Source organism: Halichoerus grypus, chromosome 10 (assembly GCF_964656455.1).
Source record: "Halichoerus grypus chromosome 10, mHalGry1.hap1.1, whole genome shotgun sequence".
NCBI classification, from domain to species: domain Eukaryota; kingdom Metazoa; phylum Chordata; class Mammalia; order Carnivora; family Phocidae; genus Halichoerus; species Halichoerus grypus.
The window spans coordinates 55,528,395-55,648,414 of NC_135721.1; the positions used below are offsets into that span (position 1 = coordinate 55,528,395).

General features: G+C 42.1%; 2 protein-coding genes and 1 pseudogene across 4 annotated transcripts; 2 read left to right on the plus strand and 1 right to left on the minus strand.

The window, feature by feature from the left end:
* Positions 1 to 8,946: 8,946 nt before the first annotated feature.
* LOC118537697 (small ribosomal subunit protein uS14 pseudogene) lies at positions 8,947 to 9,117 on the plus strand (annotated as a pseudogene).
* A 41,854-nt stretch (positions 9,118 to 50,971) lies between these two features.
* RAB1A (RAB1A, member RAS oncogene family) lies at positions 50,972 to 79,304 on the plus strand. The gene is made up of 6 exons (XM_036095326.2): positions 50,972 to 51,220; positions 66,710 to 66,782; positions 71,640 to 71,735; positions 76,377 to 76,472; positions 78,144 to 78,275; positions 78,484 to 79,304. Exons 1-6 carry the CDS (start codon positions 51,198 to 51,200, stop codon positions 78,679 to 78,681), a joined length of 618 nt encoding a protein of 205 aa, XP_035951219.1. The 5' UTR covers positions 50,972 to 51,197; the 3' UTR covers positions 78,682 to 79,304.
* Positions 79,305 to 80,146: 842 nt separating this feature from the next.
* On the minus strand, positions 80,147 to 106,579 carry CEP68 (centrosomal protein 68). 3 transcript variants are annotated; one of them, XM_036095324.2, is made up of 8 exons: positions 106,425 to 106,579; positions 95,130 to 95,523; positions 91,980 to 93,503; positions 90,475 to 90,597; positions 88,068 to 88,164; positions 84,705 to 84,877; positions 83,466 to 83,535; positions 80,147 to 82,376 (listed from the first exon to the last, which is right to left on the minus strand). In XM_036095324.2, the coding sequence occupies exons 2-7, from the start codon at positions 95,478 to 95,480 to the stop codon at positions 83,512 to 83,514; spliced, it is 2,292 nt and encodes a 763-aa protein (XP_035951217.1). In that variant the 5' UTR covers positions 95,481 to 95,523; positions 106,425 to 106,579; the 3' UTR covers positions 80,147 to 82,376; positions 83,466 to 83,511. The 3 variants fall into 3 exon arrangements, with proteins under 3 accessions (XP_035951217.1, XP_035951216.1, XP_077912597.1); XM_036095323.2 differs by having other exon boundaries at positions 80,147 to 83,535; XM_078056471.1 differs by lacking the exon at positions 90,475 to 90,597 and having other exon boundaries at positions 80,147 to 83,535.
* Positions 106,580 to 120,020: the final 13,441 nt, after the last annotated feature.

The following is a 120,020-nucleotide window of genomic DNA, read 5'->3' on the forward strand; positions in this document are numbered from 1 at the left end:
CCTTCTCTCTTCACTGACCCTTTATCCAGCCCTGACATCATGGCTCATCAGTGCGATTACTGTGGCAAACACCTTCAACTCTTTGACCATGCCAGACCCCAGCTCTTAACCCATTAATGATTTCTCATTGCACTTACGCTGAAATACAAAACCGCTACAGTGCCCACAAGGCTTTGCCTGCCTTGCCCTGTGCTGGTCGGTACCTCTTCTACTGGGACTCAGACACCACATGTCTCACCCCACGCTTTCAGTTCTTCCCTGCAGCCCTGTAAAAGTCATTTCTCCCAATCTCTCCATTCTCTTAGTCTCTTTCCTCATGGTGAGGTGTTTATTTCCTCCAAGACACAATTTAAAATTATACCCATGGGGCACCTGGGTGGATCCATCATTAAGCGTCTGCCTTCAGCTCAGGTCATGATCCCAGGGTCCTGGGATCGAGTCCCACATTGGGCTCCCTGCTTGGCGGGAAGCCTGCTTCTCCTTCTCCCACTCCCCCTGCTTGTGCTCTCTCTCTCTCTCGCTGTCTCTCTGTCTCTCTGTCTCTCTCTCTGTCAAATAAATAAATAAAATCTTAAAAAAAAAAATTATACCCATATCTGTGTACTTGTGTGCTTAATGTTTGTCCTTGGCTTGAGATTACGCACTCAGAAAAGGCAGTGGCCATATTTGGTTTGCTCATCTTTTACACAAGTAGTGCCAAGCGCTTGTTGGGTGCATGGTAGATGCTCAATAAATATTTATTGAATGACAATATCAATCTAGACCTTGACCCCACAAAGACAGGGGACAGATGTGGACCCTCTATTGCTTTAAAAAACAGCACTTTGTATAATATTTGTCCCTTCAGAGCACTTTCACATCCATTATCATCATAATTGCATAATTAGCTAGATAAGCATTGGAATACCCATTTGACAGATGAAAAAAATGAGGCACAAAGAGAGCTGACTCAAATGTCAGAGTAAGGACTAAAGCCAAAATTTCTAACTTACCCATCTGTGCATCTTAAGTAGTATATGTAAATGTTCTGTCTCTTGATCAAACTTGCAGTGGGGAGGATAGCTTAATAGTTAAGTACTCAAGCTCTAGGGACTGCTAGGGTCCCTAACCAGATCCAACACTCAATTTACTGTGTGACTTTGGGCAAGTTACTTAACTTCCCTGAGCTCCAGTTTGTCTATCTCTAAAGTGGAAATAACAATATCTATCTGAGGAGGTTACAGTAAGACTTTGAAGATATATATAAATATACACACATGATACACATACATACAGGGCTGAATATGGTCCATGAGAAGCACTCAGTCAAAGTTAGTCTTTATTTGTGGAAATCTTTTGAGAATAATGATTATATTTCTTCCTCTCCAGAAACCTAACCACACAGGGCTTTTCACGGTGATGTTTAACACAAATACTCGACACAACCTTCTGGCAACATTGGGATTTTTGTTTTCTTGAATTTATTCTTATCTGTGAATACTGTTGCCTTTGAGGAATGAAAAAAAAAGTGTAATATGTACCCTCAGTGTGACCACTCCCATGTGTATAAGCTTTAAGACCTGATAATTAGGAGCAGACTTCTAGACGCCTGTTTTCTCTTAGTTCACTCATTTTAGAGTCCATTTTCCTGTCCCTCTTTGGAAGAGTGTAACTGATATAACTTGCATCCTCCAACTCCCTTTATTCTGGGACAGCTATATATACTATAGCCATGGCAGTTCCTGTGAATTGACCTAATAAGGCAATGAGTTGATAGGGTAATCTCTACCCCCATAGGATAGGATAGAAAATTATAGAGTAGCATGCAAAGGAGGAAGGTTAGTTCTCTTTATGATGGAATTCTAAAGAAGTTTATTAGAATGGAAAAATCACATGCCCTTTGAAAAATTGCCTTATGCAGGATAAAGTGATAGTTTAAAATAAGCCTACAAAAGAGAAGTAAAGGTCATGACATTTTATCTAATTTGGTTGGTCCTTTTAAAAATATGTCATGCTGTAATTTTTTTGTCTCCTGCAGTTATGAATATAAACATATAGGAATAATGGCCCCTCGTGAAACTTGTGAAACATACGAGTGCAAATTTAAATGGAGGTTTCCTTGGAAAGCTAGCACAAATGACTAATGGGTTGCAGTCTGTTAGAACAGACAAAAATGCTTTGTTTAACTATGTATGGTGATGCCTCTTCCCTCTTTGTGATCATTTATTAACATTTTTACGTAGCTACCTGAGGTATGAATCTGCGAGTAAGAACTTGTTAAAAACACAGTAAAAGCATTTTTACCTATTCTGTTTCTTCTACAGAATTCAGTAAACCATTAAAAGCATAGAACAGAATAGTATCCATCTTAATGTTCGTGATCCTTTCAGTTTTCATTGAAATACTACAAATTAATCAGCTATAATAGGTTCTCTTTTACCTACAGTGCCTTTTTTAGAAATGATGAATCGGTTCTCTAGCATTCTCTAAAGATGGCCAATGAGATTTTTTAATGAATAATTTGAACTTACTATTTATCCATATTTAACGTGTTTTAATTCATTACAGCTATTATTCTTAACCGCTGCTCAAATTGTTCCATGTTGGGTCAGTAGAAATGTCTTCAAGTTTGCTTCTGAGTCATTTTGACATGATCTTACTAATTTTTCATAACTTCTTTGCTTTCTGGTAGGATAAAATGGTCCAAGTCTCAACGTGTATATATTCTATTTCAGACCTGGAGTTAGCCATTTCTTTAAGAAGTGTGGTTCCTTTTAGTAGGAAACTGTATTTAGAAATTACAATCTGATTGCTCAAGGTGTTTGTTACTGAATTAGTCATTATTTGTAGGCTTTTCCAGAAAGCTACTTTTAACAAAAATTCTAATTGATTCATTTGATGTATGTTATATCTCATTCTATCAGCTCACTTTATATATTTTTAAAATTTTATTTATTTATTTTTTATTTGAGAGAGAGAGCACAGGCAGGTGGAGTGGGAGAGGGAGAAGCAGGCTTCTTGCTGAACAGGGAGCCCAATGCCGGGCTTCATCCCAAGACCCTGGGATCATGACCTAAGCCAAAAGCAGACACTTAACTGACTGAGCCACCCAGGCACCCTATCAATTCACTTTAAAATGTCTTGCTTTCCCCAAGTTCTTTGTGACTCTTCTTATGGTCTTAAACACTCATTTTTCCACCTGTTTTTTCAGAAAGTAACCTTTTCCTCCTCTGAATAAAAAAGATTTTATTTTATTTATTCGACAGACAAGGGGAGAGAGTACAAGCAGGGGAAGTGGCAGGAAGAGGGAAAAGCAGGCTCCCCACTTTGCAGAGAGCCCCGACGTGGGGCTTGATCCCAGGACCCTGGGATCATGACCTGAGCCGAAGGCAGACGCTTAACTCACTGACCCACCCAGGTGCCCCTAAAATGTTTTGATTGTTGGAAATCAATAGACTTTGAGCATACATGATTAAGGAGTTTGTATGGTATAATTCTAAGGGAGCAGGCACTGGTGGTATCAGAGTACCTGGATTTAAATCCATAATGTGGGAAATTAATTTGATGCAATGGTTGTTTCCAAGCATCCTATCAGGCAAGCTATCTTAGACTTGGTCATGGTGCAGAAAAGCTCACAGATCAAAAAGAAATTACAGTGTGTTTAATCACCTTGAAACACAGAGCTAGAAGTAAGTGGGTAAGGATAGATTGAGACATTTATGAATGGGTCCAAGCCACATGGAGGACCACACTACCTGAATCCCATGTTCTACAATGTCCAGATGGATGTTCTCTCTCTCTCTCTCTCTCTCTCTGCCACATCAGTCTTCCCTGCTGATGGTATGATTACAAAGACCAAAGTCAAGATTGAACGAGGTACTTAGCAAAAAGGTGACTGAAGCAGACATACTCTCACTTTTTTGGGGAGCAGCTTGGTCAAGTACTTCTGGCCAAAAGCTATAGCTTGCCAATTAGCCTGCTTAGCAGCTATGGATTTTATCTGCATCTCTTGGATTGAGCCCATGTGGAGCCAGAGTGGGACCATAAGGGGTGTCACTAATGGGTACCTGATTTTGAAGATAATATTAAGATATGAAAAAGATATTGTGGTTATATTTAGAAAAAAATTTTTTTAAAGATTAGTTTATTTTAGAGAGAGAAAGAGTGCGGGGAGGGGCAGAAGGAGAGGGAGACAATCTCAAGCATGGAGCCAACTCAGGGCTCAATCTCATGACCCTGAAATCATGACCTGAGCTGAAATCAAGAGTCAGGTGCCCAACCTACTGAGCCACCTAGGCACCCCTGTTTAGAAAAAAACTTTAAAGAGATGTGAGTTTGAAACAAAGCAGGAGATCTTGACAGTATTATTTTAGCTCATTGGGTTGGCAGAGCAGTTGCCTTATATTTCTGTTTCTTGGCTCTAAATCCACACAAATAATTCAGAAGGTGGTGTGTAGGGGGTGCTCTTCAGAACTAGGCTCCTTGGGATTTTCCTAGTACTCCATGGGCTGAGGGAGGTTGGGGGAAGATAGAGAGTGAGAGGTAAGTGTACAGGGTTGTGGGAGAAACAACACATTCACCACTACAATGATTTGATGGTTTCATGGGAAAATATGCTTTAAAAAGTAGGAGTTGAACCAGCTTAAACTTGATTCCTAATTACATGACAAGTTTATGGTACTGAAGACAAGCTTATTAAAGCTATAACTATGATTATCAATAAGTTCTATCTAATTTACAAAGCATTGTGTTTTTTTTAAAGATTTTATTTATTCATTTGAGACACAGAGATACAGAGAGAGAGAGAGAGAAAGCATGAGCAGGGAGAGAGGCAGAGAGAGAGCGAGAAGCAGGCTCCTCGCTGAGCCAGGAGCCCGATGCAGGGCTTGATCCCAGGACCCTGGGATCATGACCTGAGCCGAAGGCAGGCGCTTAACCATCTGAGCCACCCAGGTACCCCTACAAAGCATTGTTTTTAATAAGCATTGCTTCTTTTGAAAATCCCAATGTAGGTGGGGCACCTGGGCGGCTCAGTCAGTTAAGGTCTGCCTTCAGCTCAGGTCATGATCCCAGGGTCCTGGGATCGAGCCCCACATCGGGCTCCTGGCTCAGCAAGGAGCCTGCTTCTCCCTCTCCCTCTGCTGCTCCCCCTGCTTGTGCTCTCTCTCTCTTTTTCACTCTCTCAAATAAATGAATAAAAATCTTTAAAAAAAAAAAGAAAAAGAAAAGAAAATCCTGACATAGGGGCACCTGGGTAGCTCAGTAGGTTAAACATCTGTCTTTGGCTCAGGTTGTGATCTTAGGGTCCTGGGATCGAGCCCCACATTGGGCTCCCTGTTCAGTGGGGAGTCTGCTTCTCCCTCTCTCCCCTGTTCCTGCTCTCTCTCTCTCAAATAAAATAAATAAAATCTTAAAAAAAAACACATCAAAATATATGAAGCAAATATTAATGGAACTAAAAGGAGAAATCTACAATAATACAATAATAGCAGGGGACTTAAACACACTACTTACATCAGTGAATAGATTAATAAGGAAAGATTAACCTTAAACAACACATTAGGCCAAATGGACTTAATGGACATATATGGAACGTTCCATCCAAAAGCAGCAACTTATTTTCCTCAAGTAAAAATGGAATATTAGCCAGGATCGATCATATGTCTAGTGACAAAATAAGTCTCAATAAATTCAAGAAGACTGAAATTATATCAAGCATTTTCTCCAAACACAATATTATGAAACTGGAAATCAATTACAAGAAGAAAACTGGAAAAACTGCAAAAATGTAGAGCTTAAACAACATGCTACTGAACAACAAATGAGCCATTGAAGAAATCAAAGAACAAATAAAAAATTGAGAGAGACAAATAAAAACAGAAAAATGATCTACCAAAATCTATGGAACACAGCTAAAGTGGTTCTTAGAGGGAAGTTCATAGCAACACAGGCCTACCACAAGAAAAAAGGAAAATCTCAAACAATCTAACTTTACACCTAAAGGAACTAGAAAAAGAAAAACAAAGCCCAAAATTAGTAAAGGAAGGAAATAAAGAGCAAAAAAATAAATGAAATGGATACTAAAAAAACATAGATCAATGAAATTAAAACTGGTTCTTTGAAAAGATGGACAAAATTGACAAACCATTAGCTAGACTAAGAAAAAGAGAGGACTCAAAATCAGAAATGACAAACGAAAAGTTACAACTAATACCACAGAAATACGAAGGATTTATCATAATTATATGCCAACAAACTAGACAACCCAGAAGAGATGGTTAAATTCCTAGAAACATACAGTATTCCAAGACTAAATCATGAAGAAACAGAAAATCTGAATAGATCGATTACTAGTAAGGAAATTGACTTAATAAAAACCTCCCAACAACCAAAAGTCTAGGACCAGACAACTTCACTGGTGAATTCTACCAAACGTTTAATGATTTAATACATGTCCTTATCAAACCCTTCCAAAAAAATTGAAGAGAATGAAATGCTTCCAAACTCATTTTATGAGGTCGGCATTACCCTGTTACCAAAACCAGACAAGGACACCACATACAAAAAAAGAAAAGTACAGGCTAATATCCTTAATGAACATCGATGCAAAAATACTCAAAAATATTAGTAAACTGAATCTAACAACACGTCTAGAAAATCATACACCACAATCAAGTGGGATTTATTCCAGGGATGCAAGGGTGGTTCAACATCTGCAAATCAATCAACATGATACACTACATTAACAAAATGAAGTAGTCAAATCATATGATCATCACAATAGTGCAGAAGGAGCACTTTGACAAAATTCAACATCCATTTACAATAAAAACTCTCAAAGTGGGTATAGAGGAAACATACCTAAACATAAAGGCTATGTATGACAAACTCACAGCTGACATCATACTCAATGGTGAAAAGCTGGAAACTTTTCCTCTAAACAAGACAACAAGCCTAGTCTCGCCACTTTTTAAAAAAAAAAAATTTATTGTTATGTTAATCATCATACGTTACATCATTAGTTTTAGATGTAGTGTTCCATGATTCATTGTTTGTGCATAACACCCAGTGCTCCATGCAGAACGTGCCCTCTTTAATACCCATCACCAGGCTAACCCATCCTCCCACCCCCGTCCCCTCTAGAACCCTCAGTTTGTTTTTCAGATCGCCACTTTTATTCAACACAATATTGGAAGTTCTAGCCACAGAAATGAGGCAAGAGAAAGAAATAAAAGTCATCTATATTGGAAAGGAATAAGAAAAAGCTGTTATTATTTGCAGATGACATGACACTTAATATAGAAAACCCTAAAGACTCCACCAAAAACCTGTTAGAACTAATAAATGAATTCAGTAAAGTTGCAGGATAGAAAATTAACTTACAGGTTATACACAAACAATGAATCATGGAACACTACATCAAAAACTAATGATGTAATGTATGGTGATTAACATAACAATAAAAAATTTTAAAAAATTAACTTACAGGGACGCCTGGGTGGCTCAGTCTCAGGTAAAGCGTCTGCCTTTGGCTCAGGTCATGATCCCAGGGTCCTGGGATCAAGTCCCGCATCGGGCTCCCTGCTCAGTGGGGAGCCTGCTTCTCCCTCTGCCTGTGCTCTCTCTCTCTCTCTGACAAATAAATGAATAAAATCTTAAAAAAAAAAAAGAAAATTAACTTAAAGGAATCAGTGGCATTTCTATACACTAATGATAGATTATCAGAAAGAGAAATTAAGAAAATATAATCCCATTTACAACCGCATCAAAAAGAATAAAATACCTCGGAATAAATTTAACCAAGGCGGTAAAAGACCTATACAATTAAAACTATGAGACGCTGATGGAGACTGAAGATGACACAAATAAATGGAAAGATATTCTGTGCTCATGCATTGGAAGAATTAATATTGTTAAAATGCCAATACTATAATTCAATGTGACTCCTATCAAAATTCTAATGGCATTTTTCACAGAACTAGAACAAATAATTCTAAAATTTGTATGAAACCACAAAAGATCCAAGCAGCCAAAGCCGTTTTGTTCTTGAGAAAGAACAAAGCGGGAGGTATCCCGCTGACTTCAAACTATATTACAAAGCTATAAAAACAGACACACAGATCAATGGAACAGAACTGAGAGCCCAGAAATAAACCCGAGAATATATAGACAATTAATTTACAATAAAGGAACCAAGAATACACAATGGAAACAAGATAGTCTTTTCAATAAAAGGTGCTGGGAAAACTGGACAGTCACATGCAATCGAATGAAACTAGACCACTATCTTACACTATACACAAAAATGAACTCAAAAAGGATAAAAGACTTAAATGTAAGACTTGAAAACATAAAGTTCCTAAAAGAAAACATAGATGGTAAGCTCCTTGACATCAGTCTTAGGATATTTCTGTGGATCTGACCCCAAAGGCGAAGGAGAACAAGCAAAAATAAATAAATGGGACTACATTAAACTAAAAAGCTTCTGCACAGTAAAGAGAATCATCATCAAAACAAAAAGGCAACCTCCTGCATGGGATAAGATATTGGCAAATTACATATCTAATAAGGGGTTAATATCCAAAATATATAAAGAACTCATACAACTTAACAGAAAATGAACAACCCAATTAAAAAATGGGCAGAGGATCTAAATGGTCATTTTGGAGGCGATCACTCTGTAATACCAATTTTACCTCAATAAAAGAAAAAAGAAAAAACAATTCACCTTTTCAGAATGTGACCTCAAAAGAAAATCAAACAACAACAACCAACCCCCCAACCCTCATGACATCATAAACGAAAAGAGAATTTTATTGTATATAAATTATTCCTTAATGTAAAAAATAAAAAAAATCCAAGACAGGTGGATTATAATTACCTTTCCCTTTTAAAAAAGGCATTTATATTTTCTGATTGTAAAAGGACAATTGGCACCTTTTGCTTCGTTGCATCTGAGAGAGCAAGATGGGTCACCAGCAGCTCTCCTGGAGCCATCAGAGGAAATTTGGCCAGGGTTCTTGTTCTTGCTGCGTCTGCTCAAACACACACCATCTGATCCGGAAATACCGCCTCAATATGCGTCGCCAGTGTTTCCATCAGTACGCAAAGGATATAGGCTTCATTAAGTTGGATTAAATGAACTTCCTTGAATGGGTCATCCAAGATACCTACCCTAACTGCAGATATCCAAGATACCTACCTTAATGCCAACTCATTGTACATAAAATAAAAATACTCCAATTATGAGTGCTTGAATGTGAAAAAAAAAAAAAAGGACCATAGGCAAATTGTAGACATTTGGGGAAAATGTACAAAGAATGTACATTCCATCACTTGCAGAAAATATTTCCTGCTATCATCTTTGTAGACCCACAAACTGGGACCATGCTGTACACATTTGCTTTCTGAAATACACATTTTGCTTTCTGAAATATATTAAGCACATTTTTCCATGTCATTAAATAACTTTCAAAACCATGAAAAAAATGCCCTCAGATCTGAGATCCAATCTGACTTAAACATTACCCACATGCTATCTTGTCTCTTTGAGTCACTTGTCTCTTTTTTCCTTTCAGGGTTATCAGAAAAATCATAGTACTATCAAAACGGGAAGGTCTTTATTGCTCCTTACAGCAATGTGACCACAATGTGTTCTAGATAGTCTAGTGACACAACATTAAGCTCTGTCGTCAGCCTACAAAAGCTGACTCGTTTGCAAAAATACAATAAGATGAAGCATTGCCGTGGCATATGGCTTTTACCCCAGTTAGATAAATCATTAACTCAGGCACTCTGTGGTACGGGATATTTGACTAACCTTGTAAACCAAGCCAGGGAGCAAAAGTAGAGTCTGTGGCAGCCTTCTCCTCTGAAGGAACAAAGGAAGAAAAATAATTTAGTAAGGAGTTCCAAGCACCACGTGCCCCAGTCCAGCTGTTGGTTTTTTCACTAAACATGTCTTCCATCTGATCTGTAAAGGAAAAAACATCTTTAGGAAAGGATTTTAAATGATGGTAAAGAAAAGCCCAACCCAAATATCCCTTTTCCCTCTTCAATTAACTAGGGAGAAGCTTCTGGGGGGAGTTGAGTGGGCTGTTGATTTACCTACTACACAATGTCAAAAAATGATCTAAGGAAAGTCTAAATGTTTTATCTTTTCTAAAAATGAACTTTCCCTTTTCATGGCCGGCAGCAATTTCTGGGTCAACGTGTGGGTGCTTGGGCAGCTGCAGTGAATAATATGGATCATTTGGTGATGTGAGCTCCTTCAGTCAGAAGGGGGCGAGCAGAAACAGTTCCCGAGGATTTTGATTAAGTCAGGTGTCTGGTATTCACATCCCATTTGAGGCAGCCAGATTCACCTACCCGAAGGGAGCCAAGGTGAAACTGCCTCGAAAACTTAGAGCAGCTCTCCACAGCTCAACAAATTAAGCTCTAACTCTTCAAGGTTGGTCCGGATGAGTGCTTCAGTTAAAGCAAATGGTGTGTTTTGGTTATTGTTGGGGGAGTGCAAATGCAGACCCAGTAGATTGCAAGAGTCCGGGTAGCAAGGGCAGCGACAGTTTTGTTTAGCTTCGCTGTAAAAAGTCTATTGTTCTTGAAGGAGGACCCCATGAGAAGAAAGCAAAGAAAGCCAACATTGGTAAAGAAAATGGCTTCCCCTGGGTTCAAATTTAGGCAATTATTTTCAGCTATCCTCAACACTCATCCCTGAGTCTTGTTATTACCTGGAAGGAAACTAGAATACTTTCAGGACTACCACATTTTTCAACTACCACAAAATACAAGTCATAGGTTAAAAATCCTCATCTGATTTCACCTCACCAAATGGTTAATATTTTTCTACTTCCTGTTAACAAAATATCAAATGCTAGTCTAGCTGCTGACTAATCGTTTTTAGTTGTATATACATTTCTTTTTCATCAGCTATATAGGAAATGTTTGAAGACAAAAGTGGCGCCGATTTAGCTTTCTGACCTGCATAGGAAACTCCCAGCCCAATCTAGGGTATTCGTTCATACCCCATGCAGTGTCTGGAATATGGTGCTTTGCAAACAAATCTAAATATGAAAAATAAAGTAGGGTACCTGGGTGGCTCAGTCCATTAAGTGTCTGCCTTCGGCTCAGGTCATGATCCCAGGGTCCTGGGATCGAGTCCCGCGTTGGGCTCCCTGCTCAGTAGGGAGTCTGCTTTCCTTCTGCCCCTCCCCTGTGCTCGTGATCTCCCTCTCTCTCTCAAATAAATAAATAAAATCTTTTAAAAATAAAGAAAAATAAAGTAATAAAACATTAGAAGAAAATATGAGAGAATATTTGTATAACCTTGGGGGTATGGCAGTCTTCTTAAGCTAGATGAGAAACCCAGAAAAATTAAAGGAAAAAAATAGCCATGTTTGACTACATAAAAATTAATATTTTTTTACAAGACAAGAGAAACCATAACCAGTGAAAAGAAAAGGTGAGGAAAATGTTTACAATAAAAATGATGGAAAATGGTAAATATCTTAATAAACTAAGACTTCAACAAGTTAATAAACAAGAGACAAAACAATAAAAAAATGAGCCCATGTTATGAAAAGGCAATTCATAAAAGAGGAAATAGGACAAGGTGCTCAGTTTCACTGGGATTCAGGAAAATGAAGGAATATAAATATATGCATGAAAAGGTATAAAAATACCCAATCTACGAGGGGTTGACTCAGGGTTCAGGGACCTAAGGGAGGGTAATAAGCCTGGGACTGGAAGTCAAAAGGGCTTTCAACTTTAACTGCAATGCTTTATTTCTTCTATTAAAATATATGAAGATTTAAGGGGAATGTGATAAAATGGTAACTGTTATCAAAATTGAGTTGTATCTTTTGGTTAACATCTATGTGCATTTCTGTTGGGTATATGCCTAGGAGTAGAATTAAAAGGTCATAGATATCTGTAGGTCTAAAAACGTTCTGTTTTACCCAGTCTGGGTATTGGTCATAGGGGTGTGCTCAGTTTATGAAAATTCATTGAGATATATACTTATGATAGGTTCATTTCAATAAAAAGTTAAATAACAACAAAATAAAAAGTATAGGGCAACACCACTTCACAGCCACCAGCATGACTAAATTAAAACAGCAGAAAATACCAAGTGTTGATAAGGATATACAGCCACTGGGTTACTCATGTATTACTAGTGGAAATATAATTCTATACAACCCCTTTGGAAAACTGATATTATCTAAGAACAGTGAAAATATATGTACTTCATGATGTGACAATTCCGCTCATAGGTAGACACATCCAGCAGAAATTTGTCTATATGGTTACCAAAAGCCATGCATAAGACTTATGAGATACCATTTTTTCAATATATTTTAACAACTTTATTTGAAAGATCTTTGGCATATAAAATTTATACATATTTAAGGAGTGCAACTTGGTATTTTGATATATTGTGATACCATCCTTAAACCATCAGATTGCGAGGAAAAGAAATTATGGTACATCCAAGATATGAACTTCATACAAATTTATATATAAAATTATATATACGGAGTTGGTGGGATATCCCTGAGAAGTTAAATGAAGAAAACAAGTTGTATATAAATTGTCCTCATTTTCTTAAGGATAAAAAACAAAGACAAAACCCCTTTTACGTACATGTAAGTATATGAGATCAAGAAGGAAAGACTTCAAGTAAGTTAATCAAACTTTTAATATGGGCGGGTAAGGTTAAATGGGGAATGAGGAGAGAGGTGATTAGCTTTTTCTTTAGTTAGCTCTGTATTGTTTGACTTACTAAAACTAGAATTTTTTCTGAGGTAATTATTTTTGAGGTAATTCATATATGATAAAATTCACCTTTCTAAAATAAATAATTCAGTAATTTTTAGTATGCTCACCAAGTTGCACAAGCTTTGCCACTATCTAAGAACATTTTAACAACTCCCCTCTCTACCCGCCCCCTGAAACAGATACCCATTAGCAGTCACTCCCTATTCCTCCTGCCTCCCAGCCTCTGGCAACCACTAATCTACTTTTGTCTCTATAGATTGCTTACTATGCACATTTCATATAAATAGAATCATGTAATATGTATGTGACTTTTTGTGTCTGGCTTCTTTCCCTTGGCATGTTTCTGAGGTTTAAGCATGTTATAGCATTTATCAATGGTTCATTCCTTTTTATGGCTGAATAATATTCCATTGAATGGATATAGTATGTTTTATTTATCCATTCAACACCTGCTGAATTTAACACCTGAAACCACTTGGATACTCCAGAATAATCTTATTTTAAGGTCATCAGAATAGCAAATTTAATTCCCCTTTACCTTCTAAAGCTAATATAGTCACAGGTTCTGGGGATTAGGATATGGACATCTTTTCTCTGGGGGCGGGCACTATTCTGTCTACCTTATCACAAACTTTGGATCGGGGGAACCCTCTTACACTGTTGGTAGGAATGTAAACTGGTGCAGCCATTCTGGAAAACAGTATGGAGTTTCCTCAAAAAGTTAAAAATAGAGCTTCCCTATAACCCAGCAATTGCACTACTAGGTATTTATCCAAAGGATACAAAAATACTGATTTGAAGGGGCACCTGCACCCCAATGTTCATAGCAGCAATGTCCACAATAGCCAAACTGTGGAAGGAGCCGAGATGTCCTTCAACAGATGAATGGATAAAGAAGATGTGGTATATATATACAATGGAATATTACTCAGCCATCAAAAGAATGAAATCTTGCCATTTGCAATGACGTGGCTGGAACTAGAGGGTATTATACTAAGCAAAATAAGTCAGTCAGAGAAAGACAATTATCATATGATTTCACTCATATGTGGAATTTAAGAAACAGAACAGATGAACATAGGGGAAGGGAAGGAAAAATAAAATAAGATGAAATCAGAGAGGGAGACAAACCATAGAGACTCTTAACTATAGGAAACAAATTGAGGGTTGCTGGAAGGGAGGAAGGTGGGGGGATGAGGTAACTGGGTGAGGGGCATTAAGGAGGGCATTTGTTGTGATGAGCACTGGGTATTATATGTAAGTGATGAATCACTTCTACACCGGAAACCAATACTACACTATGTGTTAACTAACTTGAATTTGAATAAAACTTGGAAGAAAAAAAAAAAAACAAAAAGAACCAAAAAATCCAAAAGCTTTGGATCAGAACGCAAATATTTTTTAATAGTTTACATTGATGTTGGTTAAATGAGTTGTTTTAAGATCATATAGCAAGTAAGTGACAGGGCTAGGCAGAGGACACAGGTGTTTAAATTCCCTGTGTGCTGATCCACTTGCCTCATTTTTCATTCAAGAAGTACATATTGGAGGGTGCCTGGATGGCTCAGTCGGTTAAGCAGCCGACTCTTGATTTTGGCTCAGGTCATGATCTCAGGATCCTGGGATCGAGCCCGGGGCTGGGCTCCACGCTCAGCAGGGAGTCTACTCTCAAGTTTCTCTCCCTCTCCCTCTGCCCTTCCCCCTGCTTGCACTCTCTCTCTCTCTCAAATAAATGAATCTTAAAATAAAGAAGTATACATTGAGCATTTAGATGATGTGACATATAACATTATGCTGTTTTAATAATGGCATTTCAGGATTAACCAGCTTATTGGGCTTTGAGTTCAAGATCTCTAAAATTTCAAACTTTTAAGTAATTTTAAAAGAAAATGTAAAGATGGCTGATTACTCATAAAGAACTGACAGTGCAAAGCTTACTAATCGCGTGAAGTCAAAAGCCATTCAATGACACAGACTGTGAAGCCAAGGCAGGAAATGCGGGTTGGTATATGGGCTGGTAGGAAAGGAGCAAGGGAGGTGGAGAACAATCAATGTTAGATCACCACCCGTCCTTGCAGGCATGCTCACAAAATGAACAGGGGGCTTCCTCAAGAAGCGGATGGTTTGACATCTACTCCAGCATCTAGATGGAAATATATCCCTATTTCCAACAGAGGGAAATATATCTATGCAATAGCAACCAGGGAAGCTCAGTATGTGGCCGAACCAAGGGAAAAACTAACAACTTGTAGAAGAGCGTGTATTTCAGAGTTAGTTCATTCGTGTATGCAGTCATTGACCCAGCAGGGACTCCAGGCCTTGTGCCAGGGCTCAGGAACATGGCTCTGAAGGAGGCATGGGACCCCTACTGCCAGCCACCTCCCAGCCAGGTCCTTCCCTGCTTGAGTGCTGCCCCTCAGGGACAGAGTGGGGCTGAGAAGCCTGGGCCCCCTCCAAACCTGCCCCCTCCCCCTCCACAGCCCCACTCACTGTACCCTCCCCTGCCCTGTCCTCTTCAGTTCTCAGTGTCTCCCCCTCCCCCCACCTTCCTCCCACAGAGCTCGGCTTTTCCCCTCCTCCCACCTCCCCTCCCCCAGCCGCCAAGATAATCCTCAAACTGTAATAAGCCCAAACAGTCCACTTGCCCGGTTGGATTTTTCAAGGAATAGCTATCGGGGTGAGGCAGGTGCGGTATGCAGGCCTGGAAGAAGGCAGGAGAGGAGGTGTGCAGGGCAGGGTGGGAAGGAGGAGCAAGAACCCTCCAGTCCCTGTCTTCTCCAACGGGCAGGGTAGGGAAGTGGTTCGAATCCGGTGTCTGAAGGTCCAGGTGGCCTGGGTTCAAGCGCAGTTTTTCCCCTTGCCGCCAGAACCACCTTAGATACTGTCCCTTAACCTCTCTCTTCCCGTTTCCCCCACCTGTAACGCTGGAAGAATAATGATTTGTAAGATTTTATTTCATAAGGGTGTATTCATCATATGGATAGAGCACGCAGAGCAGCGCCTCAAACATAGTAGATGCTCTGTGTGTTAGCTAAGAGCGCGGTATGGGGAACCCCGTGCCACCACGACACCAAGGCAGGCCTGCCCGGTTCTCTCAGTTCCCCTCCGCACCTCTAGTCCTGGTGGCCTGTGGGTAGCTCTCAGGCAAAACGCAACATACGCTGTGTCCCAAGACTAACCGCAAGTCCTAGGGACAGCAGCCTACATTGATTTTCAGTGGAAAAAGAAGGTTTGCGTCAAAGGGACAAATCTGCAAAGGTTTCCACGGCCCTCTTGTAGATGACCTCCGAGGTTATTGTGCAGAGCGATTTCATTCCTCTTCCCTCAACTGCCTGCTTCTAGACTTGGCCGGGGGGCCTCCTTCTGCCTAACAAAGCCCATTTCAGTGCCTTCCCAACAAGAAACATCCCTTGGCAACCCTCCTAGAATGCGCAAGCAGCTCATTTTAAAATAGAAATCTTTTTTTCTTTGGTCCTTCTACATTTAGTATACAGCGTACTAAGTGGAAAATAGTCATCATAGTCCTTCTTCCCATTTTCTGCCCTTCTCTCTGCTCCACTCTTCTCTTCTGGGTCTCTTTCCTTCCCCTTTTATCGTCTTGGTTCTCTGTTTCCTTGAATTTCTCTTTATGGCTCCAGACTGAGCTGCTGTTGGTATTGTTCTGAACCAGATAGCTGCCAAGTCTAGAAAATAGTTTCTCTTTTCTGAACTTGGTGCTTGGCTGAAAAGGGAGAGTGGAGAGTTTCTTGGGTGAAGACCCAAAAGTGGAGAAAGAAGCAAACGGGTCCAGGGCAGGGACATCCCTGAGCTGACTCGTTCATTTCCGGAGCAGTCTCTCTCCAGCTTCCCTTTCTCTTAGACTCAGAATACAATGCATGATGTTGAACCCAAGCATTCCCTGCTCTCCATCCAGTGTCTTTTATCTCTGGGTTCCAGGCTGTAGATGACATCTACTATATTTATTATAAAGTGTCTTTTTAATCTTGAATCCGCATCTGATTTATTTTGTTGCTTGTTATTTCCTGAGTCATGAAGGGAGAGGTTCCAGTGTTCAGGAAGTGCAAGAATGGAGAAGATTTGCCTGATCGCTTAGCAACCTCTCTCTAGAAATGAAAGTTTTCAGAGTTCTGCCCAAGGACCAGGTACAGGGAGGGAGTTTGCTCTTAACCTACAGATACCCTATTTATCTCAGCTGTTGTTCAACTATGTACAATATTTCAAGGGAAAGAAAATATTTTAGTATTTGACCACAGTTTATTTTGTGTAGGTAGATGTGAATAGCACCTTTTAAAAAAAAGAGGTAGCTGCGTGATTAGAACAAAAAATCGAGTTGTCATTCAACCTTTTTTTCTAAATTAGTCTCTGAATTTGATTGATTGGTTTGTTTTAGTTTTGAAAATGGATTTATTATTATTATTTACCAATTCAGACAGCAATGCTGAGACTTGGCTTCTCCATCACATAGAGAAGAAAAAAATTTTTTCTTTTACTCTTCTGAGTTCGTGGCTGAGACCTCTGTAATAAAAGACAGATTAGTGTAATGAGAGAAAAACAAACAGAAGTTGATTAACATGTATACCTCATGTATATGTGGAAGACACCCAGGGATGTGGCTTAGAGGGGGCTTAGAATTCAGGATTACCTATCATCTTAATAAGGAAGGGGGAGGAAGAATGTCGGTCTCTTAGGAGAGAATAAATGATTTTTAGGAAAGCTGAATGGGCCCTCAAGAACAGATGGGAGGTATGATAGCGTGTGACAACGTTTGTCTGGGGGTGCTGTGGACTTGTAGTTTCCTCACCTGTGATAAAAGTCAGTCTTCCCAGGTTAATGAAAATCCCAGAGAGAGGATTTTTGACAACTAAATTCCTTTTGGAGGATCTGTCTTTGAGCAGATGAGGGGAGTTCAGAGAAAGCCTCTCCCTGCATTATTTTTTTTTTTTTTAAATCAGTTTTCAAGCACCTTCAGCTCAAAATAACCAAGATACTAAAGTGGCACCTTTTGGGGTGGCATATTCTGCTACCTTTCAATCCTTTGTGGAGTCTATGACCCAGGATTTATTAGGTTGCTTATTTAAAAACAATCCAAAAGAGTTATTGGATCCCTTGCCCAATTACCCCCATCTTAAGGAGAACAAGGAAAAAATAAATTGTCAGTTCCACAAGTGTGAAGGAAAAACTCCAAAGTTATAAGGACAAATCCCATGAATGGCTCTTGTATCTGCCTCTTTACATTTTGGTAAATGTAAGCAATCAGAAGAGAACGTCCACCACCAGCACTAGACTCCTCTCTTGGTTTCTATCTCCCTCAGTGGTTGCTCCTTCTAGGTTCTTCCTCTTCTCCCAGAACCCTTACCCTCGGTGTGCCCCAGGGCTCCTTCCTTGGCTCCATCACTACCTGCAGTCATTCCCTTGTTATCTCATTCAGTCTTGTGACTTTATATTCCTGTCAGGAATGCAGGAGTGTTCAGGAGTGAAGCAACAAGATGCCTCCAACTCTCAAATGGCTTGTTTAAGCAAATAAAATAAGAGCTTATATAAATAGGGAAATAGAGAGTTAAAATGGCAAAATGTTGATAATTATTGAAGGGAGGTAGATGGCATATGTACTAAATATATGTACATTCCTATACATGTTAAAAAAATAGAAATAAGTAAATTATCATCTGTGTCCTAACTCCCAAATTATGTCTCCTGTCCAACCCTCTCTACTGAACTCCAGACTCGTATAGCCAATTGCCCTCTGGCTTCCCCATTTGGATGTCAAAGTAATATACCCAAACTGAACTCCTAATCTGCCCTCCTCCCCGAAAATCTGCTCCATCTGCAGCTTCCACACCTCAGTTGATGACAACTCCATTTTTTGTAGTTGTTCAAGCCAAGAACCTTGGAGGTAGGTTGACTCTTGTCTTTCTCTCCCAGCCCCCACACTCTTGTCTTTCTCTCCCAGCCCCCATCCAGTCCTTCAGGAAATCTGTTGGCTCTGTCTTCAGAGCATGCCCAGAAAGCGATCACTTTCACCACTACCACTCTACGCCCCGCTCCAAACCACTGGCAACCCTTCCTTGGACCATTGCAGTAGTCTCCCAATTGATCTCCCCATTTCTGCCTTATCCTCCTCAGTCTGTTCTCAACTAAGAAGCCAGAGAGACTCTTTCAAAATGAATGCACATTGTGTTTCTTTTCTCTTCCAGAGCAGAGTCTTACCCAGAGTAGACAAGGAAAGGGTGGAAGCTGAAATCCTTCAACAACATCGGGCCCTCCGTGGTTTCCTTCTACTTTGCTCCTGGCCCACCATGCTCTAGTCCCTCTGGCCTCCTTGCTGTTTCTAGCATAAGACAAGATGCTCCTGCCTTCTTGGGACTCTGTACCAGCTGTAACCTCTTCCTGGAAGTCTCTTCCCCACAATTTTTGCACCTTTTCTAAGTCTTCGCTTACTGTTACTTCTTTTTTTTCTTTAATAATTTTTTTTAAAATTTTATTTGACAGAGAGACACAGTGAGAGAGGGAACACAAGCAGGGGGGCGTGGAAGAGGGAGAAGCAGGCTTCCCGCAGAGCAGGGAGCCCGATGTGGAGCTCGATCCCAGGATCCCGGGATCATGACCTGAGCCAAAGACAGACACTTAACGACTGAGCCACCCAGGCGCCCCATTTATTGTTACTTCTTAACAAAGCCTAGTCTTATGAATGCAACCTGCTCCTCCACTCATGCTAGATCCATCCAGCCTTGCTCTTACTTCCCTGTAGCTCTCACCACTGTCTACTACATGACCTAATTTACTTACATAATATATTTCTCACCTGTCTCTCCCACTTGAACGTTGGCTCAGTGAGGATAGGGGTGTTTTGCTTGTTGCCCAATGCCCTGTGCCTGGAACACTGTCTGGTCCAATACGGGGCCTGGTATGCACTGAAAATTTGCAGAATGAATGAATTGAATGAATAGTCATACTTTGATTGTATTGCTTGAGCAAAGAACCTGTAATGTGAGCTTTATTGGGCCATAAATTGAACTTAAGTCAAAACTCTTTTAAATCCAGAATCCTGAGCTACGCTCTCACTCCAGCCTGGTCTTTATTTTTGTACTATGGTGGCACAAAGCCATCTGTGAATGGGCTCTTGTATGAATGATTTCATTGATCTTTTTTATTCTGTATGTTGCAATTCTTGGAACGCCTGTCAATTCAGCTGTTTCATTGATTTCACTTAGTACTTCCTTAAAGTGAAAGGACAGTACTTAATATGTGAGAATCAGTGTGAATTAAAGTCAGAATAAGAATAATCCCCTGTTGAACTGGCAGAATTCCAACAAGTGTCCCATGGGATATGAAGATGCACCTTTGATATCCATTCTCCCTAAAACTCACCCCCCCACACACACTCTACCTTCAGTAACAAGCTGTGTTCCTCCTAAACGTTATTAGTCCCTTGGGCCAGTATGAAAAATTTCTTTTTGGTAACATAATAGATTTCTCCCACCCTTTCTTGGCTGATTCCTTATACGGCAGAAGCAGAGGTATCATTATACTCCCAGGAAGAACTATTTATATAATGTAACACCCTTCTTTTCTACAGTAATTCTGCTACTATAAATAGTCTATTCTAAGTTGCCCCATTTTTTTCTAGCTTGACCATATTCATAGACATGTTAAATGCCTTTCTTGGTTTCTCAAACTAAATCTCATAGTTTTAAATAAAGGAAAACCCAGTGATTAGGGAGTAGAATAAGTTCATCTTATCCTTTGTACTCCATCTCTTCCTTTTCTATTAGAACATGAAATTTGGCAAATTCAGAGGAAAACAGAGCTAAAATAAAGCACTAGGGGTGCCTGGGTTTCTCAGTCAGTTAAATGGCTGCCTTGGGGTCGGGTCATGATCTCAGGGTCCTGGGATTGAGTTCCACATCGGGCTTCTTGCTCAGTGGGAGGTTTGCTTCTCCCTCTTCCTCTGCCCCTCCCCACCACTTGTGCACTTGCTCTCTCTCTCTCAAATAAATAAATAAAATCTTTTTAAAAAATAAAATAAAGCACTAAATGGAAATGAACTGTATAGAAGTAAGTTGAACAGTGTTTTAGAAAAAGGTCTGGTCCCTGAAAGAGGATGGTAAAGCTAATGTGTCAACTGTGTTTTGGACACCTCTCTCGTTTTCTGCCAGGCCACTTGCTAATAATGTACTGCTAGGGACAATGCACACAGCAGGCAATTCATAACTACTCTTTTGGGCAGCCAGGTATCATGTCTTCTGATGTAATACAAGGAAGTACCACTAACACCTACGACAGTCTAGCCAAAAATGTTTAATTGGAACATGTTAAGGTTTGGATCCAATTTACAGTTCTTAGGAAATACAAGGGTTAGAGGATCAAGCTAATATACACAAGCAAGCAATCAGACAAAACCAGAAAGCGGAACAACTGGCTGAGTCTCTTCACTAAGTTAGTGTCATGCCTCAACAGCCTGGGCTAAATTAAAAGAGATTTAAAACAGAATAACCAGGTGCAATGGAAATAGACTGAACTTTCTTTTCTTTCTTTTAAGATTTTATTTGAGAGAGAAAGAGCATAAGCAGGGGGAGGGGCAGAGGAAAAAGTATGAGCCAGACATGGGGCTCAATCCCAGGACTCTGGGATCATGACCTGAGCTGAAGGCAGACACCCAAATGACTGAGCCACCCAGGTACCCGGGAAATGGGCTGAATTTTCTTTCTTTTTTTTTTTTTTTAAAGATTTTTAATTTATTTATTTGACAGAGAGAGACATAGTGAGAGAGGGAACACAAGCAGAGGGACTGGTAGAGGGAGAAGCAGGCTTCCTGCTGAGCAGTGAGCCCGATGCGGGGCTCGATCCCAAGACCCTGGGATCATGACCTGAGCCAAACGCAGACGCTTAACGAATGAGCCACTCAGGCACCCCTGGGCTGAATTTTCTTGAAGAAACCAAATGATAAAGACAGTCTGGGATCTGGGAGTTAACTGAGATAAAATTTACTAAAATGGACAGATAGAGAATGCTGACCAGAAAAAAAAAAAAAAAAGCAGGTTTTACAAAACAGTATATACAACATAATCTAATTACAGTTAATAATTATAAAGATAAGGATTTAGAATATGCACTAATGTGGTGATCTCTGGTTTTTATTTTTGTTTATCTGCATTTCAGTTTTTTCACTGCATATATATACTATATCTGTAACAATAAGAGGTCACTTAAAAAATGTTGGAAAGTACTTTTTTACTTCAATAGGCTAGACTTGGCTCTATTTCATCTTGCTATGATTTCTTACAGTTTATTCACTTTATGAAAAAAAATACTACCATTGAAAAAGACAGTGTTCAAGTGGTTTAATTGCGAGAGGAATTCAAGGTCAAATATTACATTCCTAAGCTAGTTATTCATTGATACTAATGAATATTGCACAAAATGATGTTTAATAGTGTGCAGACCATTTATACGCCCCAATTCTGTTTGTGCTTCATTCCATATTCCTATGGCTTTATGCATTGTTCTGTATTTTGTATTCAAGAAGCACTTGTTGATGAGTATATGTAGGAAAAGTTAAATTAGATGATTTGATCTTTCGTTTCCATAAGCACTGCAGTTTGGAGACAAAGTTATGCGTTTCTGTCCTCATTTTCATTTTATTCTGGGTACAAGAGGATGACCTAGTTACTGTTTCCTGATATTAAAGTAATTATATGTGGGCATTGGTGCTCCTGCTTTCTACTTCTAATAGTTCTACAGAGCAGAAATGGCAGTGGCCTTGGAGCTAGCAAACTTGAATTCCAGTCCCAGGTCAGTAACTAACTAGGTTAGTTTTTCACATATTTGAGGTGAGAAAGCAAGGGTAGAAGAAATCTAGGGTTCCTCCTAGCTCCAAAATTCCATAATCCTAAAACATTGTTTTCTTATATTTTTTTCCAAAATGAGATTCTCCATGCCAAAACAAACAAACAAACAAACAACAAAACCCCATATATATTGTGAGGCTTTAGCCAGTAGCCATTTGTATGAATGGCATCCCATAATTTACACATGATGATTTCATAAAGAGATTGAAACCAGAAATTGTTATTTTTTATATTTCCAGAACAAGTAAAAGTAATAGGTTGCCTCTAGTTCTACTGATGATCCAGTAGATTCCAATATATATTCCCAACATATCCAATCCAGTAGATTCCAATATATATTCCCAACATATCCAATATATATTCCCATTGAATCCAATGGAATTCAAGTTTGCTAGCTCCAAGGCCACTGCCATTTCTGCTCTGTAGAACTAATAGACACTCTATTATCCAACACAAGGAAATACAAGTTCATAATTCAGGTTAGATAATGTTTACAAATCTAAGATACCTTTTATTTTCATGGGCTGTGGGGTCAGGCTAACTTGGGTTTAAATGACAGTTTTGACACTTTCTGCTTATTTTCCAAACCTTTTTTTTTTTTTTTTTTTTACGATTTATATATTTATTTGAGAGAGAGAGAGCGTGCATGCATATGTGTGCGGGGGAGGGGGAGAGAGAATCCTCAAGCAGACTCTCCGCTGAGCCCAGAGTCTGATGAGGGACTCGATCCCAGGACCCTGAGATCACAACCTGAGCCAAAATCAAGAGTCAGAAGCTTAACCAACTGAGCCACCCAGGTGCGCCCCTCCAAACCTTCTATTGAGTTCCTCATTTTCACTTTTTTATTTTTAATTTCTAGGACCATTCTCTGAATGTTTTCTTTTTTTCCCCAGTAGCATCCTGTTCTTGTTTCACAGTTATCCATTGACTTGTCCCTGCATTATCCCTGTTTTCTACAAGTTTCTTTTCTTCTGTTTGTGTGTCCTGCTCCACATTTTGACATTACAAGCTTCCTTCTGATCTCTGTTAATCCTCAGGTATCTGCTTTTCTTCCATTGGGTTGTCTTTGTTGTTGAGTGGTAATTGTATTTTAAAAAATTCTAGACACTGCACCCTTCTCAGATACATGATTTGCAAATATTTTCTCCCATTCTGTAGATTGCCTTTCCACTTTCTTGGTAGAGTTCTTCAATACACAAAAGTTTTAAATTTTGACAAAGCCCAATTTAGCTTTCTTTCTGTAGCTTATGTTTTTGGTGTTATAGCTAAGAAATCATTGCCTAATCCAAGATCATGCAGATTTTCCTATTTTCTGTTTTCTCCTAAGAGTTTTATACTTTCAACAGTTATATTTAGGTCTTTGATCAATTTTGAGTTAATTTTTGTATATTGTGTGAGGTGAGGTCTAATTGATTTCTTTTACATGTACATATCCAGTTGTCTCAGCACCATTTTTTGAAGGGATTGTCCTTTCTCCTATTGAATGGTCTGTGGCATCCTTGTTGAAAATCAGTTGACCATCAATGTATGGATTTATTTCTGGACTTCAGTTCTCTTCCATTGATCTATATGTCTATATCTGTATCCAAATACACACTTCCTTGATTACTGTAGATTTGTAGAAAGTTTTAGAATCAGTATGTATGAGTCTTCCAACTTTTTTTTTTTCAAGATTGTTTTGACTTATTTGGGGTCTCTTAGAATTCCATATGAATTTCCACAGAAAAGGTTATTGAGGTTTTTAAAAAGATTTTATTTATTTCTTTAGTTGAGAGAGAGAGAGCTCAAGTGGGGGAGACGGGCAGAAGGAGAGAACCTCAAGCAGACTGCGCTAAGTGTGGAGCTGGATGCAGGACTCAATCCCGTGACTCTGAGATCCTGATGTGAGCTGAAATCAAGAGTCAGACGCTTAACCCACTGAGCCACCCAAGCATCCCAAGGCTATTGAGATTTTGGTGGAGATTGTGGTGAATCTGTAGATCACTTTGGGTAGTATTGCCATGTTAACAATATTAAGCTGTCCAGTCCATAAACATAGGATGTCTTTCTATTTACTTAGGTCTTCTTTAATTTTTTTCAGCAATGTGTTTTAGTTTCAGAGTACAAGTCTGCTCTTCCTTGGTTGCCTTCATTCCTAAGTATTTTATTCTTTCTATTATAAGTGGAGTTGTTTTCTTAATTTCATTTTTGGATTGTTCATTGCTGGTGTACGGAAAGACAATTAATTTTTTGGGGTTGATTTTGTGTCTTATAACTTTGCTGCATTTATTTATTAGCTTTAATAGTTTTTTTGTTGATTCCTTAGGATTTTCTATATATAGGGTCATGTCATCTGCGAAAAAGAGATCATTTTACTTCTTCCTTTCCAATTTGAGTGCCATATATATATATTATATATGTATGTATATATATAATATATATATATGTATGTATATATATATTTTTTACCTAATTACCCTGGCTAAAATTTCTAATACAATATTGAATAGAACTGGTGAAAGTGGATGCTCTTGTCTTGTTACCAATCTTAACAGTGCTCTTGTTTGAAAAGAGAGCATGGGGGACTGAAAATCTCATTTGAAGCTTTGGTGCATGCTTGGACCTTACTGACTGAAATTCTCTGTGGTTGATCTGGCTGGGCCAGTTGGTTGGGAAACCTTTGATGTCATTACCTTTAGGTTTCTCTCTTCTGCTAAATTCTTGCCTCCCGCTTTCCAGTTTGCAAAATTGTGTTGCTGTTGTCTCTTCTCTTTCTTCCTGTCCTTTAAAAAAAATCCGTTTACATTATATTACTGTTGTTTTCCTGGGCGAAAAGTATTTACCATCTTTCCTCAAAACACAGGACTGAAATTAATGGGTGTTGTGCCAGTTTTTGTGTGTCCTTTGTCACTGAAGCACTTGGGCCTAATTCAGTCCCACGAATAAAACATGCTTTTGACTTCTCAGTAGATTTTTAGGATTTCGAATGGACTGAGCTTTCTCCTTAGACCTTTTATGATTTTTATTTTTATTTATTTATTTAAGAGAGAGATAGAGCTTGAGAGAACGAGTAGGAGGAGGGGCAGAGGGAGCAGACTCCCTGAGGAACTCGATCCCAGGACCCTGGAATCATGACCTGAGCCGAAGGCAGGCGCTTAACAGACTGAGCCACCCAGGCGTCCCTCTTTAGACCTTTTAATGACCCAGAGATACCACTGACATGACCTACTGGCCCTGACAAGTGTTGTGGTAGACTGTCCCTTTGGAAGACCAGAGTTATCCAGCAATGTGGAAGGAGTGAGTCACCAGCTAATGGGAGCCACCAGTGTGGTTTCCACCCTGACTCACTATTTTCGTGCCCTTTTTGCTTATTTGTGCCACCAAATAAACCCTAATTATGGGGATGCCTGGGTGGCTCAGTCAGTTAAATGTCCAACTCTTGATTTCAGCCCAGGTCAGGATCTTAGGGTCATAAAATCAAGCTCCGTGTTGCTCTTTGCGCTCAGTGGAGAGTCTACTTCTCCCTCTCCCTCTGCCCCTCCCTGCGCTTCCATGTGCATGCTCTCTCTCCCTCCCTCTCTCTCAAATAAATAAATAAATAAATCTTTAAAAAAAAAAAAACCCTCTAATTACAGAAACTACCTGTGAATTGGCCTTGCATCACATCAGGAAAATGTCCTTCTAGTAATCTAGTTCGTCAGAAAGCTGTGACACCAAGAAGTCAGCAAGAGGCCTTCAGTAGAGCCATACTTAGATACTTGTCCCCTGCCTGAGTCTGAGAGTCATTGGCTTCACTGGTTTTAGGGCACAGGCTGTGAACCCTGCGTACACATGAGAATTATTTACAAAACTTGAAGAAGGAGAAGAAGAAGGAGGAGGAGGAGGAGGAAGGGAAAGAGGAAGAAGAAAAGCTTGTCTTCAGTCCTCACTCCAGACTAATTACTTCAGAATATCTGGGAATAGAGTATAGACAGTGGTGTTTGTTAAAGCTCCCCTGATGATTCTAAGTGCAGCAGGCTCAAGAGCCCTGACTTAAGGGGCCTACTGAAGGGCAGTGCTTGGCTAAAGCTTCTGGGGCTTCTCCAGAGCTTGTGAGGGTAGTTCCTCCTCTAGGTAGGGCCAAGCCGAAGGAACCCAGGCCACCCCCCTTCAACGCTGAAAGTCTGGAAATGAAGCAACAAAATCTTTTGAGTTTTCCTTTTGAAGAAATTGTTTAAAATATGGAGGTTTTATAAGAACTTAACCCTTGAGTGTGGCGAGGAGTGCTTAGGAATCGTACAGCAGTCCTGACTTCATGCTTGTGCTCTTTTCTTTTTTTTTTTCCCAATAGGCTCCACACCCAGCATGGGGCCCAATGCAGGGCCCAAACTCATGACCCTGGGATCAAGACCCTGAGATCAAGACCCAAGCTGAGATCAAGAGCCCAATGCTCAACCAAGTGAGTTATGCAGGTGCCCCTAACAGGTTGTGTAACATCTCTTATCCTCAGTTTCCTTATGGATAAAAAAGAGGATAAAAATCTCATAGGGCTCAATAAATAACAGCTCTTCTATTGCTTGGAAAATAAAAATAAAATAAGAGGCAAAATAAGAGCTTGAAAATGGTACTACTGAGGTAAAAGATGCTACAGAAAGGCTATGCTGGGCATAACATACATGGTTAGCACCATGTCAGGCAGGGAGCTGTAAGAATGGTCTTACATAACAGTGCTTTGCAAACACTAATGTTCCTACAAATCCCTTGCGGATCAAGTTAGGATGCAGATTCTGATTCAGTAGATTTGGTGTGGGCCTGAGAATCTGCATTTCTAGCAAGCACTAGTGGACGCTAATGCTGCCAATCCAGGGACTACAATTTATTATTTTATTATTTTTTAAAGTTTTATTTATTTGAGAGAGCATGGGGAGGGACAGAGGGAGAGGGAGAGAAGCAGACTCCCCTGAACATGGAGCCTGATATGGGGCCCGATCCCATGACCCTGAGATCATGACCTGAGCTGAAATCAAGAGTCATACACTCAACCAACTGAGCCACCCAGGCGCCCCCAGGGGCTATACTTGAAAGAGCAAAGTAGAGGGCATATCAGCCAGGGTGTCTGCTGAAACTGACCTTCCTTCTCCATAGTCCTCCTGACTGCACCTGTGGTGGGCCTCTGACCCAAGGAGTCATCCACAGGCTGGGCTTCAAAATACAAGACGATGGAGTGTAAGGGGGCCACTTAGGCTAGAAATTTTCACCAAAGCACAGGCCAGGCCCCAAAGGCAGTGCCTGTAGCTCCCAAGGGGCCAGATAGTCCGTACAGTTCCATTCTGTTTGTATCTAAAACACCCCATCCCTTTTCCTTCACATAGTCTGGATGCATTCATTCGTCGTTCATTCAGTCAATATGTATCTAGCACCTACTTGACTCTAGGCATGATTCTGGGCTGCAGAGAGACAGCAGAGAGAAAATAAGCCCCTGTTCTCAGACAGTTAACATTCCGGGGGAAGACTCCTTCCAACCAAATAGGTGAGCTAAATGAAAGAGGGATCCTACCAAAGAGCCTCCAGGGTCACTCGGCTGTGTTCTGTTAAATACTTGGAATGTGTTTAACTAAGATAAAGGAACTTGTTATGGAAGAGACTGTAAGCCAAAAATGTAAACACATTTCAGAAAGATCAAACAAAATAACATATGATGCAGTCGTAAGTGTCATCAGTGTATGAAGCATGCATTCAGGTTACAAAGAAAGTAGGAGGTATATGGAGGCACTCTTTAATTTTTCAGAATTGTACTTTAGAGGGCATTTGTCTTTGCTTTTTATTGGGTTTTTCTGAAGTATAGTTGACACACAACGTTACGTTAGTTTCAAGTGTACAACATAGTGATTCAACAAGTCTATATCTCATGCTGTGCTCACCACAAGTGTAGCTGCCATCTGTCGCCACACAGGGCTATGATAATACCAGTGACTATATTCCCTATGCCATACCTTTCATCCCCACGTAAAGGGCATTTGTCTTTAAACAACCTTATCTTAAAATGATTTAGGATAGGCTATTGGCTCCCACTTTTTTTTTTCAAGATTTTATTTCTTTATTTGACAGGGAGAGACATAGTGAGAGAGGGAACACAAGCAGGGGGAGTGGGAGAGGGAGAAGCAGGCTTCCTGCTGAGCAGGGAGCCCAACGCGGGGCTCGATCCCAGGACCCCGGGATCATGACCTGAGCCGAAGGCAGACGCTTAACGACTGAGCCTCCCAGGCGTCCCTTGGCTCCCACTTTTATGTGCAGCATTTTTCCAAGTATTACAGAAGGATACAAAAAACAATCTCTAAGAATCTGTGAACTCCTAAGAAATATTGTCCTTTTCAATAGCATTTATTAGCAAAATGACAAAACCATGCATGTATAAAACCTGCAGTAGGGGCACCTGGGTGGCTCAGTCAGTTCAGCGTCTGACTCTTGGTTTCAGCTTAGGTCCTGATCTCAGGATTGTGAGAGTGAGCCCGCAGTGGGCTCCATGCTCAGCGGGGAGTCTGATTGAGGATTCTTTCCCTCCCTCTCCCGCTGCCCCTCCCCTCCCTCTAAAATAAAGAAATCAATCTTAAAAAAAAAAAAAGCCCGCAGCATTCTTAATAGTGTTTTATAAAGTAATAGTGCATACAATAGAGCAACTAGCAACATTCAGAATTCCGATGTTCCTAACCCGTCCTTGCTTTCTACAGTAGGAAGCAGTGAAGCACAGCGGTTAAGGACATAGGATTTAGAGTCAAACATACTTGGGTTCTGATCCCAGCTCTGTCTCTTGAGAGTCATGTGGCTTCAGGAAAGATACTTAACCTGACTCTTAGTTTCCTCATCTGTAAAATGGGAATAATAATAATGCCACCCTCACAGGATTTATTATAGGGGCTAAATAAAAACAATTTATATGTAATTCAGTATCTACTGACTTTTATGAATCACTGTACTCCTAAAAAGATACCCCCATCTCCTTTCCCCCACAGTGACCCAGCATCACTATTGGGAACAAATACAAGGGTGCTTCAGTAGTGCCCGTCATGACATCTTCCCTTGTCTTCTTCCTCTTCTTGTCCGCTGCTGCTGTCTGTAGCCTCATGGTGGTACCCTGTTTCACACCGTCAGGCTGTGGTCTCTGGATGCTCCCAAACTTACCAGTTCTTGGAGCCCAAGAACAGTGCTGGGGCAACTAGAAATGGAGGAAGGGGCATCTTCCTCTTCTTTCCCTCGTTTTGACAGGTCTCTCAAAGCCTCTTTTGAAGAGTTCCATCAACTTCTGCCTCTAACTCTCTCCCAGTAGTGAATTCAAAACCAGTCCAAGGAACTAGGTAGTTGCTGGAAGCCCTTCTATCTCCTTCCATTCCCCAGTTCCTTCACTTCAGCTTCTCCCCCTCCCCACACTTCCTCTCCACATTCTCTGTTACGGAATAAAAGGTACTTCCATATGTGTGCATACATGCTAGCTCATAGTGACCTGGATGTAGGATCAGTGGTGGAAGTAAGGTGTCTACACTGGCAGTAACCAGACAATAAATGCCCCTTTTTTATACATAAGTGTTTGGATATTGATTGCACTTCATCCCACATTTATAACTCTCTTTTGTAACTTTTAATTTAATCGAGTAATATAGAGTATAATTTTGTACATGATGTACCTACTAGAGATAGACACTCAATATTTTCTGTTACTGACAAAACAAATCAATTCCACAGACACAGTGTCAAGTATTTATTAATATGATTTTGGGCAATGAAAAGAAATGGGATGCTGCTTCTACCTTGCTTTTCCACTGGATGGGAGAAATAATGTTACTCTCAACTCTTAATTATCTGCAAAGCTTTTGAGGCTAATGAACGGAGTCGAAGGTTGGGACTCTGAGGGAAAAAAAAGCAAAAAAAAAACAAAAACAAAAACAAAGTGAGTTCTTTCTTTTGAACTGTCCAAACTAGTTCAGTGAGTTCCTATGGGATTGACTTGCCTCAGCAATTGGATTTTAGGGATGACTGAAATGGTTGGCTTGGCCACAAATGCAGCCCAGCTGGACATCTGAAACGCATCTGACCAGATTCCAAGGAACAGTGGGTATGCCCATGGATAGTACATTGATGTCACACCCCTTACCCCAGAGAAGAGGATTTTTTGTGAATGAGATATTATGGTTGCATATTTTTTATGTATATAGAGTATTTTCATATTGCTGAATATTCTGATTTGATTTTTTTATTATGGCAAAATACACATATAAATGTACAATTTATCATTTTTAAAAAGATTTTATGTATTTATTTGAGAGAGAGAGAGACAACAAATGGGGTAGAGGAGCAGAGGGAGAGGGAGAAGCAGACTCCCCACTGAGCAGGGAGCCCAATACAGGTCTCAATCCTAGGACCCTGGGATCATGACCTGAGCTGAAGGCAGATGCCTAATCTACTGAGCCACCCAGGCGCCCCACCATTTTTATCATTTTAAATGTACAGTTTAATGGTATTAAGTACATTGCTGTGCAAACCATCACCACTGTCTCTAGAAACTTTTTACCATCCCAAACAGAAACTCTGTACCCATTAAAGAAAAACTCCCAATTCCCCACTCCCTCCAGCCCCCAGAAATCACCATCCTACTTTATGTCTCTATAAATTTGACTATTCCAGGTATCTCATATAAGTGGAGTTGTACAATATTTGTCTTTTGCGACTGGCTTATTTCACTCAGCATAGTGTCCTCAGGTTCATCCATGTTGTGGCATGTGTCAATATTTCTTTCCTTTTTAAGGTTGAATAATTTTCCATTGTAGATATATACCACATTTTGTTTATCCATGTTGTCCATCTGCTGATGGGCATTTAAGTTGATCCCACCTTTGGGCTATTATGGATATAGCACATAGCATGCTGCCATGAACATGGGTGGAGGGCAAGCTAAAAGGTATGTTTCTTACAGAGCACTTTTCAGTTATCTCGAAGTCCTTTGAAAATAGCTTTTGCATGAGAAAATTAAAAAGAATTTAAGTAAATTCCTCAGATAATGTAGAGTTATTGTGCTTAAGAAAAAAATGAGAGGAAATAGGCTATAAATCTAAAACAAATATAAGAAATTATTGGAAATGTTAGAAAAATATCAAATGCCATTCTATGTTTCACGATGGGTAGAAGAATGAAGCCTGCTGTCAGGTCTATGAACCATACAGTTCAAAGATAGGTGGCTGCTCTTGGTTGCCTAATTGAATAATTCCATTTGCATCCAAAATTCACTCAGAGGATGGGCATGGGGGGAATATTTTTGATCAAATTACAGAGTTCCCTTAGTGAAAGAATCTCGTATTTTCTTTTTTATAAAAATTCCAGTTCTTGGTTGCAACTTTTGACCTTCAGGTATAAAATGAATTGAGTTTGAGGATATATTTAGAACAAACACACTGAACCGGTGTTTTCCACTGGAGGACTTGTCTGAGACATTGGCAGTGTCTGGAGACAGTTTTGGTTGGCACAACTAGGAGAGCGCTACTGGCATCCAACAGGTAGAGGCCAGGATGCTGCTAAACATCCTACAATGCACACAATAGCCCCCACCAGAACGTTCGGTGGCCCATAATATCAAGTGTCATTAGTGTCACTGTTGAGAAAGCCAGCACTAAACAGAGTATCTTGAACAATTCCAATCAACTAGGACAAAATTGATATTTGAAAACACTTGAAAATATTTGAAAAAATATTTTCTTCCTTCCTGCCATCCCTCCTTTCCTTCCTCCTTCCTTTTTTTGTAGAGACATGAAAGAAGCTTATCTACCATCATCTCTACTCATTTTGGAGTTTCAACATTATCTTAAAGTGGTTAGAAGTATGAATGGGGGGTTCAGGTTATAAGTCCGACAGCTTAGAAGCAATCCTACTACCTCGAAATAGAAAATATTGACTTGTGACCCCAGGCATGGATTTCCTAACCACACATTTCCTCCTCTCAAACTGGCAGGGCCAATTTGCCTTGTGGGCTCTCTTCCAGCTGTACTGGGAGTTCTCTGCTGGTGTCACTTCTGATTGATTCATGCCTCATTTGGACTGGTTGGTGCCCAAGCCAAATATTTTGTTATCGCCACACAAAGTGGATATAATAACTACGCTGCCCACCCAAAAAGGCTTGGAAGGATCTTATATGGCAACTAAAAATACTTACAAAGAATAACAACCACGTAAATGTAAAGTCTTAGGAAATAAAAGGATATAAAAATACCAAGGATGACAAACTAAAGATCAAAATGTGCATGGCCCCATCTGGGGGTTCAGGGTGAGGTTATTCTTAATTTGTTTTGCTTTTTAAGCTAAGTCTTTGTTTCTGCTACCATTTAATTTGGGGAAAACAAAGGCCATTATGGCCTTGAATTTTTATCTCAGAGTAGTTCAAATCCTTTTTTGGTCACAGGAGAGCAAATTATGACAGAAAAGAAAAATAATCTTCTAAATAATTGGGTCATCATGGCATGGATCCATGTGAGCTCTTCTGGGACAAGATTTAATCACTTCATAAACTGCGTATGTTGATTGTGTTATAAATAATAATCCTGTGTGCCTCATTAAGCCCCAAATGCATGTCCTTACATGAAACTCATTCTTTTCTTGCCAGCCTGACTAGATGCATTGTCTTTGGAGTTGTCTTGGAAAACAGGTGCACCTGGCTCAGTTAGGCAGGTGTGAGATGTCTCAAGAGCAGTGAAATTTTATGCTCAATAATTTTGACAACGCATGCTCTAGATTAAGTAGCAGGGCTTCTCTCCTTTTTTTTTTTGTAAATTAACTGGTAGATCAATTAATATAAATTGCCAGATAGGAAAAGTAGCTTGACTCCTGAGACTCCAATCTGTCATATTTTATATTTAAGCCTTGAGTTTTACAAAATGGGAGCCTGTCCTAATTTCTTCAACAAAAACCATTTAGAATATATTTACTTAGAATGAACCAACTTCCTGGAAAGATAAACCATAGAAGTTAAACAGATTTTACTTTAATGTTAAAGAATGTAACAAGAAATTCCCACCTTTCTATCGTGTTTCATTTATAAGACACCTATTTCTTGTGAAATTGGGCAAATTGTAGGGCTACTCAAGGTGGGATCCATTGGCCAGGACCATCAGCAAAGTGTTTGTTACCAGTCCGTGCATGAGAACACAGGCACAGAAATCAAGGGTAAGCACCTAGGAAGTTTTATAGCAATCTAAGCATAATTATTTTTCTAGTACTTTATTTTCATTTCATTTAGCAAAAATGTCAGTTTGTGTTGGATTGAAATGCAAAACTCTGGTCCTTCATGGCAGATAGGCTGAGAAGTGCCATCGTAGGGAATTCTTTCAGTGCCATACTCTCTTCTCCAAGGATGACTGTCCTCATAAATTTTTCTTAGGCAACAGAATAATACTATTCTATCTTTCTTAGTTGCTCTGCTTTGAGTGTGAAGACACATAATAGCCAGGGTTTTCAACCTGCAAATAACAGTACTTTGATGGAGACTCAATTTCTGTTCCTTCTGCCCTTCTGGTCTTCTGAATCTTTTCCCAACAGGACCCATTTCCTCCTAGATCTTGTGCAATATCAAAAGTGTGCCCTTGTAAGGTGTTTGTGGTACCCTGGTCGGGCTCCTATGTTTAAAGGGGTGCTATGGAAAATCTCTCTCTGGTACCTGCACATTCCCCACTCCCATTCCAGAAGGAGTTGGGTTATCATTCTTGCATCAGAGACAGGGTTAGGTTAGCTGAGATGTGAGGCATCGGGCCATTTAGTGTAGTGTTTTAAAGGATGTCACAAAGTGGGCGCCTGGATGGCTCAGTCGGTTAAGCGTCTGCCTTCGGCTCAGGTCATGATCCCAGGGTCCTGGGATCAAGCCCCGCAACCGGCTCCCTGCTCCATGGAGAGCCTGCTTCTCCCTCTGCCTGCAGCTGCCCCTGCTTGTGCTCTCTCTCTCTGTCAAATAAATAAATAAAATCTTAAAAAAGAAAAATAAAAGAGTCCAGTGATCCTCCTAGAGATGTTTACAAGCTGCTGGTAAAAGTGCTGGCTGGTTCTTTGGGAACAGAGTTCTTTGCTTTTTGTCTCAGAGGGGTATGACCCAGATAGGAAAGGCTGGACTAGGATCCTCCCCAGGGGCTATCTAACCAGCTTTGGGGTTTTGTTTTACCAGTAGGACATGCTGAGTACTTATTGATGGGGATAATAGAGGGGATGGAGGGTAGGGTAGGGGACAGATTGTGGAAAAAGATTATGAACTGGTCAGTTGAGGTAGAAGTGGTTTGGGAGAAAGAACAAAGATGTCTAATGGGAACTTCTGGGTGTTTGGCTTACTCTGCCCATGAAAATGTCAGTGAATGGCACATTGGGAGTAATTTTTTAGGTATATGTGTAAGGAGATAAATTCTTTGCCTGGTCTCAAGATGGGGCAAAGGGCCAGACTAAGATCTACCCAATAGGCACTTTCAGGTTGCACATGCATACATACAATAAGAATGTTTCCACTTCAGGGGCTTCTGGGTGACTCAGTTGGTTGGACATCTGACTCTTGATTTTGGCTCAGGTTGTGATCTCATGGTCGTGAGATCGGGCCCCGCATCAGACTCCATGCTGAGCATGGAGCCTGCTTATCACGCTCTCTCTCTTAAATAAATAAATAAATAAATAAATAAATAAATAAATAAATAAAAGAAGGTTTGCACTTTGTATGGGAGGTTGCACTATTTGGCCTCCAAGCATCCTTAACTACCAATTACAATAAGATGGTACTGGTTCTCCCAGAAATGATTGCACTTTAAAAGAAGATCTGCAGAAAGTAAGCAATGCAAAACCCCAAGGAATGCCTCATTAATCTTGGAATTTCAATCATGGGCTAGGACAGGTAGATGATTAATGTTAGGAACATCCTGGTTCCTTTCAAATTGTACCACTATAGAAAACAGCCTAGAATCATAGAATTTGGGGAGCTAAACTTCTTCATTGCAAAGATTCAAAACAGAAACATAGAATCCCCTTCCTCAAGAATATGGGCTAGAATTAGTGAATGACTTCTAATAAATGGAGTATGGGGAAAAAGTAATAATTTTATAATGGAGAAATCTGGCAGACACCACCTTAACCAACTGATCAAATTAACATCACCAGTAATAAGTCATGTTGATATCATGTGCCCCCTGATATGATGAGAAGGATACATCATTTCTATACTCCTTTCCCCCAAAAATCCATAACTGCAGTCTAATCATGAGAAAATATCAGACACCCCAAAATGAAGGGAAATTCTACAAAATACTTCACTCTTCAAAAGTGTCAAGTTCATGAAAAACAGGAAGAGACTAAGAGCTGTCAAGACTGGAGGAAACATGTTGAGTAAATGCAATGTGGCATCCTGAATTAGATCCTAGAACAGAAAATGGATGTTAGTGGAAGAAGTGTTAAAATCCAAATAAAATCTGTAATTTAACATTGTACCAATGTTAATTTCTGAGTTTTGATAAATGTGCCATGATTATGTACAATGTTAGTATTAAGGAAAGCTGAGGGAAAGATAAATGGAAACTCTTTATACTATCTTTGGATTTTCTACAAATTTAAAATTATTTCAAAGTAAAAGTTAAAAAATACAATTGCAGTGAAAAAGTACTGAAGCACAAAGGAGTTAATTGATATTCAAGATCACACAACAGATAAGTGGTTTACCTGAAAGTAGGATGCAGGTATCTAGACCCAGACCCAGAATCATTTATCCTAAAAGCAGTCTCCAATAGGCCACTCTAAACACTGGGGTCCATCATTCTCCTGCTCATCTTGGAGGATATATTTATGAATTCAACTTCTCCAGACTTTCTGGGTGGGAACTAAATAAGATTCTTCCAACTACAGTCTTTCCTGCAACACTGCAAACCCATCCTCCCATTGTCAGAAGCAACCATTTCAAATTTTTTCCACTCCTCATTCTTCCAACCCAATCACCTTTTTCTTCACTCCCTCAGATGGCCAGATCTACTTCACAGCAAGCACAGAAGCCATCAGAGAACTTCCTCAAGTTCTGATGACCCAACCTACAAACCCCCCTGTTTCCACACCCACCTGCCTTTCTCCATCCCCCACCATTTCACCAAAAGAGATGTTCACCATACTGTCTCCAACTGTACCCCCCACTTGTGCCCTGGATTTTCCTCCTGTTCCTGCCTCAGGGACCTCTACTATCAGTGAACCTCCCTCCTATCTCTCTAACTTCTCCTCTCTACTGGCATCTTGAGATATCTTTTCTTATCTTCAGTCTAAAAACCATATTTCCTCAATACTCCAGGCATTTGGATATCTACCTTGCCCTTCGCAGCCAAACATCCTGAGAAAGTCATCTAACTCATTTCTTTCTTCACCTCCCACTGCACTATTCTTTTCCCATTTGATTTCTCTGACCATTTAACACTATGAACCACACCACATTCTTCTTCCTTTTTTTTAGTTCACCCATTTAAAGTGTACAATTCAATGGTGTATAGTATGTACACGGTTTTAAAACATTTTCATCATCTCACAAAGAAACCTTGTACCCCTTAGCTGTTACTCCCCTTTCACCCCATCTTCCCCTACCATCCCTAAGCAACCATTAATCTACCTTCTGTCTCTATGGATTTGCCTATTCTGGACTTTCATATGAATAAAATCACATAATATGTTGACTTTTGCGATTGGTTCCCTTCACTTAGCATAATGTTTTCAAGGTTCATCCAAGTTACACGTGTATTGGTACTTCATTCCTTTTTATGGATGAATAACATCCCATTATATGGATATACCACAGTTTGTTTATCCATTCATCAGTTGATGAGCATTTGGGTTGTGTCCACCTTTTTTTACCATGATTTTTAAAAAAGGTTTATTTATTTGAGAGAGAGAGAGAGAAAGTGAGAGCAAGCATGGGGAGAGGGGCAGAGGGAGAGAGAGAATCTCAAACAGACTCCCCACTGAGAATGGAACTCTATCCTAGGACCCTGAGATCATGACCTGAGCTGAAATCAAGCAGTCACCCTCTTCACCTTATTTCCAAGGTTTAGACAATTTTTTTGAAAGATTTTATTTGTTTAGTTAGTTTGTTAGTTATTTAGAGAGAGCAAACCCATGCGTACAGCAGGGGGAGGGGCAGAAGGAGACGGAGAGAGAATCTTAAGCAGACTCCCCACTGAGCGCAGAACTGGACGTGGGCCTGGATCTCACAACCCTGAAATCATGACCTGAGCCAAAATCAAGAGTCAGATGCTTAACTGACTGAACCACCCAGCTGCCCCTGACAATTTTTCTTAATACTAATTGTCCTCCAACCTCTCTAGCTCCTCCTTTTCAATCTTCTTTGTAGACTTCTTTTCTTTTACCCTCCCTTGAATAATGGTGTTCTCCAAGGTTTTATCTTTAGGGGTTGTTCTAGGCTCTCTCCCTTTTCACTCCTTCCCATATTTCTCCTTTACTACCTGATTAACTACTATTCATCCTTCAACCCACCTCTCAAATAAGCCTTCCCAGACTCCCTGAGTAGCATCAGCTTTCCTTCTTTCAGAGCACTTACCACCATTCTAATAAACAATTCATTGTGTAGTTGTTTAATGTTTACCTCTTCCACTATACCATAAGCTCCATGACAGCAGGGAACATGACTGTCTTTTTCATTTCTATAATTCTCAGGCCTAAATAATTATTTGTTGAATAAATGAGTGAGTGAGTGCATGAATGGGAAAATAAACAGATGGTTACATGATCTCATTCTCCGTTTCCATGGTCTCAGTTTTCAGTGTATTGGTGAGTGAAAGCCATATATTACCAATTCTCTTTCTCTTTGGAAAATGATATTCAAGGAAAGTCTCTTGTTATATTCTAAACAAGTGCCAGAACATCAGAATTCCACGTAGATGTTTTGAAAATGCCAAATGTCAACAAATGGGACACACAATTCAGCTATTGCTTGATCTCGGATGTAGACTTTACTGTCCACGAAGTGTTGGGAGATAATTCTCCATGTGTCTTTTGTGTTTCTTCAGGTCTTGCGAGCAGATGCACCAACAGTCTTCTGTTCTGTACTATCTTTTCCAGGACAGTATAGTTTAGGAAGATGGAGATAGTGTCTTTCTCCAGAGCAGAAGGTAGGTTTGTTTGCTATGCAGTGCAATAAAGTTAATATCTCCCTCAGGAGCAAAGGTTGAACAATGAGTTTGCTTCCTGTCCATTACACAAAACTGAAGTTTCCTAATCTTGGGGTTCCTCTCCTGGAATGCAATTGGCTGGCACCACCTGGCCCTCATTCTGTCACCTGAAGAAACTGGAGTTGGGGAACTAAAGCAAGAAAATAATAGTTCTCTGGCTGCTGCTATTTCTGTGAGTAATAAACTGTTCTTTGTCACCAACCCAGATTTGTCTTTGGTTAGCATCAACAAAACTGTGGCAGACTAACTTGGTAGCTTGCAAGTGGGAAAAAATCTCAAATCCTTCATGGTTCTTGACATGAAGCAGCGATTTATAAACATTCATATTAATTGTTTGGTGATGAGGTAGCAAATGTTTTAAGCATTTTACAACCCAATATAGCTGATTATCACTTATATATAGGTGCTTTACGGTGTCTTAGTTAGGACTTAGAAAATGGATTGGGAGTCTGGGGTTGATGTGTAACTGGTTATACTTCTCTCCCTCTAAATTACACAAAAAAGGCTCCCAGTTTGGGTTTTCACACAGAGTTTCTACTTTTCAGAAGAGCTTTTTTGGTATTGCATGGAAGATGCCTGTGCATTTGTCCATACTTATTGGTATGTGGTTTGGGAAGTGCCTTAACATATTCTCTTAAGTGTGAGTTTAGCATTGCCAAGTACTACCTCAAAGACAAGAGTCATGCTCGTTACTCTTTTGTATCCTTCTCCTCCTTGTAAGATTTGGTACAAGTTTTTGGTCCAAATATTCTCACTATTCCTGTAGGGTTGATTATACTTTCCAAACATTGCTGCGGTATTTCCCACCCCTCCCGCATTGCTCTTGTGCAAGGTCAACTTGTCACTCCCTCATCGAGAGGTGGCATCTATTTCTGCATCCCCTTGAATCTGGGAAGGCCCTGTGACTGCTCTGACTAATAGAATATGGCGAAGTAACACAGGGGAAGTCCTAGGCTTAGTCCTCTACTGGCCCAGCAGCTTCTGCTCCCGCTTCTTGGAATACTTGTTCTTCGGCTGCTTCCTGTCATAACTCAGCCTTCATGTTGAGAGAGGCAGGGGCCACATGGAGAAACCATATGCAGGTGCTCTGGGTGACAGCCTCGGCTGTGCTCCCGACCAACATTTAGCATCAACTGCCAGCCAGGTAAGTGAGCCATCTTGGATGTCTCACCTAGTTGAGCCTTCAGATGATCACAGTCCCAGGTGACTTCCAACTGCAATTGCATGAGAGACATCAAACAAAATCTGCTGGGTTGAGCCCAGTCAACCCATGGCAGGTAATAATAAATTGTTATACACAGCCATAGAGAATCAGAGCAAAGAGGCCCCTGAGTTAAGAATTTCATTTGATCACATGGTTCTAAACCCATCCCCAACTGCTTAGAATCAAGTTTCTAAGCAAGTTTCACTCAAGATTTAGTGTGGCAGCTTGTACCCCGTAGACATTATTGAAGTATTCTTACGAATTAATGAATGATTGTATATAAAACAAAAATCACTATAAAGCAGAGGTCTGAATCCCAGGGCTTTTTTTTTTTTTTTAATGTTGATTTGCTCACTTATAAATTAAGCACTTAGAAAAAACTCTTCTTCCTTAATTTAAATTTATCTGGCCTCCTGGGCATGGCCAAATCTCCAGACCAGAATCAAGATAACCTGTTTGATCACAAGTCTGAGCACAAGTAGGAGGATATTCTAGAACTGGTTTTGCTGTTGTTGGGCAACAATATGAATCTGATGTTGTTATGGTAGACTACCATGGAGGCTCATTCATCATTCTTTTTAAAACTTTGAGAATGTTAGATTTTGATTCTGGGGATATTGTCTTCAGATCTCAGAGCATTAAGTGTTTTTTGTCTCAAAAATAAAAAGTCACTCTGAAGCACAGCAGTGGATAGCAATCTCTTGCCCACTGCCAGCCAATTGGCCTACGCTGTGTGCCTCTTTCCTCTCATTCCTGTGCTCCAGCTTTGCAAATCTTTCATACCACATATTCCTTCCTGCCACGGGACCTTTGCACATGCTATCTTATCCTCCTACCCCCTCCACTCCATTTCTTCATTTTGCTGAATTCATCATTTTGCCTCAGTTCAAGTACAAGTTCCTCAAAGATGCTTTTTCTGAACTCTTCAGAGTAGGTGAGCTGCCCCAGTTATATGCTCCCATAGTACCCTATATTTATCCATCAGAGCACATTTTGCAATTATAATTACATATTCTTAGTTGTGTAATTATTTCTTTGAAGGGGCATATTTTTCACATGTTGATGGCACCATCTAAGTAGCTTAGTCTCTACATCAACATGACTTCACCATTTCAGGCAACTCTTTATCAAGAAGATAAAAGTCATGAATGACTTTATTGTTGATCCCAGGACCTTCTTGAAAGACACATCTACTCTTCAAAATAAAGCATCAAAAACAATTTTTTTAAAAGATTTATTTATTTATTTATTTGACAGACAGAGACAGCAAGAGAGGGAACACAAGCAAGGGGAGTGGGAAAGGGAGAAGCAGGCTTCCTGCTGAGCAGGGAGCCCGATGCAGGGCTCTATGCAGGGCTCGATCCCAGGACTCTGGGATCATGACCCGAGCCAAAGGCAGACGCTTAATGACTGAGCCACCCAGGCGCCCCAAATGACAGTTTTTATTTCAAGACTCTCTGAGCCCCTTGCCTCAATTGCTCTGTCTATCAACTCTAAACTATTATATAGTGATCCTTATCCAATGCTAACTGAGCCTTCCCTCCCCCCGCCCAGTGAAAGACCCACCTTTAACCAGACTTTTGAAGTTCAAAAATAGCCCAGTTTTGTCCTTAACTTCCTTTGAGATGCTACAAAGCCTATCTAGATAATGCTTTCCCTTACCTAGGTAAGCAATAAACTGAGTTTTGTCATATCAACACATTGTTTTAGTGATATTTTTGGAGAGGAATTTGTGATGGTGACATTGAATCAATATGCGTTTTAAGTGTGGTAGCACTTTTTTTCCTCCTGAAAAGCTGTTATTAAATCCATGATGGAAATCAGTGATGTCTTAGATTGGAGGAAATGTAGTAGTTAACTGATACATCTCTTATGAGAATTTACATTCTTCATAAGAGCATAGACCCAGGCAGTTTTTCTCATTGGTTTATCTCCAGGTCAGAGCAGAATAGGTGCTTAAAACATAATTGTTGAATGAATGAGTGGATCACTGAGTAGATGACAGACCAAGATGGATGGATTGCCCAGCCTAGTTATGTAATATCATCATTAGGTGAAATAGAAGTTGTCCACAGGGTTGCCATTGTTTTAGAAGTGAATGAAAATGAGTTCCTAGCAGCACATAATAATGTAGGCATGGCTTGGCTAATTGAAGATGGAAGGGCAGCAGAATATGCCACCCCAAAATATGCCACTTTGGCATAAGGATTATTATTTTTTTTTTTTTAAAGATCTTATTTATTTGACAGAGAGAGACACAGCGAGAGAGGGAACACAAGCAGGGGGAGTGGGAGAGGGAGAAGCAGGCTCCCCGCAGAGCAGGGAGCCCGATGCGGGGCTCGATCCCAGGACCCTGGGATCATGACCTGAGCCGAAGGCAGACGCTTAACGACTGAGCCACCCAGGTGCCCCTGGCATAAGGATTATTTATTATTTCTTGGACCCCTTAGTCACAGGTGTTACACTCCTCTGTAATGGTTCTGAGACCTCCTTAGGGAATTTTTTTATCTGATTTTATTTGACACATCTGTGGCCCCATCCTGCCATCAAGGACTAACTCTAATCACACCCCTTTCTGGAAGCCTTCCCTGTCTACATCAATCTGAAGTGGATGCTCCTTGTCCTCTCTTACCTACCTCAGCTCTTTTGTTAGTGCTCATGTAATGCCTCATACAAAGCTGTCCAGTTCAGAAGCCTCGATCCACATATGGCTATTTAAATAAGTGAACATTGTGGTGACCTTGGCAGCACCCTGACCTCAAAAAAATTCCAAACTGGGAGCAACTCCATGGGAGGTAGAAATCAGGGAACCAGGTGTTCAGACAGAGGTTCTTTTCAGAGCACCGAAGGCCTGGAGTCTGATATCTATGGCAGGCATAGTGCACTTCAGCCGATCCTTTCCTTTGCCCTTTTGGGACAAAGCCTAATAGATAAGAAATTCCTGCCCATTTAGGCATGGACATGACGGACAGGAATTTCTCATCTATTAGGCTTTAACACATTCTTCTTTCTGGGAAGATGGGCCGAGCCTTATTTTGGCTGAGAATAAAGGAAAAAGATTTAAGTAATCCTAGAGCTTACTAATGAGGCAATTCTTTCCTGAGGATCCAATCAATGAATATGTTGGATATTTATTAGGTATAAAGCACTGTGCTAAGTGGGGGAGGGATATAGAATTGATAAGGTGTGGTCCCTGCCCTCAAGGAGCTCATAGTCTAGCTAGAAACCTAAAACACACACATAAAAAATTATAACTAATAGTGTGTAGTGCTGTCTAATAGAACTTCCTGCAATGATGGAAATGTTCTTTCATGTGCATTGTCTAATATGGTAGCCACTAGCCAATTATGGCTGTTGAGCACTAGAAATGTGGGTAGTGCAACTGAGGAACTAAACTGAATTTTTAACTTAATTTTAACTTATTTAAATAGCCATATGTGGATCGAGGCTTCTGAACTGGACAGCTTTGTATGAGGCATTACATGAGCACTAACAAAAGAGCTGAGGTAGGTAAGAGAGGACAAGGAGCATCCACTTCAGATTGATGTAGACAGGGAAGGCTTCCAGAAAGGGGTGTGATTAGAGTTAGTCCTTGGGAATATGTTGCATTCTGAGAGGATAACATGCAGAAGATAGCACTAGCTTTCGGGAACTTTCAGAGAGCACAACTGGGGGTACCAGAGAGTAACTATTGAACAGAGTAAAGTCTTATTTTGGTTTTCATTCATCTGTTGTGTTAAAAAGATGGTTGGATTTGATGAGGCAATTATCTCTCTTTAGTGCTCTGTGACACTTCTTCTCCAGGGTCTGAGCAAATAATCTTAAGGGCAATAGGAAGAGCACTAGACCAGGAGTCAGGAGACATGGATTCTATTCCTGATGTGTCATTAACTCACACATGGTCTTAGTTTTTGTTGTTGTGGTTGTTGTTGTTGTTGTCTAAAAAGGATCAAGGGTTCTTTAGTAAACATTCTCCAAGTTTCTGTCCTGTACCAGTGTTCTCCGATTCCCATCACATTTTAGTGGAACAGAATGGTGCAGTCCAATGTCACCCAACTTAAAGACTTGCTCAGGGTGGAGAATGGAGTTATTGCAGGTGGGGGTTGGGGGAGGTATAGGGATGCAAGAGTCTACATCCTCTACACCCTCCTGTTTTGGAGGAAGAAAGAAGAGGTGAAGGAGTGGAAACTTCACCTCTAAAGTATCTCTCGCCTTCTATAGGTTGGGAAAGGTGGGGAAAGTTGGACTAGAAGAAGGGAACACCTTAAACTGAAGGGGGGATAAGTTTAATGTGTATTGGGAGTATATATATATGGGGTAAGATTGGGGATGAGGAGGGGGTGTCTGGAGGGAGCAGGTGGTGGTAACTGGCAAGTACAAGTCCTGGAAACATTTTTCAACTTGACAATTTCTGCTAAGATTTTTCACCATTCCTGCCTACTATTCCCGCAGATCAAATATGGTACTTTAGAGTCATTGACATAAAGGGATGCTTCTTACACAACCACTGGACATCTTAAATTCAGGGCTCTGTCTTGATGAAGACTCTCTTTGACTAAACTCTAGTCAGGCTCCTTTGAGCCCTCTTCTCAAGCAGGTCTCAACCTTGGCTTATAAAAACTACAGACTCTCAGCATAAATGATTTTGTCCATCTACATACACTAAGAGATTTGAACAAACACCAGGATAGTTTCTAACCACTCAAGGCCACATCCTTGGGACTATCCAGGCCCCCCTTAGTGCCTGCCTGAGAAAGCTCAATGCTGCCTGGAGAATTTGTTTGTTCTAGCCAAAACATGTTGGCAGGCAGAGAGGTCCCTAAACCCTCTCTTAGAGTAGTCACTTTAGAAAGTTTGCAATTGTAAATCCTTCCCTGCTTCCTGTCTCCTTGAAATGCAAACATTCCAGGAGGTAACTCTCATTCCCAGACCAGTGGCATTGGGCACCTTGCTCTAACTCACACTGCTGCTTCCTATCATAAAGATGCAAAAATTCTGTCTTCTAGATAAGTGCCAGTGAACAAACCCAGATGGCCTAGACACATGGACCAACCCTGTTAACACCTCTCAATGCCTTTTCCCTAGCACATGCCAGCTTTAAAAAGTCTATCTTTCATTTCAGTGACGGTGAGTTCAGTTCACACTGGGGCTTCTTCCCTATTGCCATGGTTGTTCCTGAGTGAAGTCTATTCTTCTTACCCCTTTAACTAGTATCTAGTTTTATCTTTTTTTTTTTTTTAAGTCTACATTACTCAGTGCTCATGATGATAAATGTACTCTTTAAGCCCCATCACCTATTTCACCCATCCCCCCACCTGCTTCCCCTCTGGTAACCATCTGTTTGTTCTCGAGAGTTAAGAGTCTGTTTCTTGGTTTCAATCTCTCTCTCTTCCCTTTGCTCACTTGTTTTGTTTCTTAAATTTCATATATGAGTGAAATCGTATGATATTTGTCTTTCTCTGACTGACTTATTTTGCTTAGCATAATACTCCCTAGCTCCATTCATATTGTTGCAAATGGCAAGATTTCATTCTTCTTTATGGCTGAATAATATTCCATTGTATATTTATTCCACCTCTTCTTTATCCATTCATCTATCAATGAACACATGGGTTGCTTCCATAGTTTGGCTATTGTAAATAACACTGCAATAAACATAGGGGTGCATGTATCCCTTTGAATTGGTGTTTTTGTACTTTTTGGGTAAATATCCAGTAGTGGAATTACTGGATCATATGGTAGTTCTATTTTTACTTGTTTGAGGATCCTCCATACTGTTTTCCACAGTGACTGCACCAGTTTGTTGTCCCACCAACCATGCAAAAGTGTTCCTTTTTCTCCACATCCTTGCCAATACTTACTGTTTCTTGTGTTTTTGATTTTAGCCATTCTGACAGAATATGAGGTGATATCTCATTGTGGTTTTGATTTGCATTTCCCTGATGATGAGTGATGTTGAACATCTTTTCATGTGTCTGTTGGCTATCTGGATGTCTTTCCAGAGAAATGCCTATTCATGTCTTCTGTCCATTTTTTAATTGGATTATTTCTTTTTTTTTTTTTTTTTTTTTTTTTTTTTTTTTTAAAGATTTTATTTATTTATTTGACAGAGAGAGACATAGCGAGAGCAGGAACACAAGCAGGGGGAGTGGGAGAGGGAGAAGCAGGCTTCCTGCCGAGCAGGGAGCCCGATGTGGGACTCGATCCCAGGACCCTGGGATCATGACCTGAGCCGAAGGCAGACGCTTAACGACTGAGCCACCCAGGCGCCCTAATTGGATTATTTCTTTTTGGGTGTTGAGTTGTATCAGTTCTTTATATATTTTGGATACTAACACTTTATTGGATATATCATTTGCAAATATCTTCTCCCATTCAGTAGGTTGTCTATTAGTTTTGTTGCTTGCTTCCCTTGCTGTGCAGAAGCTTTTTATTTTGATGTAGTCCCAAAAGTTTATTTTTGCTTTTGTTTCCCTTGCCTCAGGAGACATATCTAGAAAAATGTTGCTTACAGCCAATGTCAGAGAAATTACTGCCTATGCTCTCTTCTAGGATTTTTATAGTTTCAGTTCTCACATTTAGGTCCTTAATCCATTTTGAGTTTATTTTTTGTGTATGGTGAAAGAAAGTGGTCCAGTTCCATTTTTTTGCATGTGGCTGTCCAGTTTTCCCAACACCATTTTTGAAGAGACTGTCTTTTTCCCATTGTATATTCATTCCTCCTTTGTTGAAGATTAATTGACCATATCATTGTGGGTTTATTTCTGGGTTTTCTATTCTGTTCCATTGATCTATGTGTTTCTTTTTATGCCAGAACCATGCTGTTTTAATTACTACCACTTTGTGGGGCACCTTACTGACTCAGTCAGAACAGTATGCAACTGTTAATCTCAGAGTTATGTGTTTGAGCCCTATGTTGAATATAGAGATTACTTAAAAATAAAATCTTAAAAAAATTTACTACTGCTTTGTAATATAACTTGAAGTCTGAAATTGTGATACCTCCAGCTTTGCCTTTCTTTTTCAAGATTGCTTTGGCTATTCAGGGTCTTTTGTGGTTTCATATAAATTTAGAGCTCTTTTAGTTATGTGAAAAATGCTGTTGGTATTTTGATAGGGATTGCATTAAATCTGAAGATAACTTTGGATAGTATAGACATTTTAATGATATTTGTTCTTCCAATCCATGAGCATGGAATGTCTTTACATTTCTTTGTGTTGTCTTGAATTTCATTCATCAGTGTTTTATGGTTTTCAGAGTATAGATCTTTCACCTCTTTGGTTAGGTTTATTCCTAGATATTTTACTGTTTTTGCTGCAATGGTAAATGGGATTATTTTCTTAATTTCACTTTCTGCTGCTTCATTATCGGTGTGTAGGAATGCAACAGATTTCTGTAGATTGATTTTGGATCCTGTGACTTCACTGAATTCATTTCTCAGTTCTAGTAGTTATTTGGTGGAGTCTTTAGGGTTTTCTGGATTTGTCTTTGACAGTCTTCTGTGTGTGTGTGTGTGTGTGTGCGCGCACGTGCATGTGCTGATTCAGAAAGGGGACCATTTCTGGTCGTTCTAGTACTTCCACACCAGGGCAACTTTAATTCTGCCCTCAAACTGCACGGTCTTCCACCTGTACCCCTCTTCAAGGCTTTTCTCTTCTGTTCTCTGACTTTAACTGGGGCCTTGGTTTCCATGCTGGCAGGTAAACTGGATGTCTCTGGGTCACTTTTAGTTCCCCCTCCCTCACCTCCCCCCGCCCTTCAAGTTCTACAACCTGCTCTCTGGAATCTTCCCTCCTTTCCATTCTGGATACAACTACCCTAGGTCAGGACATATCATCTCTTGCCTAAGTGAATCTAATTACCTTTTAACTAATCTCCCTACCTCCAGTCTCCACAGAACTCCATAGGGCTTCTTTTAAAACACTGACACACACACACACATACATACATACATACATACATACATACATAAAACACTGAACTGATCACCTCACTTTCCTTCTCAGAACTTTTCTTGGCTCTCTCCACAACCTACTGAACGAAGCTGAAACTCCTTAGAAGGCATTTGGGGCCCCCCTTACCTTACCTTAACCTAAACATCTCCTACCTTATCTACCATGGAACCTGTGATCTCTGTTCCTTAAATACATGTGTATCCACACTTCTAGGGTTATGCTCACATTATTTTGTCATTCTGGGATATAAGGCTCCCTTTTCCCCATTTCTGTCAATGACCAATATTTTATTTTTTTCAAGGCCTAATTCAGTATCACCTCCTTCATGAAAGCATTCCTAATAGTTTGAATTAGAATTGTTTTGTTCCTCTGTATCAGCTCATATCATTTTTGAAAGTCAGGTTCATAATTGAGGTATAATTTATATACAGCAAAATTCACCCCTTTCAGGTGTATAGTTCTATGGGTTTGACAAACAAAATATATAGTTGAGTAACTCACCATCACCACAATGAAGTTATAGAATATTTTAGTGAAACCAAAAAGTTCCCTTGTGTCTCTTTGTAGACAATTCCCTCCTCCCATTCCTAGTTCCTGGCAATCACTGATCTGATTTTTGTCCCTATACACCTCGTATCATTTAAATGTATTTTTGCCTTTTCCCCTACAGGCCTGGCAGACTGAGAGCTGTAGTCACTCACCTTTGTATTGCTCATGGTTCCAAGCACAAGTTTCAAACACACTTATTACGTACCAGGTCATAAATATTTGATCAATGGAAAAAGGAAGAAAAGGAAGAAAGGCAGACCAGAAGAAAGGAAAGAAGGAAAGAAAAAAGAAAGGAAGAAAAGGATGAGCCAAAGAATAAATGGACAAATAGCCCTAGGAGAATTCTGATTCGGCAATGGGGCAGCCAACAGAGTGCATGCTAGTTTGATGAATTATTCTGAGTTATTAATCTGAACTACAAAAACAGTTACTTTTAAACACCTATATAGTGAAGTTTGAATCAGCAAAACTGACACTCTAGTTTGGGAAGGAAATCTTAATGTAAATGACATAAGTTGTACTAGCAGGTAGGAAAGGACCACCCACCACTCCCAGGCTAAGCTGCCTCTGATCTCCTCACATATTACACCACCATAACTAAGATATGAAATGTTCTGTTCTTGGTATATAGCACATGCACTTAAAATTTCCAGGGCAGTTAAGGGAAGGAGAGAGGTAATGTTAAGTGCCCCAAAGTCATGGTGTTATATGCTTTGTACTGTTTTATTTTAATTCTTACAACTACTCTCTCACTGAAGTTAAAAGTAATTAGGAGGTAACTCTTTTTTGGGAAAGGAAATAGATAATTAAAGGAAGTTTAGGGGTGTACCTCCTAAGGGTAGAGACAAGTTACAAACTATTTTTTAGTTCAGGATAAGTTCTTTGGAGATTTTGAGTTTTTCTTCTGTGAAATCACAGTAAGCAAGAAGGGACAAGAGTCCAGAGTAATAAACATTTTTTTTTTTTTTTTAAATGTCTATCATTGATCCACTCAGGGTATTTCTGGTGTGGTGACCATGTTCATTTCAGAAGCCAATATGATGTGAAGGAACTCCAGTGTGCTGTTTGATGAGGTTGTCAACAAAGGCAGAATTTCAGGGTTAAGGAGTATATTTAGTAAGTGGGTAATAGTAACTGCCTTCTTTCTATAGTATGGTGTCACAGTAATTTAAAGTGATTTTGCAATCACTCTTGAGAGATAATTTTCTTGGTTCTTAGAACAAGTTGGAAGATAAACTTTGGACAATGTATTATACTATGCCCTTTGCAGTTAAATAACCCAAGATAATGTGTTAAAGTTTAGTGGAAATTTAAATTCCTGAGCTGATTAAAGAATGTTAAGACTATTAGGTTTTAGAAATGTTAATATTACTCCCAGAGTTTCTAGGCACTATGTAGTGGTGAATTGCATGTTTCCCTCGCTTATTATTTTTCAATCTTGCAGAACAGTTCAGCATTAAATAACTAAAATTACAGTTCAACTTGAAGCCTGGGACCAGGGCAGGAAGACCTTGAATTTCTGGCTGACTTAGGGCTGCATCGCGTCCATGAAAAGTGGAGCCATTGAAAAATGTGGGATCATGATGGAAGTGCTTTTTCAGGAAGATAAATCTGGCTATGTGTGCAAATGGTCCGGGGCAGAGAAGAGAGAGGCAGCCTCCATTCAGAGGCTCCTGTAATATCCACACTGAGGTGATCAGAGCAGAGCTGGAAAAGAAATGGTAAAAAATGATAAAAGAAAATGGTAGTGTCTGCGGCCAACACTGGACGATGACCAGATCCAGTGGGGTTGGGTGAGTAAGGAAGAGAACTGAAAGAACGGCTTCGTGTTCTCCAGCGACCCGAAGTTCTCAACAGAGGCCCCTCGACTCCTCTTCTGTCCTCAGCGCCGACGTACTGAGATCAGCTGGAAAGCTCAAGCCTCAGGCTGGTCCGGCCAGGCAAGGGTGCACAGGCGGAAGGACTGGCCAGGCGTATACTCCAGCCTGCCTTCCTTCCCCGCCTCCGCTCTCAGGCACTCGCTCTGATTGCTAACCCTCTCTCCTCACCATTCGGAGTCCCCAGATCACCTCCCCCCCGCCCCCCGCCCAACCTCAGTCCGCGGTCGACACCGCCCTCTGTTCCTCCCCTCCCCCTCCCCCTTGGGGCGCTGACTCGCCCGCCTGCCACGTCTCACTGATGACATCACCAGGGCCACTCGGTCTTAGCCAATCCGCTAGGGGGAGTCCGAGCGAAGTCCTAGCCAGCGAGTCAGCGGGGCGGGGAGCAGGGAGGGGCAAGAGGGGGAGGTGAGAGAGTGGGGAATGGGGCGGGCGACAAGCTCTCAAATACGCATGCGCTAGAGGCGCGAAGCTTTGCGGGAAGTTGAGTCCCGGCTGCCGCGTCGCCGTAGGTCTTCGGCGCCCACTGCGGTGTTCGAACTCTCTTTCCCGGCGTGCCGCGCGGTGCGGCCGCCCTCCGGGCTGTGTAAAGACCCCTCGGTCTAAGGCTTTCCTGTTTCCTGGTTCGCCGGCGGCCATTTTGGGTGGAAGCGATAGCTGAGTGGCGGCGGCTGCTGATTGTGTTCTAAGGGGACGGAGTGGGGGAAGACGTTTGCTCTCCCGGAACAGCCTATCTCATTCCTCTCTCTCGATTACCCGTGGCTTGAAGAGTCAGGGCGGCGGCTGCAGCAGCAAGGGCGGCGGTGGCGGCGGCGGCAGCTGCAGTGACATGTCCAGCATGAATCCCGAATAGTGAGTGCAGGAGAGCACCGGTCGGCTGGGTCCGTGGGCCAGCTTGGAAAAGCTTAAGGGGAGCGAGGAGGGCTGAGGCAGGGGTGGGGGCCTCGGCCTCGGTGAGGTGAGGGTGGTAGGGCAGGAGATGCTGGCGGCCGGGAGTCGGGCCCCATTGTCTGACCGAGGAGGGGCGGCCGGGGGGAGGGGTCGGGCCGGAGGGGTGAGCCGCCCGGGCCTGGACAGGTCAGGTTGGAGGCCTTGAGTGCCCGGCCGGTGAGGAGGAACAGTCTTTTGAGGGGGTTGGGGCGTTTGGGAGTCGGTGGTGGGGCGGTGGGAAGGGGTAGCTTCACGCGGAGGCAGTGACTTTTGAAGGAAGACTTGTTTTTAAGGGGAGAGGCTAGGGTGGGAGAGCTCTCCTAGAGGGCACTGTCAGACCCTGCGCCCGCACTCTGCGGAGCTGTCAGAATCGTCTGGGTGGAAACCAGCTCTACTTGTAAATCTTGAGCTTGTTGGCTCTATTCTTTCACCCTCCCGGCCAGGTTGCAGGTAATATGGATGCTTTTCAGGACTGCGTGGGATTGAGGGGAATGAGTAGATGGTGAGAAGAGATTTTAAATTTTTAGTGGGGTTTTTTTTTTTTTTTTTTTTTTTAAGTTATTTCCTGGAGTTCTTCAAGAACTCAAGGGGCCCATTTGCCTTCCTGAAAACCTGGGCATTTGTGAGAATTTTTTTTAGAGGGCACTGAAGTCATTTTGTCTTCTGTAGGTCGAGAAAAAAAAATAAACAGACCTCTAAGACGTAGGAACATTTTTCTGATATTATCAAAGTAAAGGAAGACTGCTGTCAAGTTGAAAGAAACGAACGGGCTCTATGATCTGTAGGTTTTGGGTTACCTGCTTGAATGCTCGAAGATAGGGAGTGAGGTTCCATGACGTGTCATGAAAAGTTAATGCATTTCTTTTTCTTGCTTACTCAAGAAGTCAACACAGCATATGTGACACACCTGACACCTTTCCTGGGAACTGGTGTTCACTTTCCTTGGGAAGACTTCGTTGGGCTCCTCCTTAATGGACCTTTAAAATCCTCCTTCAGTTTACGTATATAAATTAATGAATGATTGGAGGAGATTTAATTGGTATTCCTCTTCAGCGTCAGAAGGCTTTGGGGGAGAGAGGGATTTTTTTTTTTTTTTTTTTAAGCAAAAATCAGTGTTTTAAAAGCTGAGTGTATTTGCTGCTTTGGTCAATTACTGCTAAACATTTCCCCTAAAAGGTCCACCCATCAGTTTAGCTGACTGTCATGTGTGTGTCACATGGCTCTTGCAAAATGCATTCTGACTTCAAGTTTTGTAATATGGTGGTTTGATGCTGAAATGTCCCCTTTTGCACTAAACAGAAGCCACTGTATTCCATTAGAATTTTATATACTTTAAGAAGTTGAGGATAGTGTTCTCATAGTGCCATATTTGCTATGTTGGCAGTTTTTAATTTCTTTATCAAGGACTCCGAGGACAGAGTTGGTTTTGCATAGTTAGGGAGAGTTGAACTTGAGGTCCCTAATTTGGTGGTTTTCCTGGCATCAATAAAGTACATGGATTTGCCACTTATGGAGACTTGTAAACCTCCTCTTTTCAGGGAGTTTCTTATATTTGCTACATATTCTTAGTATTATAAATAGATCTTTAGGATTAGTTGAACAGAACCATGACAAATTAGCCTCTGAATTTGTTTCTCCTTTTGTAAAATAGGATAGTAGGAGTCATTATTCCTATCAGGGTAGTTGTGAAATTCAAGTGTATGTAAAAGAAAACATAAGAGCACTCTAGGTGGTATATGTCATCATGTATGACATTCTAATAGTGCTAGGATTTAGGAATATGATCCTTACCCTCAAGGAGTTTATAATGGGATATAGAAAATAGATTGTTACATATGTCAAATACCAGTAGATCTAGTTTGTTCCACATGTGCAGGATGGATAGGAGCAAGAAGATTTCAAAGGAGGGTGGAGGGCTGTGGTTGGCTAGTCTGGTTCAGGAAAAATTTATAGAAAGGAGACTTCTAAGGGAATTATTAGCAGATTTAGAGAAGTAGTAGGGAATGAGGAGGATTTCTCAAGGGGGAAGAAGGAAGAATGGTTAATAAATGGCAGTGATAGCAATTCTTAAGTATATACAGTGCCAAACCATCGGTTAGATTAATGACCTTAACAGAATCAAACCCAGACATTTTTATACTTTTTCTGCCATCGGCTATGCCAGTACCAGATCTACTATATTTATATTCTAGACAGTGTCTATAAAATAGGAGTTTGGAAAAACCTTTGGAGGAGCATTACTGAAAATTATTTGGAGAGGAGGTGATGGATATTTTATTAGGGAAGGTCACAAGGGCAACCAGCAGGCAGATTTTTAACAATGTGACTTCAGCAGTTTTTTCGTTTTGTCTTTAATGAAGTTTGTTACCGTCATAAAAGTAATTAGTGAAAAATTGGAAAATAGAGAAAAGAAGGAAAAAAATTCTTAGAGTTTTATCACTGAATACAAGTCCGTTTACTTTAATACCTTGTTCTAAACTTTAAAATCTTAATTTTTTTCTTAAATTAAAACTTTCAATGGGTGAGTGCCTTTCATGATTCCATGATGTCTTAATAGCTAGCATTTATAGCTACATATATGTTAGGTATATTATACATTATAATACATGTTTGTTGTAGCACATGCATTATATGCTGCTGTGAAAGGGGGTAGTATACTAGATAATATTTAAAAGTGCAATCTAAATGTTCCTTGGTTTTGGTTTATCATCTACTAATTTATTCCTTTTGGAAACATTTAGAACTCTTCATGGGTGCCACTGAATGTGGTAATGAAATGGGTTCTTGACAAAAGAGGTTTGGTTCTGTCAGAAAGAACAGGATTTTAGATTATTGGTCGACAAACGATTACCTGTTGGTAGCTTTTTTATTGAATGCTTTTACTTTATGATCTTTAAATTGTAAGTTTGGTTTGGGAGTGAGGAGAAAAAGAAATATATCAGTCAAAGGTTAAATTTTAAGTTGTCCCTTTGACTACTTCCTATGTTATTTGGCTAAGCTTGGTTTGGGAGTGAGGAGAATAAGAAATAATATCAGTCAATGGTTAAATTTTAAGCTGTCCCTTTGACTACTTTCTATGTTATTTGGCTAGTATGAGAGAAATGACAACCCTGGATTATCTTTATGGTATAGAAATTAAGGGTAATGACTGACTTGTCTGAATTTCAAGTACAAACAAAAAGAAAAAGCAACTGGAAGTGGAATCTGAATAGTGGAAAAAGTAGATGGAAAAGATCAGAGCTTTCTTTTTTCTGGAGATGTGAAGAAAGATTTTGATTTTTCTGAGCTAGGTGGTGAAGCGGGCAGTGATTATTTCAGCATACTGGTTAAGAAATGCTTAACATTATTCTCATACCAGAAACATTTTTTCTAATCCATTAGCTTTTAGTGGATTTTTTAGTGTCAAGGAAATCATTTCAGCTACTTCATCTATAAGGAATGTGTTAATGAAGTATGTGTACCTATCATGGATATACCAGTTAACTATAATAGGAAGGACTATAGTAGTCTACTTGGATCAACTGTAGTTCTTTAATGCAGAAAAATTTTATAGTAAATGCCTTGTTTTTGTTTTGTTTTGTTTTTTAATATGGCTCCGGAGTGATGTTTAAGATTATGGCTCAAGATTTAATCAGTCTTATAAACAGCTCTTCTGTCATAGTAGACTTAAGGAACATTTGACTTTTTTTTTTGCTAGCACTGTGCTTTGAATTAATCTGTCTTTTAATATAAGGGTTTGAATGTAAAAGCAACTTAATCAGTCTTATTGTCTGTCAGTATAATTTCATTAAGTATGTCATAATTGGCTTTATAATTTTTATTTAGAACTTTTTTTTATTAGAAAAGAAGCATAAATCAACTAAAAGTAAGTTGCCTTTTTGTTGGTTGTCTTGATGACTTTTTGGTGGTGTTGGTAGTGGTTTGAAAAATTCAGAAAATTTTAAAGAAGAATAATAACCAGTATTCTCACTATTGGGTATATGATTTCATAATGTCTGTAGAGAATCAGCAGATGTGATTCTTTGGGTAGTGTAAGTTTCTAGGAGCTGTATAGAATCTCCACAGAATGAATCTTCAGAGTTTTGTGTGAATAGATGATCTTGTAAGATCATTTGAAGATAACTGAAATTTTGCATTTAAAAATTTCTTCTTTTTCATAATTACATTAAAATGGGAGCTGTTGACAGTTTCTTACATACTCCAAATAAAATTTTTAAAGTTTAAAAAATAATGTTAAAGATGGAAGAGCTTCAGAATCAAATGTTCTCTTGACAACTTTAATTGACTTTTGAAGAGAATTTTGCTTTATAAGTGATTTTATTTCTTGGATAGTTCAGTCTTTTTTATTCTGGAAGCAATCTTAGTAATTTGTGGTCTGACATTTTGTTATAGTCACATCCTATTAGCAATCCCTTGTGTACATATGTTTTCTTGGCCACTTTTGACTATACGATTATGATGGTTTTACTATTTGCAGTTGTAATAGTTCCGTTTTTAATAATTAAGAATAGATTGCTTTTGCTAATGTTGTCTACTTTTGTCTCTAATATATGAAAATATTTAAGGTCAAATAAAATCCTTCTTAAAGTTTTTGAGATTTTTTTTTTAAGGTTTGCTAAAAAGTACTTTGAGTATTTGAAGATGAAAATAAGCCAAAAATGGGTATTGGATGCCAGTGCATGGGATATTTTAGATGTGTTGCTTATCAGTTTTTTACCACTCTGTCTGAACTCAGTTTTGGAGTTTTAGTAAGAGTTAGTTAGGCAAGGGGTGCCTGGGTGGCTCAGTCATTAAGCGTCTGCCTTCGGCTCAGGTCATGATCCCAGGGTCCTGGGTTCCAGCCCCGCATCAGGCTCCCTGCTCAATGGGAAGACTGCTTCTCCCTCTCCCACTCCCCCTGCTTGTGCTCCCTCTCTCGCTGTCTTTCTGTCAAATAAATAAATAAAAATATTTTAAAAATAAAAATAAAAGAGTTAGGCAAAAATGCCTTTTTTTTTTTTTAATCTTACAGGGAGAAGGGAGTGGTCAGACTCTTCCACTGTTTTCCTGTAGAAGGTGGAGCTGGTACTGCTTCTTTGATGTCTAGAATAGAATTTAGGGAAGAACACCTAGGTCTTGGCTTTTCTTTGGAACTGCTCTGTGAGTGTTTCAGATTATAAAAGGGTAATGGTGGGGTGATATTTGAAAAAAAATAATAGTCTTGAGGAGCAAGAGAACAAGTGTTGGTTTGTTGACTGACTTTAATAATTAAAGAAATGGGGTACAAAGGAGAAGTATGAAATGAAGCTTTCCTTGGTAGTTTTGTGGCTGGTTGGCTCAGGTGGTCAGAACACTCAGCTTTATTAAATCCAAGGTTGTGATAGGTTCTGATTAAGTTTACTCTGTTCCTTGTTTGTAGATTCCTAATTCTGACAGGTAGTGTTAAGTGTAAGTGCCTTTGCTCACAAGGGGGAACACCTTCGGAAACACTGTTTTTTAATAGTAGCTAGTACTTAACAAGTGCTTACTCTGCTTGGCATAAGGTCTTCACACGGGGCATTTTATGCAGGCTGCCCTTCAAACTAGTGAGCTTTACAAGTGAAGTTGAATACATTATGTAACTGAAGTTTTCCAGAAACAGTGATGGATTCAACTTGTCTGAATGTATTTCCTTTGAATAACAATAGTACTTAAATGGAATTATTCTTTGTCTTTTCCACTCTGCCTGTATTGTCCAACAACTTGATTGAGGGCAGTTACTCTTTTTTTTAAGTTTTTATTTTAATTCTAGTTAACAGTGTCATATTAGTTTCAGGTGTACACTATGGCAATTCAACACTTCCATACATCACCTGGTGCTCATCACAACAAATTCACTCCTTAATCCCCATCACCTATCTCACCCATTCCCCACTCCCCTCCCCCCTGGTAACTGTTTATTTAAGAACCCATTTCTTGATTTGTCTCATTTTTTCCCCTTTGCTTATTAGTTTTGTTTCTTACGTTCCACATCTGAGTGAAATCATATGGTATTTGTCTTTCTCTGATTGACTTATTTTGCTTAGCGTTATACTCTGGCTCCACCCATGTTGTTGCAAATGGCAAGGTTTCATTCCTTTTTTATGGCTGAATAATATTCCATTATATATAAATGTATATTTTTTACATCTTTTGTCCATTCATCAATCGATGGTCACTTGGGCTGTTTCTGTATCTTGGCTGTTGCAAATAATGCTGCTATAAACATAGGAGTGCATGTGTCCCTTTGAATTAGTGTTCTTGCAGGCTTTGGGTATATAGGGCAGTTATTCTTAACCCATTTATGGTCATGTACCCCTAGAAGCATTTGATGAACTCTGTGGACCTGCTCCCTTTGTGCATACGTGCTCATAACATTTTGCATAAAAGTGCATGCTGCTTTTTTTTCCTGAGCCTATTCATGAGCCTTAAGAATGCCTGATTTAGGAGATTGAAAACAGAAAAGAGAATGTTTATTACCACTCTTTCAAAATGTGAAAACCTAAAAATGACAGTTTAATTTAAAATCTGGTATCCTGAACTAATTAGTTTTCAAATATGAGCTGTGTTTGGGCATGCTTTATTTTGATGACCTATTCTGTTCTTTCTTTTTTTAAAATGCTACCTTTCTGTTTCTCATTAAGTTTTTAATATATGAATTGTTTCCAAGAGCATCGAAACAGAGGCATACTAAGTTCACAGAACATTAGCATTCCCATTAAGAGCAATAGGTCATCTCTGTAGTATCTTTGCTACCTCAGAATCCATATGGATGTAGTTAGGGTAAATGCCTAGCCAAGTTTAATATAGTCTTAAGCGTTTGATGGAACTTATAAAAATAGTTGAATAGCTAGGTTTACAAAAGGACATTTGAAGCAACTTTGTGAAAGATACACTATGGATAATTATTTAATGCTTTATTTGTAGATTGGTAGCTAGCACCTGTCTTCATAAAGAGCAGTTGGGTTCATCACTTACTAAAAGCTAATGAAGTCTGAACTCTAAAATTTATCATGCTTTTTGAGCTGAGCTAACTTATTCTCTACTTAATGCAAATGTTCTAAATTAATTTAAACAGTGAATCACACTTTTATTTATTTTTGGTCAGGTCCTGTGTGCTAGTTCATAGATGGTTTGATTCATTCTGATAGGTTTTGTATGTATGACTTAACTTACTGATATTTTTATCATCTGAGTATATAAAATATATCATTGAAGGAATGTGGTGTGATAAAAAACGGCATTTGGAGTTACAAACCCTAGATTTAAGTTCAGACTGCCACTTACCTCTGCAAGTTATTTATGAGTTTTGAGCCTGTTTCTTTATCCATACAATGTGATTAGTACCACCTCAGTTCTGAGTCTCCAGAGTAAACTGTACAGTACTATGCAGATGTTATTTGACATGTATATTCTAATAAAGAATGTTAGAATATATGTAAGTGGCGAGTGGTTTCAATTTTAAAGCTTTTCTCACATGTGATTAATCATCACACAATTATGTCTGTTTTTGTCTACTTTAACAATTTTTTCAATACAGATTTAAAAAAAATCTTCCGGTAAATGCATACCTATATGTGTGTGTATACACATGCATGCACATGCACACACACTCAGAGTTAATTTAACCTTAGAAGAAAGCTTGGTAAAGGAAACAGCCATCCCTTTCTCTGTTTTTTGATGTGTTTTTTTGATTATGAAACTTGGACTCTGCTCCCAGGTCCTTACCAATTAGTTAAGAACATGACTAATGCTTAAACAAGTATAATCAGTATCATAGTATTAGCACAGATTAAATCTTGTGATACTTTGAAAGAATAGAATGGCAAAATAGCACAAAAGATTTAGAGAAAAGGCCTATGATTTCTATCATTAACAGAAAGTTTTACTTATGTTTGGTTTAGCTGGAGAGTAACAGAGCACTGAACAGCAGGACCTTCCAGAACCCTTGGTGCTAGTTATGGGATGTGGTCAACAACTAACAATTTGAGTTGTTACCACCAGCCGGAAATTTTATGTATGTACATTCTTTCTCTCAATCCTGTGAAGAAATAGTATCCTAGTTTTACAGATGGGGAAACAGAGGCAGAGAAGAGTTAAATGGCTTGCTTAAGGGCATTCAGAGTAATTAGCAGAATTGGAATTTTAACTCAAGGGCCTGTGATTTCACAGTCCTAGTATGCCGTTTCTAATTTACTGTGGTTAACTCTAGGATTTTAAAATTTGAGCCAGTTAATTAAGTGACTAACATTTCTGTGGTTAGTTTGTTTTAAAATTCATGATTAGAGAGGTCTTTTTAGAAACGTTAAGGGTTTGTGAAGTACATGTTACGAGGTACATACTGTCTTTGACTTTCTCCTTCACATCTTGTGTTGGGTTGATATTTAAAGCTTCTTTAGGCTTGAAGTTAATTATTGCATCCATTCTCAGTTTTTCTACCCTCCTGACTGTTCCTGAATATTTATACTTGGGACCTTAAAAGTCATGAATATCTTTCTGTGAGTAAAGCAAGTGAAGCAAAGAACTGACTTTCTTTTGCTGGAGAGGGCACGATTGCTGCAGGCCCTGTTACTATTTTATGTGTTACTAGGCTTTGGGAGTTGTGACTGGTGTGATCATAGTACTTACAACTGTTAGTTGGGTAACTTTTAAACTTTTACTTTAGATTACAATAGTAAACTCCTGTGATATCTTGTCAGCTATCTGAACAGAAGCTTTGGATAAATAGCTTCAAAGTTTTTGTTAAAGCTCTTGAAGGTTTTCATCAAGTTACCTTGCAGTTTGGAGAGAGGAAGGAAGAATAATAATAAAAGCCACGTACTGTGCTCCTGTAATGTGCCAGATACTGTGCTACAGGTTTTAGAGGCATTATTTCTAATCCTGACAAGAAGCTTAATTGAGTGATAGAGGGTGCTAATGGAATATATTACAGATGAGGAAATTGAGGCTCATGGTGGTCAGTGAGTACCTTGCCTCAAGATCTGACAGCTAGTATGCGATGGAATCTGGATTCAAATACAGGTCTTTCCAGCTCTAAAACCCATGCAGGCTTTGAAAGGTAGAAGAAGTAGAGGGTAACACACCTCCTCCCTGGAATAGTTTTCAGCAAATACTTGTTATATAGGTTGTGAGACCGTCTATCTATTCTCTTGTCCTCTTGTATGGCTTGCCACTTCTTTAGCACTACCAAACTTTCCTTCATTTTCAGAATTCCTGCTTTGAATTTTTGGAACACTGTTCTAAACAGAGCTAAAATGGAACCTGGAAAAGTAATTGTTTCTAAATATCAAAGAAAAATGTGTAGCCTTAGTAGATTATGGGGACAGTTTTTTAAAAATTGCTTGGCTATTTCCTTAAATTTGGAGGAATGACTCTTGTACTCTCAGATTCTTGATAATTGATTATTTTGACTGTTTATCTTGAGTAACAGACTGCTTTTGTCCATGGCTGAAGGTTTATTTTGTTTTTTATTTAGTTTAACCCTTAAAGTAATACGTGCTTTATAAAATTCAAACAATGTAGAAACATGTGAAGGAACTGGAAGTTCTTACCTCTTTTCTCCAGCCTGATGGTCAATTTTGAATTGTTTTCTGTGGAGCATACTTAAAATGAGTGAAGAAGAAAAATTGGTGTCAGACACAATTAACTGCAGCCCAAATTTTAATTAATCATTCCATACCCCAAAGTCTAATCGTGTATAGCTTAATAGTGAATAAAATTTGTTTGGCCACTATGTCATGATATCATAGTCATAATTTTGTTTTAAATTTTATATGTGAGCTTAGTTTTAGGCTATTTTCAAGTATGACATTTATAAAAAGGTAAAATAACAGGATTCCTTCATGCAAGTGAATTTGTTCCAGATGAAAAACAAATTTACTTTCCACTGAACTTTTTAAAAATAGTAGGCCTTTTCTAAGGTATATTTATATTATAGGTGACATTATGAAATTTGTATTTTGGGGGTACTGTGTGTGGATAAAAACAACTTTATGTTATAGTCCCTCCGCTGTTTTATTTTTGTCTTTTCTTCCTTCCAAAGGGTGGGATGTTGAGAGTTTTGTTAATGTCAGTCAACTTTCCCTTAAAAAGTATTCACTGACATGTGAACTGTATCTGATAATTTAAATTTTATTTCATAAAAGAAAAAAATGTTTATTTTCATTTAATCCAAAAAGTTGACTTCAAATACTTGTGGCTATATTGGGAATGTGCCAATGCTGTTTGCTTATAAACGCAGTCCTACTCTACCTACTTAGAAATCATTTGTGTTATGACAGTTATGCTGAACAAATTTGCAAAGGTGTTGTCTTTGAAAAATCCCTCTGATTAACACTTTTTCCTCTTTTTTGTTATAAGAGTAAGAAGAGCTTACTGCAGACTTTGAAAAAAGTATAAAGAAGAAAATATCAATTGCAATCCTAAAATTTAGAAGTGCCCATTTTCCCCCATATTTTTTTTGTATGTGAAAATTTAAAAAAAACATGTGAAATGGGTTATACTAAACAAAATGTAATCTTTTCACATAAGAGTGTTTCACATAGACAGTCTTTTTAGAAATTTTAGAATTCCCAGTAGCATTTTAGATTCAGACATAAGCAGATTCTTTCCTTACTACATATTTTATGTATGCAGTTTGGTAACTTCATGAGAAGGAAACCATTTTACCTAAGTAGAATTTTGAACCAAAGTTTATTTTAGTAACTTTTTAAAAGTATAATGCTTCATACTCACAATAGTGTCTTTTTTAAAGGTACAGAAAATTTTCTGTTAGTGCTTGCATACAAAAATGGTAGAGGTATCAAGATTATGTCCAGGGGCGCCTGGGTGGCTTAGTTGTTAAGCGTCTGCCTTCGGCTCAGGTCATGATCCCGGGATCCTGGGATCGAGCCCCGCATCAGACTCCCTGCTCCGCGGGAAGCCTGCTTCTCCCTCTCCCACTTCCCCTGCCTGTGTTCCTGCTCTCGCTGTCTCTCTCTGTCAAATAAATAAATAAAATATTTTAAAAAAAAGAAAAAAACAGATTATGTCCAGATCTTAAATAATGGAAATAAAGAATCTCCAGTATTGCTAAAGTAGACCATGAATTGACTTACAGGAGAAACTGATAGCAAAAAGTTTTTCACTTGCTATTATCTTTGATGCCCCACCATCCAGTTGTTAAAGGCTGTTAATTTCCCCAAATCTACCCCTGTCTAGCCTTAATCTGTGTCAGTCTTACCTTAACTTTCTTAGCTTTCTCACTGAATTATCTCCTCTTTAAATTAAAATGCTTGTGTTGTTATAAGTTCAGCAGTTCAGAAGAGTTTTCCCTGATAATAAAAATACTTGTGCCTGAAAAGCAGCTATTAAGTTTTTATTTTATAGATTCCAGCATGATTTATGATTTGTTGATTTAACTTGAGAAAACACAAAATGTCTCTCTTATGTTTAAAAAATATCAAGAGCTAGCTTATCAAAGAGATTGTTGTTTTGTACCCATTTCACTAATGTCCTCACACTTTATTTTTTTAAACCTTTTTATTTTGAAATAAATTTAGATTTATAGAAGAGTTGTAAAAACAGTACACGAATTCCTGTATACCCTTCGCCTAGCTTCCTCTTAATATTAACATCTTTCATACCAAGGTACATTTATCAAAATTAAGAAATTAATATTGGTACATTATTAACTAAACTATAGACTTTTATTACAGTTTCTTCAGTTTTTCTGTTAATGTCCGTCTTCTTTTGCAGAATGTAGTCCAGGATACTATGTTGTATTTAGTTGGTTCTACTTGTTAGCCTCCTTCAGTCTGTGAGTTTCTCAGTCTCCTCTTTTTCATGATCTTGACACTTCTGAAGAGTACTATTAGGTATTTTGTAGAATGTCCTTCAATTTGGATTTGTCTGATGTTTTCTCATAATTGGACTGGGGTTATGGACTTTGGGGAAGATACTATAAAGGTGAAGTACTCTACTCGCCACATCATATCAGAGGGTACATGATATCAACATGACTTATTCCTGGTGATATTCACCTTAATCACTTAAAGTGTTGGCTCTCAGGTTTCTCCATTATAAAGTTACTATATTTCCTTTTCCATACTCTTAGAAAGCAGTCATTAAGAGCCCACACTCAACAAAACGGAATTAAGTCCATCTCCTAGAGGGAGGAGTATTCAGAGAATCTGTGGACACATGTTAAAGCCACCACAGTAATAAATATTTGGCGGGGACATACTTTGAGGCCATGTAAATATCCTGTTTTTCCTTAAAGTTTATTCACAAATCTTAGGATTCACCGGTGGATTTTGCCTGCAGCAGTTCTTACTGTGGTGATCTATTAATGAATTTCTTCCTCTCTAATTCCTTCTACACATATTTTTAGACTCCTGTCAGGAAGATTGGTCTCTTCTCCCATTTATTTATTTAATACTTGATACCACTATGAACTCATGGATGTTTATTTTATTCTTGGCTTATAACCCAATACGTGGTTTATTTTGTGGCTCGAGTTATTCTGCCTTGACCAGTGACAGAACTTTCAGGTTGGCTCCTGTGTCCTTTTGACATGCCATCTCCCCATCCATTTTTTCCCCTAGTTTTTGCCCAAAATGTTAATCAAGGATGGCTGTAGGTCTTCTTTAGTTGTATCTCACGAGAGAATCTGATTAAAAATGCAAAGTTAAAATGTTCTCTGATCTGTTAGCACGTGCTTTGTAAAAGACACAATGCTAGATTTTGGATACACAGAAGAATGAGTTGGTTTATCTTCACACTCACAGATATGTCAGACATAAGAGTGGGGAAAAATAGATTCCAGGCTACTGAGGGGGAGAAGATATTCAGTGTCATAGTAAATTAGACATAGACATGAAAAAGACTAGAGGAAGTTTTGAGAACGGTGAATAGGATTTACTAGAAAATCTAAAGTAGAAGAGTGGTTATTACAGTAGTGACTATAGATATCCGAACTAGAATAATACAGTTTTTTCACTTAAGTCAAATTATATTGTAGACTGATCCAAGTTCTTGGGGAATAGAGGAAAAATACATTTAAAGTCTCACCATTTGCTAAATTATTCTTGACTTTATACCAGAATTCTCACCTTATGCTCTGTATTTTTAGATTTGCATATTTTTGTCAACATTTTTACTGTATTCTGTTTTATAAATTATAGAGAAATATCTTTAAGCAGTCTCAAATCTCTGAATTCTCTTGAACATTCGGAATATTAATAACTTAGAAATAAGCTACCACAGTAGTAGGTAATTTTATTTTATTTTTTTTTTATTTTTTAGTGGTAGGTAATTTTAAATGTCCCAATGCAAGTAACATGCTATTGATCACACTCTTCAGGTATGTTTATTCAACAAGAGGAAGAAGTTTGTAAGATTGATTTTGTTTGCCATTCTCCTCCATGTCTCTTGTCATGTTAGTAAAGCTGATGGTTTGGGAGAGAACAAAGTAGTCTTTAGCAATAATTATCTCATTGCAGAGAAGAGTGCTAACTGTTCATATTATTTATAATAGCTGTGAACCTTAAATTATCAAACTCATAAATGTTTTAAAATAACACTTTTTAAAAGTTAAAGTGAATGTGATCATTAAAAAAGTTGATTTTTAGAAAATTGACTATTAATTTCATTTAGCCATAATGTAATTTGTAACACTTATTAGGAGGCATTCCTGTTTTTCTTTTGCCAGCCTTATGGTTACTCTGAAATAGAGAAGTTGATCTTTAAGGTAGTGAATATTTGTGGCCTAGTGCTGTCCTTTATTGTAATGGGTTACAGTACAGCCATTTCAGGGGGTTTTATTGAGTGTTTACTGGATGCCTGGCACGGTGCTCTGGGAGATTGGTAAATTCAGGGCATTTGTTGTGTCTACATTTCTGTTAAAAGCGAAGTAATATTAACGGTGAGATTATTCTTGCTAACTGAAATGTAAATTGTTAACATGTACCATGTACTCATTGCTGATGTTCAGTGTTCATCATTCTTAAGAATTTATTTAGCTTTTCAAAGGAGGGTGTCAATAGTACTAAAGTCAGTTAGCAGCTTTACTGGCTAATAAAAGTTGTTTGGTATTAGGTATTATTTATTAAGGGCAAATTTTACAATTATTACCCCTTCCCCCTTCCTTTTTTCTTTAGGATCTCAAATTGGAAAGGATGTTATTTAGTTCATCCTGTGCTTCAGTCCTCTTCCTAATGACTTGTTTAAAAGCTTCTTATTTCCTTCTGTGATTTTTATTTTGTTGCTGATTAAGGGCACTTTGGATTTTTTTTTAATTCTTTTTTTTTCCAGATATAATTAGGAACAATAAATGTATTATGATAACTTGGTAAACCTAGAAAAATTTTTTAAGTGATATGTATTACTATGTAAACTTAGGTAGCAGTTGATGAATATCCACAGAGATGATTACTTCTGAAAGTTTTATATCTTGCTTACATTTAACTAATGATAACTGTCATCTAAATTTAAATTGTGAGTGATATTTGGGTTTCATCTTAAGTTCAAGTATCATTTTTTTTTAAATCACAAAGGACAAAACTGAAAATCATGAATAGGTTTCCTTAAAAAATATGTAAATTCTCAATTTTGGGGTCCTTTTGAAATTACTTAAAAGAATACATAGCAGTGGTCCAAGTTGAAAAGGATCTGTGAGGGACTCCTTGGGAGGCCGTGGGCAGTATGTTGTCTTTAGGTCCAGGAAGGAATCCTGTTCTTGGAAGGAATCCCTGGGGCTGGTTTTTGAGTTAGGCCTGGGAGGTTAATGTATGTAAATAGAGCCTAGCTTTCAGTTTCTGAAGAAAGCTTTAATACAAACTTAGAAAGTTGGTAAAGTATGTTTATGTAAACAGCATTTGATTTTACCACATCTCTAGTCGAAAATATTTTTTAATACAGGTTTTTAGAATTTAAATGATCCCCCCCCTTTTTTTTTAAATGGGGAGAATTCCAGGTAGATGCTAGGAAAGGATCGTAAAAGCCCCTTTGGAGGATTGCTATGAAATAATGATCTGGTCTCGGAATTTGAAGGAGAGATTTATGTTTCATTGGCAAGAACAATGGAAAGTTAACTCCCTGTATTCTAATACTGCAGAGGAGTGGAATTTATCTAGCATAAGTCTCTTGGGCTCTCCAAGAGTACACATTACTTATATTTTCTTTCATTCTTTCCTTGGAAGTAGAAGTTCATTGATCTCAAGAGATCATGGGTGGCATTGCTTACCTTTTACATAATTCTGTCATGTTTAGTGATTCATGAAAAGGGCTTCTGCTGTTGGTTGCAGTTTGGGCTTCTGAAGCCATTCATGGGCCTTTTAGAAGTCCTCAAGTGAGCTATTGTTGGCTATATTTTTGTTGTAGAACTTAGAATGCAGTATGCTTGTTATTAATGTGATCCTCTTTTTCTTTTTGCAGTGATTATTTATTCAAGTTACTTCTGATTGGCGACTCTGGGGTTGGAAAGTCTTGCCTCCTTCTTAGGTTTGCAGTAAGTTGAAATTGAAATGCCTTTAAAGAAATTCATGCTGTGTGTGTTTTCTAGGTAGATAAAGGATTAAACAATTTTATTCAGAATAAAGTAGTTCTTCCAGAATTTATATATTTAAAAGCCTCCAAGTGTATATTCCCAGTGATACCTTGGACTCTTAAGTAGAGGAAATGCTGTTGCTTTTAAAAGAAATTCAGCTAAGCATGATTATAAAGTTAGAATGTCTAATACTCTTGGTAGAGTTCAAATAGTTGGCCTGTGTTTAAGTGACTTGATGAAAAAATGAATCTTCAAGGAAAATTTTGGTAGAATAAAGGAAAAAGCCGGGCCTGATACAGACTTTTTTTTTGACAATGGCATACATAGTGTTTTATATGCTACACTTTATGAAGAGGTATATAACTTTAAATCTACTGAATAGAACCCACAGTCTCCTTCATAGTCTTTCTCAACTGCCTTCAAATTTAGCATGTTTTCCTTCTTGCTGTCTAGGTCATTGGTTCTCAGAGTATGGACCAAAGACCCTTGGGGATCATCAAGACTTTCTCAGAGGGTCCATGAGATTAAAACTTTTATCCTAATAATACTAAGCCATTAGTATTTACTAAGTAAGTACTTACTTAGTACTAAGACAAAAGACATTTGCCTTTTTCACTGTGTTGACATCTGCTCTCATGATGCAGATGCAGTGGTGGACAAAACTGCTGGTGCCTCAGCACCACATTAAGGCAGTGCTAAGTGCTGAACTGTACTCATAGTCATGGTATTTACCTGTATTTATTCACGGGGCGGGGGGGAGTTTTCACTTAAGAGTGTCTGATGAGAACAGTAGAAATGAATAATTTCTAAAAATCGTGATCCTTGAGTATTCTTTTTTAAATGTTCTGTGTGAGAAAAATGAGGAGTACATATAAAGCACGTGTACTGCAGACTGAATTATGTTGGTTGTCTTGAGGAAAATAAAAGCACTTGCATAGTTGAGTTGTGAGCTGAACTAGCAGCTTTTTTCATTTTTTAAATTTGTTTCTTTTTGTTTTACTTGAAAGAACAACTGACAAACTAGTTATGTATAATTTGATGGTATTGGGCAGACATTTTCTCAAATGAACTGAGACTTTCATTTCAAGGAAAATATCTGATGGCATTTGCTGTCTGTAATAAAATTCAAGCTTTCTAGTCTTCAAGGGAAGATTAGAAGTTTAGAAAACTTAAAATTCGCCACTGTGAGCTTGATAGCATGTCAGATACTTACTGTGACTTTTCTGATGAGTGACCGTATTAATGAATATCATTTAAAAAATGTATAATTTTTTTTTTTAAAGATTTTATTTATTTATTTGACAGCGCAAGAGAGCACAAGCAGGGAGAGCAGCAGAGGGAGAGGGGGAAGCAGGCTCTCCGCTGAGCAGGGGGCCTGATGCAGCTTCAATCCCAGGACCTTGGGATCATGACCTGAGCCAAATGCAGACACTTAACTGGCTGAGCCACCCAGGCACCCCTAATATAATTTTATTATATGTAACAGCTAGTGAAACCAAGGAACTACTAGAATAAAACATAGGTGGCTCTTTAATCTTGTGTGAAAATACTTTCTAACATGGAAACATATCAGGAAAGAAAGGATTGTTAAATTTGATTGCATTAAAATTAATGTCAAGTGCATGAAAATGTTAGAAAACATGATACTAGCAAAAAAATATGAAGGGATGATCTTCTCAATATATAAAGCACACTTACGTACTAAATAAGAAAAGGATGTTTGTCCTAATGGAAATATGGGCAAATAACCGAATGGGCAGTTCACAAAAGAGGAAACACAAATTGACAGTAAATATGAAAAGTTCAATTTTATTTGTAATTAAAGGACTTTAAAACTAGGTAATACTTAATTTTTATTAAATTGGCAAATATTAAAATCAGGAATCATCCCTATATTAAATCAGCAATGCTAGGTATGTGGGAAGAATCTGGCATCTCTTGATGAAAATGAGTACAGCCTGAGGTGTCTGTTTCGAAGAAAATCTTCTCTGGGATGCTTGTTGATCTAAGTCACAGGTTTTCAAGATTTTTTATTTATTTATTTGACAGACGGCAAGAGCAGGAATACAAGTAGGGGGAGTGGGAGAGGGAGAAGCAGGCTTCCTGCTGAGCAGGGAGCAGGGAGCCCGATGCGAGGCTCGATCCCAGGACCCTGGGATCATGACCCAGGCCAAAGGCAGACGCTCAACGACTGATCCACCCAGGCGGCCCTAAGTCACAGGTTTTCAGTACTGCCTTCCCACACAGCAGAATTGCCTGGGAAGCATTTAAAAAATACTGATTCCCGGGCCTCTAGAATAGAGATGAGCTGCACAAGGTATAATAATGAAATGTATAAGCTATGGGAGCACAGAAGGAAGAATCTCTAACTATTGGCCAAGAGTTAAAGAACGTTTGGACAGTCAGTATTGCCTGAGCTCAAAATCCAAGAATGAATAAAAATTGTGACCCAGGGGCTAGGGATTAGGAGGTATGCAGAAAGAAATACTGAAAATTTAGACAGAAGGAAGAGAATGTGTATTGGCTCAGAGGTATGCAAGTAAGGCACATTTAGGAACTTATAAAAATTCTAAGAAAGCATTTATAGTATTTCCAACAAAGTACCTGTCATGTGGGAGTGCTAAGTGAATGTTTATTGCACTCATTTTGTTCTCCGTCCTCTTTCTGTCATACCTGATACTTACTAGGCACTCATTTAGAAAGAAGTAAATAAATAAGATTTTTAAGAAATGAATGCCTAGTAATGGTGACCAGCATTTTGTCAAATTGCATTCAGTGCTTTAAAAATATCCTTTTACTCAGTTATTCTGCATGTGCATAAATGTGACTATATGAGGAAGTCAACATGGCTACCTCTAGACACTTGGAACTCTCTGACACATTTGACAATTTTCTTCGATCTTTTTTTTAATTCCATGTACACATTACATTCAACATTATGGAGACTTGCCCACACTGATTTCATTTCTTCCCGTTCTCTTTTTTGGAGTGTTGTAATGCGAATCCCAAATGTGTCACTTCACTCCTATATACTTTAATATGCATTTCTAAAAAGACATTTTGGGGGCGCCTGGCTGGCTCAGTTGGTGGAGCATGTGACTTGATTTCGGGGTTGTGAGTTTGAGCCCCACGCTGTGTGTGATTACTTAAAATCTTTAAAAAGTAAATAAATAAAAACTGGACATTTTCTTATAAAATAACAATGCCATCGTCAGCTTAGAAAATAAATTTTGCTGATTGTCTCAGAAGTGTGGTATCACAGTTGTTTTGAATCAGGATTCAGACATGGTCTATACATTCCATTTGGTTGTTTGCTGCTTAATTTCTTAATCTAGAGTTTTTCCAACCTCCTTTTTTATTTATGTATTTTTCATGTCTTACTTTTTGCAGAACTTGGGCAGTTGTCATATAGATTATCCAACATTTTAGATTTGTCACTTTGCTTCATTGTGGTGACTTTAAACTTTTCCTTTATCCCTCGTGTTACTGTAATTGGAAGCCCAGAACTCTGCTGTTCTTATGGTAGCTACTAGCCCCATGTGGCTATTTAAATTTAAAATAATTAAATTTGAATAAAATTTAAAATTCAGTTCCTTATTCTCACTAGCTAGTGGTTATTGTTTTGACTAGCACAGTTTATAGAACTTTTCCATCATCAAAGAAAGTTCTCTTTGATAGGGCTGCTCTTAATAGATTTAGGCCCATCTTTGTTGGCAGAGTACTTGCTAGGTGTTGCTTTGTGCTGCCTAAGATTATTCAGTGGGTTTAGGTGGTGATAGCTGATCTCTCCATTCACATATCTTTTCACAAACATTTTCACTTGAAGAAAAAGTTTTGTTTCCATTCTGAATATCATAACAGATACTTTAGGAAAACAGGTGTAATTTTAAAAGTTTATCATTGGGTTAAACATTGTTCACACAAAAACTTGTGCACAGATGTTCATAGCAGCATTATTCATAGTAGCCAAAAAGTGGAAACAACCCAAATGTCTGTCAGCTGATGGATAACAAAATGTGGTCTGTCCACACAATGAATATTATTCGGCCATAAAAAGGAATGAAGTACTGGCACATGCTGTAACATGAATGAGCCTTGAAAACTATGCTGAGTGAAGGAAGCCAGACGCAAAAGGCCACATCCATTCACATGAAATGTCCAGAATTTGCAAAGCCATAGGGACAGAAATTGCATTAGTAGTGGTTTCTGGGGTCGAAGGGGAGATGAAATGAAGAGTGACTGCTACTGGGTTTCCTTTCAGGGTGATAACAATATTCTGCAATAAATAATGGTGACAGTTGTACAACCTTAGGAATATACTAAAAACTACTGAGTTGTGCACTTCAAAAAAGTAAATTTTATGGTATGTGTATTATATCTAAATTTTTAAAAGTCATAGCTAGGAAGTAAAAGTGACTCCTAAAAAAAAACTGGAAGAGAATGACAGGAGCATTCCTTTGTGGTGAATACATTGGATGGAGGGTCAGGGGAGCAAGAGTTTTGCTGATCAGCATTTAGAAAAATCATTTGTAATCATTGAAAATATGAAACCTTTTTTGATATGTATGTAAAGAATTTGCCTAGAGATGTTTGGTAAAATTAAAGAACAGCTATTGAGAAAATCCTAAGAAGAAACTGCTATTAAAAAGTGTATTGTAATCAGAACATGAACTGAGTACTGGAGTGGGATGAAGTAGCTGTTCTCAACATGTTATGGCTTATAAAGTTTATCAACTTTGTAGATAAAAGTTGACATTATATTTTCATATTTCCTCTACTGAACATTAATTTTGTATGTTGACTTTTTTTTCCCTTCAGGATGATACGTATACAGAAAGCTACATCAGCACAATTGGTGTGGATTTCAAAATAAGAACTATAGAGTTAGATGGGAAAACAATCAAGCTTCAAATAGTAAGTCATTTTGAGACTAGAATGTGTTTTGGAAATCATTTTGGTAAATTTAAAATGTATTATTTACTTTTTAACATGCTAAAATTGAAAGGATCTTTAAGAATCATGTACTTGTGATAGAATGGTAGAATAAGAATTTAGATGAAAAATGACTTCTCTAAGATTACCTTCCTCGTTGAATTTTCTGTTCATAAAGAAATACGTGTTGTAAGTCGTACTTGGTCCTAGTTCTTTCTCTTGTGCTTTTATCAGTTGGGGGGGGTCCTCAGTTGAAGTTTACCTTAATAGTGAAAGTAGATTGAGCATTTCCTCATGTCTTACTGTGCTGAATACCGTGGAACATTAAAAGAAACCTTAGGGGAGAGGGTTTTCATGTATGTGGTTAGTTGAAAAGTTTTGTTTAGTTCTTTGTATTTATTAGATTGTATGTACCAACTCTGTAGAAACAGAATTTTATTGGAAAGGAACTTAGCTTTTTTAACATGTTTTACAGCTCAGAAAACTAATGCCAAGGGGCGCCTGGGTGGCTCAGTCGTTAAGCGTCTGCCTTCAGCTCAGGTCATGATCCCAGGGTCCTGGGATCGAGCCCCGCATCAGGCTCCCTGCTCGGCGGGAAGCCTGCTTCTCCCTCTCCCACTCCCCCTCCTTGTGTTCCCTCTCTCACTGTGTCTCTCTCTGTCAAATAAATAAATAAAAATCTTTAAAAAAAAAAAAAAAGAAAACTAATGCCAAGAGATTTAATGACTTGCCCACAGTTACTGGCAGAACCAAGTGACTCACAGCTTGCTTCAGTGTTTTGTGTCCCTGTGCCATCCTAGCCCCCTTATCCGTTTCTTCCATCCCCAACCCTGAATTAAAAACAGGCAATTGTAGTAGTTCAGTTGTATCACCTTTATATGGGTTTGGGCACTATGAGTGTGGACATATCACTGGTCTTTAAAAACATTAATTTCTGGGTATCTTTCGGTATTGACTCTTCGTACAAGGTAACAGAAAACCAGTGACTGCTAGAAGGAGTTCTGGATTTGAAGTTAGGAAACTTGGATATGTTATCTTCACTCTGGTATTTACGAGTCAAAGAGTCATGTGTTTAACTTACTTGGGCCTTTTTCCTGGGACTCCATTTCTTATCTCTAAAATGATGGTACTTGATTTACTAACTTACAAGGTAGTTGTGAGAACCAAATCCAGTAGCTCTCTGTGTGTGGATATGATAATGTATGTGAAAGCCTGTTGTAAACTTTTGGACATTATATAAATGTTACTGGTGATGTGACATACCCAAATAAATGGATGTTTGACAGTTTTTTGTTTTTTTAGTTGCCCCATTTTCTCATCTGCCTTTGATAAGAAAAAAGAAGGTACATTACAGAAGAACTGTGGATCCATACAAGTGACCATACTTGATACTACAAATTAGGACTTGCAAGGATATAGTTATCAGAGATAGCTTACTTCTTTCAACCCGTGAACAGATTACCTTTCATATTGATTTTTCCCATTGTATGTAGAGTGCCAACTTTATACTTGGTACCACAAAGAATATTGCAAAAAAAGATGTACCCAGCTGTCTAACCTAATTAGTAATGTGAAATGATTATGTGTCATCATTGAGCTCATAAGATTTTAGTGTATATTTGTGAAACATCCATTTATTGTTACTTTCCTGTGGCTGGAAGGCATCTAACAGGTCAGTCACTCGGTCTTCCTTTCATCTTCAGTGGGAATTTCCTTTTGCTATCTGGTGCCTTTTTTTTGAACACTTCTGGGAAGTTCACCATTTTTCAAAGCAGCTAGTTCCATTTATAAATAACTTCTGATTGTTAATTCTTTATATTGAGCTGAAGCCAGTTTCCTTTAATTTCTCTTATTCCTCTGCCTTTCGGAGCCGCCTAAACGCAATTAATTCATTTTCTATTGGCAGCTTGCCCTTTAGATTGATCTTATCACAACCTTCTACCTCTGAAGTCAGTCATTCCTTTCTGGAAGCATGTTTCCAGAACCTTTTACAATTTTGGTCACTCTTGCACATTGTAGGAGTGCCTTTTATTAAAATGTGATTCCTAAAATCAAATATGAGATAGAGTCCAGCCAGTGTGAACTACATGGGGTAAATCTTCTCTTGATTTGGACTTTGAATTTTTTTTCTCCTCTGCACTTCAGGATTCATGCCCTTTTCTCATAATTAATCCATTCAGATAGATGCAAGGTTATAGAGATGGAGGAAACAGAGCCCCCTAGGAAGAGATTCCATTTCAGTGGGAGAGACAAACATGGAAAAATCAGTTACCCTGTGATTATGAGGGGTAGTGAGAATTAGATACAAAGGGTGATCAGTTAGAGAGGAAAGTACTGTTAGGATGAAAAGTCACAGGAGTTTTCAGAGCGGCAAGGAGAACGTCAGAGATTTTACTCTTTGGATGCCTTTGCTTAGTCAGCTACAATTATTTATGTTAGCGTTTGTTCGGAAACAGTTTCTTCCTTTTCTTGTCTAATTTTGCTATCTTTGTGAAAGGGGTTGGTGGGTGGAGAAGGGAACTAATATTTTACGGAGCAGCTTCTGTAATCAGGCTAGACATTTTACAAACATTAGTTCATTTAAACCCCTTTAGCAATTCTATAAGGTGAGTGATACCTAGGCTCTGTAGTTGAGAAAACTGTTAGGTGACTCTCCCTAGTGTTAAATAACCAGGAACGTAGGTTTGATGTTTTGAAGTCAGGTTGCTTTGACTCCAAAGCTCATGCTTCTCCACGGATATCCTGAAAGACTTTGAGGCTCCTCACTTACACAGTAGATCTAAATAGTCTTCTGCGCTCTCAAGCTTAGTACTTTGGACAGAAAAGGTAATGAAGCTGTGGTGACTTGTTTGTTTGCTTTTAGATTAACAGTTGTTAACATTTTACCTTATTTGCTTCATTCTTTTTTTCCTGGAGAATGCTAAATGTATTACAGACATTATATTTTACTCCAAAAATACTTTAGTGTGCATCTTTATTTTACTGTGTAACCACCATTTCACATCTAACAAAGTTGACACTAATGCCATAATATTCTCTTAATATCTAGTCTGTATTCAGATTTCCCCCCAATTGCAATAGGGCTGGGTCTTTAAAAAAAAAAAGGATGTGGTTTCACTGAGTGTTCCTGAACCTTTAGTTTTGCCATTTAAGACGTTAGTGGGGATCAGTATATTCCAAAACTTTACAGTTCCTCCCTTTAGAGGCTGTTGGGGTCCCTGGCTGGCTGGGTCAGTGGACTCTTTTTTTTTTTTTTTTCATTTGACAGAGAGAGACACAGCGAGAGTGGGAACACAAGCAGGGGGAGTGGGAGAGGGAGAAGCAGGCCTCCCGTAGAGCAGGGAGCCCGACGCAGGGCCCGATCCCAGGGCCCTAGGACCATGACCCGAGCCAAAGGCAGACGCTCAACAACTGAGCCACCCAGGCGCCCCGGTTCAGTGGACTCTTGATCTCATGGTTATGAGTTGGAGCCTCACATTGGGTGTGGAGATCACTTAAAAATAAAATATTTAATTAAAAGAAAGAGGCTGTTGCTTTTTAATCTCCATTTGTCTTATGCATCGAGTCCATTTTTTTGTGTTTTTAATGGTAACCATTGTGCTATTTCCCCATCAGTCTTATCTTTTACCAATCTCTTTTAGTGGGGTGGGTAGCTATTCTAATTACACAAATATTTTAAGAAGTCATTGAGTAGGATGGGCGCCTGGGTGGCTCAGTCATTAAGTGTCTGCCTGTGGCTCAGGTCATGATCCCAGGGTCCTGGGATCGAGTCCCACGTCGGGCTCCCGGCTTGGCGGGAAGCCTGCTTCTCCCTCTCCCACTCCCCCTGCTTGTGTTCCTGCTCTTGCTGTCTCTCTGTCAAATAAATAAAATCTTTAAAAAAAAAAAAAAAAGTCATTGAGTAGGAGTAATTTAAACAAAATTCTCATTGCTTTCCGTAAAACCAAGGCTTTTTAAATCTAACAATTGAGTTTGCCTCTTGATGTTTTTAACATTTTTTAAACCCAGAATTTTAATGTAACAACATAAGCATTTGTTTTCATTGCTTGAGCCTATATGGTTAAAGTGTGGTAAATGGATCTTAAAATGATTTTATGAAAGTATATGGAATCATCTTTACATTGTTTTTCCTAGGATTGAGATAGTATCTTACTGAGATGGTTAAAGTACTATCTTGACTAGTAGTTATGTGAATTAGGTCCTTTCAGTGCATGTGCTAGCAAGTGATTCTGTCTTATTTGTGAAAGTACACAGTGTTAATGAGGCATTAGGCCAGCAGCTTTCCTAATCAAGTCAACCTGTCTCTGCATTCATACTGAATGCCTTACACCGTGCTGAGGGCTGTAGGGAATATGAAAAGTAAAATACAGTTTCTGACTCAAAGAGCTTATTGGGAGCATTACAGCAAGCTAAATTATAGGCACTACCTTCTTTTCTGAATCTTCAGGTATTTGGCAATTACCATGCAATTTAGGAGTGTGAGCATTGAGGGTTAATGTTTCCATGTCAAATCGGGATAATTTCCAAAACTATGTAAATTTTAAACTGTTCTCCCTCTTCCTGCTCTTTCCCCCAACTCTTATTTAACGGAATTGTTTGGATTTCTTGATTGTTTTATAACAGTGGGACACAGCAGGCCAAGAAAGATTCCGAACAATCACCTCCAGTTATTACAGAGGAGCCCACGGCATCATAGTTGTGTATGATGTGACAGATCAGGTAAGTTCCAGGAGGGAATTGTGCTACTGTGGCAAAGTAGGAAGTTGCTGTTTGATAAATATCAAATTCTTTGACTTTGCTTATATGGCATCAGTATTATACATGGCAGAATACTTTGTCCACTCCCAAATGTAAATGTCACATTAAAAAACATTTAAAGCAGTACTCTCTTTAAGGGACATTGATATTTTTCTTCCCTCCATTATTTGAATATCAAATAAATTGGCCAACCAAAATTTTATATTATTTTCCTTTAGTAAATAGGAAATTTAGTTTTTACATATGCTTTCAAGGGACTGCTTATATTTATCATCAGCTAAGTAACTTTTTGTTCATTTTGGCAAGAGTTCGTAGGGAGCTGTGGATTTGTTTAGTGTATACTGTGCTCTTGGTGCGAAGTATTAGCAGGAATTTGTTAATTAGACCTCTTAGTGAGATTAGAGGTCTCTGCCTATGGGAGGATATGGTTCAGAAATAGGATGAGCTGGAGGAAGATTTTTAAGAGGACAGTGAGGGGGCACCTGGGTGGCTCAGTCTGTTGAGCTGCCGACTCTTGGTTTCAGCTCAGGTTCAGGTCGTGATCTTGGGGTCCTGGGATCAAGCCCTAAATGGGGCTCCCTGCTCAGCAGGGAGTCTCTTTCCTCTCTCCCTCTGTCCCTCCTCCCGCTTGAGCGTGCTCTTTCTCTCTAAAATAAATCATCTTAAAAAAAAAAGGACAAATGAGTATCTAAAGATTAGCTCATGTTGAAAGAATGTAGGGGGTACAGACAGAATGTGAAGATGGTGGTCCAGGGGCCATGAATGTTCTTTTGATCAGAAAGAAAATTTCAGGGTCCTTTTTTTCTATCAAAGAATGAAAGATAAACTTTGAATATTAAAATTTATTTTTCTGTGGCAAATGTTAAATCTCACCTCACCTAGGAAATCATAGCTAATTAGGAGATAATTAGAATCATAGACTTCAGTCCGTGCCATTAGAAGTATTGGGTGAGTTATGTCAACAGGAGAAAAAAAAATGCTAATTTTAAAAATCTCAGGTCATTACCATGAGATACTGAAGTATGAAAATTTTCCTTCCCTAAATATGTCTGTGGAAAAGAAAACAAGCATCTTTAATTTAGTAATTTAATATCTTTTGATCTCTCTAGTATTACAACACTTAGGCACTCTTGTTCATGAACCAACATTTTATCAGATTTCAAAAACCAGGTTTTTATATAGGTGTGTTTAAATTGCATATTCCAGGGGTGCCTGGGTGGCTCAGTCAGTTTAGCATCTGCCATCAGCTCAGGTCATGGTCCCAGGGTCCTGGGATCGAGCCCCGAGTCGGGCTCCCTGCTCAGCGGGGAGTCTGCTTCTCCCTCTCCCTGCCACTCCCCCTGCTTGTGCTTTCTCGTGCTTGCTCTTTTAAATAAAATCTTTAATTTGAGCTGTAGTTTAAAGATGAACTGTATTTCCCTCCCTTAAGCCTTCAGATTCTAATCTCTTTTCATATAGGTACCGATAGTCTTATATCACTTCACTTCCTTCCCAGCACTGTAGTTATTTTGTAGCTAGAGTTGCCTCACTAGTTCTTCTTAGGCCAGGAAAGACCTTTGGTTTTTACTTGCTTATTTAGAGCAGTTGTGTCCAGAACTGTATGATCATTCTTAAAAATGTCTGTCTGCTTAGGAGTCCTTCAATAACGTTAAGCAGTGGCTGCAGGAAATAGACCGTTACGCCAGTGAAAACGTCAACAAGTTGTTGGTAGGGAACAAATGCGATCTGACCACAAAGAAAGTAGTAGACTACACAACAGCAAAGGTACGTCTCAAGTGTGATTTCCAAACTGAATGTGAAGGTGTTCGGTTTGGATGAAGTTGGGTACGGTCAGCGTACAGCCTTTACAGCCCGGGCAGTGTCTGTTTGGATTCAGTAAACTCAGGCCGTCCTCCCTCCCCATTTCAGATGATAGAAATGCACTAAGTGGGAAAACATGTTCAGTGTTAATTAATCCTTACTATTTTCTTAGGAATTTGCTGATTCCCTTGGAATTCCATTTTTGGAAACCAGTGCTAAGAACGCAACGAATGTAGAACAGTCTTTCATGACGATGGCAGCTGAGATTAAAAAGCGAATGGGTCCTGGAGCAACAGCTGGTGGTGCAGAGAAGTCCAATGTGAAAATTCAGAGCACTCCGGTCAAGCAGTCAGGTGGAGGTTGCTGCTAAAATTTGCCTCCGTCCTTCTCTCACAGCAATGAATTTGCAATCTGAACCCAAGTGAAAAAACAAAATTGCCTGAATTGTACTGTATGTAGCTGCACTACAACAGATTCTTACCGTCTCCACAAAGGTCAGAGATTGTAAATGGTCAATACTGACTTTTTTTTTATTCCCTTGACTCAAGACAGCTAACTTCATTTTCAGAACTGTTTTAAACCTTTGTGTGCTGGTTTATAAAATAATGTGTGTAATCCTTGTTGCTTTTCCTGATACCAGACTGTTTCCCGTGGTTGGTTAGAATATATTTTGTTTTGATGTTTATATTGGCATGTTTAGATGTCAGGTTTAGTCTTCTGAAGATGAAGTTCAGCCATTTTGTATCAAACAGCACAACCAGTGTCTGTCACTTTCCATGCATAAAGTTTAGTGAGATGTTATATGTAAGATCTGATTTGCTAGTTCTTCCTTGTAGAGTTATAAATGGAAAGATTACACTATCTGATTAATAGTTTCTTCATACTCTGCATATAATTTGTGGCTGCAGAATATTGTAATTTGTTGCACACTATGTAACAAAACAACTGAAGATATGTTTAATAAATATTGTACTTATTGGAAGTAATATCAAACTGTATGGTGATAAGTATTGTTTTAATTCTTATGGTTAAAGGGAAATAGAGCCTTGCATCATACTCCGAACAGCCATTTGTGCAACCAGGGCACTGTAGACCTATCTTAGAGCAGCATCCAATATGCTTTCCGATAATATACCCGGTAAATGACCTAGGGAGGCTTCTGTGCTGTGTTGGGATTTAACCAAGCCTAGTGGTTCAGGGAGACTTAAGTTGTATGGAAAACAAGTCTAGAATGTATGCTATCTAGTCTATTATCTCTGCTCCTTCTCTAAAACCATTTGAAATGGCTTCATCGATCAACACTTTATTAATTCTTCTGTGGTAGAGGTGGAAAGCAGCACACCTTTCCTAATTGGCAAGTGATCAGGCTAATGTGTGTGCTGATACTGTTTTTTCCATGCTCTGAGTCACATGTCAACTATTTTATCCTCCACAATTGTATAATTTAGGTTGGAGGAGAATTAAAGCATTAAAGTAGAAAGCAGGAAATTTACTATTGATTGCCCTAATTTTAGGAATTATATCCCTAAAAATTAACTGAAAACACAAATGCTAGGTGGGAATGATAAATCAGAAAAATGTATTTATTTCAGTGGAATTTTGCACATGTGAAAATTTTGTTAAATAGGACCTTAAAGATCCTAAGGTTTGTTTTTATTGTGGGAAACAGAAAATCTTCTGCTAACGACATTTTGAGGTGATAGAAGTCAGAGATTGTTTCCTTGGGGTTGAAATAGCAGCCAAAACATTCTCTACTTAGGCGCTTGGGATGTGGCTGTTGGCAGCACGTTTTATGGTGGGATCTTTAATCCAGTGATAAAATTTAAAAACAAGCCAAAAATGATAGGTTTCTTTATTTTCACTAAACAGGCAATTGAAATACATGGTACAAAAATAAGTGGTAAGATTATTGTAAAATGAAATGGACAGAATAAATATTCAATTTAATTTTCCATCTATGAGAATTTCACAATAAAATCATAGTTTACTTTGTATTATAGATGTGCTTGTTGGATCTATTCATCCTCGCATAAGGCAACTGAAAAATCCCTCAAGTTACCAATAGTTACTTGGGTGAAGATTTTTTTTTTAATGCTTCAAAGGTTTGGTTTTTGCCTTAATGATACAGTATAAAGGGGGAAAGAATTCAGAAACTATTTTCTAAAGTAGATGAATGCTACAACCGTTAATGTGATGCTGTGCACTTCAGTTTTATACAGCAAGCTGTTCAAACTGGCAGCTTATTGGTGAGTTAACAAGAACGAACATTACATGAATTTATTTTAAGATGTAAGCATATTTACATACTTACTTAGTTTTGAAAATCCAGTGTTCTTTCCCCCATGGCAGTCAAGACTGGGGCTTATTACCGCAGGATGTTTCAGCATGCTTCCCTATTTGCTTTTTTGCATATGACAATAAATGCAGTTTTGAAAAAAATATACAAACACTTCAAGCTACTATGGGCTTTAATAATTTGTTCACTTAATAAGGGGAATTCCCACTTGTCATATTTTAATGCCCGTGGCTGCCGTGAATAAGCTTACGTAAGTCAAGTGTTCTGAGCCTGAGTGGTTGCAATCTCTGGGAAACCCTAATAGAATGATAGCCACTCTGGTCTGAGCAGGAACTTCCTGTTCTTTGACCTTTGACTGAGATTTCCTTTAGCATACATGTTGCCATTGCAGCATCTTGACATCATCCCTTCTTTATGTTCCCGTTGAAGTTTCAAAACAGCCCTGTATTGATACTGTCTCCTATTTGCAGATGAGCCTAGCCGTGGAGCTGCAACCTGAACCCAGGTCTTAGTACTACCACTTCCCTGTGGACTTCGATTCTGTTTATTTACAGGGACTACTAGGAAATGTTACTACAGGTAAACGTGGGATCTCATAACTACTCTTATGTCCGTGTAAGCCACTTCTGTCCTTAAGGCGAATGCACACCAGCCCTGGTGCAGTGGCCGGCCAGGCTGTCTGCCCCTAACCCGGCTGTGGCTGCTCATGGACATGCTGCAGTGGCTTCCTAGGCTGAAACCATTTCAGCTGGAGTTTTAAGGGTGGTCTCAAACTCCTTATAGCACTGCTAAAGATAGAACTCTTCAGTGGCATTCACAAGCTAGGTCCAGAGTACCCTCAGTCACACCTTATTTCAAAGGAGATAGATAAAAATATCTTAGATCATCTCTGTAATGAAAGTAGTAACTTTCTTGGGAAACCGGGTACTCTGAAATAAAATGCTCTGAAAATTCCTGTCTGTTGAAGCTGGTAATTATTAGGTTGGATGGGAACAGAATGGCATATTCAGCATTCACTTGCTGTGACATTGGCCAAGTCTGTTTCCCCGGGGCTGTCGTCTTCAGGTTTTTTGTGAATAGAAACAGGTCTATCAAATACTAGCAAATAAATGGGTTTAACGCCTCAGGGCTGTTATAACAGTAGAAAGGCATGTACCAATTTATAGCCACAAAGAGAAGGTGAAATAGATCAGTATAAGAACACAGGCCATTAGACATTTTTAAAGCATCTGTAGGTTTTTAAGAATATTTTACGTATGTAATTATTTGCTCTGGAGGTGTTTCGTTTTGTCCTGTCTTTTAAATCTCACAATGGAACTAAGATTAATATGGAGATGGCAGGGTTGAATTCTCATCATGCCCTTGCTCATTGGTAAATCATACCATAGCAGCAGGCACTTGAAATAGTGCACTTTATATAGTTTACTTTTGTAGTTAATCTTTAAATATTAGATTTTAACAGCTTCTTTTCCCAGTGACGATAAAGTCAGAGATTTTAAAGCAGAAAAGTCACATTTAATAATAGGACTTTAAGTTCATATGGAGGTAGATGAGATAGTGTTATGATTATGTGGCCCCAAAACTAAAGTCCTAAACTTCTTTTAAAGAAGGTAATTTTGTATTAAATGTTTTGTTCTGAGGGGATGTCAGAAGTCTGCTCATGAGAATAATCGTCCCAATGTCACCTTCTTTAGGTTCAAGATGACTTGTTCATTTTTCTTTATAAACATGAGATCTTCCTTTCTTAAGAACCCTCCTCCAATGAGCATCTGGAAGGAGTTTGAAAAGAGATCTTTAAGTGCTTATCTCACATATATTTAAGTGTGAAGAATCCTTTTCTGAAGTCTTTAGCCCACCATAATGCTAGAAATATATAGGGGGAGATGTGATTTCCCCTCCTTCCGTGTTCATTCACACAAGAGAAATTTTTTAAAGGTGTTTTTTTCCTTTTTTGCAGAATCTGTGGTTACCAGCAACAGCTGAACATTTTGCTTTAGAAAGCTACAGAACTGATGGTTGATCCATAGTTTTTTTTTTTTTTTCCTGTCAAGGTACATGTCACTCCCAAGCAATGAAATTTCCCTTTTCTCCTTCACCACTGACAGCCTTAGCTTCTGTAGTTAACCAGGCTTCGTGACCCTATCCATGCCCTTCTCCTCCCTGATCTTGGAGACTAGGAATGGACTGATGCGTCCTCCTGGAGGTACCCTTTAGGTGTGGATAATCAGGCCATAGTCCTGCGGAAGCTCAGTGGCAGTTCCCTAAGTCTGACACATTTTCCTTTGACGTATTAGTTAGGCAGGCAGATGGAGCCCTCCTAAACCCTGAAGATAATTTAAAAAGTGTCCTAATAACCAAAAATAATTTGTTCAGAACTTTCTATTAATTTGGGGATTTAAAGTCTCTTCTAAAATCTTTAAGAGGGATTTATAAAACCTAAGCTTAATTTTATAAAAAGACCCAAGTTCCTGGCCAGTGATTCATTTTTTTTTTTTTTTTCAGTCTCTTGGGTCTTCTGGTATGCCTGAAAATACCAAGTATTTGGTACCTTCTCTCTCATGTGAACCTTTAAAGGATTTCAGCAGGTGGACTATTTTAGGAGCTCTGTTTTTTTTAACTGGATGGGGGGGGATGGGTATGACAGACCTGTAAGCCTTATTAGTCTTATTTTATCAAAAACTGTAAAGCTACAGGCTTTTGTAGAGAAGCACCAAAAGGAAAACCTCAGTTTGGAAGGATTCATTTTAAATAAAGAACAGTAACTCAAAAGCCCTTACTTCAGGGAAGAGAAAGGCATTTTAAAGCTAGTACATTACAGTTAAGTTTCCCCCTTGATTTGAGTGTTAAATGGCTCTTACAAGGGCTTCCTGAAAGTTTCCCACCAGCCAGGTTTTAGTCCACAGATTACATATCTGCTTGAGAAGATGCCTGAAAGAGAAAGAGAAACTTTTTTTTACAGGCAGAGTGCTGCAGAGGAAGAAATGACAACAACAATCACTGTATTCATTTTAGAACTAAAATGACTATTGCTCAAATTTCTTTGAGGCAAGTACAGGGACTCCCTCCTCTTGATATACCTTGATTTTATCCTTTACGTTCTCTTGGCTACAGTGAATTGTCACCTAGAAAGTCTGATAATTAAGCATCGCATTTTGGTTGTAGGAGAGGAAATTTCAGAAAAAATATGGTCCAGTTGTAGAATCCTACAGAGTGTTGGGCAGTGGCGATCCCACATTGGGCACCCACCCCCTCTGCTCTCTTAGCTCCTCTTCCCTATCATTCCCTGTTCCACTTTCCCAAAGATCAAAAGAAAGTTGTATTGTTAAGTCTCTAAGGCATGTTACCCCCGCCAATCCCCTTAGCCCTTTTTGGAAGGCAGTCTGCAGAGATCATTGTTGGGAAGGGGAGGGGTGGGGACCTATCAGTAACTGAGACTCTGTGCGCACTTGGTGCTTTCGAGTTGCTTGAAGATGGAGCACCAAAGGAGGTGGGCAGGGGCGCCTGTGTGGCTCAGTCGTTAAGCTTCTGCCTTCGGCTCAGGTCATGATCCCAGGGTCCTGGGATTGAGCCCTGCACTGGGCTCCCTGCTCGGCGGGAAGCCTGCTTCTCCCTCTCCCACTCCCCCTGCTTGTGTTCCCTCTCTGTCAAATAAATAAATAAAATCTTAAAAAAAAAAAAAAAGAGCTGGGCAAGAAGAGCCTACAGAACAGGGAGCCTGACAGCGGCCCTATACTGGAGAAGTTTACATGCAGACATTAAAAAAGTTGAGGGATAGAGGAGTTTTGCCACTGTTGTCTTGAAGGGGCAGAGAAGTGCGAGCGCGGGGCACCCTAGTCCTCGGACAGGCAGCAAGGGTGAAAGGAAGTCCCGGAAGGCACCGCAGTGAGCCAGCTCACCACAGGAAGACCCTCAACCTTCTTCCTGGCAATGGCAGCATCTCCCTTTTTCAGTGTCAGGGTCTTCTAGCATCTCATTTGTTTCAGTAACTTGGTTCAACAAGCTTCTAAGAACTAGCCAACTGTTAGAGCAGGAGCTCTGTACCCTAACTGGCACTGGGGTCCAAGGACAGATTTTCTTCTCTTGGGTTGCCTACTTACCAGGCGCATCCCCTTCACATCCGTGCTCTTGTGTGCCATGGGCATCTTGTCCGGGATGAGGGTGCAGCCAGCCAGCATGTCCAGAGAAGCTAAGATAGCGTCATATAGGCGATCTGCATGGCTCTCCAGCTCACTGGGCTGCTTCGAGATCCTCCCGAGGACATCTTTTAACACTAACAAATGAGGTTCAAAGCAATTAGGCCAAAAAAAAAACAACCCCAAAACATAAACACAACATGTGATTACATTTTCTAAAGAATCATAGAAGGGTGTAACATTTTTACACAAAATAGGAACATGGCAATAATTTCAGGATGTCCACACTTTTTAACAAGTGACTCTCCAGGGACTGCTGTTGCACCGGGGGATCCATGTTAACTTCTGATTAGAGCTGAGAGAAGAATTCCGCTGGCTCCACTTTGGATTTACATAATTCACAAAAAGGCACAGAAGCATGGTTCTCTGGTGACTGGTGTAATCTGGCTTTTAGAGTTGAGACACAAGGCACACCCAGATCCTCTGGGGCAGGCTTAAAACAATATGCCGAGATTAGGACATTGGGTCCTGCTGTCAGGTCCTAAGAGCCTCTGTTGGCTGGGGAACTGGTACTTAGCAGGTGTACAGGTAGCCTGGTAATGTATTCGGGAATGCTTGTGAACCCTTTTTGGTGGGTCCTCGAGGAACAGACTTCAAAAGAAAAGGATCTGAAAGCAAAGCTAAGACGAGGTGAGTGAGGCCAAGATTTCCTCCAACGAGGAAGGGATGGACTAGGTTCAGAGTGCATCACAGCAGGCTTGTTTTTCTCTTAAAAACCTTATTTCCTTTGTTAAACACAAAAGCTGCTTTAGCTTCCTGAGCCTTTATCAGCTGTGTTAACACTCCGTCCAGTTTCCTGCTGCAGCTGCAACATCTGCCAGCAGCGGAAGGGAAAGGGGAAGCTGCCTATCGGTAGAGGATGCGGCCAGAGAAGGAAGCAGGTCTAGCTGTGGGGAGATCAGCCTCTAGGGAGGCCACAGCAGGGGGTGCAGCTCCTTTGCGCGGGCGGCCGCTGGGCTCTCCCCTCCACCTTTACCAGGCCTTGGCTCAGTCCTGTGTGTTCGTCAGTGGAGCTCAGGGAACCTTTATTTTTGTTTCTGAACTTTTATTTTAGGATGTTAGAATATTTGGTGGGGGCCAAGGAAAAGGAAAGCTGGGCATGAGAATGCAATCCTTCCCAGCCAGGCTTTGGTGTTTTAATGGAATACATACATTCAGGAGCCTGGGTCAGCTTCGGGCCGATAGGTCCCAGTCGTGTGATCCAGCTGCGTGCGGAGTTTGGGTATGAGAAAGGACTGGCAATGCGTGCACCGAAGCAGTGAAAAAGCCAGCTCTCCACGGGGAGGCCTCTGGCAGGAGGCGGAGACAGACACATTTTGGAGGGGCAATGAATGTGGTTCTTGTTCCTGTGGTTCTGCTTGTGGCCGGGGGAGAAAGCGGGCTGCGAAGCTGGGTAGGGGGGTGTGCGCTCAGGCTCGACCCATGCTGGCACTGTGCCCTGGAGAGAGTTGAATACTTGTGCATCTAGTGGAAGAGACCCTGTGAAGGTCAAGGGGAACGTGTGGTCTTCACACAACACCCAAGTTCCTGGTAGTCCAAGCAGAGGATGGGAGGGGCAATGAGTCCATCTCAAAGGGCCTGGGTACATACCTGAAAATCACAGGAACCCCCAAATGACTCTTAGTTTGAGACAAGGGCAAAGGGGATGTTCTTTTCCCAGATTAAGCACTGAGAAGTTATTACTGGATTGGTTTTTGAAGGAAGGTCAAAGAACCTGTAGCTTTTAAGAGGCCCGTTGTTCCAAGTGGCCTCTATCTGGGCAGAGTTTCCTAGTGTGGAGCGCACTCCCTGCCTGCTCGGGCCCCCACACCTCCAGACCCAGCAGCAGGGCAGTCGGCATCAGGAGGCTTGAGCAGGCTGCCACCACTTGTGTGCTCCAAGGCAAGTTCGCAATGCTGAGGTGAGGGTAATAACAGCATCCATCTCACAAGGCTGTGATTGAACGGGACAAAAACCTGGTATGTTAAGTGCTTCAGCGTGCGGCGTCTGGCGCACGGTGTTCAATACAACACGGATATAATTACAAGTAGCACAAGAGCCTGACCTACTGAATTTCTGCCCCAATAAAACCCAAAAAACCCTTGTGCAAGAACCAAAACAAAGGCTTCCTGAGAGCAGGGGATTGCCAAGGGCTCCCCCAGTTCACACTGGATAACCACTGCCCGGCTAGAAAGTCCTTCGATGGCTCCCTGTCCCATTGAAATCCCTCTGCCCGTTCACAGTTCTCAACCCTGGTCATTTTTCTTCCCAGGGGTATTTGGCAACGTCTGGAGAGATTGTGGGTTGTCACTACTGGAGAGGAGGTGGAGGTGGAGGTGCTCCTGGCATCTAATGGGTGAAGGCCAGGGATGTTGCTAACCCTCCTACACTGTGGAGGACAGCCCGCCTGCCACGGCATCACGTGGCCCCAAATGTGGGTAGCGCCCATTGAGAAACTGCTCTAGGCCACCTCGCTCACACGCACCCAGCGCTTCTGGTCGGGCCAGCGCCACCTCACTGCCTCTCAAGCCCAGGGGTCCGGCCCAGCTTTGCTTCTGTGCTTGGTTTCCCGCAGAAGCCCCACCTCACTCCAAAACCGCGGCAGAATACAGATGCGATCTTTGAGCTCCTGCTTGTTTAGTCTTACAGGAAATCAGGGGCTGCTTTGGGCAATCCGTCAGTTCTTGGCTTTAACCCAGCATTCTCCGAGCTCATCCTCCCTTTCCCACCTGCCCACAGCAAGGGCAACACCGATCGTGAATCCTCGCACCCTGCCTGCTTAGGCGTACTCTTAAAGTCTGTGATTTTACATTTTCCTAAATTGGGAACCCGTCCTGCAAAATGAACTCTCAGCAGCTCCCTCAGAATGGACTGCTCTCAAACACCGAAACGGATACTTCCTCCTAGCAGAACAGCAAGCACATAACCAGAGAGGGGTCCAGCCTGGGAAAGGAAGGGCACCCCTGAGGGCCCCCTACTGTGAATAGCCTATCAGAGAACCGAGGACGCCTGCATGAAAACCAGCATTCCGGCGCAGGTCAGTACCAGGGGACGGTAAAACAGTGTCCTTGCAGGCTCGACTCCGCTTACCTTTCGGTGACCAGCTCACTGAGAGGCTGCAGGGGCAGTGACGAGGTGAGGGCCGGCGGGCAGCCAACAGAATCTAAGGCGGTGGGTGGGGGAGGGGGGGTTGGCACTACTGGATCCTTACCGGTGACCCTGTGGCCCCTGGACCTGCTGCTGAGAGGGAAGGAGTGCTGGCTGGATTCAAAACTTCAAGCGTCTCACCTGGGGTGTTATCCAACAGGCACTGAAGAAGAATCTCCCCTTTCTGTAAGACGCTCTCCGTCAGGGACTGGTGTTCATCTATATCTTTCTTAAATTGCTTAAAGCACATCAGAAAAGAAAGAAAGAAGCTTTGTTACTACTGTTCTGTAAAACTTACTCAAAATGATCCTTTGTGGAGTAGCTCCATTCCCCTCTACCCTGGAAGACAAACCCATCCCATTTTCAGAATTCCCCAAGTAAGCAGCACGTTAGTTTAACTTCACCTACTTTGAGCCCAGAGTAAATACAGACTCGATCTTTTTTTCCATTTACAGTTGGACAAAAGACGAGTCTTCTTTTCCCTGGGAGAGCCTGGTTCATGAACAGCTTGGGAGTCAGGGTTTCTTTATAAACTCACAAGGCTATGGGATTCCCCAAACACACTGTCTTCTGTTCTAACAAACCTGGTAAGAGCCACAGAGAAGGGCCCCCACCCACTTCTTCGCTCAGTGCCCTGCTCTGTGCAGACCGTGGGCCTCGGGGAGGCATCGGGGAAGCTGTGAGTCTCCTAAGTAGCTGATTTGTTTTCCCCTCGTGGGCCAAGCCTTGTAGTTGTTTTTGATGTTTCTTTAGCTGCTAAGATGTGTAAAGTCAAATCCATGACAACCTTTGGTACAGGGGACAGAACTTGGTGGTTCACATTCTGGAGTTAGAATTTTACTCTTGGATTTAACTGTACTCCTGTCTTTAGTTTTCCTTTGCCCTAATACCTGTACTTATTATTTTATTCTTTAGTATTTTCTGTAGTTCATATGCTGCCATAAACCCAATGTGTTAAGACAAAGCATATGAGACAGAGTCAAGGTTGACAATATGTGAACACACGGACAGACTTGCTTATACGAGCTATCCTCTAAGCAGGGGTCAAGGTAGCTCACACATACGCATGCGGCATGCACCAATCTGTGTGGGGAAGGGGCTGACAGTGATCCCACATCATTACACAGCTGTGTGGGTGACACAAGAGGGCGAGTCTTCACTGACTTGTGAGGATAACTCCCAGCTCAGCTCTCAGTTCTACCCACAAAGCAAGAAAGGTGCTCTGGCTAGTCTGCAAGTTGAGGCAGAGGAGGACAGAGTGAGGGATAAAATGCAGGGACTGTACTTGTTCTCCTTGGCACTGGCTTTGATGGGGATGAGGCTGAGGCACTCTGGAGAGACCACCCAGATAGTGTGAGCACAACTTCCCGGCAATTTCCTTTCTCCCCACAGTGGTATTGCCCCTAAGCCTCCCAGGGGCGGGCGCTGCTCAGCTCTGCACACGCACTCGGAAGCTGCACACAGAGGACCCCGTCACACTCAGTCTTCTCTTTCCTCAAGCATACTCGGGGCAAGAACTCAGGGCAACCTCCCTCCACCAGGCAGAAGACAGCATTCCCACGAAGGTACAGCGCTGGCCCGTCCAGGCAAGGTCCCGCCCCTGAATCTTAGCTGGCGCCACGTTGGCCCTCTCTCCTGCCAGGGTGCGGGGCTGCTGGGGTGCTGCTGCTCTGGCCGAGGCATACGTACATCACATTCTCCGCTAAAGGCACTCGATTAGGTTCCAGAAATTCAAAGGACTGTCTCAGAAAATCCTTTCTAGACGAGCCTCACAGGCTCAGACCCCACATACTACCTGTGCTCCTTCAAAAGAGGTTAGGAATGCTTGGCCAACCAGACATGCTAGAGGGCTGTGGGTAGTTCAGTCAAGGCTGATGTTATACTGGGGGTGACTGTACTTCTGAGAATGAAGGGGAACCTACTGGTAACTATTCCAGAACAGCAGGCACAAACTATCACTCCAAATACACCTGATCTAAAGTCAAATTAACCAGAACTCGTAATTAAAGAGATTTAAAAAATAACAAGACCTTAATGAAAAAGAGGCAAAAAAAAAAAAAAAAAAAAAAAAAAACCCAAAACCCTCAACCCAAAAACCAAACACACGGAGAAGCAAATTCCAGTCAGGGCTGTCCAACGGAACTTTCTGTGATGATAGAAATGCCGGGACGCTTGAATGTAGCTAGTACAACTGGAAAATATGAATCTTTAATTGTACTTAAATGGCCATATGTGACTAGTGACTCGTAATAGTGCAGTTCTACACTTAACCCCTGAGACATCTGCAAAATTACATTGCAAATTCCCTTAAGTGTATCTGACTGAGGATAAATATATTTTCTCCAAACTCTGCTTGGCCTGGGAAGTAACTCCTACATTTTAGTTTTTCAGCACGAAGAATCTGAAAAGGGCCTCTGATTAGATTTCATGTAAACAGCCAATTGCGCCAAGCATACCGAGTATGAGTTATTTGAGCTTCTACTTTGTAATCAAGTGCTTAGCCACCACTCTGGTGAGTGAACGGCCAGAAGCCAGGACCACATATTACCCGGTAAAGCTGCAGAGAAGACTTGAGACCTGTAAGATTGGACTTGGATGGCATCAAGTGGTCTGTAACGTCCGCTACGTTATGCAGCCAGCGGATCAGCTCTTCCAGCTGACAGCAGAATGTCTGTGTAGACAAATAAAAGAACACACAGTGTTACTGAACGAACTGCGTTTTACATTTCCATCCAGGGGATTCTGGGAGCCAGACTGTGTACCTTTCCTGAGCGTTCCCTCACTTGAGGGGTCAGTCTCTTCCCTCCTCCCCTGCCTGTCCCCACCCCATGACTCCAGACCTCTGCGAGGGCAATATGGTTTCTGTCTCCCCTCAGCCTTTGTGACACCAAAAATGACAGGCTGAGAGCAGCCTGCCCTGCACGTGGGGAGAGGAGCTGACGGGAGGACAGGGACTGGCCCAGAGGAGGCACGCCTACCATGGAGATTGATTCCTGGGTGAGTACCACTGCTAACTGTCTAACTGTCCCTGAGGAAAACAAAATAAATGACTATAATCGTGACTAATTTGAACCTATGGCAGGAAACAAGTGAATTAAAACTGCATGTCCCTGTTTTGCATTTTCCTTAAAGTATTTCAATCTTTTATCACAAAAGAGACACATGCTAACATGCGCCCTACCTCCTTCACAGGACAAATAAAATCCTACATGGGACATTGCGGGGCTGACTGAAGCCCTCAGATGCTAGGAAACGTCTGTCATGCTGGCTCATGGGTCTCCCGCCACCTGGCGTGCCGCTGCCCGCGTGCAGTGTCCGTGCGCTCACCCAGGACACGAGGCCGCGCGTGGACTGTGTGTGTGTGGAGAGCCATGTTCCCGAACATCCTTGTACCAGGGACTACGCAAAGCCCTTGGCGTGAATTATTTCATGTAATCCACACAACATCCCGAAGAGGCAAGGCTCCCCGTCTTACAAATGAGCAAACTCGGAAGACTGAGCTGCAATTCCAAATATGGCAGTGCCATGATTCAAATTCAGATCCGCCTGAGGCTGGCGACCCCGTTCCCCAGAGTGTGAATTCTACCTCCAGTCAGTCACGCGTCTACGAGCTCTGGTGACCAAGATGGCTAGGACACAGTGCACCTAATGACTCCCAACTCTGCAGCTCCACCACTTTATCAAACTGAAGCTCTCAGAAGGCCTACAGTCAAGAAAACCATTTACCTTCGTTCAGTATTTCCTAAAGGCATGTGAACACAGACGTTTCTTATGCAGAATACCTCTTAATCCTCAAGGTCAAGAGGCCTAGGAAGCAGCCTTGAGTGGTGGTTAAGCTCAGGCTCCAGCCTTGGGTAGGCAGCTTACCTAACCGCTCACTGCCTTTTCTCCAAACATGAATGACAACAGTAGTCCTTACTGGGCCGAGCGGTGAGAATCAAGAAGGCACAGCACGGTGCCTGGCACATATAAAGTGCTCAGGGTTACTACGTGTGATTCCATGCACTGGCAGAAGCCACACCTCTCGGCGAAGCCCCTTGAACGTACGTTTACCTTCACACACTGCACGAGCGATTCTTCTCCCTGCTCTCCCTTCCCGGGAGGCTGCCCTGTGGCATCTGGGTCCAAGCACGCGCGCTGGTCCCACACAGCTGGCAGGGAAGAGCGTGTTCCCAGCGGTCCGGAGACCCCCAGGGCCTGGCGGCTCCCCACACTGCCGTCCCCTGCAGAGCCCCTTGCCTGGATGAAGGAGCGCAGCAAACGGCGGTTCTGGCCCTCGGGGCCCCTGGGCCCTCTGAAGGCAGCCCCAGAAGGAAGCTGGCTTTGGCTCGAGTCCGACGGGAGGGAAGCTGGCTCATCACTGTCTGACACGTCCAGGGAGGTCTGCCCTTTGGCAGCCCCAGTGGGCAGGGTCACCAAGGTGGGAATGGAACCTAGATATGAAACCAAGCTAGAAACCTGCGTCAGCCGAGTGGGCAGGGCAAGGTACTCGTCATCACTTTCTACCTCCTCTTCTGATTTCCACCCAGACTCTGTGCAGGCAGGGTGCCAGACGCCCTGGCTGGCCCCCTTCTCTCTCTCTGTCCTGGGCAAAGGCCACCCTCTGTCCCATGTCCTCAGCTGGGGAGAACCCACCTCAAGGTGCTTGCCCATGGGGAGCCAGTCCTTCACACCCCTCGGGGCTGGCTCTCTGCTCTCCCAAGGAGCGTCCCTACTGCCTGGGGCTCTGGGGGTAGATGTGAGCTGGTTACAAGATGCCAACCCCACGCTGCCCTGCTTCTGGGGTACTCCAGAGGACCACCGCATAAGGCTTGGCTCTCTGGGCCTAGAGAATGGCAGGGCAGAGGCCTCTGCTGATGGGCAATTCTGGAAGCCATTAGTGGGTGACTTCAGGGTACTTGCTGGGGAAACAGAAAAGCTATCCAGGTCTACGCCGGAGTCCTGCAGGACAGGGTCAGCCGGTATATGACTGTCAAGGTGCTTTGGGAGTTGAGGCTTGGGCCTAAGTGGGTAAGTATAGTCCAGCAGATCTTCATACTCTTTATTCGGGTTCCAGAGCGGAGAGTGGCGGTCGGGGGAAGGAGGCAGGGAGTCTGGTAGCACACAGGCCCAGTACTCGGCCTGGAAGGAGAGGCGCCTCCTGCCCAGCCCGGGAGCATCAACCCCGGGGGACGCGGGCCGTGGTGACCACTGGAGCCCCGGCCCTGGCCCCACCACAGAGGGGGCCGACTGCGGGACGACCAGCTCCAGGGAGGAGGAGACCTTGGCAATGGAGCACCGTGGAGGCTCTGCCTTCTCTCGGTGGCCCTGCAGACTGCTGCCCAGGGAGGAGGCAGAGACGCTGCGGCTGGAGAACTGAGGAGCAGCGGCGGCCTGGCTCCCCGGCGGCCTCCACCTTGGCGGGAAAGGGAAACCCGAGCTGTGGGGCTGCTGGCTGAGGTCTAGCGCCCGCGGCGACTCAACCGGGGACGGGTCATCCTCGCTGTCGGCATTGTGTCCTGAGCAAAGGCCTGTGGCTCGGGGAACGCTAAGAGTCTGAGGTAGATCCTCTGAGGCAGAAAGCCTGGTCTCCTCCATCTGCAATGAGAAGAGGGAAGAAAAGGCACTAAGGTGAAAATAAGCAAACCAAATTTCTTTCTTAGAGGACAACTGTGGAATTTTCCTTGGGGACCCAGATGATATTCAGGAGAGCTCTTGCAATCGGAGTCTGCCATCTGATGCGAGAACTAGACAGCATGTGGCGAGGGGCCAGCACGACAGCTCCGCGTGCTCCGGGAAGCCGACCGTCGTCCCCAAACCGCTCCCACTCTCCCGTCTTCAGGTAAGCACACAGCGGCTCCGTCACGCTGGGGCTGGGGCACACCACCTAACCTCGGAGAAGCGTGTCCTGGGCAGGAGAAACCCCTGCCCCAAGACTCATCCACAGCCCGCCCCCTCTGCAGGTGACCCACCAGGCCCCACCCGTTCAGCTCATGCCTGTTATAAATGAACAAAGGGAGTCCCTCATCTCAGCTTCTTCAACTCATCTGTTCGATGAAGAACTTGCCCCCGAGGAAGGTAGGACAGCATGGTGGTTAAGGGCGTGGGCTTTGGAACCAGACAGACTTGATGCCAACCCAACTGCCACCTTCCAGATGGAGACTCTGGGCCTCCCTTCCCTCATCTGTAAAATAGGGACAGTAATAGTAGCACTTCCTCGGGACATGAGGATTAAAGGAACTCAGGTGTGAAAAGCACAGGGTCAGAGCTCGACGAACAGGCACCACAATAATAAGCCCATTTGTAGTGAGCTCATGAAACAGCCTATTTCTGTGTTTGCTCATTTACTTGCTGCCTCACTAAATCTCGGATTCACAGGTGCCCTGGGCACCACCCCTGGCTCCCAGGCAGACGGGCCCAGCTGGTGTTTTCTCCCAGACAGTCATACTCAGAGCATCCTCACGGGGCAGAACCGCGTGGGGGCAGCATGCAGCAGCCAAGGCCACAGTGATCCTGGCGCAATCAAAGCCTTTCCCATGGAGTAGGGCCTTGGCAAGCAGAACATAATAGGATGTCAGAGTCGGGAAAGATGGATCATTCGGTCACCTTCCCAATTATACCGAGGGCCTGAAAGATTGAGGTCACAGAGCCAAGCACGACTGCTTGCTCCCTGTGACCTGACTAGGCAAGGCTTCCCTGCAGTCAGGGAGGCCCAAGAAATTCTACTTACCCAGGGACAGTGGCGCCCACCACGGGGGCTCCAAGGCTCTGTCAGGTTCCCTGGGTCCCAAGGGGATAGAGTCTCAGAGCTTGAAGGAGCCCACAGCCCTGCACCCTCCCTCCCCAAGTCTCGTCAGGGCCCCCCACCCCCAAGAGTTCAGATCACCAAGTCAGAAACAGGACACGGCTCCCCCTATTACAGCTTCCATGGCCCAGCCCTCTGGGCACAAGGTCTTGGCCACAGCATCCCCAGTCTTCAGAAGGTCACCAGTCACACTCTTGAGGAACAGGAGATGCTGTGGACAGAGTCCCCCACTGGCCCCAAAGCCCAACTCTCCAGGTGAGCCTGTAAAACAGAAATCATCACACCCAGACTCCCCACCCCCCAATTCCCCTCCTTGTACAGGGGCTGGGAAAGCAGGTAAGATGGTAAGGAAATGCTAAAACATACTCCCAAAGGACCACAATAGTTACATCTACCGTCCCATTCGCCTTATTACCTACCTGGCTTCCCACAGAGTGCAAAAGGTCTCTAGTCCCAGTGCCAGCAGGAAGGGGCAGGCAACCAAGAGCAAGCTTAGATCTACCAGCTCCTGGCTCCCTGCTGGTGGTGCTGGCCTGGGGCTGGTCGGCTCCAGAGGGGCTGGCGGCAGGGGCAGACAGTCCCTCTGTCCCCCACACAGGGGAGGCAGACCCTGCCGCAGCCTGGGCTTCCAGGCACGGTGGCTCCTCCTGCTTCCCGCCTACGAGCCCCGGGGTGTCCACCTCCTGCGCTCCGCAGCTCCGCCGTCCGCAGGACGGGGTCTTTGTGTCCGCGGATGCCTCCACCTCGGCCTTTTCTTCCCCCAAGGCCATGGAGATGTCCCCAGGTCAGGGTTCCCCTGAAGCCTGCAGCTCCCTACAAAATGGGAAGAGAAAAGAAAAAGATACATTCTCTGCATCTGTACCTAGGAAACCTTGCTTTTTAATGATTAAGACAGACATCTGCAATGAAGGAAACCAGCAACAAAAAGAAAAGGTAACCTACTGAATGGGAGAAGATACCTGCAAATCATGTACCCAATAAGCGTTTAATAACCAAATATATAAAGAACTCAAAACAACTCAACGCCAAAAAAAAAATCTGATTTTTAAAAATGGGTAGAGGACCTGAATAGACATTTTTCCAAAGAACACACACAGATGGCCAACAGACACATAAAAAGATGCTCAACATCACTCATCATCAGGGAAATGCAAATCAAAACCACAGTGAGAGATCACCTGACATCTGTGAGAATGGCCCAAATCAAAAAGATAAGACAGAAGCGCTGGCGACAAGGTGAAGAAAAGGGAGCCCCCGGGCAGTGTTGGTGAATTACTGAAACGGGCGCAGCCTGTGCGGAACAGTGTGCGGGCTCCTGAGACAACGAAAGCCCGAAAGCCCGCAGGACGGGACGCTCCAGCGCTTCCACTTGGGCACGGTTACGGGAGGAAAAGGAAAACACTAATTTGAACAGATCAATGCAGCATTATTTACCACAGCCAAGATATGGAAACAGCTTAAGACTATGGAAACAAAGAATGAAATCTTGCTATTTCTGACAACGTGGATGGACCTAGAGGGTATTATGCTAAGTGAAATAAGTCAGAGAAAGACAAATACCACATGTTTTCATTTATATGTGGAATCTAAAAATCAAAACAAAGAACGACAAAAAGAAACAGACTCAGAGAGAACAAACTAGTGGTTGCCGGAGGTGGGGGGGATGGGTGAAACAGGTGAAGGGGATTAAGAGGTATAAGCTTCCAGTTATAAAGTAAATAAGTCACAGGGATGCATAAAAAGTAAGCAAGCACAGTGTGGGGAATAAAGTCCATAATATTGTAATAACACCGTATGGTGACAGATGGTGACGATACTTACCCACTTACATTGGTTAGCATTGTGTGATGTGTACGACTGTGGAATCCCTAGGTTGTACATGTGAAACTAATATAAATATGTCAACTATACTTCAAAAAAAAAAGGACTTTTTTTTCTTTTTTTTTTTGGTCAAAGGAAAGAAAGAACAAATGGTGTTTATTTCCTCAGAGGAGAACACAGGTCTGGTTTTTCCCTGGCCCCGGAGTTTTCTGAAGGGGAAGGAGGAGCAGACCATTTTGTCCCCTGCTTTTACAGGGCCAGCAGCAGCCCCAGCAGCGGGGGCCCAGGCAGGTGAATGCGGGTCCAAATCAGAGCCAAGGCGCAAAGCCGCACTTCCGTCCCGGCCCCCCTGGGGCCTCCCTGCGCCAGCCCGGCCGTGGCCACAGTGCTGCTGCCGCAGCGCTCCCATCGGCAGGCGGCTCGGGCCTGGCCCTGACCGCTGTGCTCTAGGGAACAGCAAGGCAGGGCCTGCTCAGGCCCTGGCTGAGCCCAGGGTGTTCCCACAGTGACCGCTTTGCCTGCTGGAGGAGGCAGGATCCTCTCAAAACACAGAAACCCCACCTCGGGCTGTGGAGCTGGTGGCGACTTCTCACTCCAAGGGTGGCCAGCGACCGGAGAGAGGGCGAGCCGCAACTCTTCTCCCACTAGCCTGGGTTGTGATTAACTTGCAGCTGAGGGAAGCCGTGGAAATCCGGGTGGATAACAATGGCAATGGCCACATAGCATGTGTGCACGGGACAGTGAAGAGAGTGAGTGAGAGAGCACACGCAAGCGTGCACCGGGTTGAGGGGCAGGCAGGCGAGGGGGAACCAGGGCGAGCACTCAGGGAGGGAAGGAACAATGTGGGAGCTGGACCTGAAAATACAACCGTTCCTTTAAGAGTTTCAGGGCTAACAGAGACCCCTGCGGTCAGCCTAAGAGTACAGAAACAAGTACAGGCTGGGAGCACTGGGGGCTGGGGCAGGAGAGCTGGCAGGCGGGGCAAGAGCTTCGGGAGGATTTGGAAGGGGAACAAGGAAAGCATAGTGCCCAGGATTTCGGAGGCCACCTGGAATGCACTGGACCAACCTCAAAGCTAGAACCTGAACAAAAATAGCCTTGCTTCCGCAGAGACCAGGAGCTGAAGTGACAGCAAGAGGAGGTGCTGGGAGCAACAGGGAAGCCTGAGAAAGTGGGGCTGGCGGTGGAGAGGGGCTCATCCTGCTCAGCTCGCACACTGGGGAACTGGGTGGGCAGAGCCACACCTTGAGAGCATCCCGTCCTGGAAAAGGGTCCTACTCTGTCTGCCTGGGCACATGAGGCTCCAGGCCCATTCAGAGGTGACCCCAGAAGAGCATACACACTTCACACGTACTCTCTTACTTCTCACAACCACTGCACGGGGTTTTCTGGACAGGTAACGTGGTTGAAATATAAAATGCGCTGCAGATAGAAGTCTCCCTCTGCCCTTGTCTCCATCCCTCACTAAAACCAGCTACCACAAGGATGCCTGGGTGGCTCAGTTGGTTAAGCGTCTGCCTTCGGCTCAGGTCATGATCCCAGGGTCCTGGGATCAAGCCCTCCATCGGGCTCCCTGCTCAGCGGGAGGTCTGCTTCTCCCTCTGCCTGCCACTCCCCCTGCTTGTGTTCCCTCTCTCTCTCTCACAAATAAATAAAAGTATTAAAAATAAATAAAACAAACCAGCTACCGCACACAGGGCATGCCGGGCACGTGCCCGGCGCACGATGTATACTGAGTGTCAGCAGGTGCCAATCAGCGTTGTGGGGGGGGCACAGAAATCAGTGTAACAAGTCATCTTACAAGCCACAAAGGAATCCAACAGAGGGAAAAAAAGCAGCCAATGTTTCAGAGAACAAAGGCAAAATATTTACTATTAGAAATTCCCATAAAAATAAAGAGTCTCAGTAATTTGTATGTCTCTTACCTCTTGACGCATATGCAAGCAAACACAAAAATCTCTTTCATCCTCCCTCTTTACGTAAAAGCAGCACACTGGACAGGACACCCTGTTCAAAATGTTTTCTTTCCTTTTTTTTTATTTTTTTATTTTTTTAAAGATTTTTTATTTATTTATCTGAGAGAGAGAATGGGAGACAGAGAGCATGAGAGGGGGAGGATCAGAGGGAGAAGCAGACTCCCCGCTGAGCAGGGAGTCCGATGCGGGACTCGATCCCGGGACTCCAGGATCATGACCTGAGCCGAAGGCAGTTGCTTAACCAACTGAGCCACCCAGGCGCCCCTTCTTTCCTTTTTTTTTTTTTAAAAAAAAAAGTATCTCATATACCTTTCCTCAGCAATACACAGAGAGCGCGAGCTTCCTTTCTTTCCTATTACTGCCCAGCACTGTATTCCGGAAGAGTGCCTTTTGGTTTATTTCACTGGTCCCTTATGGGTGGATACTGGGGTTATTTCCAGTCTTTCCTTATTGCAAGCAACGCAGCAAGGAACCGCCACCACCCAGGCAGAAGCACACAGTGCACAGAGCCCTTGTGCATCTGCTAGCACGGGCACAGCATCAACACCCAGAAGTACAGCTGCTGAGGGGAAGGCATCTGCACATACTTTGCCTATGTTGCCAAATGGCCTCTAAGGGTGGCACCCATTTACACCACCCCCCCAGCAGTCTGCGAGAGTGGGTTTCCCACGGGAGGCAGGTCCCCTTATCTCCCTTCACAGAGAGGGAAACCAAGGCTGAGAGAGATTCAAATCCAGGACGGTGTGACTCCAGAACCCGAGCTCTTTATGAACCATCAAGGGAACAAGTTACAAAGCAGATCAGCACATGGAAGAGGGAAGAGAGTGACAGGATGGAGAGATGAGTGACCAAGTCCTACTGAGACAGGTTTTCATAGAGCCACAGCCTCACCATGTGGCTGTTTAAAAAGCTACACATGAAGATGTTTAGAAGCTGAGCCCATGAGCTGGAAAAGTGTAACCTGCAGCCCCCAATTTCTACTTCTTGCTCCATTCCTAGAAACTCTCTCAATGGCTAGAGTCAGGCCATGATGGGTGGCTAATTCCCCTTTTACCCGCTCTCCTGTTCCCCTAAAGGGTGTGTGTGGTCTTACAACAGGGGCAGGAATAAGATGATGCTGGGACAAGAAAAGAGTGCAAACAAATGATCTGTTTTGATGATGTAATTTTTATGTCTTGTCGGGACTCATTACTCAAAAAAGAAGGTATCCATTTATCCTGGGGGGTGGGGAGTGGTGAGCTAGAATTATAAGCTATTTAGGAGACAACTCTAGGTAATTTTCAAGTGTGCATACAAACCTGAACTAGGTTAACACTGTCGCCAGAGGCCCTTCAGCAACCAGGTAAGATGGTCTGAAATAATGATTTTCATGAGAACAGTGCTTCGGAAAAGGCAGGTTTATTTTCTCAGTATGGATGAACAGTCTCTTCATAATCTTACTTTTTAAACTGCCTGACAAATCATGCCCCCCTCCAACTACACAAGTTAAGAGAAGACAGATACATGTGAAAGAAAAGAATTAAAAGAAGTCCATGAGGGGGGCACCTGGGTGGCTCAGTCGTTAAGCATCTGCCTTCGGCTCAGGTCATGATCCCAGGGTCCTGGGATCGAGCCCCGCATCGGGCTCCCTGCTCAGCGGGAGGCCTGCTTCTCCCTCTCCCATTACCCCTGCTTGTGTTCCTGCTCTCGCTCTCTCTCTCTCTGTCAAATAAATAAATAAATAAAAATTTAAAAGAAAAAAAAAGAAGTCCATGAGGGTGCCTGGGTGGCTCAGTTGGTTAAGGGACTGCCTTCGGCTCAGGTCATGATCCTGGGGTGCTGGGATCGAGTCCCACATCGGGCTGCCTGCTCCATGGGGAGTCTGCTTCTCCCTCTCCCTCTGCCTGCCACTCTCCCTGCTTGTGCTCTCTGTGAAATAAATAAAATATTTAAAAATAAATAAATAATAAAAGAAGTCCATGAGAGCTAATTCCATGTTGTATAGAAGATGCTACAGAATACAAAGGGAGAAATCAACTGGGATAGAAATAATCAGGGAAAACTCCTTGAAGTGATGACTGTTGAAGGCAAAGCATTTTTAAAACATCAATCTTGATGAAGTGGCCTAACAAATGCACAAGTTTTAGATTTCTGGGGTTCAATCCTGTCTGCACTTGCCAGGTGGGCATCTGCACGAAGGCCCAGCCCTCATTTCCACAGGTTTAGATTTTACACATCATTCCTTCTAACCTTCTGGGGTGTGGGTGGAGGTGGGGATTCTGCTTGGACACTTCCAATGAGAAGCAGCTTATTCCTTTTCCAATGGACTGCTCCGGATGAAGAAAATGACTTGTGGTATTGAACCAACTCCCAGATCAACAGCTAACAGAACCTATCACTCTATGTGGGGCCTTCCTGCCCAGAGATCACATATCTTACAGTGTTCCTACAGGCTAGTGGCTCTGGGATGGGCAGAGGCCTCAGCCGACCTCCTCCCTAACAGGGAAGTACCACAAGGTTGGAGTGAGGGCCTGCAAGTCTCAGAGCACAGACAATGAAGAGTTAATTCAACCCTCCACCTGGGAAAGGTCTATACACACTGGAACTGCCCTGTTCTTGGCCAAACCAAGAGACAAGCCATATAAGCTTCAGGATATCCTAGCGACCACCTGGACTTTGTTATTAAAATTCTCATTAGTCTCCCGCAGAGGCCATATGACCTGCCAGATATATATAATTAGGAGTGATGTAGGCTTGGCATCTGCTTGCCCTACAGTAAAAATATGCTCACATGTCACGTATGTGGCAAAGCTATCTCTGTAAGCCTGGACACCTGACCCGTCGTGGTATCGGCTGCGCCCCGCGCGTGTGGCCCCCGTCACAGCTGCCGGTGCTCCCTCCCACTCGCTCCTATCCAGGAGAGGGAAAGGAGGGCTGAATTCGGGGAGAGAGAGAATATGCCTCTCCTAACTAAACCATTCGGAGAGGAATGATCAACCAGGGAGCAATCCTCCTCCGATCAAAAAAAGGACTATCTCCAGGATTTGTTAAATCACGACCTCCCTACGAAATCATCTGATTTATACCAGCTTTGCCAGGGATGCTGCGTTGAGGCAAGGCCCATCTCTGTCGCCAAGCACACAGCTGGCCACCTGTAGCGGCTACATGAGCAAGCCCTACCAGTTCAGGGGCCAGATGCTTCAAACTCCCCGTGTCTTCACAGGAGCCCACAGGTACAGCTGGTGAACACTGCACACGTAGTGGCCGAATCTGACCAGACCACCAGACGAAGAAGCTCTTAGTACTCTTTCTCTAAATACATGAACCTGCCCACTAGGAAAGGGGGAGGGAGCGGCGCAGGACCCAACACTGCAGCGTTGCTGGACAGTTTCTGGGGGAACTGGATTTATGGGATAGAAGCTTAAAGGCAGAAGCCAATCCAGGCGTGGGAGGCAGCAAGATAGGGGGTAAATACATATGCAGTGGAGGCCAACAAAAGGGACAGTCACAAGAGGCCAGGGCCTGCCTCAGAATGGGGTGGGTCCAGGACTGCTGTGGCTGGAGGTGTGAGACTGGGAGGTCAACAGCCAAGAGCAACTGCCTTTCTACCTGCTCCCGCCCTGGCTATTGAAGCCCCCAAGTCCCTTAGTCTTCCACATCGGCCCTGTCTTTCCCTGTGGGGCAGGTCACCCTGAGCACCGTGTCTACCTTTTTATTCGAAGGTCAAAGCCAAGTAAAAGGAAGAAGCCAAGTAAAAAGGAAGGTCAAAGCCAAGTGAAAAGGAAGAAGCTACGGAGGGGGTAGACATGTTTCCCATGGCTTGGTAATAGGCTGATGCCATCCTCAGAATGCTCCAGCACCAGCAGCCCCTTTCCTTCTCCTCCTGGGGCTACTTCCCTATGTTTTGCTTAAAGTCAGAGGGAATCCTCCAGCACCTGAGAAGGAGCCACTGGCTCCCTGTAAATCAATATAGGCGGGAAGGCTGCGGCCAGGCTGCTTCTCTTGCTTTCTCACTCACTCACTCACTCACAGGCTGGCAACTGACTGGGACCACCAGATAGCCACACAGCAAGGCCAGTCTTCTAACTCATCATGCAGGTCTTCAGAAGGCCTTTAAAGAGATATCACTGCCATATCTACAAGGAGCTTGGCTGAGCTTCCAGTCCCCTGTCCACTCAACTGCAAGCTCTCTGGCCTCCTTAGCAGATTGTCCCCATCCAACAAAACTCAACCTATGAGGATACTGAGGACTTCACGTGTTAATAACCGTACCTTCTGTTCCCACCAAAGAGCAAGGCAGAAAAACAGCTTTTCTGTAACAAAAATCTCTCCTACTGTCTGAGCAAGCTGGCCCTGGAACCATGGTTGCAGTTCCACAAGCCACTGCTTGTTCTGTGCTGGGTGATTTCTGTGAGGCAGTCAGGTTACATGTATGAAGACTGATAAGAATCTTACTGATAAGAATGCTGCTCACTGTACCAAAGGATCCTCTTTTGGAGAACACACTGGAGAATTCTCTGGTCTTGGTAACAAGTGTTTCACTGAACAGCCAGTTTGTTTTTACTTGAAAGGTATTGGCGAAACTGATAAAAATTTCCTCTTTGCTTTGACTACTAGGAAGCTCAGCAACAAATCTGCAACCCTACCCAACCAAAAAGCTTAGGACAGAAAGGCACTCACCTTTTGTACTAATCTTACCCTTGACTTCATCTTACTTTTCTTTCAACCTACCTGCCTCAATTACTTCTATTAAAAATCTTGTTATATGGAAAGTATCTTGGAATGATTTCTCAAATCATTTTTTGGAACAAAATATAAGAATTGTTAAAAATAGAGTAACATAATAAATAGAAAAAAAGATCATAAATCCAAGACTTCATTCCAAAACCATAAAAACAAAACCGTTTTTAGCAGTACTTCTAAAAACCAAATGCAGGGGCGCCTGGGTGGCTCAGTCGGTTAAGTGTTCTGCCTTCGGCTCAGGTCAGGATCCCAGGGTCTGGGGTCAAGCTCCACGCCAGGCTCTCTGCTCAGCGGGGAGCCTGCTTCTCCCTCTCCCTCTGCCTGCTGCTCCCCCTACTTGTGCTCTCTCTCTCTCTAATAAATAAATAAATAAAATCTTAAAAAAAAAAAAACCACCACCAAATGCAGACACTTGTGTTAGTACCCTCCTACTCAGTGTGAAGACCAGCAGCATCTGCATCACCTCAGAGCCAGCTGGGAATGCAGATTCTCAGGCCCCACCAGAGTCTTGGAATCAGAATTCACATTTGAGCAAGATCTCCAAGTGACTGGTACTGTTTCAGAAGCACCAGGTTAGTCAGTAAGCCTGTTTCAGCACACTGGAAAGACCTACTACAATGGCTTTACAACCATTCACTGTGGTTTGTTTGTTTTTAAGATTTTATCTTAAGAAAGTAATCCCTACAGCCAACGTGGGGCTTAAATTTACAAGCCCGAGATCAGGAGTTGCATCTCTACAGACTGCACCACTGGGGCACTCCACTGAGTGACTATCCTATGCCAGGCACACCTGAGAAGGAAATCTATGGTCCTTGTCCTTAAAGTCTTTCCAACAGGACACTAGAGAAAGATCACACCTTGTAGCAGGTTTTTAACAGCTAATTATAGTATGTCACATCTGGAAAGGAGTCCCCAGAAAGAACCGTATTCCCTAGAAAGGATTCAAGATTCGTTGTAGCTACGTTAAAAACAGAAGCAGAGACCAGAATTCTCCTGTGCTAGTTACAAGTGAAAAGAAGGTATTTGTTTTGGAGACTCCAAATAATTTAAGAGAAACTGACATGTCAAGGGGACCTACAGCTGGAAGGAAATGTACAACTTAGCCTGCTTCCTGCCCCCAGAAAGGGGTGCAGGAAAACCTGGAAGTGAGGCAACATCCCCTAGGGGTTCTATCTGCCACCTCTAGGTCTGGCCAATAGGGCTAAAGCCAACAAGAAGACTTCCTCCACTTTTCACAATGTTTGTGGATAACTTCAAAGACAGGAGACAGTTTCTTCATGAGAACAGAGTTAAGTTATAAGGAGAAAAGCCACTCCAAGTCCATCTCCACAAGCTCTGCCTCTCTGGTTGAACCAATCATCCTGAAGATTTCTTGTTGGCAACAACAGGCCCCATCTGTTTCTCTGCTCTTACAGGACCATTCTGAGCGTCAGAGCACATCAAGAGTTTACCAACTACTACTGTAATACTTGGCCAAATTATTATCTGGCACTTAATCAATCTCCAGTAGGTGGTGAGACTCTGAATGAATCACAGATAATCTATGGAATACTTTCACTGTGGGGGAAAATCATGAAAGGCTTAAGGACTTTTTAAAGTCAAGCAACAGATAAGGACTAAAAGGCACATAGACCCTGAAGGGTCAAGTACTACACAGATACTTAGTATTAGTAAATCTATTCAAGTATCTGTTTATTTTTATCCTAATAACTGCTAACAGCTCCTGAACATTTTCTTTGAGCCACGAACTATGCTAAGCACTTTATATCAATATCTTTTTTAATCCTCAGAACCCATGGAGTAGGTACTACTATAACTCCCATTTTACAGATAAAGAAACTGAGGCACAGGGCAGTTAAATAACTTATCCAGAGTTAGTAACATGACAGATAAAGCCTGTTTTAACTTAAGAGAGCCAGAAGTCAACTGCTTCCCTAACCTGTAAAAATAATTGGTCCAACAAATTAAAGGAATGAAAATTTTTGTTTTGTCAACTTTTGGCTACACTACTTTTCTTGGTTTTGTTTTGTCTTGTTTTGGCTTCAGTCACTGAGTGTCTTGCTGTGTTCCAAGCACTGTGCTAGGAGCTGGGGAAACCACAATACAATGTGATGTGTAAAAGCAGAGGCAGAAGAAAGTAGCCTAAAGGAAGACATGATTAATTAGCTGTGGGGTAGGGAAGAGCTTTAAAAGTTTTTCAGAAGAGATGAAACTGAGTTCTTTGCTCTTTTCAGTACTGAGTAGCCTAGAATTGATCCAGGTGACACAGAGAATGAGGATGAGAAGTGGTGACCTCTACTTCTTTTTAACCAAACCCTAGGCAAACTGACCTAGTACATTTTGTCATTCATTTTAACAACATCCTTCTCACCCTAGATCTAGCAGCTGCTAGGGTATTTATGAATACTACCTACCTTTGTGCAGGCCCCACTCCCCACCCCCCAACTGAATTCTCAGTGAGGTCCAATCTGCTCTGGCACTGGCAGGTTTCCGCTCATTTTTATTACAAACAATACACCGAACCCAACCAAATAATTATGAAGGACCTGAGCATATATGTGCCCCTAGGCTGCTGAGAACAGTTCTGGTGATGACAGTTGGAAAGGGTGGCCCTTCTAGGCAAAAAAAGCAAGACATTTTGCTTTTTCCCCTCAGCAGCTGCTGCATTCACGGCACCAAGAAAGCATCATTCGTCTCCATCTTTCCCGTGGGAATGACCCTGAGCTGGTGAGAGAGGGTCTCCGCGGCGGAGCTGCGCGAGCGCCTGACTCCCAGGGCCACTTGGCCCCCGGCGAGCGCGCAGGGTAAACAGCACACGCCCGGGAAGAGGCCGCGAGGGAAAGTGAGTCCGCCCGCGGCCGGGGCCGACCAGCCGCGCAGCTGCTCGGACGCGAGGATACGTGGACACGCGCGCCCCCCTCGGCCCGGCCTCCCCGGGCTCAGGCTCTTACAACCCCGGCCTCCCGCCTCCGCGCCCCGCACCCGCCATTCCGCCTGCAAAATGGACGCGAAGGCACGAGGCGCCCCTACCCCCAGGAGCCCTTTGTGCCCTTCCCGACGGGGGACGCGGGGCCCGGCGACGCGCCCGGTCCGGCCTCGCAGACCCGGAGAGGCTGCTGGGCAGAGGGGGCCGGGCCGCGGGGGCGGGGGCTGCAGAGCCCCCACTCCCGCGCCCGCGTGCCGAAAGCTACCTACCTCGCCTCAGACGCTTCTGACGCCCCGACCGGGCCTGCGGCGACAGCAGGCCAACGCGGCGGCCCCAACGCGGGGGTCCCACACGGAGACCGCGGCCCTCACGCCCGAGCCCGCTACGCCAGGGGCGGGGCCGCGCACCTGCCACGCCCTTCGGGCCCGCCCACCCATCCGCGCGGAGGCGGCCCTTGGGGCGGAGCGGTCATTCCCAGCCCTAAGACTGGAGGCTCGACCAATACGCGACCGGTTCCCCCAAAGGAGCCCACCCCTCGTGCCGTTCTGGCCTATGGGAGGCCGGATCTTCTTCGGCCGTCCTTCCCTCGCCGTCCGCGCTCGCGGCTCAGGTTTGTCTGTTTCGGACGAGCGGGGTCCTGCGAGAGCTTGTTGTTCCGGAGCTGTGCGGAAGGGCGCTCTCTTCTAGCGTGTAGATCGCACCCTGAGTCATGCATTCATTCATTCATTCATTTTGCGCAGGGCACGCGATCGCGTTCGAGGAGCGCCGCCACGGGGGAGGCGGTCCCACGGTCTTTGTGCCTGTTCGCATCCGCATTCTCATCTAAACACGCAGGCGTGTGACCGAGGCGCGAACTGGTGCCACCCGGCACAAGCGCAGGAGGGGAAGGTCTCCAGGCCGAGTGGTTGGGGAAACTTCAGGGGTGACGTGGGACTTAAGCAGTCCCGTTAAGGGTGGGTAGGGTGTGGGTAAGTGAGCCGGGAACCGCTTAGAGGCTCTATGAGCAGCCAGGTCTGATGGGAAATCCGTGATGGAGTCCAAGGGGAAGAGGGAGCCAGCCTGTGGAAGGCTGTGATGCTTGTCCCTTCCCACCATCACCCCCGCCAGCAGTGAGACCTAGGAGTCTAATGACGCAGCTCTTAAGCGTTTACTGCCCAGCGGAATCCTGGGGCATAGAGGAACTACCACCAGGCTGGGGTGGGGAAGGGGGTCACACTGTAACCTGTGTTAGACCCGTTCCTCCTTTCTGATCCTTTTGCTCAGCAGCACTTTCGGCAATCTGGGTTACATCGAATGCCTCACTAGTTTATAAAAACAGGTCTGTAAAGGTCTGAACCCCAGCTGTGGATAGCCTACACATTCCTTCTCCTGGAGCTCCTGGGCCGCACCAGTTTAGGACATAAAGACTTGGGTTTTCCTGAACCTGTCCTGATAGCTACAGGTTTTGTCTAAACCAGGAATCACAAACTTTTGACACCAAAAGCAGAAACTAGCTCACAGATGGCTTTGTTTGGGCAGCACATTGATTTTATTTGCTTTTGTCTTTTAATAAAAATTAAGTCCCATGAACACCACTTGTGTATTAATTAACAGCCAGCCTCTTCACACATTTGTTACCTGCCTGATATCAGAAGGCATTTGCCTATGTGACCCTTGGTCTTCTCTGAATACCCCAAAGACCTCTGGGAGAGTCACCTAACCCCAGCGGCTGAGACTTGGGTCTTTTCCAGGTAAGACACCCAGCTGGACAGAGAACCGGGCCAAGTCCAAATAGGCAACCAGGTCAAATGGAGAAACAGGACACCAAATCAAAATGAAGGGAACTTGAGAAAAAAAAAAAAAAAACCAAGGCCAAATAAATAAGGTCTCAAAAAGCCAAGGAAGTTATGGGTGGTGGAATTTGAGATAAACAGACTATGAACAGAAAAGTAATTCTGAGTTTAGCAAAAGACCAGTATAGTCCACCCACTGCGTGTCAGGTCCCAGGTTAAATCCCCCCCACCTTCGGCAAGCCCATCCTTATCTCAACCAGTCCTGCACTACCCCTCCTTGGAACTCTGCAGTGCTTGGTGTGTACCTTTTCCATGGCCTTTATCACTTTCTGCTCCGTATGGTTTCCTCATCAATACGGGGATAGGATGGATGACTCCCAAGGTTCTTTTCAGCTGTGACATTCTGTAATTTTCTGTTGAGCATCTTTTGTTTCTGCCTGAAAGTAATCTTTCCTTTGAGGAACTGCCTGAAATCCCCTGAAAGTTAGGGGGAAAATGGACCATCACCTACAGACGTGGGCTTGGGGGCAGATAAAATAATTCATGAGACGGAGCTGTCCTCTTTTGAGGAGGGGATGAGTGCATTTTTTGTTGTTGTAGGAGAGATGGTTGCATTGGACAGACTAAAGCATACACTATCATGGAGATCCTGTTGGCTACGCAGCATCTGAATATCCTAATTTGCAGGAGCCTCCCCTACTCTCAGTCTTGGAAGGAGTCTGGGCCTTTCCTCCCACACTAGAAGCCAATGGGTCTAGTAGAAGCTGCAACTAGAAACCAGAACTCTCCTTGCCTAGTGGTAGCTGGAACACGGGCACATGACCTGGAGTAGAACAAGTCAGTGGTCCCGCCCAAAATTGAATCTTGAGTGAATAATATCACAGGAATTGAAAAACAATTCATGGTGGCAAAGTTCGCACATGTACCCTAACCAGAGTGTTGGAGTAGAATGGCTAGGCTCTCTGCCCTCAGGTCCACATCTGTATGTGATGGTCCATTCTTCCCCCAATTTTCATCATCATCCCATCTCAGTGTTGTAGTATGTAGACTACAATTAGAAGTAACCATCACCGGGAGCGCCTGGGTGACTCAGTCAGTTAAGCGACCGCCTTTAGCTCAGGTCATGATCCCGGGGTTCTGGGATCGAGCCCCACATTGGGCTCCCTGCCCAGCGGGGAGCCTGCTTCTCCCTCTCCCTCTGCTTCTCCCTCTCCCTCTGCTTCTCCCCCTGCTTGTGCTCTCTCTCTCTCTGTCAAATAAATAAATAAAATACTTTTTAAAAAAAGTAACCATCACCCATATTCTTTAAATACAAAATGAAGGGAGATAAAAGGAAAGGACCATAGCTAAAGATCTACACTTATACATGACACAAGAAAAGAAACACCAGGAGAGGCTACAATCCTCATTTTTGCAACTGGTCAAGAAGCTTTATTGGCATTTATGATTTCCCTTCTCCACTACCCATTCCAGGTTCCCCTTACCTTCAAGCTGGCCAGAATTCTTTACCCACTGGGGTGAACCAAATCTTCATGTTGAGGAGTCTGCTTTGGTGGGACTGCTTACATGTGATGTAGTACCTTCCCATTAACTTGTGTCTCTGGCATGGTAGTGATGAGGTGCCCTAGGGGACCTCCTGGGCTCCAGTCATACTCCTCCTGCCATTCCCTCCAGTCTATCCCGTTGCTGGTCAGGACCAGTCACCAGCCAACATGGTAGCCTCCAGCGGCATGAGAGGACCATATCAATCTCAGTTTCCAGTCAAGTGGAACTGTTAGAGGCTCTGCTGTGCGTACTTGTGAGGAAAGGGAAGCATACATTTTGGAGGAGAATCATTAGGTATAATTAGAGAGGTGCCACACCTACTTCCACCAGCTGGTTCCCTGACATCTGCCTCCTGTGGAGGAAACTGAAGCGGCCCTTGGCTCAGAGTGTGCACTTCACCCAGAAGGACAATATGCAAATTCTCAGAGCACTGTCTCCCAGCTGGCACTTCAACTGTTGTTTTTAATTACATTTTTTATGTTATTAAATACATACACTTACTCTTTTTTTTCAAATCATGTAGTACTATAAGACTTATACGACAAAGGAGCCTACTGCCCGTTCAACCCCTTAATCTCCTTTATTAGAGGCTTTCATTTTCAAATCTTTAATTTTCTCTTCTGTTATTTCCATATTTTTAAGTAATGTACTTGTACATTATTTTTTAATTTATGAATATGAGACCTGATCTGCTGACTTTTTATTGTGTTGGATGAGAACTTAGCCCTATTTTGGCTCCTTTCTTATTTTCTCTCATCCACCTTATATTTGCTATATCACAATTTTCATAACTTAAGTCAGTAGACAGTTTTTATATCATTATGACCTGGTAAATATTGTTTACTGATGAGTTCTATACAATGGTATGTTTCTTTCACTTACAGCTTTTTGTTTTTCCTGGGGTTAATGATTTTTTTTAAAGATTTTATTCATTTGTTTGAGAAGAGAGAGAGCACGAGCAAGCAAGCGAGCATAACCAGGGTGGGGGAGGGGTAGAGGGAGAAGGAGAGGGAGAAGCTGACTCCCCGCTGAGCAAGGAGCCCTGATACGGGGCTCGATCCCAGGAACCTGGGATCATGACCTGAGCTGAAGGCAGATGCTTAACCCACTGAGCCACCCAGGCAGCCCGGAGCTAATGATTGTTTTTTACCTGCAAGATTTCATTGTATCTGCCCTTATTTTTTCCATTAAGCATGTCATATTTTGGGGCGCCTGGGTTCCTTCTCTCTCTGTGTCAAATAAATAAATAAAATCTTAAAAAAAAAAAAGCATGTCATATTTCTACCAGTACTTTGTTTTAAATGCTCACATTCATCCCCCATTTCCATTTTCCCCCAGAGGTTTCCTTCCTAAGAAATCATCCTTCCTTGCTTCCTTCTGAGCTCCTGCTGTAATGACCTGTTAATTAGGCCTGCTACACTGTCATCTCCCCGCAGTAGAAACACCTGTTATTTCTGGTGCAGGAGGATCCAAAACTTTTTGGAATAAACAGAAAATGGCAACCGACATCCATATAAAAACTGCAGAACAAAATAATAAACCTTTTGAGCTAATGAAAATACGACCAAAAAGCAGTGGAAAATGGCATCACAGCTCTCTCAACATGGATTAAATATCATTTAGCAAGCAACAGCAGCTATAAAGAATATAAAAAGTCAGATATTTAAAAGCTCAAAGAAGAAAGCAACAAAATGAGGATTAACTGAATTCAGGAAAGGAAAAAATAGTCTGGAGATATGAAAACTAAATTATATGGTGTCTAAGGGAAAATAGGTTAGATGAAGAACTTAATAAAGGCCATTGAGAAAAAAAAATTATTTTCTTTTTGGAAAAAAATTTAAAGATGGTCAAGAGAACCAAAAGTAAATTTGGAAAGGAAGTAAAAATATCAAGAAAAAGTGAGAGACACAGAAGATAAAGAGCCAATGTATATATCACCAGAGTCCCCAAAGAAGAAAAACATACCAATAAAACAAATCTATTATATAAGGAAATTTTTTTGAAATAAAATAAGACATGAATTTTTGGAAGGAACCAAAGGTACCAGGGAAAAAATGGACTCAATATCATTAGCCTGAGGGAAACACAAATCAAAACCACAATGAGGGGTGCCTGGGTGGCTCAGTCTGTTAAACGTCTGCCTTCGGCTCAGGTCATGATCCCAGGGTCCTGGGATCGAGCCCCGCATGGGGCTCCTTGCTCAGCAGGGAGCCTGCCTCTCCCCCTCCCTTTACCGGCTGCTCCCCCTGCTTGTGCTCTCTCCCTGTCAAATAAATAAATAAAATCTTAAAAAAAAAACCAATGAGATTATCATTTCACATCCACTAGGATGGCTATAATCAAAATGACAGGTAATAACAAATGTTGGTGAGAATATGGAGAAACCAGAGCCCTCATACATTGCTACTAGGAAGGTAACATGCTGCAGCCACTTTGGAAAAGTCTGGCAGCTCCTCAAAAGGTTAAACATAGGCTTGCCATATGACCCGCAATTCTACTCCTAGGTATATCCTAAGAGAGATTAAAACACATGTTCACACACATACCCGTACATGAGTGTTCATGGCAGCATGGTTTATAATAGCCAAAAAGTGGAAACAGCTCCAACGCCCATCAACTAATGGAAAGATAAACCAAATGTGGTGTATCCATAAAAAGGAATGGTATCTGGCATTAGAAAGGAATGAGGTACTGGTGTGAGCCAGCACAACATGGATGAACCTTGAAAACATAATGCTAAGTGAAAGAAGCCATTCATGAAAGACCACATACTATGTGACTGCATTTATATGACATGTCCAGAACGGGCAAATATATAAGAACAGAGCGCATGGATGAATAGTTGCCTAGGCCTGAGGGAGCTGGGGGAATGGAAAGGGACCACTAAATGGGTAATGGGTTTTTTGCAGGAGGTGATGAAATGTTCTAAAATGGATTTTGCTGGTGGTTGCACAACTCTGTGCATAAACTAAAAACCATGGAACAGTATGCTCCAAATGAGTGAACTGTGTAGAAAGTGAATTATATGCCAGTAAAGCTTTTAAAAAAAAAAAAAGGATACAGGAGTCAGCTTGAAAGAGTTTCTCATTGGCCGAATTTGGGACAATTTGCACATCAAAAGAATAATGCTAATTAATAATATAATAATTTTTAAAAGCATGAATTCATCATAATTCTAAAGCAAAGAAACAGAACATAAAAAAAGAGGGAGAAAAAGAAAAGTTCGTCTTTGCAGAGTGACAAATGTAGAAGGAATGATAGGTTAGACAATTAGCATTTGCCACCCCAAATATAATCATTAAGCAAGTCCAGGATTACTCCTGGATGCTAACCTGCTGGGAAGAAGGTTGTTGGGGAACAGGATATTCACACAGACTCCCAGTATCCCCCCAAAGAGAACAAATGACAAGAGGGAAGTTATACGTTTATTAAAGGAGAAATCGAGCAGTTCCCAAACATCACTAATAAAGGCTTTACCAGACATGTGGTTCCTAAGTATTCTTTCCAAAATGGCTTAACCTAGCTTCCTGCTTACAAGTGGATATGGGGAGAAGTTAAACACCTCCATCAGGAGATAATCATCTCCACAATATGGGGCCTTCTATAAAGCAATTGGCCTGGACTCTCCAAAAATGTCAACAGTATGAAAAACCAGAAAGAGATGGTATTGGGGAGAACTGTTTTAGATGAAAAGGGATCAAATAGATCAAACAATCAAAAACAGTATTGAGACCTCGACTAGATACTGGGGCAGAAAAAAAAAAATAAAGAGCTATAAAAATACTTTGGGGAAAGTTGGGGAGAGGTGAGTGTGGGCTATAATAGATGGTATTACAGCCCTATTGTTAAATAGTGCAACAACGCTGTGGTTATGTAGGAAAATGTCCTTATTCTCAGGAGATGCGTGCTGAAGTAATTAGACGTGAAATGTCTTCACACTTGTAACCTATTTTTGATTGTTCAATCAAACGTGTGTATGTGTATATGTGTGTATGCTTATACACACACATGCGTGCATCTCTTTATATGTGCAGACTTTTTTCAGTACAATACAGTACTGTAAATGTATTTTCTCTTCCTTTTAATTTTCTTAAATAACATTTTCTTTTCTTTCGCTTACTTCATTATAAGAATACCATATATAACACATATGCAAAATATGTGTTAATCGACTGTTTATATTATCTTCAAGGCTTCCCGATCAACAGTCAGCTATTAGTTAAATTTTGGGAGAGTCAAAGTTATACATGGAGGGGCACCTGGCCTGCTCAGTCAGTGGGACATGCAACTCTTGATCTCGGGGTTATAAGTTTGAGCCCCGCGCTGGGTAAGATGACTTAAAATCTTAAGAAAAAAAAGTTATACATGCATTTTTGACTGGGGGGGGAGGGTTGGCGTCCTTCAGCCCTACCTCGTTCCAAGGTTAACTGTAGCTATGGCTACATCTAGGGGAGGAGGAGCAAACGTGGCAAAATGTTAACAATCAAGGAATCTGTGGTTTACAGCCTCTGAGACAGCAATTGGTGCATCCCACCTGCCCTCCTACAGTTCAGACCATTGCATAAGCCCTTTCCCTTGAGACAGATTTAGTGTTGGGCTTCGAGCAAATTGCGTGTGGCAGAGATGATGGGGTGTCACTTCTGTGGCTTCCCTCTTGGACATTCTCTCTCCCTCGCTGGCTCAGATGGAAGCTGACTGCTGGGACCTGCCCCATGGAGAAGAGCTCCACGTGACCCGGAGACCTCAGGCCAAAAGCTGAAGAGGAACGGACACCCTCAGTCTAACAGCCTGTGAGGCACTGAATCCTGCCAGCCACCGTGGGAGTGAGCTTAGCAGGAGATGTCCCCCAAGACCTGCCCCCCTGTGAGACGGCAGCCCCATGAACCCCCCCCACCCCATGCAGCCTGATGGGGGACCCAGCTGAGCAGCGCCTGGGGTCCCAAACCAGGGAAGCTGCGACACAAGTATTTGTTCCTTTAACCCGCCATGTCCTGGAGTCCTTGGTTTCACAGCAATAGATGCCTAGCTCACTTAAGAAGGGGTAGCTCCCTTGTACCCCTTCACTGTTCCCAGAGCTTTGCAGCTTTTCTACCACTGGGACGGTTTGGCTTGCACACTCTGTGGGCACCCAGGCCGCTGCATCCTCTGAAAGCTGCCGCGGCTGACATCAGACCCTGCTGCAATGGTCTCTCAACGAATTCTGAGCGTCGGATTCAGTAGCAGGATCTCCAGGGGCCCAAATCCCAGCTTCCAGGGTGTGGGGCAGAAAGTGCCTGGCTCTCTCAGCTTCCGCCGAGGATCCTGTGCCCTGCCTTCGGCCAGGGCTCAGGCAATGGGGGGTTCCCCTCAAACAGAGAGGTTATTCAGATGCTGGGTAGGCCAGAAAAAAGAAGGGGGGGGGGAGAGGGGAGGGAGGAAAGGAAAGAGAATGAGAAAGGAAAAGAAAAAAAGATGGTAGGAAGAGAGGGAGGAGAGAGGGCAGAGCAGAGCAAACATCTAAACTTTCTTCTCTACTCCCCAGCTGTCTGGAAAGCTCACCTGCTATAGGAGAGAATAATATCCACAGAGTTCCTGATGACCTAATTTATTATTTTTTAAAAAATTTTTTAAGGGCGATGCAGAGGGAGAGGGAGAGAGAGAGAATCTTAAGCAGGCTCCACACTCAGTGCAGAGCCTGATGTGGGGGGCTCGATCTCAAGACCCTAAGATCAGGACCTGAGCTGAAACCAAGAGTCGGTTGCTTAACCAACTGAGCCACCCAGCCGCCCCTGATGGCCTAATTTAAATTCATGGGTCCTCATTTATGGTGACTCTGCTATCTATCTCCAGCTCCACTTTTACTCTCCTGCCCATATCAGCTCCCCCTGTCTGCGTCTCCAGAGCAGAGAAATGGCCGGATAGTTTGGCCACCATGTAATAGAGGGTGTTCTGGCTTGTCAGCACTTTCACTCCAAGCAACTTAGAGGGTCTAGATTGGCCACTACCTCGGATGCCCTTGTGACTGGGCTCCTTCCAGTCCATTTGTTTGCCTTTGAGGTCGTAACAGGACAACTTTTGTAAAGAAGCGCCTAAATTGGGGCCTTTGGCAGGCATTTTGAGGCTTCTGGAAGGGGCCAGTGTAGAGAGGAACGCTGCTTGGCTTATATAGAGTGCCATCGCATTGACAGAAATAAGACAGGTGCGGGGAAGCTGACTCGGGAAGAACAGCAAGGTTGGTTTGGGACAAGAAGTGAAAGGTGTCCAGGTAGTGCTGTCGCTTAGTCATTTGGAGACGTGGAGCTGAATTTCAGAAGTCAGGGCTGGAGATGGAGATAGGGTAGTTGGTCATATGGCCGAGAGAATTAAGGCTACAGACAGGAGAGGGACTTCCACAGGCATGGAAAGCTGGAAAAACCAAGTGCCACTGCTGTAAAACTATCTGTTCTTTCAACCGTCTTCACCAAAACTGCAGACATTTGCATCTAGAATAAATGAGTGGGGTGAATGGCTTGTAGAAACTGTGTGATGTCCAGACTCTCAGCCTCTCTGTGCAGCCCACAGACTTCATGTGTAATATTCATTTTGACATTGCCAGCTCGAGCTTCTCAAGGGAGGAAATTTGTTGAGACACTAATGTGGGATTCTCCCCCATGTTTCCCTCTTCCTCCTCCGGCAGGGAGCCCTGGCTTTGGGCTTACTTTCCTCCAGGGAGGTCTGTGGCACGCTGAAAGAAATTGTCTACAGAGGGACCCCGGGTGGCTCAGTCGGTTAAGCGTCTGCCTTCGGCTCAGGTCATGGTCCCAGGGTCCTGGGATCGAGCCCCGCATTGGGCTCCCCGCTCCGAGGGAAGCCTGCTTCTCCCTCTCCCTCTGCCTGCTGCTCCCCCTGCTTGTGCTCATGCTCTCTCTCTCTCTCTGACAAATAAATAAAATCTTAAAAAAAAGAAGTTGTCTACAGCACACTTCCCTTCCTGCCTTTGTTTTCAAAAGCCGAAACCCCCTGAGGTGATTTAGTGGCTGTCCGCGCAGGCAGAGGAGACCGGCAATGGCTCTGAGGGAAAGCTGAGCCGGCACTGGGGGCTCTTTCCCAGGCAAGAGGTCCGCAGGCTGGGGGAGGAGTCCAGGGTCCTGTGCCCAGCGCCCAGACAGCGCTCCAGGGAGGTGGCCAGACCTCAGAGAGGAACAGTGAGGAGCAGCCCCACCGTGTATCCGTATGTCCCCAAGGGTGGCATGTAGGCTCGTGAGCTCCTCGGACTGAGAGAACCTGGCAAACAGAGAGCGGGGCCTCCACAGTGACCACGGAGGACCTACCTGCTCTGCAGGGTCTTCCAAGGACCTCCCCAGGATGGCCTGGGCCACACTTTCCTTTTGGTTTAGAGTTGAAACGAACTAATTTACATCATTTATCCCATCATGGAGTTTTCAAAGTGTGGTAGAGGATGACTCTTCCACATCAAAAATACTGCCCCCACTGTCTTTGTGCATTTAGCTTTTTCTATATACGCAGGATTCTTTCTTGGAAGTAGAGTCACAGAAATAGAACTACTGATTGACAGGGTATAGACATTGTTAAGGCTCTTGATACATGGAGCCTAAATGTCCTCTGGATGGGTTGTGCCTTTTCAGAGTTAGATTTTAAAATGAGGACCTTTCTCCAGTGGGGTAGCGTGCAGGAGGGACGGAAACTGTTAGGAGGCCGTTGCAGTATTTCACACGAGGGACAGGGAAGGGCCAAAGGAAGATTGTGACAGTGGGAAAGAGGAAAGGACATGTTCCATTGTCCTTTAGGAGGTGGGGTCAGTAAACCATCTCCACATGTGGGTGAAGGAGAGAGAGTAATCAAGAACACCTTACTGGTTTCCAGCTTCAAAACCTGAGTAGATGAAAAGGCAGCGAGGCTGGGTGGAAAGAGCCTGAGTTGTCCATCTGGTTGACCTAGTTCAAATCCCACTCCTCTACTCATTAGTTGTGTGGCCTTGGGTGCGTTATTGAAACTTGGAGCCCATTTGCCTAGATTTGTTTATCTGTGAAATGGCCACAGTAACATTTGTCAGTCTCTCAAGTTATTGTAGGATTAAATATGAAAGCGTTTTTAAAGCACCTGGCCTGTTGTGGCTTTGAAGAAACCAAAGAAAACGGATAATAGCGATTGAAGAGAATGTAGAAACTTGGAGAATAAAGAATATAGGTGGTTCTGATGAGGGATAAAAGCAGAAAAATGTTCGCCTTTAGCCCACAAGGCTGACTTAGAGCCCGCGAAGTTCCGACAAGGATCAAACACATACTGGTTGCTACATTCTTAAAGGGTTTCATGACTGCCTGTACATCTTACTGATAGTTAATATCAAGCTGGATGATAAGCACCAGAGAAATCTTGCGGAAGTAGTTTTATAAGTAGAAATTCGAAGGAAACATCTATGATCTAGTACTCCCTGCATGTCCCACCCCCTAGAGCACTAAGCATATAACCACCAGCTTTATACAGCAAAGGTGCTGCTCTTTGTGCCCACGGGTCCTGTCCCCGAGCTACGGAAATAAACTTACTCAGTTGCCTGGGACAACATCTCAAGAATTCTTTCTTGCCTGTTGTGCTCCCGATCCCACAACAGTTTGAGGCAAATTTTGTTTAAGATGTCTGCATCAGATTCCTCACAGTAGCCTTTATTTTGGTCTACTTTTCTTTTTTAAGAGACCTTGAGGTATGAAAAGGACTAGGGAAGAGGGGACGGGGATCCAGTTGCCCGGAGGGCAGTGGTGCAGTTCTCAAGTATGACCACAAGGTGGAGTCCGTTTTGTCCCAAAGAGTTTCACAGACCGTGGACTGACTGGGTGCGACTGCAGTGTTCGTCGGCAGAACAGCCGCAGAGCGTCGTCTCTCTGCTGGAGCTGCCTTCCCCAGAAGCTCAGACACGTACGGTGAGGGCTGCAGCTTGGCGGGAGGCAGGCAGTTTCTGTTTGCACCCTTGGCCCGATGAGGAAAGCTTTCCCTCCAGGATGGCCACTGCTGTGTCTGACCAGGTTCAGACTCAACTGCAAAACTTAGTTCCGTAAGAGCTAAGACTTTTCTGTTTCTGAAAATGCACTTAGGAAAAAGGGAACATTAAACAGAACTCAAGAGATTTCCTGGGGCTTTTTACTAAAGCTCATCCCCACTCTCCTTTTTTACCAAAAACACACACACACACACAAAAAACCAAAACCAAAAACAAGGACAATGACACATTTGAACAGGGCAAATCTGACTGAAGGCAACATCTTTCCTGTACAGAGTGCTGGGGGACAACAAGCCTCTGCTATCCGATAGAGAAAACAAGATGCCGTAGTAATGGGAATTACACTGTTACCAGCATTATTCATCTAACTGTATGTCGAAAAAGCTGGAGGTATGACTTATAATCCTAACAGCAACTTCAGTTTTATTTATTTTATTATTTTTAAAATATTTTATTTATTTGAGAGAGAGAGGGAGCATGAACGGGGAGGGGAGGGGCAGAGGGAGAAGCTGATTCCCCACTGAGCTTCAGGTGAGTTCTCTTGACCTAGAAATGCAGCAGTTTCTTTGCTCCTCCAGACAGTCCCTAAAAATCTACTTCGAACTTCTCCTTTGCTCCTCCATTGCTCCTCTAGATGGGCCTTTTGGTGGTTGTGTAAGACAACCCCCTGGCTCATCTCTCTCGTTCAGCTACCATCATGTCCATGAGACATACTCTCGTGTTCCATGCCCTGAGAAACTGGGCATGCAGGGCCATCCAGCCTCCTTCCAAAGCAGTTCATCAGCCCACCTCTGGCCTGTAGATTGCCCGAGTCAGGGGGAGACACTCATCCACTTCCCTCCATAGCTGCAGGGGACACACATCCAGCCCTCCAAGAACTAAGTGATGCCCCTCTCACTTAGCCTGGGTGAGGGCAGGCACCACCCCACCCCGTTAGTCAGGGTCCAGTCAGGAGACAGAAACCACATCAATTAATTTAACTGAGAAAAGTTAACATAAGAGTTGTTAACTAGGCAGAACTAAAAGGCAAAAGAACAGTAAGGTTTTGTGGAGATAGCGTCTATCTATCTTGAGGGCTGGGAGCACAAAGACAAGCAGTTGGAATTATTTAATGTAGAAGCTTGTCGAGGGGCCTGCAGAGCTAAAACTCAGACTTCTGAGGAGGGGGTGCCAGCCAGCTGGCGCTGGATGCCTAAGGGGGTGTGATGACCTACATCAGAGAGAGGTGGGAAACTAAACTGCAATCAACTGATGCGACTGGCATGAACTGTTGCTGCCAAGCTGCAGAAGCATTGCTAGGGTGGTGGACACAGGAAGAGTTCCCAGGCGGGCAGGAAAAAGCCCTTCTTCGTCCAACCTTGTGATCTCCTCTGCTGCGCCTACTGGCAGAGCCTAAATGCAGCCGCGGGCAGGGGAGAGACCTCACCTAGAATCGTGGAACCTAGTGCAGAGGGTGGGTTTGAAGCTGAGGGGCCACAGCTCAATGACTGCCAACCCCCTTCTTGATTACTCTAAAGAAATGCTCCAGAAATTCTTCTCTCCTCCTTTCCAACCACCAGTACTCTTTGACAGTCTCA

Excerpts from the sequence above, each read along its gene's own strand:
- RAB1A (XM_036095326.2), top strand. The coding sequence starts at position 51,198 with ATGTCCAGCATGAATCCCGAATA. Across the intron at positions 76,473-78,143 it reads TGTATGATGTGACAGATCAG|GAGTCCTTCAATAACGTTAA; the intron begins GTAAGTTCCAGG and ends CTGTCTGCTTAG. Across the intron at positions 78,276-78,483 it reads TAGACTACACAACAGCAAAG|GAATTTGCTGATTCCCTTGG; the intron begins GTACGTCTCAAG and ends CTATTTTCTTAG.
- CEP68 (XM_036095324.2), bottom strand. The coding sequence starts at position 95,480 with ATGGCCTTGGGGGAAGAAAAGGCCGAGGTGGAGGCATCCGCGGACACA. Across the intron at positions 90,598-91,979 it reads CGCTCGTGCAGTGTGTGAAG|ACATTCTGCTGTCAGCTGGA; the intron begins GTAAACGTACGT and ends TTGTCTACACAG. Across the intron at positions 88,165-90,474 it reads CTTCTCTGCAGCTTTACCGG|CAATTTAAGAAAGATATAGA; the intron begins GTAATATGTGGT and ends ATGTGCTTTAAG.